The 133051-nt window shown below is 46.0% G+C and overlaps 12 protein-coding genes across 12 annotated transcripts; 6 read left to right on the top strand and 6 right to left on the bottom strand.

Annotated features, from left to right (window-relative positions):
• Positions 1-8485: 8485 nt before the first annotated feature.
• On the bottom strand, positions 8486-11929 carry PtA15_1A340 (uncharacterized protein; the record flags this gene model as incomplete). Its single annotated transcript, XM_053165358.1, has 3 exons — positions 8486-8494; positions 11317-11403; positions 11513-11929. 3 exons carry the CDS (start codon positions 11927-11929, stop codon positions 8486-8488), a joined length of 513 nt encoding a protein of 170 aa, XP_053016557.1.
• Positions 11930-22907: 10978 nt separating this feature from the next.
• PtA15_1A339 (uncharacterized protein) lies at positions 22908-24601 on the bottom strand (the record flags this gene model as incomplete). The annotated part of the gene is made up of 7 exons (XM_053165356.1): positions 22908-23201; positions 23278-23460; positions 23618-23662; positions 23769-23873; positions 23936-24056; positions 24172-24343; positions 24457-24601. The coding sequence occupies 7 exons, from the start codon at positions 24599-24601 to the stop codon at positions 22908-22910; spliced, it is 1065 nt and encodes a 354-aa protein (XP_053016556.1).
• Positions 24602-25015: 414 nt separating this feature from the next.
• On the top strand, positions 25016-26016 carry PtA15_1A338 (uncharacterized protein; the record flags this gene model as incomplete). Its single annotated transcript, XM_053165355.1, has 5 exons — positions 25016-25087; positions 25221-25297; positions 25408-25519; positions 25619-25717; positions 25792-26016. 5 exons carry the CDS (start codon positions 25016-25018, stop codon positions 26014-26016), a joined length of 585 nt encoding a protein of 194 aa, XP_053016555.1.
• Positions 26017-53692: 27676 nt separating this feature from the next.
• On the top strand, positions 53693-56662 carry PtA15_1A337 (uncharacterized protein; the record flags this gene model as incomplete). Its single annotated transcript, XM_053165354.1, has 3 exons — positions 53693-53716; positions 55690-55710; positions 55784-56662. The coding sequence occupies 3 exons, from the start codon at positions 53693-53695 to the stop codon at positions 56660-56662; spliced, it is 924 nt and encodes a 307-aa protein (XP_053016554.1).
• A 2569-nt stretch (positions 56663-59231) lies between these two features.
• Positions 59232-60017, top strand: PtA15_1A336 (uncharacterized protein; the record flags this gene model as incomplete). The annotated part of the gene is made up of 2 exons (XM_053165353.1): positions 59232-59819; positions 59916-60017. The coding sequence occupies 2 exons, from the start codon at positions 59232-59234 to the stop codon at positions 60015-60017; spliced, it is 690 nt and encodes a 229-aa protein (XP_053016553.1).
• A 19063-nt stretch (positions 60018-79080) lies between these two features.
• On the top strand, positions 79081-81373 carry PtA15_1A335 (uncharacterized protein; the record flags this gene model as incomplete). Its single annotated transcript, XM_053165352.1, has 4 exons — positions 79081-79394; positions 79466-80382; positions 80446-80553; positions 80634-81373. 4 exons carry the CDS (start codon positions 79081-79083, stop codon positions 81371-81373), a joined length of 2079 nt encoding a protein of 692 aa, XP_053016552.1.
• A 1283-nt stretch (positions 81374-82656) lies between these two features.
• Positions 82657-84324, bottom strand: PtA15_1A334 (uncharacterized protein; the record flags this gene model as incomplete). Its single annotated transcript, XM_053165351.1, has 9 exons — positions 82657-82683; positions 82761-83026; positions 83099-83260; positions 83345-83480; positions 83540-83683; positions 83772-83888; positions 83981-84010; positions 84115-84224; positions 84294-84324. The coding sequence occupies 9 exons, from the start codon at positions 84322-84324 to the stop codon at positions 82657-82659; spliced, it is 1023 nt and encodes a 340-aa protein (XP_053016551.1).
• A 1714-nt stretch (positions 84325-86038) lies between these two features.
• On the top strand, positions 86039-86746 carry PtA15_1A333 (uncharacterized protein; the record flags this gene model as incomplete). Its single annotated transcript, XM_053165350.1, has 2 exons — positions 86039-86329; positions 86588-86746. 2 exons carry the CDS (start codon positions 86039-86041, stop codon positions 86744-86746), a joined length of 450 nt encoding a protein of 149 aa, XP_053016550.1.
• Positions 86747-107451: 20705 nt separating this feature from the next.
• Positions 107452-109262, bottom strand: PtA15_1A332 (uncharacterized protein; the record flags this gene model as incomplete). Its single annotated transcript, XM_053165349.1, has 6 exons — positions 107452-107455; positions 107705-107959; positions 108043-108334; positions 108471-108599; positions 108673-108950; positions 109024-109262. 6 exons carry the CDS (start codon positions 109260-109262, stop codon positions 107452-107454), a joined length of 1197 nt encoding a protein of 398 aa, XP_053016549.1.
• Positions 109263-124500: 15238 nt separating this feature from the next.
• Positions 124501-125642, top strand: PtA15_1A331 (uncharacterized protein; the record flags this gene model as incomplete). Its single annotated transcript, XM_053165348.1, has 3 exons — positions 124501-124855; positions 124954-124987; positions 125081-125642. The coding sequence occupies 3 exons, from the start codon at positions 124501-124503 to the stop codon at positions 125640-125642; spliced, it is 951 nt and encodes a 316-aa protein (XP_053016548.1).
• Positions 125643-127378: 1736 nt separating this feature from the next.
• On the bottom strand, positions 127379-129747 carry PtA15_1A330 (uncharacterized protein; the record flags this gene model as incomplete). Its single annotated transcript, XM_053165347.1, has 2 exons — positions 127379-128933; positions 128990-129747. 2 exons carry the CDS (start codon positions 129745-129747, stop codon positions 127379-127381), a joined length of 2313 nt encoding a protein of 770 aa, XP_053016547.1.
• A 256-nt stretch (positions 129748-130003) lies between these two features.
• Positions 130004-130698, bottom strand: PtA15_1A329 (uncharacterized protein; the record flags this gene model as incomplete). The annotated part of the gene is made up of 2 exons (XM_053165345.1): positions 130004-130256; positions 130625-130698. The coding sequence occupies 2 exons, from the start codon at positions 130696-130698 to the stop codon at positions 130004-130006; spliced, it is 327 nt and encodes a 108-aa protein (XP_053016546.1).
• Between the last annotated feature and the right edge of the window lie 2353 nt (positions 130699-133051).

Raw genomic sequence — 133051 nt, 5'->3', positions numbered from 1 at the left:
ATCACGCATCCAGTATACTGGGATAGACTTGGTGAATGGCAAGAAAGCTCAAGAAAGGGTTCAGGAATCCATCCATCAACGGGGGGTATCGATAGACACAACTCGGAACAATATCATATATTTAACTCCATCTGACCCAGAGTCAGGTGGTCTGTTAAGGCCCGATACATCTATTTAGTGTAGATATGAAAGGGTTGGAGATAGCTTATGCTAACGCCGATACATATTCAGACGATCAGGTCGCGGATCGGTTCATCATTGTACGAGAGTATCCAATGAGTGGGTGAGATGGACTTTCAGCGACAATGGCATCAAACTAACCTGCTCTTGAGCTTTACTCTGGAATCCACCGTGACCAATAACCTCTCTCGCGTCACGCGTCAGAGATAATTATTCAGCCAGTTGCCCGACATGCTTTGTTGTAGAAATGTACCGAGCGGTCAGGCTAATTTCGTCCGGACGCCGAACTTGACAAAGCCCCTCGCTGATGCGGGCGTGTGATTTCGCGAAGCGAGCCTCCGACAGCCTCCGCAGGAGGGACTTGTCTGACTTGATCAAGTCCCGGCTTCCCTCCGGGAGGGACTTAGGCCTTACTAATACAGGTGATTTTGGCCTGAGAGATACATCAGCTTTTGAGGTCTTTGTACACATCAAAAATTAGCCAAGATGTAGGACTTTCTGATTGTGTCAAAATTAGGTGAAATATTTGGTGGTTCTGGAGCTATGGCAAAATTCCTTGGAAAAGGGTTTTTTGGCCGTTGCTCTCCGTCTTAAGGGGGTTTCAAACATGGTGCAGGTCCCAGTTCAGGAACCCCAATTCAGGAAAACAAACTTCCTGCAAAATGAATTTTCAAATTATTTCTGTATGTTTTTTGGGTAAAATTGGGTGGGTGTGTTGCAGGTGCCCTGATTTTGTGAATTGGGGGTTCTTGAAACAGGACCTGCACCATATTTGAAACCCCCTGCAAATATGGTGTGAGTCCCTCCGGTGGATGTGCAAAGCACCTCCACTTTTGGACTTAGTTAAGTTTGCTAACCTCCAGAGTCTAACATGTTTAGCAAATCTTCTGCCACTCCAGAAAAAAGCTTCAGATACACTTAGTCTTGAATCTTGGATTTTGACCAGAGCAGGTCTGTGCACATGAACTCAGTTCCTATGGTTCTCTCTACAAGTACACATGAGGCACGTCAATGGAGACAAAAAAAAACTGTTCTCTTATCCTGCATGTCCTTCTACCAACAAGCCAATAATTACACTGAAGGTTTCAAGAGATCTCAAGTAGAATTTATATAAAAATTAACCCCAAAACCCATTCTCTGTGCACAAGTTTGAGGAGGCAGGGTGTAAGTCCCTCCTGATAGTGGCTTTCTTTGTGAGTGCCCCAAAGTCTTGTGAGAGTTTTTTCAGTTTGTGTGGTTGTGTGTCCCTTACTCAAGTTCAACCCTTGTGGAAGTTTTGAGATTTAGTATTCAAAGGAGTTCAAGGTGCCTACTGAAATGAAAGAAGGTTTTAGTTCAATAAGGCTAGTGGTAGAAAGGATAGCATCCAGGGGTTGGAGATTTCCAGGATGTCTGTTATGATTGACTGTGGGAGAGAAGGACCAAGTCCTGACAATGGACCTAGAATGAAGTAGATTGCTAGATGGGGAGAGTATAAGGATCTCTCCCCGGCTCCCTCTTGTGTAAGGGAACTGTGACATGTATGTATAAGAGTGACATGTCCTCCAAGGTAGGCTATGGCGTGCGGTGCAGCTCATAACACTACCCCACCCTTAACGCCTAAGCCCCCGGCTCTGCGCTCTTGGCCCCAGGCAGCAACAAAAAACCCCTTGGGTAAAAAAGCTTAGCCTTCACTTGAATCTCCTAGACCTCCGGTGCCGTGCTGCCGCTGTTGGGAAGTTTGAGTTGAAATCCAATAATAATTCCTGTCAATTTGCCAGGTGGTTTTCCGGTTCCCACAAATTGTCCTCCGGGCCGCATCCTTTCCAACTGATAAGATACTCGTGTCTTTTCCCCTTCTTCCTGCAGTCCAAAATTTGCTCCATCTCCCATTCCTCTTGTCCTTTGACCACGACTGGTTCTGGTTGGTCCGCTGTTTGTTCCAGTATTGTGTCCAGCGCGTACTTCCTGAGCTTTGACACATAAAATACTGGATGTACTCTACTCATGGAAATAGGGAGAGTTAGCCTATAAACAGATGAGGATATTTTGGATGAGACAGGAAATGGTCCTAGCCATCTATGCACCAATTTGGTTTTTGGCCTTGTTGTTGAAATATGGCGGCTGTTGAGCCAAGCCGCGTCTCCAACTGTCCAATCTGGGGTCTTCCTGATGTTGCGGTCAAATTGCCGCTTCATTGACTTTTGCACCTCCCTGAGCCCTGCCATCAGCTCCTCCTGCCAACAAAGGGTAGTTACGCTATGTGTAACGCGTAGATAACGGTAACGTAACGAAATTTTTGTTGTTATCTACGCGTTACGCGTAACGGTGTGGTAGACGCTTTAGTTCTGGATGGAAAAATTCAAAAATTTCTAGTTTACATATGTAGTGTTACATTACACCATCTTTTGATACACACACTCCCTTCAGTTTACATACACAGTTTTACAAAACTGCATGTATATAGCTTACATACTACCCTTTTACATATATATGTGGCTGCGTAGCAACCAGCCAGCCTCATATGCAGCTGTGTAGCAACCACAAGCCACTTATTACAGTAACCCAGAAACCACAAGCCACATTAATAAAGCGGCATAGTAACCATGGGGCTGTGCAAGTCACTCAAGCAGACTACACAGCAATACAGAAAGCTGTGCAGGTCACTTGAGAAGACTCCATAGCAACCAGAGGGCTGTGTAAGCCACACTTGTAACTAGATCACCAGCTAAATTTGCTCATGTATACACTGCCACACTGTACATAGCTGTATTTGCACAGCATTTGTAAAGGCACACCAGCCAAAACCCCTCATGTACATAGACCACCAGCATAAATGCCTCACATTTTCCTATATAAGGAGAGGCTCTCTCCTTTGTCCCCCATGGAATCCAATGAAGGAGATCATTCCCCAACAAGATTCAAATAAATTGTCACCCTCACACTCTCCGCGACATAATAAAATGTTGAGAGGGACATGGGGAACAAACACTGAAGTTCACAGACTGAAAGTCATGTGACACTCAGGAGTGAGAAAAAGATGGTTCTGATTCACTAAGGAAGGAAACCCCAGAAACAATCTTGTAAAGACTATATACAAGATTGAGTTGTGTTATGGTTGAAGCATACTACTATGGATATAAGCATACTATCTCAACATAAAATACTAGCTTTATATTTTGAAATACACAGTCCATTGTGAGCCACTTGTGAGAAAAGTATTCAACTACACTAGACCACTGTCTTCTTGCTTCCAGCCTAGCTGGGGGTGTTGTCAGTCTTTGTCTTTCAGAGAAGCAGGGGTTTCCCCACACATACTTCTCCAAATTCAACGGCAGTGCAATTACGTTATCACAACACGTTGAGCCGTTTTTTCTTTATGCTTGTTGCGTTATCCGGGCGCGCGGAGCCCTTGAGAACAGGCAAAAAATGAGGTTAAAAAGCCTTAAATGGTCCGTTATCACGTTATCCGGGGGATAACGCAATAACAGGCCTCAAAAATGAGGCCTGTTACGTTACACGCGGGGCCTGAAATGACTCTGTTACTAGTAAAGTAACGGGGGGCCCCGGATAATGGGGGTAGTTACATTACCAAAATTGGGCAGATAACGCAACGTAACATAACTAACCTTTGTTGCTCCTGTGCCTTTGCCAAATTCCGCATGTGAGCTTCCACCACTGGCAGGCATTGGTCCGAAGACGGCACACCCCCAAACGTGGGGTCAAATCTGTAGTTGGCCCGGAATGGCAACATTCCTATAGACTGGTGTTTGCTGTTGTTGTACGCTGTGGTAAGCCAATCCTGAATATGGCACCAAAATCAAAGTCTTTTCCCCTCAATATAACCCTCTCTGGAATACTCAAGCACCCACCTCCCTTAAGGATCAAGGCCAGGACAACTCATACCCATCAACAGGCCCCCAATTCTCTCTTCACCCTTTTTTCCCCACCTTCTGGATACCCACCTACACCAACTCAATACTCATCAGGCTCCCAGCTAGGCACAAGTGGGAGAAAGTCACCCATCAGACAGAGCCAGACTATTAGGAAAGACCTTGACATTCATCATCTTTTCCTCCCTTCCCAATCCAACCCCATTTTGAAATTAGCCACACATGTAATAACCATAGAGATTTCATCTTGGTTACCCCTTGCACTATGAAAAAAACTTGAGAAACCCCTGTCAGTTGACATGCGGCATACTTGAGTTCAGTCTCCATTTAAACAAGCCTCATAAAAAATGAATCCCTCCTGGAAATTTTTGGAAGTTGCGTGGCAGTTTGAGCTAAGCAGTATGTTCAGACTCTGCTTAGCCACACCAGCTACCACACTAACTTTGTGCACAGTTAGTGTGGAGCTGCTCAGCTGGCACAGCAGTAGCACCTAAATACATACAGGCACCCTTTCAAGCGGGAGGCATCCCTCCCTGCCACATACACCCACCCGCGTGGACCAGGAGGAATCCCTCCCGGTCAACAACATAACACGAACCGGAGGAATCCCTCCTGCCCCTGGTCAACAATGCAACACAAAAGGCGACCGGGCGGAATCCCTCCCGGTCAACAGTTATGTACACTACAACTGTCTGGACTGGGAGGACTCCCTCCCGGTTGACAACATCACACAACTGTTGACCGGGTGGAATCCCTCCCAGTCAACAGTTATATACAACTGTCTCAACTGGGAGGACTCCCTCCCGGTCGATAACATCACACAACTGTTGACCAGGCGGAATCCCTCCCAGTCAACAGTTATATACAGCTGTCTCGACTGGGAGGACTCCCTCCCGGTCGACAAAATCACACAACTGTTTGTCAGTTTTAAACTCGCACAATGAGTTTAGTTCATGCATGCGTTTATGCATGCATGATGATGCACACGCGTACACTCTACACTCAGACGATTGGCTCACGCGGACTTCTTCAATTCAAAGGAACAACCTCTTTCCACCAATCACAATCTTCTCCCCTTACGCCAATCACAATCTTCTCCCCTTTCTTTTCCTTCTTATCCCTTCAACATCACTTCATCCTCAATCATCAAACATCAACCTACTTGAAGTTAAATTCTTCTTTGTTAATCCAATCAGTTCAAATCGACCTTTTGAGCTCAATCTTTGTCGATTGCTAACATCTAGGACGAGCTAGATTCAGCTTCTGGGCAGGCTGTTTTGTCGTAAAATTCCTGTTGTTATACATCGTCGTCATTGTCTTTGTGTCAGATTTTTTATCCTGATTTGATTCATTTCTTCGAGGTATTTATTTATTCTTTCATTACTTTATTATTATCATCACCAAAAAACTAGTCTAACAATTGTTTTGATATTTTTAAGTGCATTACTGTTATTGAGTTCTTTTTGTAATAACTGTTTCCATAAAGTAATTGACCTATCATTCTTACATGGTAGCGAGAGTCAATACTTTACAGTTAAAAGAACTCAAAACAAGAAGACACTCTTAGATATAATACAAACAAGATGGCAGAACATCCGGTAGTCCCTCAAGTCAATGATGATTCCTAGGTGACAAGTTACGAATCACAAAGCTCCATTGCAATAATTGGCCGGAGTGGAAGAAATCATTCACTCATCTTGTTACTGGCTGTGGGGATGAGGAAGTGTTCAATGCCACTTGGTGCGAGCTACACAAAACGGAAAAGAAGTTCCAAAAGAAAACATCCAATGCGTATACTCTTCTTGAGTTATGCGTCTCATCCAATCTGCAGTCAGTCGTACAAGCATCCAATACGTTTTCAAAAGCGATGGAGAACTTAGCTCTAGCATGCGGAGAACAATCCTTGATAAAGCTTGGCGACAAGATCTACTCACTCATTCATCTCAACTTTGTTCCCGGAACATCCATTGCCAATCACATCAGTAAATTTCAATCTATGTACACTTCATTAAAATCGGCACAACTATCTCATCCTGCAACACAGATTGATACGGCAATGGCTGGAATATTTTTTCTCAAAAGCTTTTGGTTCGATTCATCATTAACCGGCCTAGTTCAAACCCTCTTCGATGTTGATCCATTTACGTTTGAGAAAGTTGCCATTCATCACTGCAAAAAAACCTTGGTCAACTGCTTGCAGTTGACATGCAGGATACTCAAGCCAAGCTACCATTGTAACTCCACCTGAATGCACAAGTGCCTTTGTTGGCACAGTCACTGTGCAAGGTGCACAGTGACTGTGCATTGAAGCTTTGGTTGAGTCAAACCTTGGGTAAGGCTGGTGTAACACCACAAGCTTCCTCAGAGTTACCGCATGTCAACTGCTCACAGTTGACACAGTTTTTTTTGCAGTGCATTGTATTGTGTGTTGTGGGATTTGAACCCACAACCTTCTACATTCATGAGAGCTGCTCTTATACCACTGAGCTAAACACACAGTTGGTCTTACTGGTGATTTTTGGATATTAGATCATATAGCTTGGCCCCCTCAAATGGGGCTTGAAGCATATATTCCAACATTCATATGGGTGCCGAACACAATCGAGCTGAACAGTCTGGTTCAGCAGTATTAAATGTCGTATTGTCTAAATCATTTGTCAAGCCAAATAAAGATAAATTCAAAGCTGTTGATAAAAAATTCAGGAACGTTGTGCCAACAAAAAATCAAACAAGTTCTGTACCCAATTCAAAACTGAAAATGAGCAATCAAGAGCTTGACCAACTCATTGAATTGCTATCAAAACTCCGGACTCAGCGTTTAAACTCTATTGACGAATCAGACATTGAAGACAAAGCTGACGCTATTGATGAGCAATCTGTTGATGCGGAAGACACTGGATTTTTTGTGGAAGACGAGAACAACTTTCATATCGGACCGATTGACAACAAAAAAATTCGACTGGTTCTTGATACCGGTGCATCAAAGTCCACGGTTTCCGATTCACGTCTTCTGTCCAATTTACAACCGATCACTAAGAAAATGCGTACATATTCTGGTTCAATTGATATCACTCACATCGGGTCAATGCGTTTTGGGAAATATAATATTTTTCCTGTTTATTTGGCGCCAGACGGGAAGTGTAATCTAATTTCGGTCTCCCAGCTTAAAGATCACGGGTTTCATTGTGTGCACAAAAACAAATTGTTTTTGGTGTACATGGGTCGAACGGTTATCAAAAAATTTCCTCGGACTGGCAATCTTTATGTGTCATCTGGTTCAAGTGTTGTTACATCCCGGTCACTTTTTTCAATAAACAAGAGCAATGCGTTGAAGGATTGGCATATTATTCTTGGTCACCCCTCAGATGTTTATTTGAAAAAATTCTTTGACTTGATGAAGATTACCCCAAACAAGAAATCCGGCTCTTTGATACATTGTGAGGTGTGTAGAATGGCCAAGCTTAAGTGTTCTGCACATAGCAATCCCCTTCCGTCTGCTTCTTCGCCATTCAAGATGATTCACCTGGATGTTTTACAGGTCTCACCAAACTCTCAAGGATCCTTTTGATACATTCTTGTGTTGGTCAATGATTTTTCCCGGTTCAATCGTATCTACTTGATGCAGAAAAAATCGGAGGCGGAAACAAAAATAATGTCTTATCTAAATGAGGTAAAAAATCATTTAGACGTAACTCCATCAATTCTGCATACTGATTGTGGCGGGGAATTTGGTTTGATTGTTTTCAAGACCTTCCTGTCTCAATGCGGCATCTCTCTTGAACAAGGTCCGGCGAACTCACCCCAAACTAATGGTTTGGCCGAATGGTTCAACCAAACGTTGCTCATGAAAATGCGCTGCATGTTGGCTCAGTGTTTGGTTCCCCTTAACTATTGGGATGAGGCGGCTAAATTCGCATTGTTTCTAATCAATATGCTCCCGACAGCTGCACTTGACTGGCAGTCTCCAAATTTGGTGCTGGTTGAACAACATTCATCAATTGAAAAAGTGAGACAAGTTCATACTCTTTGGCTTAAAAGTCTACATCCATACCCAGTCGCCTTCCTCTAAGGTTCTTCCACCTTTGAAACCATCTCTTTTCCTTGGCTACGAGCCTCGATTGGATGCTATGCAATTTTTTGATCCCATATCTTGCCGGACGATTATCAGTCGAGACTATACCCCTTCTATTCTTTCCTTTCCATATAATTCCAAGTCTGCAATGATTAAGCTTCCTACAGCTTTGCCAACGGTGGGTCGCTACTTTACAGTTATCGGTAAAGTAGCGTTATCGTAGTTTTTTTTTGCTCGATACCGGTACTTTTCTTGCCGGGATCCACTTTTTAGCCTACTTTACAATAACCTAATTTCTCATTATTTTTTTCTCTATACCAATACGATATCAGGCAATGTAAATGTTTATTTTTTAATTCCGTTACAATATCTAAAGCCAAGGTTCAATAACTACAATAACTTGAGCAGCAGATTTGCGAAGGAGAGTGTACTATTGGCTGGGCTTAACCAAAGCTTTCAAAGCCTTTCCAGCCTCCGCAAAGTTTCCTGTCAGGGGGACTTCTTGACGGAGCCACATAAGGCTGCTCACACAATGCGACATTGTGGAGGGTAGCAAGCGACCTCGGTTGCTGCTACATACATCAGCTGCTGCTGAAAATAGCCTCTCAACTGCACACGAGCTAGCCGGGGTGCCCAGATAAGCCCGGGCCATTACTGCAAGGGTTGGGTAACGTGCTTGGTTTGCCTGTTTATTACATATGAAATCAGCTTGAGTCCAGCATGCTATCGAGATTGACGAAAAAAGGGGAAATGAAATGGGCAATACCTTCCACCACATCAAAGGTGTGTTCTTATCTTCAATCGCACCATCCTCAAATGACAGGTTAGCTGACAAGTACGCTTGAACCTCATCCTCCTGGACCTGGGCTGTCGTTGGTTGCGCGGTCATACGAGAAGCAAGACGAGACATGAGTGATTTCGCTACTGGTAAAGGTTTCACCGGTTTATCTATAGAAACCGCATTCGGATACGTGGTCTGCGCGTTCTTCATGCTGGCTAGGTGTTTTTGGTGAGCTTCGGTGTTGCAAAATTCTTGCTTGAATAAGTCGAGGATTTCAGTAACCTGAGCACTCTCAGCCCCAAAAACGATCTCAAATAAATGCATCCTGTAACAAGGATGCATCAATGTAGAAAGCACCAGGGTCTCGCATTGCATAGCTTCATCGAGATATTTGTCAACCCGTTTCAACATTGCGTAGTACATCGGGTGAAGCGCATCCGTTTGAGCTGAACGATCGAGCTTTTCTTCAAGGTTTTCCTTGAGCTCCAGGTACCTCGGTATGACATGTGTACCTGTAGCCGAATCACCCTCCATCTGAGAGGTCAGCTTGACAAACACCTAGCCAAGTACACAAAAACAAGACTAATTTGTTAGATACATATTTGATGATTTAGCAATGACAGTAAGGAGAGAGAATTGCGAATGAATTACCCCAAGCTCATCATTCAAACTTTCTATCGCCATCCAATCACGCGGGGAGAACAGTATGTTGTCGAAGAGGCTGTCAGTTTTTTGCTTTTGGTCTTCTTTCAGAATGTGGTCGATTACATCGCGGGCGTCAAGGGCTTTTTGGTAGCTTTGGTACTTGATGTTCCATCTGATACCGTAACCTGCAATCAAAGGGGCCACTTTGACCTGCAACTTCTCGGCTGTTCGCTCAAAATTGGCCCGCTGAGCCGCCGAGCGAGTGATTAGTTTGATAACAGTATCAAGCTAATTATGACATGGAAGTTACACAAAAAGAATTAGGCCCAAGCTAAACCAGACGCAGAGGATGATGTACATACCTTCACAGTTAGACGCCGGAGTTTTTCGGATTTGGTATTTATGTTGAGCTCGGTATCAGAATTCTCGTCGGCCAAAGTGGTGTTTTCTTGTTCAGGGTTGTCACTGTCACAATTGCTGGCTTTGTCATCTACTGAACACAGTTCATTGGCGCTACCAAAGTCACTCTTGGACCCTCCGTCATATTCTTCGGCATGCGGAGGCTTTGTCTTAACCGCTGAAGATTGTTCAGAAGTATCCTCCGGCTCCGCCTCTTCGGTTAGTTTACTTAGAACCGGGAAAAATCCCAAAACAGACTCCTTGGTTTTCGCTGGAGTTAGGGTATTCAGGGAGAGTGCTTTGAGTCCCGAATTCACGATGAGGGCAAGTTTGTGGCAAAAGCACCGCACGTGCATTGTTTTGGGGTGCCATTTTAAATCTGCGAACTCGGCTGACTTCACTCCAAGGTCGGCGGCAATTGTTGCAACATTATCATGTAGGAGATTGTACATGGTCCGTGCCATTGTATTATTGTTCGAGCCGGAGTCAGTTGTCTGAGCCAACATGTAATGACACAGAAAAAAAAGTGCCCCGTTAGAACAGGAAGCATCACAAAAAAAATAAGCAACTCATCTTTTGGTAAAGGTTGTTCTTTTTGAGGACAGCAGTAATTGGACGCGCTAATAGGTGACCAGCATGTCTCCATGGGAGCATCTTTAATGCCAAATGCCGGACCACATATTTCCAATCAGCATCGATGTATGCCACCGCGGCGCCAATGAACGCAAACCGGTTTCCCTTCGTTGTCCAGACATCATGGATGAGGGTAAACTTGGTTGCAAGATTCTACCAAAAATGTAACACAACTGTCAGCTGCATCTCTTTGCAATAGTTTATCTCAAGGACGGACAAACATTCAACTCGGTAAAAACATTTGACTTGAGCATTGAGTAAAGCGCCTTTGACTTGTCCGAGGACCATCTTTGGCCGTATAGAATTGCTTTCCTACTAACATATTGAAATGCAGCACGCAGATAGGGGTCCTCAATGCGCGACCATGGGAGTGCTTGACGTATTTGCCATATCATTATGAGCTGGTTTAAAACGCGGTTGAGAAAGGGTGGCTGGACTTCGAGGAATCCAGCTATGCCGGTCTGCTTTTGGTCGCCATTAAGGTTGGTCTCCATCATCCTTTGTTCGGCCACAGAAGGGGGAAGCTTGATCCCTGCCAGCTTGGCTTTATCTCTGTTCACACAGCCGCGAGCACTTTTCCCGAGCTGGGTATATCCATCACAATGGGAAACCAAGTTCCCGTTGGAAGTAATATTTGAACGATAGACACCGTTACACCATCGGCATTTATAGCTCAGATTGATCCCCTCGGGATCGCCTTGCTTATAGGTTGGTGGGTAGAAAAACTCCTCAACGTTTGCGATGTTGTCCTTCCTAGCTTTGCCTCCTTGCAAGCGTACGACTACTGAGCCTTCATCAGTATCCTGGTCAAAATCATGGTCCTGTTTGTCAAGTAAAATCAAGTAAAAATGTAAGCTTTATGATTCATTTTGATCCAATTCAATCAAAATTTTTACAAGATATGATAATGTATTCATTAAATTCACATACCGTGGTTTCAGTCTTCTTAGAATTCACTTTTTTTTTGGAGGCTGAAGACGTGTTTGTCTTCTTTTCAGGAATTGTCGACACTTTTTTCTTCTTCTTCTTTGGCTTGGTTGTTTTTTTAGCTGCGGCGACTGGTTCAGAGTCACTCACTGGTTCTGCCTCAGACTGAGCTTCAATCTCAATGGATTGACCTGAATCCGCTGAATCCTCTGCCGCTGCGGATTGTTTTTGGGTGCCGGGACGAGTCAATTTGAGCCGCGAGTCAGATGAAACAGCCACCATGTTTGGCGCAACAACTAGTGACGATGCACGTGAAGAGCGGCGGTGATTCTGAGTTTCTGACTGATCAGTCGCATACCCAGTACTAAGTTTGTTGCCGGAGGGGTCTTTGCGGGTGGATTGAGGATTTGGGGCTGTCATGCTGTTAAAACTGGATTCAAGCTGATTGGATGCTGGGAGTACTGGACTTTGGTGTGGAGATTGAACAATGTGGGAGCTTGTTGAGCTTTAAGCCTCTGTGTCACCAAATCATGAATTTTATCCCCGGTAGAGAATGTGAGAATCCCCGGGCTGAAACTCAGGGTTAAACCGTTTATTTCAAATTCGATACTCAGGGGTTATACCAAAACATTCACTCTACAATAACAGATTCTTCAGCAAAAAAAAAAAAGGGCTCGCTACGATATCAGGCCCCTCAGATAATTTCCGTTACTAGTATTGTTAGAGTATCGGGGATCATCACAGTGACGCTACTTTACTTTACATGCCCGGTTATCGTAAAGTAAAGTAGCGACCCACCGTTGGCTTTGCCCACATCATGTGCAGATTTGGTACCGCATGACGAACGTGTGGAAATTGACATATCTGCCAACAAATCCTTGCAATCAAAGTCTGGTGGACATACCTCAATCTCAGTTCCTTCGCCCTCTACTCCACCTCCTGTGCCGACTACTTCTGATTCAATTCCATCCACAACTTCGTCACTGCCACCCATCCTTCCTCCGATTCCTCCTTCGCCATCCCTAGATGTGTCGTCTCATCAAACTAACGCATCTTCTTCGTCTACTCGGCAGCCGACTAAATTCTTTACTTACGAATGGGGGTCTAAAAACAACCTAGTGCCGAAAAATATCAGTTCAAATGTCAACCCATCTAACATAATTGAGGGTTCTTGTCGATTGAATCGCAATCTGCCTGAAGCAAGTTTTGTATCTGCCATGGAGTTTCCGGAATTGAGCTTGACGGAATCGGTGCCTATCAACGAGGCAATGAACGACAAAGCGGCGTTGCCGAACTGGGAGAAAGCGTTATCCTCCGAATTCGATTCTCTTCAATCAAAAAATACTGGGACTCTGGTTCCTCCGCCGTCCAACGACAAAACTATTGGAGGGATGTGGTTATTGACTAGAAAACTCAATGAATTCAAGGAAATTATTTGCCACAAAGCCCGCTGGGTTGTGTTCTGTAATCATCAAGAACATATGCTCCATTACTTCAAGACTTATTTGTTGGTTGCGAGTAACGAATTGCTCAAGATGATGCTGTCTTTAGCTGTGAATAAGAAGATGTGTGTTTTCCAGTTCGACGTGGAAACAGCTTTTCTATACGGCAACATTGATGCGTCAATCTACATTGCTCAAGTCCTTGGCTTTGAAGATCCGGATCCAATGAAAAAAGGCTGGGTTTGGAAGTTGAATAAATCGTTATATGGTACTAAACAAGCTCCCAGAATGTGGAAAGCTCATCTGGTCTTGACTCTCAAGTTGATTGGATTCGAATCGGCTTTACTCAATGATGCGCTGTTTCACAATGCAGATAAATCGATTTTTCTTCATATGCACGTTGATGACGGTTTGATTATTGGTTGCAATCGGAACGCTGTTTTGAAATTTCTGGACGAATTAAAGAAATCATACGTGTTGAAGATCAAAGAGCGTCCGGATCAACACCTTGGGTACACCTTCAACTGGCATGCAGACGGATCTCTGGTCATTCACCAATCTGATTTTGCGTCAAAGATACTGGACGAATTCGGTATGGCTGGCGCTGCAACGGTCAAATCACCTTCACCTTTAAATTTTCATAGAGTTGTGGCGTCGGAGTCTCCACCATTTGACGTAAAAACAATGCAAAAAGCAATTGGTATGCTCAACTATCTGGCTCTTCACACAAGGCCAGATATTGCTTTTACCGTCAACGTGCTAGCACAGTTTGCCTCTTCCCCTTCCTTGTGTCACTGGTCTATGATCAAACACCTTCTCCAATACATTCAAGGCACGGTTGATGTGGGTATTCACTTCCGTCTTGATCAGCAAAACAATCATTTGTGTGGCTGGGCAGATGCAGATTACGGCACTTCTATTGTCACAAAACGGTCTATGTCCAGTTACGTGATAACTTTCTTTGGGAACCCAATCTCCTGGACGACAAAGAAGCAATCAGTGGTCGCTCAATTGACGACTGAGGCTGAGTTTATATCAATCAATAAATGCGCCAAACAGCTACACTGGATGTTGAATCTTGTCACTTCTCTGGATATTGCAATTGATCCCCCGGTAATTTTCAATGACAACTTGGGGGCAGTGATAATAAGCAAGGAAGCGCAACTCAATCCAAATACAAAACATATTGAAATCCGTTTTCAATATGTGCGTCAGCTGATTGGTATGAAAGTTCTTTGTGTTGAGCAAGTTTCAACAGTCAACATGATTGCCGACGCGTTGACTAAACCTCTTGGTAAAGTCAAACTGCTCTCCGTTTTCAAACAATTACATTTGGTCAATGTGCGTGTTTAGGAGGGGTGTCAGTTTTAAACTCGCACAATGAGTTTAGTTCATGCATGCATGATGATGCACACGCGTACACTCTACACTCAGACAATCGGCTCACACGGACTTCTTTGATTCAAAGGAACAACCTCTTTCCGCCAATCACAATCTTCTCCCCTTTCTTTTCCTTCTTATCCCTTCAACATCACTTCATCCTCAATCATCGAACATCAACCTACTCAAAGTTAAATTCTTCTTTGTTAATCCGATCAGTTCAAATCGACCTTTCGAGCTCAATCTTTGTCAATCGCTAACATCTAGGACAAGCTAGATTCAGCTTCTGGGCAGGCTGTTTCGTCGTAAAAGTCCTGTTGTTATACATTGTTGTCATTGTCTTTGTGTCAGATTTTTTATCCTGATTTGATTCATTTCTTCAAGGTATTTATTTATTCTTTCATCACTTTATTATTATCATCACCAAAAAACTAGTCTAAAAATTGTTTTGATATTTTTAAGTGCATTAATGTTATTGAGTTCTTTTTGTAATAACTGTTTCCATAAAGTAATTGACCTATCATTCTTACACTGTTGACCGGGCGGAATCCCTCCCGGCCTGCAGTTATATACAACTGTCTCGACTGGGAGGACTCCCTCCCAACTGTCAACCGGGAGGGATTCCGCCCGGTCAACAGTTGTGTGATGTTGTTGACCAGGAGGGAGTCCTCCCAGTCGAGACAGTTGTACATAACTGTCAACCGGGAGGGATTCCGCCCAGTCAACAGTTGTGCTAATTCCGCCTGGTCAACAGTTGTGCTAATTCCGCCAGGTCAACAGTTGTGCTATGTTGTCGACCGGGAGGGATTCCGCCCGGTCAACAGTTGTTTGATGTTGTCAACCGGGAGGGAGTCCTCCCAGTCGAGACAGTTGTACATAACTGTTGACCGGGAGGGATTCCGCCCGGTCAACAGTTGTGCTATGTTGTCAACTGGGAGGGATTCCGCCCGGTCAACGGTTGTGTGATGTTGTCAACCGGGAGGGAGTCCTCCCAGTCCAGACAGTTGTACATAACTGTCAACCGGGAGGGATTCCGCCTGGTCAACAGTTGTGCTATGTTGCCGACCAGGAGGGATTCCGCCCGGTTGACTGTTGTCTTGCCTTGTTGACCAGGGGCAGGAGGGATTCCTCCGGGTTGTGTTATGTTGTTGACCGGGAGGGATTCCTCCTGGTCCACGCGGGTGGGTGTATGCGGCCTTGTCTGTTGGAGGGAGGGATGCCTCCCGCTTGAAAGGGTGCCTGTATGTATTCAGGTGCTACTGCTGTGCCAGCTGAGCAGCTCCACACTAACTGTGCACAAAGTTAGTATGGTGGCTGGCGTGGCTAAGCAGAGTCTGAACATACTGCTTAGGCTGAGCTAATCCATAAAAATACATGGATTCAACCAGGAATCAAGCTGGAAAAACTCAGGTATGTGACATTTTATCAGCCTGGATCTGGCATGTCAACTGACACCAGTTTCTCAAGTTTTTTTCATAGTGTTGTCCCCTTTGGTTTCAGCCCTTCCCTTTTCAGCCACTCATATGACATGTAATCCCTTTCTTCTGATGTTTCATTGTCTCTCCACATTCCAGCCTCATTCCATAACCTTCCATCCCCATAGCATTTTCAGCCTCAGCCCCTTGATTGAGAATTTTCACTGTTTCATCTTTTCTTCAAACCACAACCCAGCCCCATAATATTTTGTATATAGTCTGACCTCTTTGGCCCTACCTTTTGTTCCCCATCAGATCCTGTCCCAGCAATCCAGATCACTGGTCACCATTCACTAGCCTAGCTTATGCCATTAAATCAGAGTGGACAAGCTTGATAAAGTCTATGCCAAATATATCAGGTTGGACAGAGTTTATATTATCCTTGACTCCTCATATTAGATTAGTATACCCATTAAAGTAAAACCCTACAGACATACCTCAAGAATTTCCATAGCCACACCTTTCCTTAAGAGTCCATACTCCTATATTCTTTTTATTGTTCCCCTGAGAGGCAGCCCTTCAAGCTCTATTCTTTCCTCAGAGTAGTTCCACAACGCGAATTTAGCATGTGACAAATGATAAAAGCAGAAAAAATGTGAGGGGGTTCATGAGTGTATGACTGTACTGATCAAGGAAAAAAAGATCAGAGAAGAAGAAGATGGGAGAGGAGGCAGAAGGAAGATGAAAATCCAACAGAAAAGACACAGAAGGATGAGAAAGGGGAGACTTCTGCGCCTGGAACACTGACCTAGACTACATACAAGATGAGGTGTCACAGAGTGTGACATGAGAGAAAACAGAAAGCACACTAATGAGAAAGAGGAAAACACAACACAACACCTCAAAACCACTATTTGGAGCCACTTGTCCATCAATTTAGCCTTGTTTTGCCACCCACAGCTGGCCTTAATGTGTATGTGCACATGATTATTAAATTTCATATGGTCTGAGCCAAGACAAAAATTTAGAAATTGCCTCCATCAGGCACCAGTATCTTAAAGCAATCATTGGAATTCCCGGGGAACAAGCTTACCACTGCTCTGTGCCTGGTTTGAAGATTCTGCTTGCGGTTTGTCAGCAATCAGAGCTCTCATTCTTGGATTGAAAGCTTGATTTGTGGGCTTTGGGCAGGCCCAATGCAGCACAACCAGTGCACCAAATTTGATTTACCCCTTGGTGACAAATTCAACAGTTAGTTTCAGTTGCTGCGGGTTGGAGATGACTGTGGTTGTACCCAGTGTATGTGGGATAGTTCTGGCTCCTCTCCATTGATTTTGCTTGTCATCAGTTGCCAGAGGAGTGGTAAAATGGGATTTATTGAGCAGGTTTTACTGTAGAGAATGTCAAAACATACCTGGGTACCATTTACACAGCCAGTACCCGCGCAGTTTTTGCCAAAAACAGGCACCCAGCACCGCATTTGGCACCGCCTGGTGGGTACCACGGGTCTATTAGGCGGGTACCAGCGGTACCCGGCAGCTTTTTTTTCATCAAAAAGGCCACCAAGAGGTATCCTTGATGACTGGAATGGACACGTCATCAAGAGGTCCTCCCCTCAATGACCGGAACAGGTTGGTCATTGAGGGGAGGACCTCTCAATGACCGACCTGTTCCGGTCATCAAACAGGTTGGTCATGGTCATTGAGGGCGCTCCCCCAACAACCAGCACGCACTTGTCATTGAGGGGAGTAACAACTCCCCTTGATGATTGCACCAGGGACTGTCCTCAATGGCCGGTCTATTGTCAGTCATTGGGGGCAGCTCAAAGTGGTCTGAGGGTTACCCAATTAAACCGGCGGGGGAAAGCGGGACTTGGGGGTGGTACCTGGTGTGGTGATTTATATAGGCAAGCGCGGTAGAATGTCCACAAGGGGATAGCGCAGGCGGGAATGCACAAAGCCGCTCAGGCAGAATGCATTCCGGTGACATAAGCACTGAGGATGATGTCAGGAAAGCACGCTAAGAAAGCTTACGGAAAGTCACACGCGGATTGGAATGCACGGATTGCGGACTGCGGATTTTGGATCAGGTATTCGGATCGGAGTGGAAAAGACAGGGCTGGACGGCGGCGGGGCTACACACGTGGACTGGTAGCAGCAGGTGAGTCACGACAGCCAAAGAGGGTTCCACCAGCGGGTGGAACCAGGGTGGAGGCGGTGGCGAGAGACCAACTGACGGGGGCTAGACAGAGGACGGTGGGAGGTCAAGCGTCGGAGAGGAGCGGAGTCTGGGAAAGTGACAAGCGGGATAGCAGGCAGAGCTGGAGGACTAGTATGGGAAAGTGTCAGACGTGCGGGATTGGGTGGGAACTGCAATGTGTGTGGAGGGAAGGACAGGGAAGGGGGGATCCTATAATCCAATTATCCTATCATTCTTACGGATTACTCATCATTGTACTTACAACTACAAACGTACTAGAGTTATTAGGAGATTATCTGGGATCTTATATTTACTTTGAGAGTTACTTGCGGATTTTGTGCTTACGGAGTGCGGAGCTTTATTCACTTGCGGATTATTACGCTATAGATCAGGCTCAGGAGAGGAGTGCTGAAGGCTAGCGGAAAGTAGCAGTGTGGAGCCGAGTTACCAACAACCACACAGCCCGTACATTAATATTCTTGAAGGAGGCGGTCAGAGGACATTTCCACCAACTAACCAGCTTTCATTCTCACACCGGTACCGCACCACTTTTTTCAAAAAAACGGGCACCTGGCACCGCCTGGCAGGTGCGTGCGGTACCCGCCCGCAGGTGCCAGTTGAAATTCTCTAGGTTTTAGGATTGACGGTGCCACCTTTGAGAAAATGCGCTCCTAGAAGACCCGCTCAAGGGGCACAAGCGCAGCGCGCCCAGGCAAGGCTTAGAAGGCAGGATTTTATTTGATATTTTGGAACTGGGGAGTATATTTTTCCTGGCTAGGGTATCCCTGCGGGGTCCCCCACAAAAACCTCTGCAGCTGGTGGTTCCAAACCTCACCTGCACCAGAGGTGTCCCCGCAGTTAGTTCAGCAATGGTGCTTGGGTCCCCGATATCATGCAGAAGTGGGATGCACGTGCTCAGTGAATTGAAAATAATTGTGTGTTGTGGGATTTGAAGTTTGAACCCACAACCTTCTACGTTCATGAGAGCTGCTCTAATACCACTGAGCTAAACACACATTGGTCTTACAGGTAACTGTTGAATCATACAATGATAAGGCTCAGCCACAAATATTGGGCATGAAGCACATATTCCATCAATTCTGTCAGGGTGCGTCTCTAGAGTGGCAACACCCTGAATAGACTGAACAGGTGATGAGTTCCTGAATAGGAAAAACACATTCAACTCAACTACAGAGCAGGAGGAGAAATCTGTGCCTCTTATGGAGGGGCTGGTAGAGCATGTTGTGCTGTCAGGGGTAGTCTCTTCTGTGACTAGCTCTGAATATCAAAATCAAGCAGGCGGTAGGCAGTAGTAAACTAGTAAAGACTAAGAAATGCTCAAACTACTTAGTAGAGATGGATTGCGCAGGAGTTTGGATGAAAAGGGATCAAAGAATAATGAGATGGGGAAGAGATGAGGAAGAGTAGAGTAAAGGAGAAAGATATAAAGGCCCCAATCATGACCTAGTGTTGTAATTGCTTGGAATTGGTAGGCAAGGGTATTATTGAATCCTGTAATCAAAAGGCTATCAAAATCTAGGGGATCTCTTTGTAGCAAGGTCCCCTGGTTTTTAACCGCTTGGTTTTGTGTGTGTTGCGCTTGGATAAATATTCCTGTAGGGAATAGCTATATTCATGAGGGATGCTAATTCCTTAATAGGGAATAGCATTTCTGCTTTGAGTTGAGAGTCTGCTACTTGTTGCGGACTTTCTTACACTAGCATGTACTTGGCTAGTCTTTATTTTACGTTCCTGAACACGCTCTGTTTTGCGCTCTTTATGGCGCAGTAAGGCGCTTACCTTCTGTGCAGGGGTTACTGAAGTAGCCTCTTGGCGCAGTGAAGTGTCTAATTCATGGCTCGAGGCTGACAGGTACCCAAACCTAAGTAGTGAGAGAATTTCATTCAGTGAAAGGGGTTTGATGAGGTGAGAGTTTCAATCTTGAGGGGTCTTGCAATTGGACCAAGGAGCAAAGGTAGATCTGGGTAGTTAGAGCTATGAATTGATGATTTGATTTCAAATCCAAGCAGAGGAACTATTTAGTCACAACTAGAGAGCCCCCTTGCAAGATCCAAAGGGGTCCTAAGTGACAAAGCAAACAAAAAAGACATTTCACATGAGATGGAAGGAGAGATAGACACAGGTTAAAGAAACAGTAACATGTGAAAGGAATTTTAACTTAACAATGGAAAGAGAAACTAAACATCACAATCTTGTGATGGAAAGCATCAATAAATAATTGATGGAAATAAAGAATACATCACACATTGTGATGTAAATGATATATTAAAAAAGGGGGGGTTTTGGGCATCACTAATCAGTAATGGAAAAGAGGAAGACTGTGAGCAAAGAAGATGAGCCAGAATTCTGACAAGTAGGTTCATAAAATGAAAACTCTAGTTTACCTCAAAAGGGTAGCAAGTGGTGAGAATGGAAAAGGGAGTTGAGTCAGAGTTGGATGCAAAGGCGGAGTGAGGAGAGTACTGAGAAAAATCAGGAAGTAGATATTTGAACAGATAAAAGACCCAGTTGTTTGTATCAAACAAGGTAGACAGGCGTAGTAATCTTTTATAATAATCTGCCAAACCCTCCCTTTACACAGAGGTTTGGGGTCTATTATAGCCCACAGGCCTGTTAGCTGTGTATTCCGTGTCCACCCAGTATTCCTGCTTGAGAGCAATCCACACATGGAATATTCACGTGGTTTATGCTCACTTGAGCACCACAACCAGGGAAAACACCCAGCCAAGAATGACAACTTGTACTTGCAAGGGGTCCACACATGACTGAATCCCAGTTGGGCACACACTTACGGGGATTCACACTTAGGCCCAGTTTGGCTGCCGCGTTATACAACATAAATGGTCAAATTTATGACGCCGCAACCCAAATTTTGCCCCCGTTTCCACCAAAGCTTTGAAACCCCCAGGGGTTGCGCATCATAAATTTGACCATTTATGTCGTATAACGCGGCAGCCAAACAGGGCCTTATTTGGATACTAGTTTACTGGCGCTTGCGGGCGCACTTGGGCAACAACAAAGATAAACACAACAAGACTCACACTTGTCTCATGCATATCAACAATGCCCACCATTGGACCCTATTATTGAAACTATGACGGAATTGCTGTTAAAAAAAAGAACAGGAACTGAAAAACAAGAAGTAAGAATCATGAGAAACAAGAATAAAAGAGAACAATGATAAAAGAATGAAACAAACCCTAGAAGTGTATCTGATTGTTAGAACAAGGACAACTGAATAGTGAAAACTAGAGGACTAGAGGAGCAAGACTAAGGGATGAGATACTGATGATTGGTTGTTGGCAAGAAGAAGGATATTGATAAGAAAGAAATAAGAAACCCTCACCAGGAAAATAAAATAGGCAGTTGATGACAAGTGACATCACACCAGCTCCAGCCAGCTACCCACCATCTATCCAATATCTATCCACTATCTACCCCAATCTCCCAACAATTTCCTCACCTTCCAAAATTTACCAAGGAGGTCCTTTTCAGTTTTTGATGTGCTCAAATTATCCTCAGTTCTATCCAGCTGATACTCAGCTTTGGTACCCAGCTCATACTCAGCTTTTTTGCCCACATCATACTCAGCTTTTTTGCCCAGCTCATACTCAGCTTTTTCACACAGCTTGCTCTCAGAATTGGAATAAAGACTTTTGACCATTCCTTGCCCAGGTGATGCTCAGCTTTGTACTAGTACTTGCGCAGCTGATGCTCAGCTTTGTACTAGTACTTGCGCAGCTGATGCTCAGCTTTTTACAAGTCCTTTCTCAGCCTTTTCCTAGTCCTGTCCCAGCTGATGATCAGCTTTGACCCATTCATGGGCCAGCTGGCCAGTTGATTCCCAGATTGCTGAGTATCAGCTGAGCCAGACCAGGGAAAAAGATGGGAATCAGCTTGGAAAGGACCAGAGCTGAAAATCAGCTAGGCTAGGGCCAAAGCTGAGCATCAGCTGAGCCACGGCCAAGGCTGAGCATCAGCTGTACCAGGGCCAAAGATGAGCATCAGGTGGCTGGTTCCAAAGCTGAGCATCAGCTGGGCCAGGGCAAAAACTGAGCATCAGCTGAGCCAGGGTAAAAGCTGAGCATCAGCTGGGCCAGGGCCACAGCTGAGCATAATCTGTTTTTTTCACATTGAGTGCTTTGATCCTGACACCTGTCATGTGAGCCCTAGATGTGCTGGTGGAGAGGAGCAGCATTGGAGTAGTGTTGGAGCTGAAAACAAAGCTGTGTCATGTCACTTGCCATCAAGTGACTAATTTTTTTCCTGGTGCCTAATATAATAGGTAATAAACAAGATATAGAAGAGTAAGGAGTAAAGAGCAATCTGCAACAAGAAGACTGAGTTCAAGAAAAAAGGAATGGGTTAGTGAATGGCCGGAGTGAGGATGAGATGAGCGGTGATAAGAAATGTGATGACTGCATTTCTCACCAAGTTGGAAGCTATGTCAAGATTGGAATGAAGCCAAAAAAAGATACACAGAAGATAACCTTTTCAATTTTTTGTTTTGTTTTGGTGTAAGGGTTTATTTTTGATTTCTAGATCAACTTCTGGCTGGAGTATCCCACAGCCCTCTTGTCCCTTGCAGGTTGTGTAACAGTCTGGTGCTCAGTTAGCCCCTCCATTTGGGCGGAGGGCAGCACTCTATCACCATGTGCCATGGTTGGGAGGGTCAATGAGCAGCTCTGGTTCCAAATATGACCTCAGTGTTCCCTGTAATCTACTCCAAGACCATCTGCTCAAGGATGATGGCTCTGTTTAAATTTAGCCTTGAGCCATATCTGACACCTGTCAAATGAAAACTCCGAGTATATATGAAAGATATGGGATTTGCAAAGGAGTTTTGAAAACTTTTTTTTTGTGATTCTGCCAAAGCTTCTTGGAAAAGACAATATTCAGGTGCGTAGGAATGCCGGAGAGTTTGGGGCCAGGTAGTTTAGGCTAGGCTTCAAGCGCCTTTTGAGCCATTTTCAAGGCACCCTCGAAGTTTTGATGGCCGCCGATAAAGCCGGAAGCGTGTACGAAAATGCAGCCAGGGATGTCGATGAGCTCACTGAGAGCTGAATCCCGCACCCCACGCCAGGCTTCGGGCAGTGCTTTACGTGATTCAAATCCCCCCGGGCTCACGGGGATGGCCTGGATCCTCCAGTTTTGACTCTCGTCTGCGTAAAGAACATACAGAGGTCGCTCACAGGACTCTGTCAGGGTGGTCTTCTCCAAGGTGTGAAGGTGATCCTAGAAAAGGTACAAAACTAGTCAAAATTGTGCTGCGCGAACACCATCATACTCTTGAGGCATATGAGAAACGTACTTTCCAAGGGCAAAAGCTATCGAAGATGAGCACTCTGCCCAGTTTGTCTTGGGCCTGATTAGTAAACCGGTTCTCCAAAGCTTTAACAACCAGCTCTCGACCAGGTAACCAAGCCTTGGAGAAATAATCTAAGCGAGAAAAGAATTCGGATCCTGCGAGACTAGAGGCTTTTTCGAATTGAGCCTGCAAGGAAAGAAAGAAAAGCGTGATCGAGTTAGGATCGCTAGTGTGGATAAACTTTTGCGTTTTCACTGCAGGACCTGGTCAAGCGTGATTGAAGGCCAATCGGAGTTCGCATATCTTGATCTGGTTGAATGATACAAAGAATAATTCAACTGACATCTAGAATTGCGTTGTTGACCGGCTCATTCCACGCGGGGTTCAGCTATTTCAGCCAGACAACCAGGGGAGGTAATGTATATCAAGTAAGCAAACACTGGAAGATGGAAATCGTTTGTCAAAGAAACGACTAGAACGGCAGGGTATATTACATGACTTATGCGACTGCTCAAGTCGGTAGAAGATTGGTATCTGGTTTTGACGGTTAGATCGGTAGGTTTGCCGTCCTGGTCAACAGTTTCGTACCGTTCTATGCCCTAACAAACATGCCATGAAATTAAGCAAGATGGAACTCTGCAAAATAGTCTTCAAACCTCACATTGTCAATCGCGTCGATCGCTTCAATGAAACCATCGTACAGTTTCGCGACGAGAATTGGAACTGTGGGGTCATTGATGGGAATGTTCAAATGACTGGCCACGATTTCTGACGCGAAATGTCTATGAGGAGAAAATAAGAAAGTTGCGTAAGTGATCATCCACCTTGAAATCTATTCATATTAGGAAGAGAAACAAAAACGAAGCCACCTTAAGCTTCAGGAAAAGGTCTGCTTACTTGTAAATCAGACCAGCGGAGGAAAGCTTTGTGCGATGGTCTCCTGAATAGGTCTCTGAGAACTCGCGTTGATGGTGATCGTAGCGATGACGCGCTGGGTCATATTGTCCACCTACATCAACAACGATATCGCAAGTTTCAAGCACGGCGGGATCTCTGGTTCTCACCAAACCTATGTATCAGAAGACGAAATTCAATCATGTCACTTTCATCCGTCAAGCGTTTATTTCAATCGCCGCAAAAATAATTATATATGATAGATCGACAGAAAGAAGAGAGACAGACGAGATGATTTGAATTTGTCCAAGCTTCTTAACAAGCTGACAGCCAATGCTTCATCAGCATGGAAGGTGCCACTATGAGTTCCGATCAGAGGTGACTCGAGCCGAGGCTTCTTGACCTCTCCAGAAGACACGTTTTCCGAGGCCATCTTGAATGTTCGTACGCGACAGAAGTAGCGCGGGTTGGCGAAGGCTTGCTTGGATGGATCGAAGGGACTGTTCGAAAAAGATTTTCTGTACCAGTGGGTACGTCGGAATGCGCTGATGCCTGCCGTTGTGTCCTGTGATGCCAATGGGAATTGATCGAGACTTCTTTCCCTGGATCAAGGCAAGGGTCAGTGGATAGGGCTTAAACGTGGCATGAACTAGATTTTATTCAATATGAACCTGAAATAGTATGTTTCTGACATCCGCCCGCCTTAGAATTGTGGCGACGATCGAAACTCAGAGCTGGGGGTGACTTGATGGCACCACCACCAGCTATCAAACCAAATCAGCAACCCAAGAAGACTCATCTCTCAAGGCACAAATAACTCAGATACCCTCACACCATCACTCCCGGGATGAGTCAACAGCCGAACATTGTCACCACCACTCAAGTTGGCCCAAGAGGTATCCCCGAGGCTCTCTTCATCGTCAGCATTCCTTCGACTTGTAACAGTTTTTTCTGTCTCTCTCTTTCATCTCTCAGAACTAGATCTCCAACCCCATTCATCCCCCGTATATAACTCATAGGTCAGTCATTGATGGGCTCGAAAAATCAAACAGGATAATGTCGAGGATTACTTGGGTGGACCGGATGCTGAGATCGAACCTGCTCTACAGGCTTGGCAACAGATGATTGGGTATGTGAGTCTATCATCCGTAATTTTCACGGTTCTCTCTCTCTCTCTCTCGCACGCGTAAAATTCACCAATTCCTGTCCGTGAATTTATGTCCGCCTTTCCGAGTTCAGAAAGTACCAATTTATGGAAAAGAGTACGTTACAGAAACAGCTGGGATTTGAAGAGAAGATTCCGGAATTGGAGCGGACATTAGAAGCCGTAGAGCTGTTACAACTGAAAAAGGTATGTATCCATCATTACAAGTTGATGGTTTCCGATAGTTGAGGGATCACTTAGGTTCTTGGAAATGCGCTTTTAACCTTATTTCGTGACCGCTTACAGGAAGCTAATGAATCGTTAGAAACTCACTTCGAATTGGCGGATACAGTGTATACTAGTGCAGTTGTCGAGCCCGTTGAAGAAGTGTACCTATGGCTTGGCGTCAGCAGGATTTCGTTGATTTATTCTTTTCGTCTATCTTTTGGCTGATCTTAGTCCCCCTATCTCGTTTCCAGGCAAACACCATGCTCGCATACCCACTATCAGAGGCACGTGAACTACTGAAGAACAAGATCGAGTCGGCCAAGTTAAAGCTAGAAGAAGTCTCAGAAGAACAGGCTTATCTGAGAAACCAGATCACCACCACCCAAGTCAACATCGCTCGGGTCTTCAATTGGGACGTCAAGCGACGCAAGGAACGTCGCGCCAAAGAAGCTGAGAATAATCATAAACCTGCTTGAATCATCTGCCAAACTTTTGGGTTCAAATGCCTGTCCCATGCCTCATCCTTAGTTCCATAGCCCATAATAAACCTAGTTTTGTCTTTCAATGTCTTCGGATCTTGAGGGAAGGGTTGATCATCAACGTTATTGTGAGCGAACCAGAACTATATAGAATATCCTGGATAATTTGCAGCCTGAGCTCAAGCAGACAACTATCCTGCAAAATCCTTCCCATCTTACACATAAGAGGGAAAGCAGCAAGAGCAATAATTTTGGCTTTGGGCAAGAGAAGTAGTTTTAATAAGCAATGTGTTTTTATACTCTGATTAACAGTTTACTGCAGTGGCCCTCACCACATATTGACTTACCCGCACCCTCAAAAAATGTGCAACTTTGGCCCTTGAGTACATCAACTTAAGAACCCCTAACAACGGCAAAACCGATACAATAGATGTATTGTATCTGTCTTGGCAATACACAGTTTTCCAAAACTGTGTATTGTATTGGAAGCTAAATATGTCAAAATGCAATACAATACAGATACAATACACAGGTATTTTCACCAATACACAGTGAAATAAAGTGTATAGGGCAGTCCCATACACTTTTCAAAAACAATGTGTATTGTATTGGAAAACAGATACACAAAAAACACATGCATTTCAATACAATAACACACAATACACAATACATGTAAAGTATCAGTTTCACCATTGCCCCTAAGCCCCCTTTGATTTCATTTATATACCCTAAGCCCCATTTGATTAAATTCATATATACTAGCAATGGTGGGCTGCTAAACTACTTTCATTCAGTAGTTTAGCCTAGTGCAGCAGAGTATAGCAGTGCCACACTCTTGTCAATGGGGTTTCCTGTTACACCAAACCCAAACTGAAGGTAATGTGCACACATTTCCTTTGTTTTGGGTGGGGTAAGTGAATGCCTACTACAACTAATTGGCTCCCCTCAAATCAAAGTAAAGGGGCCTCTGTTGGTGCTAGCAGTGCTATTCAACCAATGAAAAAGTGGATGATGCTGTTGGTGTAGTGTGGTGGACTGCAGTGGAGTTACTTCTAACAGCATCTTGCTGTGAACTACAAAATGCTAAACTGTAACAATGCAGACCTAGGTAACTGGTGTTATTCTGACAAAGTGAGGCAGCTGCCACAATCTCAATCAGCTGCAGAGTATTGAAGCTGCGGACGATGGCCAAAAGGCATAGTATTATTTGCTACCCCAGTTCCTCCTCTTTTCTCCCTGGACACTCCAGGTTTGAAGTTTGCACACTCCTCACACTCCACAACACAGAGCATGGTAAGGGTACAGAACTCAATATCCTCAAGACCCAACTCAAGGAAAATCCTGCTTAAGGTTTTTTACTGGAAAGAATAACAGATAGACACCATACGTGAGTACAATATCTGATTAAATAAGAAACAAGTCAATGCTAAAGCTTGACCTTCTCTTTGTAGACTTTTCTCTCTTGGATAAGAATCAAATCATGCAACCTACCTTCCTAAAAGGAAGGTAAATTGATGAGTGATGAATTCTTAGGCTGAATAAGATCAACAAGAGACAAGCAGCTGACTGGCAATTCTGCTACTACAGATAAAGTCAATGGTACAGTGATGTTTTTTCATATAAGCTTGTAGGTCAAAAAGGAGCAATACAACTCTGACTAAGTTGTTAATTCCCCATCACCTTGAGACAGAAAATAGAGGAATTATTTATTTTCTCTTTGTAGAAAACTTTCAATTAGACTGAGGAACCCAAGTTTAATGAAATATAACTTCTAGGTCTTCATTTCTTCTCATAAACTAGCGGTGTGGTGGTACACATAGTCATAGGTCGGTGAAATGCCCACTTGGCAGTAGCACGGCGGGAAATGCACGTGAGGCTGAACTTGCAGCACATTTGTGTGGTGATGTCAGAATGCTCAGACAAAAGCATGTGGAATGCTTTGCAACCGGGGACAACTTGTGGATCACACCTTGTAGATGTATGGTGAGCTTACATTTGAAGAATGAATGTTTGCAAGGGCGGCCCCTGCGCCAATGGTTGCTTTGATATGGATAGTGACAATGGGTGTGGCACTGAGGGTGTAGTTTTCTTCTGTGTTTGGTTTTCAATGAGTGTAGTAGTTGGGGGAGGTGGGTTATTTGTGTGGGGGCCTTGAGGGCTATAATTCAAGTGTGCTATCAAGTAGTGGGAGGCCAGGTAGCTATTTTTGCTGGAATTCCAGCCAAGAGTTGCCCCCTTTGCTGAAGCACTTGCACAGTTTGAGGGGTTCATATTGTGGGCCCTCCCTTTTTGCATCTTGCCTTTGTGGCATGCTTAGGGTATTTCTCTAACTGTTTTTCATCCTTCTTGACAGGAAGGAACAGCAGGTGATGGTATGTCAGCTTGCTGAAATTGGGTGACTGGTTGTGGGTTGTGTGTGGTTTGGACAACATTGGAAGTAATCAATGTGTTGTGACATGTACAGTTTTTTTTTTAAATCTTGGAAAGGGGAGCCCAAATTTCTTTTGATGTTTCAGAGGCTTTGATACACTTTTATTGGGTTGTATCTTACCACGGAAGAACTGGATGAATATTTGAATCTTTTGATTCAATGTGAGAGTGGCAATTTTCTTGGCACAACACCAGGAAGAATAAACTGTCACTGGACTACAGGTGAAATCAGCCTGAGTACAATGAGCTACCCACCATTTGCAAAGTTGGCTGCATTGACATCCCCCTTTCTCATAAATTGAGAAAGATTTTGGGATCTCAATCAGCTGTGGAATCTGGTAAGCAAAGCAAACCATTTTCCGCAGTCAGAATCAGTGCCCCGGGATTGTAAAACTGAAATCATGTTTTGATGTAAATGAAAAATTTCAGAGAACTAAGATTTCTTATTGTGAGATTCTGCTATGATTCTAAATACAATATTCTAATAGTAACTGAGTGAAATTTGAGTTTTAACTAAGAGCAGAACAAAGAACGCGCTCTACTGATGAGAGAGATGAGAATGTGAAAAGATGTGAGATTGGAATCAATGAGATTCAATGCTCAATTTGGTCTAATGTAATTCAATGGGATTGATGTTAGTTGTCTCCTCATTCTTCTCTGTTATCAGAACCTTTGTTCCTTACTCAAATGTGGTCTTAGCCCTTGTTCCTTCCAAAGCTTATCTTGCTTTTGCAAAACGGCTGAGAGGAGTTGCAACATTATCTGAAAAAGCTTAACTTTTCTCTCAGCCTTTTGTTTCACTTCCGCTGCTTCTAACACAAACACTTACCAGTTGGTTCACCAGCTCTTTGAGTGTATTAGGGTTGTTTGGTCTTTTTCTCCTTGGCTTTGCCTGGAAAAAATGTGTGTTAGCAACATATCTGAGCCTCTGCCTTTGATTTAGGTTAAGCCACTTACCTGTGGTAATGGTTGTAATCCTCTTGGATAGTGGTTGTGCTTTGGGATTTTCCTTCAGCTGAATCTTGCTGCTCACAGTACTTCAACTACCCAGCTAGCTCTGTTAGTTTATAAGGTATTTACAATTGTTGGTTTAGTATAGTTCATATCTAGGTAGAAAGTCATACAAATAATAAAAGCATGTATATATATATAAGAGCAAAATTAGATTTACTAGTTAGGCAGGCCTCCAATATTAGCTACAGATCACCTCATGCAACCTGCACGTTGGTAACTGCAGCAACTAGGCCTCCACTCAACAACTCAACAGATCCACACAGACCTTCTATCAATTTATGCGGTCAGAACACCTCTACTTGGCAGTGCAACCAACCTAGGAGTCCCTTGCATTCAAGAGTACAAAGAGCACATTATCATGCGGAAAATCAGTTCAAGTTATGCGCCCCTTGCAGAAGGCAGTGCAATCCACAGGGTGACCACCAGCAGAAATGCCTCAAGTGCAGCCCTCACCAGCAAAAATAACTCAGAAAAGAATATATAAGGGAGGCCCCTCTCCCACCATTTCACCATCATCACCCGGGAACCCCAGCTCAGTGGTCAAACAGTCATAATTTTACCATCATCACGGAGACACTCCAGTTCAGTGGTCATCAAACATCAACAGAGAAATCTCATATGACACTCCACCATCACTTCTATCTGCTAAAACCATAAAACCCAACAAAAAATATCCTAACTTGGTGATATTCTTTTCCCATCTCTCCATATAGAGGTTGTATGAGCATCTTGTACTTGATAAAAACTAATCTAGGTCTGATAGAGACTACTATATACAAGTTTTCTCCATGATAAAGTCACACCACAACAATAAATAAATTTTATGTCAGAATTCTGTGTAGTCTAATAGAGGGGCAGGTATTTCAAACCACCCCTAACAGTAGTATTACTGAGCTGGAATATCATATTTTTATTTCTCCCTCAAAGGAATGCCAACCCATCCCAAAGGAGTTCCCACAGCGGCTCTGCTGGAGGCCAAAAATTGCTTCCATGCCGCCAAATTTGGACTCAGTTTGTGCACCAGCCACTGTAAGACTCAAAAGTGTTCCTGAGAACGTTTTGCTGAATGGAGAAGGGGATGATGGAGGTTCAAACTCTGCCCTTCTATACTATCAGGTAACAAGACCCACCAAGGTAAGCTTGGCAAGTTTTAATGAAGTGATAGGGTTGGTTGGTTCAAGATGAGCTTGTTGATGACACTGAATAAATTGCTGTTATTGTTAATGTAAGGGTTGTTATGTATGTAGGTTGTTAAGTATATGTAAGGTGGTAAATGTAAATGTTGGGGTGACTGTAATTGGTGAGTGATGAACTGAGGAGCTGACAACTGGGGAGGAGGGAGCTCCTTATATAGACAAAAGTGGATTCCCAGAGGGCTTGTGGGTTAGGGTTTCAACTAATCTAGACAACAGGGTGAGGGATTTTAGCTGGTGAGAGTAGATACAAATGATGTCATAATGTGTCAGGGGTACATAAATGATGTCATAAGAATGCAGTAGGGCTGCATGAAGGCTGCGTAAAGTGACAGTAGACTGCATGGGTTGACAGGTGGATGCAGGGGGTGCATAAATGAAGTCTGAGGCTGCAGAGTCAGTGTGTGATGACATCATAATATGGAAATGGAAGAGTACTTGATAATATGTAATGACTGTAGTCTGATGGGGAGATGTATGTTTGTATCCTGTGATGTGTATAAGCATAATGCTGTGATCTTTGACTTGAGGCTTGTGACAGGCTGGTGACTGGGTATGTTGAACGTGTGATGGGTGTCCAGTGTCCAAAGAAGTGTAGGTTCCAATCCAGCGGGGTTCAGGTGATGCTTCCAGTGGTGACTGGGGGTAAAATTGGCCTTAGAATCTATTTCTGAGGTCTGTTTGATGGTATCTTGAGGCGTATTGTGAGTAAATATATGTATGAGAAAAAACTTTTGATTTTTCACTTTTCCGTCTACCACACCGCTCTGTTGGAGATGCTCTTAGCCCACCAAAGCATTTTCCCCTGGAGCTAAAATCCCTCACCCACTGGTACAAAAGGAGGCCTCTCTTCTGCCAAATATTTGTTCCCCATGCTGGCAATTCCCCCCACATCACACCATATCACACCACATCACTCCCAATTATATACTACCTACAATTTTGAATCATTACCCTTACAATTACAATAAAAGCCTAACACATTTTTCTCATCATCAATATAACGTGCCAGTACCATGTCCTGGTTTCAATCCTGGTTGAAGCATAGTGCTCCCACACTCTTCACACCTCACCTGAGCCAATGCGGGTTCCATCCCCATTCTTGTCATTCATAAAAATAACTCACCCAACCTCAGTTCAATTCCCCCTCTTCACATCTTCATCACCAACACTCATTAAAACTCTATACACATATTGATCAAACAACATCATCCTGAACTGAACAATCCTATCATGTTGTGGTGATTTATATAAGCATGTGTGGTAGAATGTCCACTCGGAGATAGCGCGGGTGGGAATGCACAGAGCGGCTCAGGCAAAGTGCATTCCGGTGACATAAGCACTGAGGATGATGTCAGAAAAGCACATTGTGAGAATGAAAGCTGGTTAGTTGGTGGAAAATGTCCGCTGAGCGCCTTCTTCAAGATTATTAGTGTCCGGGCTGTGTGATTTTCAGTTACTCAGCTCCGCACTGCTACTATCCGCTAGCCTTCAGCGCTCCTCTCTGAGCCTGATCTATAGCTTAATAATCCGCAAGTGAATAAAGCTCCGCACTCTGTAAGCACAGAATCCGCAAGTAGCTCTGAAAGTAAAGATAAGGTCACGAATATATCTCCTATAACTCTTGTACGTCCATAAGTTGTAAGCACAATAGTGAGTAATCCGTAAGATGATAGAATAATAGGATAAGGAATAGAAGAGAAAAAGTCCATGAGCCCCCTTTTCCTGTCCTTCCCTCCACGCACATTGCCGTTCCCACCCAATCACGCACATCTGACATTTTCCCGCACTAGTCCTCCAGCTCTGCCCGCACTTCCGCTTGTTGCTCTCCCAGACTGCGCTCATCTCCGACGCTTGACCTCCCACCGTCCTCTGTCTAGCCCCCGCAAGTTGGTCTCTCACCACTGCCTCCACCCCGGTTCCACCCGCTTCAGCTGTTGTGGCTCACCCGCTGGTGCGCCGCTGCTACCAGTCCATGTGTGTAGTCCGCCGCAGTCCAGCCCTGTCTTTTCCAATCCAATCCGAATACCCAATCTGCAATCCGTGCATTCCGGCCCACGTGTGACTTTCCGTAAGCTTTCCTAGCGTGCTTTTCTGACGTCATCCTCAGTGCTTATGTCACCCGAATGCACTCTGCCTGAGCCACTCTGTACATTCCCGCCCGCGCTATCCCCTGCGTGGACATTCTACCACGCTTACCTATTTAAATCACCACAGCGTTAAGAAAGCTTACGGAAAGTCGCGCGCGGATGGAATGCATGGATCTTGGATTGGGTATTCAGACTGGAGCGGAAAGACAGGGCTGGACTGCGGCGGACTACACACATCTGGACTGCAGCGAGCTACACACGTGGACTGGAAGCAGCGGCGCGGCAGCAGAAGCAGGTTCCACCAGTGGGTGGAACCGGGGTTGAGGCGATGGTGAGAGACTGACTGGTGGGGGCTAGATAGAGGATGGTGGGAGGGCAAGCGTTGGAGAGGAGCGGAGTCTGCGACAATGACGTGCGGAAAGCAGGCAGAGCTGAAGGACTAGTGCGGGAAAGTGTTGGATCTGCGGGATTGGGTGGGAAAGGTGACATGCGTGGAGGGAAGTATGGGGCAAGGCTCACTGTTTCTCTTCTCTTTCCTGTATCCTATTATCCTATCATGTTACGGGTTACTCATTATTGTACTTACACTTATGGACGTACTAGAGTATTAGGAGAGTTATACGTGACCTTATCTTTACTTACGGAGTTACTTGCTGATTCTGTGCTTGCAGAGTGCGGAGCTTTATTCACTTGCAGATTTTTACGCTATAGATCAGGCTCAGGGAAGAGCTCTGAAGGCTAGTGGCTAGCAGTAGTGCGGAGCCTAGTCACCAATAATCACACAGCCCAGACACATATATTCTTGAAGAGGGCGGTTAGCAGACATTTCTACCAACATACCAGCTCTTATTCTCACAACGTGATTAAAACTTGCCAATCTTACATTGGTGGGTCTTGTTATCTGGTAGTTAGAAGGGCAGAGCTTGCAACTCCACCATCCCCTTCTCCATTCAGCAAAAGGGTTTCACAACCACTTTTGAGTCTTACAATGGTGGTCAGACCTGCTTGCATCAGAAAGATGTTTTCAGTTTTAGAACCCCGCAGCGCTGATCTGGACTGCAGAAGTGGTTTGCTTTGCTTACCATTTTCTGCAGCTGTTTCATATCCTGGCATCTTTCTCATTTTATGAGATTGATGCCGTTCACCTAGGTTTAGATTTTCACAGCAAACAGTTCCAATTCATGTGAGAAGCAAAATCAGGCTCAAGGAAAATTCTGTCTCCCAATATCTATCCAAGAGATTTACTACAAGTGCCAAAGGTAAGCGGTTTAATTACAACTCTGCTCAAGGATAGATGACCAGATATTTGCCAATGAACTATCCAAATATCTTCTAGAAGCACACAAAGAAGAGCAGACCAAACACACCAAGTCCGCTCAAAGAGTTGAAAATAGCACCAGTAAGAGTGTTTGTGTTCAGAACAGACAAAGTAAAACAAAAGGCTGAAGCTCAAGCAAATTTAAACTGCTGTAAATAACATTGCAATAATTTTTTGCCGTTTTGCTGTTGCTAAACAAAACATAATGTAAAAAGTCAAAGTCTTTATCACTACAAACATGGATGAATTTGGGAAGGCAAATATTGATCAATATGGCATATATTAATCAAATTATATTGATCTTTTTTTTTTTTTTGAAATTTCTATTTCATTTGTTTCCTTCCTGCAACGTAATAAACATTCTATCATCTCTCTTTCTCTTGATTTCCTCCTTTCTTAGTTTTCAACCATAGTAAAAGCTTTATTTTGTTGTCAGATCAAATAGGTCATTTTTACATACTCATATGAATTATTCCTGAGAAAAAATAGTCTGTTAAGTCAGGCAGGGAGGAGAAGGGGGCAGGAGGAATGGGGAGGCATGGATTATTGTCACTTGAACCTTGCAGAAGTGTTGGAATCGACTTTCCAAAAAAAAAAAAAATAAAAAATAAAAAAAAAATCAGTCTCAATATGTCATGCTACATCAATTTTGTTCAAATTTAATGGCTTGTATATATGACTCATCATATCCAAAATCCTAGATTTCTACTAGGCCTGAGATTGATTTAACATTTGTACCAGATTTGAGTAAGGTGTCTTATATCATGGAAGAACTCCCACACTGCGCTGAGATATAGTGGGAGAAACACCAGGAAACTACCAAATCAGTGATATTTGGCAACTGATCACATTTTGGTTGTTACATTTGGAGGTTTTGAGGTCATTCAAGGTACACCATGATCCGTTGAGGCCATTTGATCATTTTTGTACCAATATCATAGAAGAACTCCCACGCTGCGCTGAGATATAGTGGCAGAAACACCAAGAAACTACCAAATTAGTGATATTTGGCAACTGATCACATTGTGGCTGCTACATTTGGGGGTTTTGTGGTCATTAAAGGTACAAAGTGAATCTTTAAGGGCATGTGAACATTTTGGTACCAATATCATGGAAGAACTCCCAGGCTGCACTGAGATATAGTGGGAGGAACACCAGGAAACTACCAAATTAGTCATATTTGGCAACTGATCACATTGTGGCTGCTACATTTGGAGGTTTTGAGGTCATTCAAGGTAAACCATGATCCCTTGAGGCCATTTGATCATTTTTTTACCAATATCATGGAATAACTCCCATGCTGCGCTGAGATATAGTGGCAGAAACACCAAGAAACTACCAAATTAGTGATATTTGGCAACTGATCACATTGTGGCTGCTACATTTGGGGGTTTTGTGGTCATTCAAGGTACACAATGAATCTTTGAGGGCATGTGAACATTTTGGTCCCAATATCATGGAAGAACTCCCATGCTGCGCTGAGATATAGTGGCAGAAACACCAAGAAACTACCAAATTAGTGATATTTGGCAACGGTTCACATTGTGGCTGCTACATTCGGGGGTTTTGTGGCCATTCAAGGTACAAAATGAATCCTTGTGGGCATGCGAACATTTTGGTACCAATATCATGGAAGAACTCCCATGCTGCGCTGAGATATAGTGGCGGAAACACCAAGAAACTACCTAATTAGTGATATTTGGCAACTGATCACAAGGTGGCTGCTACATTTGGGGTTTTTGTGGTCATTCAGGGTACCCAATGAATCTTTGAGGGCATGTGAACATTTTGGTACCAATATCATGGAAGAACTCCCATGCTGCACTGAGATATAGGGGCAGAAACACCAAGAAACTACCAAATTAGTGATATTTGGCAACTGATCACATTGTGGCTGCTACATTTGGACGTTTGAGGTCATTCAAGGTACACAATGATCCCTTGAGGCCATTTAATCATTTTTGTACCAATATCATGGAAGAACTCCCACACTGCGCTGAGATATAGTGGCAGAAACACCAAGAAACTACCAAATTAGTGATATTTGGCAACTGATCACATTGTGGCTGCTACATTTGGGGGTTTTGTGGTCATTGAAGGTAAACCATGAATACTTGAGGGCATGTGAACATTTTGGTGTCAATATCGTGGAAGAACTCCCACGCTGCGCTCAGATATAGTGGGAGAAACATCAAGAAACTACCAAATTAGTGATATCTGGCAACTGATCACATTGTGGCTGCTACATTTGGGGGTTTTGTGGTCATTCAAGGTACACAATGAATCTTTGAGGGCATGTGAACATTTTGGTACCAATATCATGGAAGAACTCCCATGATGCGCTGAGATATAGTGGTAGAAACACCAAGAAACTACCAAATTAGCCATATTTGGCAACTGATCACATTGTGGCTGCTACATTTGGACGTTTTAAGGTCATTCAAGGTACACCATGATCCCTTCAGGCCATTTGATCACTTTTATACCCATATCATGGAAGAACTCCCATGCTGCGCTGAGATATAGTGGCAGGAACAGCAAGAAACTACCAAATTAGTAATATTTGGCAACTGATCACATTGTGGCTGCTACATTTGGGGGTTTTGTGGTCATTCGAGGTACACAATGAATCTTTGACCCCATTTGATCATTTTGGTACCAATATCATGGAAGAACTACCATGCTGCGCTGAGATATAGTGGTAGAAACACCAAGAAACTACCAAATTAGCCATATTTGGCAACTGATCACATTGTGGGTGCTACATTTGGACGTTTTGAGGTCATTTAAGGTACACCATGATCTCTGAATGCCATTTGATCATTTTTGTACCAATATCATGGAAGAACTCTTTTGCTGCGCTGAGATATAGTGGCAGAAACACCAAGAAACTACCAAATTAGTGATACTTGGCAACTAATCACATTGTGGCTGCTACATTTGGGGGTTTTGTGGTCATTCAAGGTACCCAATGAATCTTTGAGGGCATGTGAACATTTTGGTACCAATATCATGGAAGAACTCCCATGCTGCGCTGAGATATAGTGGTGGAAACACCAAGAAACTACCAAATTAGTGGTATTTGGCAACTGATCATATTGTGGCTGATACATTTGGACGTTTTGAGGTCATTCAAGGTACACAATGATCTCTTGAGGCCATTTGATCATTTTTGTACCAATATCATGGAAGAACTCCCACACTGCGCTGAGATATAGTGGCAGAAACACCAAGAAACTACCAAATTAGTGATATTTGGCAACTGATCACATTGTGGCTGCTACATTTGGGGGTTTTGTGGTTATTCAAGGTACCCCATGAATCTTTGAGGGCATGTGAACATTTTTGTACCAGTATTGTGGAAGAACTGCCACGCTGCGCTCAGATATAGTGGGAGAAACATCAAGAAACTACCAAATTAGTGATATTTGGCAACTGATCACATTGTGGCTGCTACATTTGGGGGTTTTGTAGTCATTCAAGGTAAAAAATGAATCTTTGACCCCATTTGATCATATTGGTCCCAATATCATGGAAGAACTAACATGCTGCGCTGAGATATGGTGGCGGAAACACCAAGAAACTACCAAATTAGCCATATCTGGCAACTGATCACATTGTGGCTGTTACATTTGGAGGTTTTGAGGTCATTCAAGGTACACCATGATCCCTTCAGGCCATTTGATCATTTTTATACCAATATCATGGAAGAACTCCCATGCTTCCCCGAGATATAGGGGCAGGAACACCAAGAAACTACCAAATTAGTGATATTCGGCAACTGATCACATTGTGGCTGCTACATTTGGATGTTTTGAGGTCATTCAAGGTACAAAATGAATCTTTGTGGGCATGTGAACATTTTGGTACCAATATCATGGAAGAACTCCCATGCTGCGCTGAGATATAGTGGCAGAAACACCAAGAAACTACCAAGTTAGTGATATTTGGCAACTGATCACATTGTGGCTGCTACATTTGGGGGTTTTGTGGTCATTCACTGTACCAATTAATCTCTGAGGGCATGTGAACATTTTGGTTTCAATATCATGGAAGAACTCCCACGCTGCCCTGATTTATAGTGGCGGAAACGCCAAGAAACTGCCAAATTAGTCATATTTGGCAACTGATCATATTGTGGCTACTATATTTGGACATTTTGAGGTCATTCAAGGTACACCATGATCCCTTGAGGCCATTTGATCATTTTTGTACCAATATCATGGAAGAAATCCCATGCTGCGCTGAGATATAGTGGCAGAAACACCAAGAAACCTCCCAAATTAGTCATATTTGGCAACTGATCACATTGTGGCTGCTGCATTTAGGGGTTTTGTGGTCATTCAAGGTATACCAAGATCCCTTGAGGCCATTTGATCATTTTAGTACCAATATCATGGAAGAAATCCCACACTGGGCTGAGATATAGTGGCAGAAACACCAAGAAACTACCAAATTAGTGATATTTGGCAACTAATCACATTTTGGCTGCTACATTTGGGGGTTTTGTGGTTATTCTAGGTACACCATGAATCTTTGAGGGCATGTGAACATTTTAGTACCAATATCGTGGAAGAACTCCCACGCTGCGCTCAGATATAGTGGGAGAAACATCAAGAAACTACCAAATTAGTGATATTTGGCAACTGATCACATTGTGGCTGCTACATTTGGGGGTTTTGTAGTCATTCAAGGTACACAATGAATCTTTGAGGGCATGTGAACATTTTGGTACCAATATCATGGAAGAACTCCCATGCTGCGCTGAGATATAGTGGCAGAAACACCAAGAAACTACCGAATTAGTCATATCTGGCAACTGATCACATTGTGGCTGCTACATTTGGACGTTTTGCGGTTGTGATCCGTTGCCAAATATGACTAATTTGGTAGTTTCTCGGTGTTTCTGCCACGATATCTCAGCGCAGCATGGGAGTTCTTCCATGATATTGGTACCAAAATGTTCACATGCTTTCGAAGATTCATTGTGTACCTTGAATGACCACAAAACCCCCAAATGTAGCAGCCACAATGTGATCAGCTGCCAAATATCACTAATTTGGTAGCTTCTTGGTGTTTCTGCCACTATATCTCAGCGCAGAATGGGAGTTCTTCCATGATATTGGTACAAGAATGATCACATGCCCTCAAAGATTCATTGTGTACCTTGAATGACTACAAAACCCCCAAATGTAGCAGCCACAATGTGATCAGTTGCCAAATATCACTAATTTGGTAGTTTCTTGATGTTTCTCCCACTATATCTGAGCGCAGCGTGGGAGTTCTTCCACGATATTGGTACTAAAATGTTCACATGCCCTCAAAGATTCATGGTGTACCTAGAATAACCACAAAACCCCCAAATGTAGCAGCCAAAATGTGATCAGTTGCCAAATATCACTAATTTGGTAGTTTCTTGGTGATTCCGCCACTATACCTCAGGGAAGCATGGGAGTCCTTCCATGATATTGGTACCATAATGTTCACATGCCCTCAAAGATTCATTGTGTACCTTGAATGACCACAAAACCCCCAAATGTAGCAGCCACAATGTGATCAGTTGCCAAATATCACTAATTTGGTAGTTTCTTGGTGTTTCTGCCACTATATCTCAGCGCAGCATGGGAGTTCTTCCATGATATTGGTACAAAAATGATCAAATGTCCTCAAGGGATCATGGTGTACCTTCAATGACCTCAAAACGTCCAAATGTAGCAGCCACAATATGATCAGTTGCCAAATATGACTAATTTGGTAGTTTCTTGGTGTTTCCGCCACTATACCTCAGGGCAACGTGGGAGGTCTTCCATGATATTGAAACCAAAATGTTCACATGCCCTCAGAGATTCATTGGTACAGTGAATGACCACAAAAACCCCAAATGTAGCAGCCACAATGTGATCAGTTGCCAAATATCACTAACTTGGTAAATTCTTGGTGTTTCTGCCACTATATCTCAGCGCAGCATGGGAGTTCTTCCATGATATTGGTACAAAAATGATCAAATGGACTCAAGGGATCATGGCGTACCTTGAATGAACTCAAAACCCCCAAATGTAGCAGCCACAATGTGATCAGTTGCCAAATATCACTAATTTGGTAGTTTCTTGGTGTTTCCGCCACTATATCTCAGGTCAGCGTGGGAGTTCTTCCATGATATTGAAACCAAAATGTTCACATGCCCTCAGAGATTAATTGGTACATTGAATGACCACAAAACCCCCAAATGTAGCAGCCACAATGTGATCAGTTGCCGAATCTCACTAATTTGGTAGTTTCTTGGTGTTTCTGCCACTATATCTCAGCGCAGTGTGGGAGCTCTTCCATGATATTGGTACCAAGTGTTCACAAGCCCTCAAAGATTCATTGTGTACCTTGAATGACTCCATAACCCCCAAATGTAGCAGCCACAATATGATCAGTTGCCAAATATCACTAATTTGGTAGTTTCTTGGTGTTTCTGCCACTTTATCTCAGCGCAGCATGGGTGTTCTTCCATGATATTGGTACCAAAATGTTCACATGCCCTCACAGAGTTATGGTGCACCTTGAATGACGACAAAACCCCCAAATGTAGCAGCCACAATGTGATCAGTTGCCAAATATCACTAATTTGATAGTTTCTTGGTGTTTCTGCCACTATATCGCAGGGCAGCATGGGAGTTCTTCCATGATATTGGTATAAAAATGATCAAATGGCCTCAAGTGATCATGGTGTACCTTGAATGACCTCAAAACCTCCAAATGTAGCAGCCACAATATGATCAGTTGCCAAATACCACTAATTTGGTAGTTTCTTGGTGTTTCTGCCACTATATCTCAGGGCAGCGTGGGAGTTCTTCCATGATATTGGTACCATAATGTTCACATGCCCTCAAAGATCCATTGTGTACCTTGAATGACCACAAAACCTCCAAATGTAGCAGCCACAATGTGATCAGTTGCCAAATATCACTAATTTGGTAGTTTCTTGGTGTTTCTGCCACTATATCTCAGCGCAGTGTGGGAGTTCTTCCATGATATTGGTACAAAAATGATCAAATGTCCTCAAGAGATCATTGTGTACGTTGAATGACCTCAAAACGTCCAAATGTAGCAGCCACAATATGATCAGTTGCCAAATACCACTAATTTGGTAGTTTCTTGGTGTTTCTGCCACTATATCTCAGCGCAGCTTGGGAGTTCTTCCATGATATTGGTACCCAAATTTTCAAATGCCCTCAAAGATTCATTGGGTACCTTGAATGACCACAAAACCCCCAAATGTAGCAGCCACAATGTGATCAGTTGCCAAATATCACTAATTTGGTAGTTTCTTGTTGTTTCCGCCACTATATCTCAGCGCAGCATGGGAGTTCTTCCATGATATTGGTACAAAAATGATCAAATGGCCTCAAGGGATCATGGTGTACCTTGAATGACCTCAAAATGTCCAAATATAGTAGCCACAATATGATCAGTTGCCAAATATGACTAATTTGGCAGTTTCTTGGCGTTTCCGCCACTATAAATCAGGGCAGCGTGGGAGTTCTTCCATGATATTGAAACCAAAATGTTCACATGCCCTCAGAGATTAATTGGTACAGTGAATGACCACAAAACCCCCAAATGTAGCAGCCACAATGTGATCAGTTGCCAAATATCACTAACTTGGTAGTTTTCACATGCCCTCGGAGATTCATGGGTACAGTGAATGACCACAAAACCCGCAAATGTAGCAGCCACAATGTGATCAGTTGCCAAATATCACTAATTTCGTAGTTTCTTGGTGTTTCTGCCACTATATCTCAGCGCAGCATGGGAGTTCTTCCATGATATTGGTACCAAAATGTTCGCATGCCCACAAAGATTCATTTTGTACCTTGAATGGCCACAAAACCCCCGAATGTAGCAGCCACAATGTGATCAGTTGCCAAATATCACTAATTTGATAGTTTCTTGGTGTTTCTGCCACTATATCTCAGCGCAGCATGGGAGTTCTTCCATGATATTGGTATAAAAATGATCAAATGGCCTCAAGTGATCATGGTCTACCTTGAAAGACCTCAAAACCTCCAAATGTAGCAGCCACAATATGATCAGTTGCCAAATATGACTATAATTAGGTAGTTTCTTGGTGTTTCCGCCACTATATCTCAGCGCAGCATGGGAGTTCTTCCATGATATTGGTATAAAAATGATCAAATGGCCTCAAGTGATCATGGTCTACCTTGAAAGACCTCAAAACCTCCAAATGTAGCAGCCACAATATGATCAGTTGCCAAATATGACTATAATTAGGTAGTTTCTTGGTGTTTCCGCCACTATATCTCAGGGCAGCGTGGGAGTTCTTCCATGATATTGAAACCCAAATGCTCACATGCCCTCAGAGATTCATTGGTACAGTGAATGACCACAAAACCCCCAAATGTAGCAGCCACAATGTGATCAGTTGCCAAATATCACTAATTTTGTAGTTTCTTGGTGTTTCTGCCCCTATATCTCAGCGCAGCATGGCAGTTCTTCCATGATATTGGTACCAAAATCTTCATATTCCCTCAAAGGTTCATTGTGCACCTTGAATGACCACAAAACCCCCAAATGTAGCAGCCACAATGTGGTCAGTTGCCAAATATTACTAATGTGGTAGTTTCTTGGTGTTTCTGCCACTATATCTCAGCGCAGCATAGGAGTTCTTCCATGATCTTGGTACCAAAATGTTCAAATTCCCTCAAAGACTCATTGTGTACCTTGAATGACCTCAAAACCTCCAAATGTAGCAGCCACAATGTGATCAGGTGCCAAGTATTGGTACCAAAATGTTCACATGCCCTCACAGATTTATGGTGTACCTTGAATGACCACAAAACCCCCAAATGTAGCAGCCACAATGTGATCAGTTGCCAAATATCACTAATTTGATAGTTTCTTGGTGTTTCTGCCACTATATCGCAGGGCGGCATGGGAGTTCTTCCATGATATTGGTATAAAAATGATCAAATGGCCTCAAGTGATCATAGTCTACCTTGAAAGACCTCAAAACCTCCAAATGTAGCAGCCACAATATGATCAGTTGTCAAATACCACTAATTTGGTAGTTTCTTGGTGTTTCTGCCACTATATCTCAGGGCAGCGTGGGAGTTCTTCCATGATATTGGTACCAAAATGTTCGCATGCCCACAAAGATTCATTTTGTACCTTGAGTGGCCACAAAACCCCCGAATGTAGCAGCCACAATGTGATCAGTTGCCAAATATCACTAATTTGATAGTTTCTTGGTGTTTCTGCCACTATATCTCAGCGCAGCATGGGAGTTCTTCCATGATATTGGTATAAAAATGATCAAATGGCCTCAAGTGATCATGGTCTACCTTGAAAGACCTCAAAACCTCCAAATGTAGCAGCCACAATATGATCAGTTGCCAAATATGACTATAATTAGGTAGTTTCTTGGTGTTTCCGCCACTATATCTCAGGGCAGCGTGGGAGTTCTTCCATGATATTGAAACACAGATGCTCACATGCCCTCAGAGATTCATTGGTACAGTGAATGACCACAAAACCCGCAAATGTAGCAGCCACAATGTGATCAGTTGCCAAATATCACTAATTTTGTAGTTTCTTGGTGTTTCTGCCACTATATCTCAGCGCAGCATGGCAGTTCTTCCATGATATTGGTACCAAAATCTTCATATTCCCTCAAAGGTTCATTGTGCACCTTGAATGACCACAAAACCCCCAAATGTAGCAGCCACAATGTGGTCAGTTGCCAAATATCACTAATGTGGTAGTTTCTTGGTGTTTCTGCCACTATATCTCAGCGCAGCATAGGAGTTCTTCCATGATCTTGGTACCAAAATGTTCAAATTCCCTCAAAGACTCATTGTGTACCTTGAATGACCTCAAAACCTCCAAATGTAGCAGCCACAATGTGATCAGGTGCCAAATATCACTAATTTGGTAGTTTCTTGGTGTTTCTGCCACTACACCTCAGCGCAGTGTGGGATTTCTTCCATGATATTGGTACAAAAATGATCAAATGGCCTCAAGGGATCATTCTGTACCTTGAATGACCTCAAAACGTCCAAATGTAGCAGCCACAATGTGATCAGTTGCCAAATACCACTAATTTGGTAGTTTCTTGGTGTTTCTGCCACTATATCTCAGCGCAGCATGGGAGTTCTTCCATGATATTGGTACCAAAATGTTCACATGCCCTCAAAGATTTATTGTGTACCTTGAATGACCACAAAACCCCCAAATGTAGCAGCCACAATGTGATCAGTTGCCAAATATCACTAATTTGGTAGTTTCTTGGTGTTTCTGCCTCTATATCTCAGCGCAGCATGGGAGCTCTTCCATGATATTGGTACCCAAATTTTCACATGCCCTCAAAGATTCATTGGGTACCTTGAATGACCACAAAACCCCCAAATGTAGCAGCCACAATGTGATCAGTTGCCAAATATCACTAATTTGGTAGTTTCTTGGAGTTTCTGCCACTATATCTCAGCGCAGCATGGGAGTTCTTCCATGATATTGGTACAGAAATGATCAAATAGACTCAAGGGATCATGGTGTACCTTGAATGACCTCAAAACCCCCAAATGTAGCAGCCACAATGTGATCAGTTGCCAAATATCACTAATTTGGTAGTTTCTTGGTGTTTCTGCCACTATATCTAAGCGCAGCATGGGAGTTCTTCCATGGTATTGGTACCCAAATGTTCACATTCCCTCAAAGGCTCATTGTGTACCTTGAATGACCACAAAACCCCCAAATGTAGCAGCCACAATGTGATCAGTTGCCAAATATCACTAATTTGGTAGTTTCTTGGTGTTTCTGCCACTATATCTCAGCGCAGCATGGGAGTTCTTCCATGATATTGGTACAAAAATGATCAAATGGCCTCAAGGGATCATGGTTTACCTTGAATGACCTCAAAACCACCAAATGTAGCAGCCACAATGTAATCAGTTGCCAAATATGACTAATTTGGTAGTTTCCTGGTGTTCCTGCCACTATATCTCAGCGCAGCGTGGGAGTTCTTCCATGATATTGGTACAAAAATGATCAAATGGCCTCAACAGAACATCGTGTACCTCTAATGACCTCACAACCTCCAAATGTAGCAACCACAATGTAATCAGTTGCCAAATATCACTGATTTGGTAGTTTCCTGGTGTTTCTCCCACTATATCACAGCGCAGCGTGGGAGTTCTTCCATGATACAAGACACCTTACTCAAATCTGGTACAAATGTTAAATCAATCCCAGGCCTAGTAGAAATTTAGGATATTGGATATGATGAGTCATATATACAAGCCATTAAATTTGAACAAAATTGATGTAGCATGATATATTGAGACTGATTGTTTTTTTTGTTTTTTTTTGGAAAGTAGATTTCAACACTTCTGCAAGGTTCAAGTGACAATAATTCATGCCTCCCCATTCCTCTTCCCCCCTTCTCCTCCCTGCCTGACTTAACAGACTATTTTTTCTCAGGAATAATTCAAATGAGTATGTAAAAATGACCTATTTGATCTGGCAACAAAATGAAGCTTTTACCATGGTTGAAAACTAAGAAAGGAGGAAATCAAGAGAAAGAGAGATGATAGAAGGGTTATTATGTTGCAGGAAGGAAACAAATTAAAGAGAAATTTCAAAAAAAAAAAGAATGATCAATATAATTTGATCAATATATGCCATATTGATCAATATATGCCTTCCCAAATTCATCCATGTTTGTAGTGTATCCAAGTAAGAAAGACTAGAATGTATAGCAGAGAGATGAGAGCAAAGATTTACACTAAGGCCCTGTTTGGCTGCCATGTTATATGTCATAAATGGTCCAATTTATGATGCGCAAACCCAGGTGGTTTCAAAGTTTTGGTGGCAACAGCAACAGTGGGTCAGCTACGCTAACATAGCTGTTGGAGTAGCGTAGCGCAGCGCAAATGCGCTATTTTTTAGCGTAGCATTAGCACAATTGCGCGCATCTGCGCTGACGCTACGCGCAAAGGATGCAAAGCTATTTTAGCTTTTAGCGTAGTGTTAGCGCAGATGCGCGCAATTGCGCTAACGCTAAGCACGCAAAGCGCAAAAGAGCGCGCGCTATGCTGCGCTAAAGCGTTTTTTGCGGCAAAAAAGTGCCTTTTTTCCGCTAAAAGCGCCTTAGCGCAACGTAGCGTAGCGTAGCGGCTGTAGCGCAGCGCTAATGCTGAACAAAAATTGGTATGCTGTTAGCGCCGCTGAAAATTAGCGAAGCGTAGCAGCGCTAACAGCGCGTTAAAGCTATTCAAAAAAGGTTGGCCCTTTTTGCCGCTTCGCTAAACTTTAGGGCTAAAATAGTGTAGTTTAGCGTAGCGGCCCACTGTTGCCAACAGGGGGCAAACTTTGGGTTGCACATTGTAAATTCAACCATTTATGATGTATAACGCGGCAGCCAAATGGGTCCTAAGCTTCTCTCATTTAATCAGATTGTCCCAATCCAAAGAAACAATTGTGGTTTTTCTTTTCTTTCACATACTTAGATTCCAATCTTTATTTCATCAGTAGAGAGTGGCTGTGTTTCTGCTTGTAGGTAAAAGAGGTTTCATTATTACATATTTTGCATATATTTGTAACTACAAGTTTATAAAGTCTAACAAGAAGTAATACTATCTTAGTCCTTTGAAATCCTTCAATACAAAGGGGCCATTGTAGCCTGGATTTGGTAGCAACAGAGCCGGAAAAAAGTGACAGCCATTAGGGGGGTTCACAAAAGGATTTTAATAAAATTTTAAAGCTCATTTTAAGGCCTTTATGAACCTTGTTTTGGAAATTTTTTAAGCTGTTCACATTTGGGTGTTCCTTTACAATCAGAACAACTTCCATGTTTTCTAAAAATTGGTTCACAAAGTCCTTAAAATGGGCTCTTAAGTTTTATTACAATCCTATTGTGAACCCCCCTATTGTTGCTCAATGTCACCTTATGTCTGGTGACAATTTATTTTTCCTGGTGCAACATGATGATTTAGGTCCTGTTTGAACACCCCAATTTTGGTTATAAATCATGCCACTTATAACCGGGGGTGCTTGGGGTATAACACCTCATTTACACCACAGGGCGTCTTTTTGGAAAAGGCTGACATCCCGCAGATGCTTTGGTCTGAAAAGCATCCGCATGATGTCCGGGTAGCATCCAGCAGATGCCAGGTGCACTGAGCATCACTTGGATGCTTTTGGATGCATCCAAGTGATGTTCAGCCCTCAAAGACATCGTCTGGACATCCTGAGGGTCAAATCCATTGGACACTCTGGCTGGAGTGATTGCTGGACATCCTGAGAGTCAACATCCATTAGACACTCTGGCTGGAGTGTCCAATGGATGTCAACCCAGTGCGCATTCAATATCAACCGCGCGGAAAAAATAAGAGGAACCAGCTTGCTCAACAGGCGACGACAGGTGGCGCTGGTGGAGTGTTAAGGCTGCAGATCAAGGATCAAGTTGGTTGAGGTTGGCGGGATTGGAAGGTGGTCAAAGACGTTGGCTTATACCCATACCCCCTATGGGGTACACCATATCCATACCGGGACAGGAATGAAAAACACGGCCAGGACCGGCCGCTATGTACATTGCAGGCTGGAAACAAAACTTGTCAGCGAAATAAACCCAACCAGAATCCCAAAGACCTTTCAAACTTGGTGGTGCGGGTGGTATGTAGCACAGGGTTCAGGCTAGTTGTGTTGATGCGACTCGGGCAAGACCTCAAGGCCACCGGCGGTTGACCATTGGCGACAGTGACGTATCAGAAGGGATTGGAAGATCAGAGAAGTTGTGTATGGGCCTTGAACCCCAAACCCATACGCACTCGGACCCTCCAAAGAAGGTACGGCCATATCTATACACATACCCCCCGTACCGGGGTAGGGGCATACACACTACTTGGACCCCGGACAAGCTTCAGAGACATGAATAGGCGGGTGTGATCAGTAAAGCACACCCGGGCACACAAGCCTGTCTAGCTAATTGGTCAGGGACAGTCCACGGGTCCCAGATCACTACTCGATAACCGGGATTTGCGCGCACTCTAGAGCTCCTGCGCGAACTGACGATACGGCAATACAGCGTCAACTACTGCGCACCTGCGGACTGCGCGCAGCGCTTTGACTCCCAGAACCGTCAAAATTTCCTTGTCAGGAAAAATCATAAAATTGACAAAAATCAATTTTTTGATACCATTTCACCCCACTCAGCCTCTCCAACACAGTACCCAGAGGACATCCAACAACCAAGTTCCCAAAGATACCTCAACTCACCTGATAAAAACTCAAGCCATGAATTCTCAAAAGTCAAGACACGGCACTTTTTCACGGCAAAATTGTCTGGGGACAGACAATAAGTTGGGGGAGGATGTGGTAGACGGAAAAGTGAAAAATCAAAAGTTTTTTCTCATACATATATTTACTCGCAATACGCCTCAAGATACCATCAAAAAGACCTCAGAAATGGATTCTACGGCCAATTTTACCCCTAGTCACCACTGGAAGCATCACCTGAACCCCGCTGGATTGGAACCTACACTTCTTTGGACACTGGACACCCATCACACGTTCAACATACCCAGTCACTAACCTGTCACAAGCAAGGATCACAAAATTATGCTTATACACATCACAGGATACAAACATACATCTCCCCATCAGACTACAGTCATTACATACTATCAAGTACTCTTCTATTTTCATATTATGATGTCATCACACACTGACTCTGCAGCCTCAGACTTCATTTATGCACCCCCTGCATCCACTTTTCAACTCATGCAGTCTACTGTCACTTTACGCAGCCTTCATGCGGCCCTACTGCATTCTTCTGACATCATTTATGTACTTTTGACATATTATGACATCATTTGTATCTACTCCCACCAGCTAAAATCCCTCACACTATTGTCTAGATTAGTTGAAACCCTAACCCACAAGCCCTCTGGGGATCCACTTTTGTCTATATAAGGAGCTCTCTCCTCCCCAGTTGTCAGCTCCTCAGCTCAGTATTCCCGAGTTATTTACATAACACCCTTCACACTTACCATCACCACCACACATCACTACAACCCTTATATTTGCAAATAAGTACTGAACTCACTCTCAACTCTCACATACCTGTCATCAAACAACTTCATCTGGAAATAGACCAGACCTATCACTTGATTAAAACTTGCCAAGCTTAGCTTGGTGGGTCTTGTTATCTGATAGTATAGAAGGGCAGAGTTTGCACCTCCATCATCCCCTTCTCCATTCAGCAAAAGGGTTTCACAATCACTTTTTAGTCTTACATTTTGACCATCAAAATAGAGGCACTTCTTGTGCACTTGAGAGCAAAATCCCAGCTTGTACATCCATTGGGTTGCGCATTCTCAGCTGATGGTCCTATCAATCCCAAACTGTGGCAAAATCTCATTCACCACATGGGATTGGAAGGTGATCGGAGTAACCTTTACAATCATGCATCAATTCTTGTTCAGTTGTCAATCTAAATGGTGCATGAGTGAAAAATGAAAAATTTGAATGCTCACCGCCCCAGGGACTTGCAAAGCAGCCCATTTGAAGAGAGATTCTTGTAGTTTGGCATTGTCCAGCAGAGATTTGTGGTTTGTATGATTTCCATGCTTGGGCAGAAGAAGCTTGCAGTGACTGAAAATGTGGCGAGCTTGCCTTGCAATCGCCCTTGCAAGGTAAATCCCACTTCGTTTGTTCTGTGGCTGGTTCTGTTGAGAGGTTTGTTGTATGGAGCTCTGAGCAGTGGCAAGAGATGCAGCTTTGGAAGGTAGTTCAGCTCCAGACACGGTAAATTTGAATCAAAGAGAGTTGAACTCTTTGAGATTATCCAGCATTGAGTGAGGAAACTTAAATTTCTTATCTTTCTTAGCTTTGTGTTTGAGCAGCGCCGTGACAGTAGTGATTGCAGTGTTGAGATCCTCCCACCTCTCCCAAGCTTTCTTGGACTTTTCCTTGGTTATTGGAGCCTGTGGAGCTGAGAGATATGCTTTCTGAATTTCAGTAAGACGAAGATCGGCTGTATTGGCCTCTTTTGGGTCTGGAGCTGGGGGCTGAATCAAAGGAGTCTTGAGTGTTGCGCATTCAAGGTTTGGATGTGGGTCGCTTTTTTCAACAATTGGTGCATTTTGAATAAGATAGTTTTGCATCATGTTGTTATTTGGGCCAAGTGCTTTGATTCTCTTTTTCTTCCAGTCATGTTTAGTCTGTCTTGGAAGAGCGGGTGGTACTAGTCTTTGAGATAAAGGATTTGCACTGGGAACCGGTTGCTGATAATGTGACTTCCCGGATTTTAAGAAACGTTGTCGCTTTGTCATTGTTGGTTAAGCATTCAATCTTGTCGTCATCATCTCCAGTTAAGCATTGTATCTTGTTGTCTTCATCTTGGTTTAAGCATTGTATCTCTTCATCTTCATTGTAAGCTAAGCAATGGATCTCGTCATTGTTGTTCAAGTGTTGGCCAGCGGTCTTGCATTTCAGTTTACAGGTTTGTTTGGATTTTAATAGATTGGATTTTGTGTCTTGTTGAGATTCCTGGGCTTTAATTTCCCTGCGGCGTCGTCGTCGTTGTGCCTTGGCAGCCTTGCTTACTGCCCTAACTTAGCTAATTTCCCTCCTTGGGGGAGCGCAGCGACCTCCAAAGGAGGGACTTACGTGCTAAGTCGACTCTGTGGCCTGAGAGCATTTCAGCTTTTGGTGGGCATTTTTTCATAATCAACCTCACGCACTCGTCTCTGGACGCTTTTCCTTCTAGTTTTCATTTCTGGGACCACGCAAGCGGTCCCCATGTACCTACTATTTTTTTTGTCTCCATCCCATCAGCTGCCTTCACTATCCTGATGTGTAGATTTTTTATTTCCTCTTGTTACACTTGAATTCCAGGTACTTCCACACATTCAAACTGTATTCAGTGCTGAAAAATACTATGCTGTTTCAATGACTGTAGCCCATGAGTGCGTATCAACATTTAAGTAGCAATGGTTCTTTACGCTTTTTGATTAATCATTTCAACTGCTGTATTTCATGCGGAATCTTTTTTCCATGAGATGTGGCAGTTGATACAGGATTTGTTGTTTCAGTCTCTTTGGACGAACAAAATTGGAAAACACACAATTAACCAAACATTGAAGGCCCTCACAAGTTCAAGAAGGAGACACAGAGATTCTCCTGGATAAGCCCCTCATTTTGTTGGCTGACTTTGTAGTCACCCAATAAGAGATGGCAGCTGTACAGCAGATTGAAAAAAAGCTCAATTTTCCTGATGCTCTCAGGCAAGAGGGGCGACATAGCGCATATGTCCCTCCTCCGGAGGGTCCCTGCGGGACGGCGTCCCCCCTCCACATAGAGAGGGACTTAGTTGAGTTAGCTTACCGCCATGATTGAGGTGTAGTAGAAGAATTGGAGCCAGCTGTGTGGTGTTTCATTCAGAGGTGAAGGAAAATACAGGAATATAGAGTATCTACACTGGGGAAAATCAGGAAAAATCTGAAAAACCCTGGGCCCCGGATAAAATTTTGGAAAAAAACCAGGCCCTGGCAATCCGGACCTCCAAAAATCCCCTACAGGTCTATGCCATCCGCAACTGTAATGGGAAATTTATTCCCCCAGCCATTCCGGAAATAGAGGTCCTGACCAATAAATGGCTGGCCCATGGCTACATACATATGTACTGGCCAGTCATCTACACCACGGGCCGTCGCGGACGTTGATCGGACATGCCTTTGGACATGTCCGCAGATGTCCAGCTCTGGTGCAGCAGGAAACGTCCGCTGGATGCCACTTGCATTGCGCGATGGTGGACGTTTCTCTTGTATGCAATCGCTGGATGGTGAGCAAACATCAGCGGGATGTCAGCCACCATGCCCTTTTGGTCAAAATGTTAGGCCAGCCTTACTGGCGAGTGCATGGGGGGGTGGTTGCCTGCAGGTGGGCCAATGGGCTGGTTGCGGGACAACAACTAGCGAGCGGGGTGGGGGGGAGGCAGCAAAGCTGGAATCAAACACGGGAGGGGGTGGGGGTATGGCTGTATATAGGGCAGTCGCTACCGGCTACAACATGCCATTTATGCTGAAGGGGCCCACAAACCCACCAGAACACACTGGAGACTTGTTTCCAAACATCCATCAGACACTCCAGCCAGAGTGTACAATGGACAACAGTTTTGGCAAGAATTGAAATGTTCCACATTAAGTCTGCAATTAAGCGTCAGCAGCCCCAGCAACCCCCAAAAGAGACAAGCCATCATTAACTTTGTGTCCAACAAAAACCAAAAATAAAACTAGCATGATGAACATGGGTAACATTGATGAACTTGAGATTGACCCACCCACCCACCAATTTCAGAGCAGAAAGTTACAAAGTCCTCTTGTTATCAAGGACAGAAGATTCCCATATATGACCTCTTCAAATAGGACTTGATTTTTACAAATCCTCTTTCCTGTCCACTATATTTCTTAGCCTTGTTGCACACCACATATCTTTTCAAGTTTGGACAGGAGCCGGATCCTTTTATTCATCAGTTTGCTACTTTCTTGGCCATCCTCATATAAGTTTAACCCGAGCTCAGCTATATTTCTTCTCTTGGTGCACCTATTTCTCTTCATCAACATCACACCTGCTCTCGTTCTGCGACTATCACGTCCTCTCTCTCCAATGTTATCAATTGAGTCCCCAGAATACCCAATGGTATGCAACATTTTAGATGTGGTACCACCTCCTTTCACCCATGAAGTCCCGGTCCCTCGAGGTGTCAAATCAGCTCCCAATGCCCTGAGACTAGTGCGTCACATTGGTGGCAGCTATTCTCAATTTCCAGATCATCCACATCAATTCAGTATCCCCGGTTGCACTCTTTCTGAAGCACAAACATTTGTTTGGGCAATGGGGGCAACAATCCAATCAAACCAGAACCGGGGGACTGATAATAAATCCAAAATTGCCAGCTCCAATTCCAAAGGCCGTCCTCCGGATCCCTCTTTCAAATTTGAGTTCACATGTCCATGTCGTGGATTTGCAAAACGTGTGGTCAACTCTTGTAAGAAGAAAAACAAATCAGCCAGATGTGGATGCAAATCAAGGTTTTCAATTTATCATCATATCCGTTCTGATTTGTTGCGAGTTGATTGGTACTGGAAACACAACCACGACCCCAACTCACTTGCCGATATGCTTATCACACGGGTGCCGGAAGTTGTAGACCAGTGGCTCAAAGATTGCGTGGACTCAGGATTAAAATGGCCCGCCATCAAGAAGCTGTTGAGCTAGTCAATGTTGTATACATTTCCTTCTTTTCTCTGCTTCATACATGTTGTCTCCATGTCACTCACATTTCACACATTGTAGTTAGTCTACCTGATGCAGCGGGCGTGGAAGGACTTCTCCCTCATCCTTTCACACTCATTGTCACTCACCATTGCCTCGTGCCCGCTTCCATCAGGTAGAGTCCTTTCTTTGTTTCTTTCTTTTATTTTTCCTTTCTTTTCTTTTCTCTTGTCTTTTCTCTTCTTCTCTTCATGTGCTCAATGATTACTTATCCTTTCACACTCATTGTCACTCACCATTGCCTCATGCCCACTTCCATCAGTCTGAGTTTAGCTCATCAGAAGCTCATGCGGGTCTCGGACATCCATGATGTAAGTCTTTCACTGTTCATACTAGCGGGATGAATTCTCTTTGCTGACATTTTTTCATCAGCTCGTATCAGCCAGTGTCAAACCCAAGGCTGCTGGCATTATCTACAACCGGGTACGGTATCTGATCTCCACACGCATGACAGTTCTGGCGAAACAAGACCGTAATGTATTCAAGTCGCTATTAATACGGAACGAAGAGCTTTTAAACAAGGGATGGAACACACTTGTCCACATCCAGGATTCTGCCAACTTTGTCTTTGCTTTCCAGTTGTCCTGGAAGAAGAAGAACTTAATTGAGCATGGTACCAACATGATCATGGTTGATGCAACTCACAACACCGTCAGCAATTACTTCCTATCCAAAGGTAAGAAGATAAGTCTTTATACACTTTTAATCCAGGACCCCATTGTTGGGAAAGGACTTCCGGTTGCTTGGGCCTTCACTGCCTTGCTTGCAGAGTAAGTCATTCATTTCAATCTTCCCATAATCAACCGCGGCTGACATGTTTCCACTCATTTTTTTCAGACCACCACTCACACGGATACTACAGTGGCTACGCAGCAGTACAGGTTTTGTCCCTTGGTCAGTCATGAGTGATTGTGCATTGGAAATCACCAATGCTGTCACACATGTCTACGAGGATCTAGCAGAGCAAGCACCAAATCACTATTGGTGCTTGTTTCACGTTCTGAAAGCATTCAAGGCCCAGGCAAAGACATACCTATGAGACTGAGCAGACAAAGCAATGTCTGACTTCCGCTCAATCATTTACTCTAGCTTGGATCCAAACGCCTGCCTTGCCACTTTCCTATTCAAGTGGGGAGCCATCAGCCCCGGTTTTGCTACGTACGTCACCTGTGAATAGTCAAACTTAAGAGTTTATTTTGAGTAAGTTACATGATGCAAGAAATACATGAGAAAAAAGAAAGAAATAAGAAATGTACCTTAAGGCAAAGACAACAAGGAAAAAGGGACAAGGGATGCACGAGAAGACACAATAGGACAAAGTGAGGAAGAAGACTAAGAACAGGAAGTCAGCTCAGAAGGTTGAGATGAGAAGTCAAAGAGATCAGATGGTTGTCAAGTGAAGACCTACTGGAGTGAGATGTCCTGAAACTGGAGGACAAAAGTCGGCAAGTAGTCAAATAGAAGGGATAAGCAACAGCCTAATGGACAATGATGGTTGGAGGAATAAGAGATGAAGTCGCTAGAAGCAAGTATTGGTGGAGTGTCGAAAGGAAGGGGATAGCAAGAATGAATCGAGAAACACAAGATGATCTCAATAAGATGTCGACAAGTGATGAAGTTGAACGTGGAGGAACAAATAGCAAAAGTAATGATGATGTGGAGATTGCTAAGATAGGACGAATAGTATATTTTCAGTTCCCCAAGGGAAACTCTAAAGGATGATAAACAAGCAAGTTTATACATCCGAAGGAAGAGGGTCGAGCGGAGATTTTGGAGTGAAGGTTTTTTAGAGGGACGAGCGTAAGCAATGACAACATCAGCATCAATCGAGTTGATGATGTCATTGAGGAATAAACTGGAAAGTAACAGGACATGTTGCTAGAGGGATGTCACATAGATATCAACATCACCAACCAGTGGGGAGGAAAGATCCACCACTGGTCAATTGCCTTTTGAACTGTAAGTTATAATATAAGCTTATCTTTTGACTACATTCAACCAGTTGATCATCTTGTTTTAGACCGCACACCAGGGTATACACACTAACAACTATACCGAGGCATGGCATAGAGTGCTCAAGTCTCAGTATATCCCCTTCAAGGACCGCCAACGCATAGACAAGGTTGTACAAATATTTGTAGATGAAGTCAAGCTCAACTTTTGTTGGACTCAAATGGAGGTCAAGAACGGGTTTGCATCCCAAACAACCAACAAATTCCAACGTTGGGCGAAGGCCACCGCCAACAGTTACTCCGCTGATCTTCTTGCCCTCTTGGGGATACAGTGGTTCAAGACAATGGATCATGTGAGTACCATAGAAAGCATCCCTTTTTTTCAAAACAGAAATCTAACAACGTGCTATGGAGCTGCAATGGTAGTACTTCATCAGCTTGTTCAAAAATCCAACTCTAGAGGCATACACGATTGGTCTTGACGATACCGGTCCTAGTGGCATTGGTCACCTCACAAGCTGTACATGTGCTTACTACACTCAATATTGCAGTACATGCAAACACATGTATTTCCTGGCCCGCCAAAACCAGCTGCTAGTCGTTGAGATGGCAGTGGGCCAAGAACGACAAACCATTCAAACTCACACGGTCACACCAGCTCATCCGTTTGCTCAAAGTGAAGACTATACCTCTGACATCAAGGTTGTCCGTTCAAGAATTGACCTAATCGACCCAGACATCCAAATCATCGGTTCCAAGGTCACAACCATTGATTCTGATGTCAAAGTCTCCGGGAATCACAATGCTTGGCCACTGAAGCGTGGCAATACTGATGACAATGAGATCCAGTCACATCAACCCCCTTCAAAGAAGCAACGGAAGCGTTGGGCTGCTTTGTCATCTTCAATGCCGCTTGTGGTTGCCACTCTAAACAATGGCCTCTCAAACCTCGGCAATTCAGTTGAGGAGTGTTTGCGGTTGAACCAGAAGTCTGAGGAGTCCGGGAAATCAGCGTTGAAGCAGTTGATGAAGATATTGAAGAAGAAAGAAAACCAAACAGAGTTTGCAAATGAGACATCACCGATGCTGATGGAGAGGTTCATGCTTTGCATGCATTCGATTCTGACAATGGTCAAGGAGTACTTGGTCAATGTATCCGTCACCCCACCGCACAACATACCTGGAGTTTCTGAGAAGGGTCGCATGAACAGAAGTGAGGTAAATAAGCTAGTTGAGGAATTCAAGATGGTGGGGTGGCAACATTTAAAGCAAGTGTGTGCATTGCTGACCGAGGCAAATCATTGAAGGACTCTACATATACATAGTACTTCCAACTATCTTGAACTTTTCAGAGAGAGATGCTACAAAGTGTTGGATATAGTATGGGACAGCTGTCCAAGTATAAAGGAGAAGAAGCAGATCAGATGAACGGGCATAATGTGTAAATAGTCATAATATTCGATGTAATCTCAATAGATATGAGCAATGTAAATATGCGGAGGGCTGGCGGGAACAGCTGCTGCCTTGTACCTTATGAAAGAAAATGGTGCTTCAGGGTAGAGTGCAACTTTGACAACTTCAAGCAAAGGCTGAAGTACGTAGCCTTTTTGTTGCTGGTGGTGACACTGATTAATGTCAATCATTATGAATTTTTATTTGCTCTTGAGAACAATCCTCAAAACAGCTGTTACTCATGGGCATCCTCATTATGAGCACTTGGTAACTTATAATTACACATTGTCATGGCACCTTGAAGTATTACTGTGGAACGTTTCAGGTTCGCCAGTTTTGGTGTCCACCAGACACTCTCATGATTCCCCTTGAAGACCGGCGAGACCCTCTCAATGACCGGTAGAGACTGGTCATCAAGAGGAGACCTGAGTCCCCTCAATGACCAGCACAGACCGGTCATTGAGAGATGACCTGATTCAGTGTGTTTGGACTGTCAAGATGTCCATTGGACACTCTCAATTTGAGAGTATCCAATGGACGGCGGCAATTTTTGATGTCCACCCAATGGTTTGAAGGACAAAGCATCACTTGGACGCTTCTGAAAGCGTCCGAGTGATGCTCATTGCCCCTTGTGTCCGCTGGATGCTCCACGGACATCCTCTGGACATTTCTCAGTCAGAAACGTCCGCGGGATTCAGCGCATTTCAAGGAATGCGCCCCGTGGTGTAGGGAGTACTACACCACAGGAGCAGGTCAACGTTCTGTTGACACTCCATCTTTGCGTCCCCCAAATGTTGCTTTCCTCCGCAGGGGGCAACGTTCTGACGCGGTCAGAAATTACCACGAAAATATGGGTTGGCGTGGTTTCAGTTGTCACAGCAGCATCCCGGCAAAGAGGAGCGGGCGCACCGATGTTGCTGGACCAATGAGGGTTCTGCACCTTTGTTTGCCAATCACTCCGGCAACGTTAGGTTGACGCCTTTCCCTCTGTGCTCTAGAAGAGTGTCGAGGGATTGAGCCCACAACGTTGGCAAGGGGTCAATCTTGTAGGTGCCAATTGGCAAAAGGAACTCTCCAAGCTTGAACCCACAGCTGATTCTGCCCACAGGCTTCCTCCCAAGGAGCTTCTTCCCCCTTGTACTACACAACACTAGCTATACCTATCCAGTGGAATTGCACCCTGTATACCGAAGCGAACCAGATTGCTTCCACCTTTCCACAAAAAAAACATTGAAGGTAAAAAAAACGGACCTACTTTGCGCAGCAGCGGAAAACTCTTTGCGCACAGCGGGCTCGACGTCGGGGGACGGTCGATTCTGTGCGCGAAGAGTTTTCCGCTGCTGCGCGAAGTAGGTCCAAAAAAAAAAGAAAAAAAGTTAAAATCAAGCTGTCTTCTTGAACACTCACTTGGCAAAGCATCTTTGCAGGTGGGCGCAGGAAAGCAAAAAAAAAAAACTGCAACCTGAGCGTTGAGAACTGGTTGGTCGGACTATCCTGTTCTAGCAACGCCCAAGTTGGGTGACCTTGCTGTCAACGGGAATTTTTGGTTAATGAAAACATCTTTTTGACGTTTTGTCAAGACGTCCCAGGAACCCAAGCATCCTATTGACGATCATGTCCTCAAAGCGTTGTTTGGACGCTTGAGCAGGCTGTCCTTGCAACCCAAGTGTCCTATCAGTGAAAGCGTCAGGATAACCCAGGTATCCCGAGAACGGCTGGGTTGAGGCCATCGTCCTCTCAACACCAAGCCTTCCGTCAAGAGGACTTTGACGTCCTAGCAACCCCAGATGCTGCAACCACCGCGGTCGGCAAGGACGTCAATGAAAAAATGATGTCTAAAAAGTGTCCTACGGCCAACGAGACGACCTTAACGTTTCATGGCGGTCCTAGCGGTTGCTAGGACGCGTGATTCCTGCAACCGTTCTGGGAACGTCCCGAGTTCTCTCGATCGCTCCTGTGGTGTACACAACCTCCCGATGACCGGTCAATTACCGGTCATCGAAGAGCACGCATCAACTTCTGGATGGCCGGTTTGACAGGCCATCCAGAGGACACCCTCTCGATGACCATTCAACCGGTCGTCGAAGAGGACTTCACCTCTCGATGACCCGACCAGTCATCAAGAGGGACTCTACACCCTCTCGACGACCGGACAAGTCATCGAGAGGGATTCTACACCCTCTCCATGACTGGTTGAAACCAGTCATCGAGAGGGACTCTACACCCTCTCGATGTCCGGTCAACCACTCATCGAGAGGGTGAGTCCCTCTCAATGACCGGATGATTCTACACCCTCTTGATGAGTGGTTGACCGGTTATCGAGAGGGTGTAGAGTCCCTCTCAGTGACCGGTCAAGCAGTCATCGAGAGGGAACCGGCGGGCCGAGCAGGCCTTCGACCGCCTCGTCCGCCGCCTCCAGACCATGATCCGCTTCCTGGAAGCCTTCGGCAGCCCGCGAAGGTTCAAGGACCGCCGCCTGCTGCGGCTCATCTTCCTCAGCGTCCAGAAACGCGCCTCCCATGCCCACCATCCCTGCGAAGAGTATCCCTCCTCTCCACAGCCGCTGCCCGGCGGCTCCGCCGGCCTCGAATGGTCCTCCCGGCCGGACGTCTGGAGAGACCTGCAGTCCCGGCTCGCCCCCGCGCCTCCCACCAGCCCCTCAACTCGCCCCCAGCCCATACAACCTCAGCTCGAACAGCTCCACGCCCACCCACCGCAAGAAGAAGCGGAAGAGCTGCTCGATCTGCGGCACCTCCAGTTCCAGCTCGACCCCTCCTCCTCGCTCTCCGATTTCCTCCCCTCCCACCATCCCCCAGCCGCAGGGGGTCTTAGTGACAGAGGGCCGGACGACGACGACGGCGACGACGGGGCCGATCGGCCGCCTCCTGGCTCGGCTTCCGCCTCCGAGCCTCCCCGCGCCCAGCCGCACAACCAGCCTCGAAACCCCACTCGAAACAACCCCGAGCACCCGTCCGCGGACGGCAAGGCTCAAGACATCGCGGCCTCCCTGGTGCGTGTCTGCTCTCTCTTCCCTCGTTCGCTGCTTCCACGCAAAACCCAAGCGCCCGCTCCAGGAATCTGACGTCGTCGCTTCTTTGCTCTCTAGGATCGGGCCAATCAGAAACTGAAATCAGCGTCTCTTGATTACTTCGATCAGCACTCGTTACTGACTTGCTTAGTACACTTGGTCCGAAACAAGTTCCACTAATCCATCTCTTCCAAGCCGCGTTTTTTTTTACTCTTTTGTTTTTTTATGTGACCATGTCAAGAGGGTGGGATGTCCGAGGCAAGGCAATTCTACAGGGCCAATTGTTTCCAATTCGATGGCAAGAATCATCTCAATGTGACTGAATGGAGCCTGTGGGCACGCGTCTGAATTCCAAAATAAAAGAAGGGTCCATGGATCTAAACACGAGTGTGGCTGATCCCTCAGATCGTTGTATCATCGTGTGCTCCCTTCTCCTCAAAGCCCCAGAGTGGACTAGTGCTTACCAAACAACCAACGTGGGTTTCGATCTATGACATATTTTTGTCCCGAAAAGGTCAAATGAACAAAAAGGTCAAGTGAAAAAGATCAATTGAGCAAAAAGGTCCAGTGAGCAAAATGAGACCTCTGCTCAATTCGGATAATTGCGTTGTAGGGGAGTCGAACCCCTGACGAGGCCAAGTTCCTTGATGGCAAGGCCCCAGTTTACCGCTAGCCTAACAACGCTTAGCGGAGAAAATCTTCTTGCGCGATTATAGCCCCCGTGAGAAGTGACTGCGGCCCCTGAAGGTAGTTGGTACACAGCAACATAGAAATGTCCGCCGTGTCATCTGTTCCTTAAGCTTCCTAAGCGTAGGACAAGCAGCTGTGCACACTTCTGGGAATCTTTGACTCTCCTAGATACTTGTTGGTTTTTTGGAGAGTGCTAGCTTTTGAGTGAGATATTCTTCAGCTGATGGGGGGGATAAAAGTGAATCAGAGTGTTGGTTAAGTTCTGCTCTTGATTCTCATCCCAACTTCTCAAGCTTGGCAAACCAAGGTACATCTGCTTGAGAGACCAGCCAGCAGAGCCTTATGCGGAAGTGTGTTCTTGGCCAAACACGATTTGCTTCAGGGGATTGGAGAATGCGGCCAATGAGCACTTGCAAGAGATATCTAGTCTCGCCAGATGACCAACGTTTGTATGAAACAACTGAAATGCTCCCCAGAAACTTGATCTTCCATTTCTTTTTGTTTGGACGTGGAGGGAGAACAATGTGCTCGATTGATTGAGATAAAGTTTCATTACGGCCTCTTATAAGCAGCCGCACGAGTTGCTAGGGGTGCTATTGGCTGCCCAGAACAAAGATGATACAACAACAGACGTGGCGAGTAATGAGAAGTTAGATTGACCCAAAGTGAGATGTAATCAGAAAAGATCCAAGGGAGGCCGACGGGTACATTCTGCAACGGGGAAATTTTCGATTGGTAAGCGATAGAGCCGCGTCAGCTCGAGCAAGTCAGGAAGGTGACCAGCGGGGACTTAGGAGAAACAACTCGCCTCGAGTTTGAACTTTGCTGCGCCGTCATCATGTAGTGGGATAAAGCAAACACCAGCTTAAACGAAAAGTGCACGTTAGACCATCGTGACTAATCGGACGTAACAGAGTAACAGATGGGGAGAAAATGTCACATACAGGGCAAGCAAGCCGGATCTTTAATTCTCAACATCAAAACAAACAGAGGGAAGTGGTTCAGCAAAGACAAGCCAGTGCCAATGATTCCATGGATCCACACAATCAACACGCGGGTCTAAAAACCAGATGTAAAGAATATTTAGGGGGGGGCATCAGGTATCTCAGCATGGAGCTATCGACTGTGGCAATTCCTTTTGAAATTTTTCCGCCTGCTTACTGTACTTGCTAGGATGTAAAATGCCAGAATGGTTGGGAATGAGAAGATCGCCAGTGTAAACAAAATTGTCCCTAGTATTAACTGATCAAGTTGATAAGTTGCCGGTTCATTTTGTTTTCTCAATACGCTGTACTTCCGACCTGTTCAAAAGGAGGGGGGGGAAATAATACAGAATAATCATCAGATTTATCACATGTCTGTTTGGCACATCCAATCCAGAATACATTTGAGTCCATTTATAACAGGACTGTTTGGCAAACCAAGGCAGGCAGAGCTATATATGTACGTAGGCTGGAAGAGTACTTACTACACACCCTCTTGGTGACCAGTCAACCGGTCTCAAAGAGGAAGGACACAGCCTCTTGATGACCGGTCCACCAAGTCATTGAAGAGCACACATCAAATTCTGGATGGCCGGTTTGACAGGCCATCCAGAGGACACCCTCTCAATGACCGTTCAACCAGTCATCAAAGAGGACTTCACCTCTTGATGACCCAACCAGTCATTGAGAGGGACTCTACACCCTCTCGACGACTGGACAAGTCATCAAGAGGGATTCTACACCCTCTCCATGACTGGTTGAAACCAGTCATCGAGAGGGACTCTACACCCTCTCGATGTCCGGTCAACCACTCATTGAGAGGGTGAGTCCCTCTTGATGACCGGATCAAGAGGGACTCTACACCATCTTGATGACCGGATCAAGAGGGAATCTACACCCTCTCAATGACCAGATCAGGAGGGACTCTACACCCTCTTGATGTCCGGTCAACCACTCATTGAGACGGTTAGTCCCTCTCGGTGACCGGATAAAGAGGGATTCTACACCCTCTTGATGAGTGGTTGAAGGGATATTGAGAGGGTGTAGAGTCCCTCTCGGTGACCGGTCAAGCAGTCATCAAGAGGGACCGGTCAAGCAGTAATAGAGGGATTCTACACCCTCTCAATTACTGCTTGACCAATCATCAAGAGGATGTAGAATCCCACTCAATGACTGCGTGACTGCTTGACTGGTCACTGAGAGGGACTCTACACCCTCTTGATATCCCTTTAACCACTCATCAAGAGGGTGTAGAATCCCTCTTTATCCGGTCACCGAGAGGGACTAACCGTCTCGATGAGTGGTTGACCGGACATCAAGAGGGTGTAGAGTCCCTCCTGATCTGGTCATTGAGAGGGTGTAGATTCCCTCTTGATCCGGTCATCAAGAGGTACTCACCCTCTCAATGAGTGGTTGACCGGACATTGAGAGGGTGCAGAGTCCCTCTTGATGACTGGTTTCAACCAGTCATTGAGAGGGTGTAGAATCCCTCTCAATGACTTGTCCGGTCGTCAAGAGGGTGTAGAGTCCCTCTCAATGACTGTTTGGGTCATCAAGAGGTGAAGTCCTCTTCGATGACCGGTTGAACGGTCATCAAGAGGGTGTCCTCTGGATGGCCTGTCAAACCGGCCATCCAGAAGTTGATGTGTGCTCTTCAATGACTTGGTGGACCGGTCATCAAGAGGCCGTGTCCTTCCTCTTTGAGACCGGTTGACCGGTCACCAAGAGGGTGCGTAGCAAGTACTCTTCCAGCCTGCGTACATATATAGCTCTGCCTGCCTTGGTTTGCCAAACAGTCCTGTTATAAATGGACTCAAATGTATTCTGGAGTGGATGTTCCAAACAGACATGTGATAAATCTGATGATTTTTTGATTGGGTTTATTACAGTTGGATTTCACAATAGGATAAAAGTAAAATTTTAGAGTCAATTTTAAGGTCTTTATCAACAAATTTTTAAAAATCTGGCAAGGTGTACAGGACTGGGTATCCCCTGAGAATCAGAGCAACATCTTTATTTTTAAAAAGTTGTTCATAAAGGCCTTAATATCAGCTCTAAAGTTGTATCTTTATCCTATTTGGGGGGTTCACAATAGGATTTTAATAAAATTTCAAAGCTCATTTTGAGGCCTTTATGAACAATGTTTTGGAATTTTTTTAAGCTGTTCACATTTGGGTGTTCCTTGGCAATCAGAGCAACTTGTACTTTTCTGAAAATTGGTTCACAAAGTCCTTAAAATGGGCTCTAAAGTTTTATTAAAATCCTATTGTGAACCCCCCTATTAGGGGGGTTCACAATAGGATAAAAATAAAACTTTAGAGCTAATTTTAAGGCCTTTGTGAACAACTTTTTAAAAAATAAAGATGTTGCTCTGATTCTCAGGGGATACCCAGTCCTGTACACCTTGCCAGATTTTTAAAAATTTGTTGATAAAGACCTTAAAATTGACTCTAAAATTTTACTTTTATCCTATTGTGAACCCCCCTATTGTGAACCCCCCTAATAGGATAAAAATAAAATTTTAGAGTCAATTTTAAGGCCTTTATCAACAAATTTTTAAAAATCTGGCAAGATGTGCAGGACTGGGTGTCCCCTGAGAATCAGAGCAACTTCTTCACTTTTTAAAAAATTGTTCATAAAGGCCTTAAAATTAGCTTTAAAGTTTTATTTTTATCCTATTGTGAACCCCCCTAATGGGTGTTATGTATTTTATTATGCAATTTATCATATCACACTGGGCGTCCAAACGGGGCCTTAACAAGAAATGTAAAAATTTATAGAAAAAGATATAAGTCATGAGTGAAACCAATTGGTTTTTCCATTACTACCAAATTTTTGAGATGAGTTAGATATTTTCTGTTTTCCTTTTCTTTGTTAATTTCTAAGGTAAGGCCCTGTTTGGAGCCAATATAATCTGGGTGATATATTATTATTTTTTTGCCTGACATCCTATGTGACATCTGATCAGGTCTGCCAAAACTTGATCAGATCTCACAAATTTCCAGATCATATCACACAACTATATGGGCTCCAAATGGGGCCTAAATGATTGAGACAAGGAAAAAAGATACAGACTTACTTCGCGCACTGCAAAAAAACTCTTTGCGCACTGTGGGGGCCGTTGTCTCGACGTCCTGCCCCCAGTGCGCGCTTTTGCCACGGCTCTTTGCGCACTGTGAATTCCCCCGAAAAAACGGCTGACATTTCTTGAGATATTAGTTGAGGGATCGATAGAATGACCTTTTATAACCCCCCCAAAAAATAATCAAGTCAGTTGGGGGTCTCCTTGAGCCTAGAGAAAATTGAGAAGAAAAATTCAGATTTTAATGCGGCAGGGACCTGTAGAACCGCTTCCTGTGCCCCAGTAGCCACAAAAGCTTCACAGTATAATGGTGCATGTGCAAATTCATGGCCTGATAATTTTCATAATTCTCCCGAGCTTTTCTGTACATCAAATAGGTATTGGTGTAATTTAAGCATGTTGGGGCAGTGATCCACTCCCTGGTCTCCTGAGTAATGACCAAGAATTTTTTTAGCTTGATTAAAGCTGTGGAAGCTCTTCTTCACTGTCAGGAATCAAACCCACCCCCTTAAAGAGGTAGATCATTGAAAATTGAAGTGTCATTTGGGGAAAAATTGTTTTGATTCAAAGGAGTGTGTATTTCTAAGGAGTGTGTATTTCTTATGGAGGTTTTAAAAGCAACGCAGAAAAGAAACTAGTTTAAGGAGTGGTGAAGCATTGTTTATTTTCTTTATTCTAACTCAAAAACAACTGGAGAAACATTGGGATCATGAGGAAATCTTCTGTCCCATTCATCACAATTTAACTGTATAACATTTTCCCATTCCTTTGCGTCCTCGCTTCTCCATTTAAACCAGTGTGAACTTATTTTTGGAGCAGGATAAATGCTTCCCTCAAAGCGGAAAGCATTAAAATGATAATGACCTTCAAGATATACAATGAATATTGGTGGATTGGTTGTTGGGCCGTGCAACAAAGGAAGGAACGTCGAGATGATAAGGTTTGAAATGTGAATAACGGGTCATTGGAATGCATCGGCCAGAAGATCGCCATGTCAAGGGAAGTTCATCCAATATTGCTTTGATCGCGTAGGAGAGAAAAAGTAATTGAGGTTCAACCTTAATCGGTCAAAAGGGGTCAAATCCGAGATTGTTGAGATGTACTTTTCCTCCTTGTAAACAGAATTTTTGTCCATCGGCTTCAACATCTCCCTGCGAATGTCAGGCCATGATTCGTCCTCTAGACCCATGCTTACAGCTGCTGATCTGAAGCCACAATGACCGTCGCCGTCCACATCAATTAACATTGAGATAGTAGACCTCAATCTCACCGCAACCAAAGTATAAAAAGGGTGGGCCTACCAAAAGAATGTAGATTAAGCAAATGGTAGTTAGTCTGCATCAATCTACAAAGGTATTTGTATTAGAGCAGTCATAGCTTACCTGATTAAACTTTACCCATCTTGATACTGCCTCAGAATCATCATCCAGCTCTTGGTCTGTTTTTTCTTCATTGTTTTTTGCACCATCATCCTCCTGTTTCTTGGTTCTGGAAGTGTCCAGAATGTTTTCTTCTTGATCTGTGTTTTTGGCTGGTTTCCATTCTTTCTCATTGAGGGTTTCATTCCCATTGGGGATTTCATTGTCTTTCAAAGCTAAAGCCAACCTGGTTTTTTGATTGGATCGTTGAACAACCCTTCTCAATCTCTGTTGTATATACATTGGAAGTCCACCATTTGAATAAGTAAAGGATTCAATCAAGAATTAAGATGAGGCTTACAGTTACTAGCTCTAACGGATTGGCTGGAAGCTCCTTGTCCTCAGAATTGCTTGACAATGCAGAGCTCTCACTCTCAGAGATAGACTTTTTGAGTTGTTTTGATTTGTTCTGCTTGAAATCAAGAAGGCCACAAAAGTTAGCCTTAAAAAAAATAAGACATTGACAACAGTGTAACTGACCTTTGATCCAACAGGTCGCCCTCAGGGACGCTTTTGTCCAGTTTCAACATTTTTGGGATTGCCAGTGGGAGGTTTGGTCTTTAATGGTCGACCTGGTTTCTTTTTGGGCACTTGGTACTCCCATGCCGAGGGATTGCGTTTAGTCAATTTTTGTGATTCTTCTTTGGGCTTGTTCACCGCCCCTTTTAGACAACCTTTGTGTGGTTGTTTGATAGGGTTTTCAAGAGGTTTCAGGACATGTGATTGGTCAAGTAACTGAGTGAACTCCTTGATGCAGTCGGGCTTTTTGTGCGTGGGCAGATTCTGAAAGCGCTTGTAGATCTCCTGCAGGAATATCTTTTCATACTCTTTGTTGCTGGGTAATTGATCAGTCTGAGTTTGCTGCAAGATATCAATCTCCTGTAAAAAGAAACATGGGGAACAGTTGAAGCAGGAAATCAAGATATCAAGTCAACGGAGAGACAAACATACAGATTTTTCTGGAAGATGCCACTGCTTGTGAATAGATTCACTATCCACATAAAGACCATCCGCTTCAAGCTTTTGGATTTTGTGGGCACAGGGGATTACCATTTAAGTTTTGTGAGAACAGTTCTTGCATTCGCAAGACTTATTGGAAGCTAGCAAGCATTGCATTGTTATAATTGCATGATGAGAGATGTTTCCGCCTAGGCGACTAAGTACTTTGGGTAGGTTGTTGTTGTGGACTTGCTTCTGAGTGGTGCATTTGATCATGAGCTTGTGTAGCTGATGTTTGACTGCATCATGCATATTGGTGATAGTCGTGTGCATCAAGGAGTTTCTTCCCTTAAGGAATTGCTTGACGGAGGCATGCAGACTCTCAATTCGGGAAGTTGTGACATTGTTGAAATGAAGTACATCACTGATCTGATACTTGACAAATTGGTTGGTCAGATTGAACCAATTTTTTTTTGAGATACGCCATGATCTCAGGTGTACAGGTAGACTCCAACTTGACCAAGTTCTTCTCGTAAATGCTGGCTGATCTAGAAAACAAGAGACAGTTCCACACCAATCAGAATTTCACATAAGCTTCCTCGCCGAGGATTGGACAACAGTGCGTGAACAGGTTTTGGCCAATGTGCCACTGACACAGGAGGTTGCAGGTAGTTGGGAAGACGGTTTGAATCACGGTCATTAGAGCTGCCTCCTTGTTGGTAAGGATCACAGAAGGGACATGCGGTTGAAGTGCCAATTTCAGCTGCTGCAAAGCCCAAGTAAAATCAGGCTCCTGCTCCTTGGCAAGGAAGCAAAACCCAAGAGTAAATGATTGATTACATGAGTTAATACCTCCAATATGTAACAGAGGCATATCATAAAGATTTGTCTTAAAATTCGCGTCGATCTCAATACAGTATGGATGCTTCAAAGCTAGTTCTAGGGATTCTGGAAGCGTGAAAAACAATGCGGACAAGTGATCCAAGCCTGTCCTGACGTTGAAAGTTGATTTTGTTTGGTAAGTGAAAGATTTGGATCTGAGGCAATCAATCACAGCCACCATTGGGGATCTTCCTTTGAGTTCCTTTTTCTTTTCTCGGTAATTGAAGTTGTGGATTGATCTGAACGGCGCCAGAAGTGGAGTCGCACTAGATTTCATCAATGAGTTTTTTTTTTTGATTGTCATAACTCCCGCAGCTCGGAACTTTCTGGCTTCTTCAATCTGCTCAGCGGTGAGTCTTTGGTGGATGATGTGGGCTGTAGGATGGTCTGAGCGCGCGTGATTGTGGGCTGAGTTTTTGATCTCCAAGTCCCACTTGTTGGTATCTAGGTTTTGTGTTAGATTCAAGCGGAATGGGCACATGGCCTTGCGAGTTAGCCCAACATTTGTTTTGGGCTTCAGAGCGGTCAAGTTGTCTTTCTTTTCTTGTTTTTTGTCCCAGGGAGCATCTAGAGTTTTCTTTTTGTCTAGAGGAGCATCTGGGGTTTTCTTTTCGTCTAGAGGATCTGTTTTCTTTTTGTCAAGAGTATCCAGCTGAGAATCCAAGTTGTTGTCATCTAGAGTGTCCTTTGCCTGGTTTCGATGAGGCCAATAATAGCTAGACTTATTGCATTGGTAAACAACTCAAGTTGAACCTTTGAATGGGTATGATCTAGCCATGGCAATGGCATAGCCATTATTGAGGGCCCAAGTCTGGATACTGTTGTAGCACTCCTTCCTTGACGCGTAGCTCTGTTCCGGGGGCGCTGGAATCGTTTTATTGAGTTCAGAGTTGGCGTTTTTTGTGATTTCATCTTCGAGTAGAGGATCTTCGTCAGTTTTTGGCGCCGGAATCATATTACTGAGTTCAGAGTCAGCGTTTGATGCAGTTTTGTCTTCCAATGGAGGATCTTTGTCAGTTTTTGGAGGTTTTTCACCATTTTTTGTGTCTGGTAAGGCAGTAGCGGCGAGTCAAGGATCCAGTATTGTTTGTCGGCCAATTGGGAACTGACAAGTAGATGAGTTGTTGCCATGTTTTGTGTCTGTTGAGGCAGCAGTATCAGCGAGTCCAGGATCCATTATTGATTGTCGGCAGAGTGAGAGCATCCACCACCGTCTCTGTAAACCCGCTCGGTAAGGCATATTTACCGAGTATGTAAGCAATTTTCTACCCCCGTGCCCTCTTTAGGGCTCTTTAGCTAAATATTTGTTCGGTAAATCTTTAAGGCTCGCTAGATTTACCAACGGCTACAGAGCCTCTGTAAGACCATTCTAGCGAGCCTGCCAACTGCCCTCGCCAAACCACAAGTACCCCCAGCACATGTACACAGCAGATAAATACATATGTACATGTCAGTAGCTCTCCACCCCTCAACCGGTCATCATATTGATTGACCGGTCATCAATCAACCGGTCATCAATGGGATGACCGGTCATTGCTCAACCAGCCAGTCATCAGATAGGATGACCGGACATCAAATTCAATAGACCGGACATTGATATGATGTCCGATCATTGATCAGATGACCCGTCATCTATAGGATGACTGGTCATGGATAGACTGGTCATCAGATAGCACAACCAGTTATCGGGATGACTCGTCCTTGCAAGGATGACCAGTCATACGGTCCATCGATAGGATGAACTGTCCATTAACAGGATGACCGGTCCATCAACAGGATGACCAGTCCATCGATAAAATGCCTGGTCGTCAATAGCATGGGCTGTCATCAATAATACGGCCGGACCATCAACGGTATGGCCGGTGCATCAATACAATGACCGGTCATTCGATAAGATGACCAGACATTCAATTGTATGACCGGTCCATCAATGGGATGTCCGGTCATTGATGGTAGGACCGGACATTGATGGTATGAACGGACATTGATGGTGTGTATGACCGGGGTTTCACACATGTACCGTATGTTGAGCTGGTCATTCTCTTGTGCTGTGCTACTTAACCAAGGGTATTTAAATAAGTACTTACATAGACATGAGGGTGCTGTTGGTGTCTTTAGCTAAATTTGTGTTACCTATTGAGCCGATAACGGCTGGCAAGGGTGGGTTTTTTCTTTAGCTAAGCAACCGAGCCTCGCGGGACTCGCTGGCTAGCTAAAGATTTACCTAGACGGCGGTGGATGCTCTGAGAAGTGACAAGTATGGTGTACCAGTATCTTGGCATCTGAGTGTGAGACCCCCGGGGTTCAATCCCCTTCCCGGCTGCCTGCTCTTTAATCCCCCTAAGGGGACCCGAGTATATTTTCTTTTTCATTAATTTTTCATAATTTTCTTAGGTGGGAAAGAGAGCCCCCAGTACCTCAAGAAAATTTCAGAGAGGTGATAGGTAGTGCCTATGACAATATATGGAGCAATAACCACAGGAAAGCTAGCTCTTCTTGTGCAGTGCGCAAAGAGCCGTCGCAGCGGCGCGCACAGGGGCCTGGATGTCAAGACGACGACTCCCACAGTGCGCGAAGAGTTTCCGGCAGTGCGTGAAGTAAGTCCAAAAAGATAATGCAAAAAATGCTTGATTTTTGATCTGTGCTTTGTGTGGTTTGACATATGGTTGGATGTTGAATATTTGTTATGCTTAAACTTACTGGGATTCCATGATTTTTGTTTTGTATTAAAGTCTGGCTTCCTCTTGAAAATATGATTTGGATACATATGTGGTACATGGCAAGGATGTTTCTCAGAAAAATATCCTGCTGTCAATCCTACACATACTGAATTAACAGATTATTAATCACCATTTTCTGATTTCTGTAATGTTGAAAGGCTCATCATCATTACAGCCATGTTAGAAAAGCTTGCCGGCTCATGTGGCTGAAACAATTTCAGCATTTCAGCCACAGGCCTGTACAGGCAGACAAAGCCCGTGTCAAGTTTTGTCTTTGAGGAGGGGTGAGAGAGGGTAGTTGAAAGAGGAGCTTGGGACTGATTTTTCTCACTGAAGTTTGAAGGAGAAAAATTTATTGAAAGGCTCAGACTCAATTATTTTTATTTCATGTCTGAGGAGCGGACTTTAACCAAACAACTAGAGAACCCCCCAGCAAGATCCAAAAGGGGGGCCTAACAACAATAACAGGGGACAGGACAGGTGACAGGAACAGGGGACATGGTTAAGCTACAGAATACGGATACGTGATACAATACGTTTATACTACTACGGAATACGGTTATGGTATGATATACTACTACGTGTATGGTTAGTGAGTGTAAAAACAGAACTCTGACAACCCGTTCGGGCAGCCAGTTTTGCTTGACATGGGTGCCGGGCCGGGCAAGGGGAGAGGGAGGCAGGGGCGGCAAAGGGCCGAATTGAAGTAAAATTGCTCCAGGAATCCAATGGTGGGGCCGTCAAGGCCCCAAAGTGGAAAACAAAGAAACTAGGTTTTTTCTTCCAATGGCATTCCTGACATACAATAGCCATACAGGCTTTGAGGCTGAAATCAGCAGCCCAAAAGCAAGCTTTTCTAACATGGCTGTATACTGCGGTGGTCAAGCAATTAAAATCTAGCATTTTGAAAAGCTTTGAAGTTGATGGTGATGGGCACTGCAGATTCAGATCTGAAGAGGTAAGCATGGGCCTAGATGAAGGCTCTTGGAAAGATGTTTGTTGTGCAATGCTTAAGTAAATTGATACTCAGCCGGTGGCCCGGTCTACAAGGACAAACAATACATTTCCTGAATATCTGATTCAATTTCATTCAAACAACGGTGGGTAGTTACGGTACGGTTATTGGTAACGTACCAATATCGTAATGGTTTCTCTCTCGTTACCGTTACCGTTAACCGTAACAGAAGTGCGTTACAATATCACACACCCAGGATGTTTGAAATTTGACATCCGTTACAATATCTGCCCGCACGGAGGGGCAGATATCGGACTGAATATGATCCAGAGGGGGCCATTTGCCCCTCTTTATCTTGTTAACCGGTGGTTAACGCGTTACGCTACTAGTAACGCGAGTAACTCACCAAAAAAATCAGGCCCATTACAATACGGGCCCGGGGTTACAACTGGTCGTTACTATTAGCGCTAACGGTGGAGCGCAGTAACGGCAAGTGTTACGCTACGCAGATAACGGCGGTTATCGTAGCGTATGGTAACTACCCACCGCTGATTCAAACGGTTACATTTGAATCTCAACTACTTCTTCACACCAGCTGAATCAACACACTTTTGGATGAAATTCCCTTGACATGGTGATCCTCTTGCAGATGTGTATCAATGACCAGTGATTTGCATTTTGAACTTAATTGTTGCAAATTCCCTCCCTTTTTCACATGGACCGACCAACAATCCACCAATATTTATTGTCTATCTTGAAGGGAAGTATCACTACAATTCTTTTCAGTTTGGAAGAAGCATTTATCCTGCTCCAAAAATACATCCCCACTGTTTTAAATGGAGAAGGGAGGCCACCAAAGAATGGGAGGCAATAATCCAATTAAACCAGATGAATGGGACCACCAATTTCCTAACAATCCATCTGGCTTACCAGTTGTTATAGATTTGGAGGAGTCTACATCAACAAATGCTTGATTTTCTTTTCTACACTCTTCAAAGAAAACACACATGTTTTATTTCCGCTCCTGTTCCATCTAAGAAAACTGGTTCATTTTATCCTTGACTTCCCAATGAATTAAAATGAGCTCTGGCCAAGTAAAATACAAAATATTCTGAATAAGATGTGTTAAAAAGCTTTAGATTATAATACACAGCTACAATCAAGCCAATGTTCATCTTTGGGAAGGAAACAGAATCTCAAGAAGGAAACAGAACCATGAGAAGGAAACAGAACCTATTACTGTCTTTGAATTCTTGAAACTACAGTCAACACAATTTTCTTGCACAGGGCTGTGGGGAAAATCTGAAAACTGATGGAGGTTTTTTTAACATGTTAAATGATGCTGCTAAAATTATAGAGCTACTGTACACTGCAAGATGCATTTTGGACATCTCCAGGATTAAAATATTTTTTTTGGTAATTTCTTACAGCCTCAAGGCAAGCCAAAAACGCTCCTAAAATTTTTGTATAAGGTAATGAAGACCCTATCTACCAATTCTTCAAAGAAAAATTGGTGCTTTGTTTTTTGGTTTCAAGAGGAATTTGCAGTGCGCAATGTGTTTGACAGGGTGATGCAATGTTGTGGACCAGTTAACCACAGTGCACAAAGCAAGTCCATTTCTTTAAGAGTTGGAAAATGTTCCAAACCTGACTGAATCAGCAAAAAAGTGGGTGTTTGAATGAATATCCTGGAAATCTCTAATAATTATGCCATGTATACTCAAACAGAGCTGCATTAAATCATGGCTTTTTTCATACGGGTTTACTTCGCGCACGGAGGGAAACTCGTTGCGCACGGGAATTTCCGTTGACTCAACGTCACGTGACGTCGGGCCCCCCTCCGTGCGCGCCACCAGCTCCCCTCAAAAAACTATCCGCACACGGGGGTGCCGTGCGGTGACAGGTGGCCGGGGTGAAGCACTCCGGCCACCCGGAGGAAACAATCCCCTCGATGACCGGCACAGACCGGTCATCGAGAGACTACACTCTCGATGACCGGAATAGACCGGTCATCGGGAGGTACATCCCTCTCGATGACCGGAATAGCCCGGTCATCGGGAGGTACATCCCTCTCGATGCCCAGACCGGTCATCGAGAGGACATATCCCCCTCGATGACCGGTACAGACCGGTCATCGGGAGGCTAAATCCCTCTCGATGCCCAGACCGGTCATCGAGAGGACATATCCCCCTCGATGACCGGAATAGACCGGTCATCGGGAGGCCAAAATCCTCTCGATGACCGGAATAGACCGGTCATCGGGAGGCTACATTCCTCTCGATGACCGGCATAGACCGGTCATCGGGAGGCTACATCCCTCTCGATGACCGGCATAGACCGGTCATCGGGAGGCTACATCCCTCCCGATGACCGGAGTAGACCGGTCATCGGGAGGCTACATCCCTCCCGATGACCGGAGTAGACCGGTCACCGAGAGGATACATCTCTCTCGATGACCGGCATTCCGGCCATCGAGAGAACACACCTCTCTCAATGACCGGCATTCCGGTCATCGAGAGAACACATCCCTCTCGATGACAGGCATAGACCTGTCATCGAGAGGGATGTGTCCCCTCGATGACCGGTACAGACCGGTCATCGAGGGGGATGTGTCCTCTCGATGACCGGTACAGACCGGTCATCGAGGGGGATGTGTCCTCTCGATGACCGGTCTATTCCGGTCATCCATCGGGAGGGATGTAACCTCCCGATGACCGGTCTATTCCGGTCATCGAGAGGGATGTAGCCTCTCGATGACCGGAATGCCGGTCATTGAGAGAGGTGTGTTCTCTCGATGGCCGGAATGCCGGTCATCGAGAGAGATGTATCCTCTCGGTGACCGGTCTACTCCGGTCATCGGGAGGGATGTAACCTCCTGATGATCGGTCTATTCCGGTCATCGAGAGGGATGTAGCCTCTCGATGACCGGTCTATGCCGGTCATCGAGAGGGATGTAGCCTCCCGATGACCGGTCTATGCCGGTCATCGAGAGGAATGTAGCCTCCCGATGACCGGTCTATTCCGGTCATCGAGAGGATTTTGGCCTCCCGATGACCGGTCTATTCCGGTCATCGAGGGGGATATGTCCTCTCGATGACCGGTCTGGGCATCGAGAGGGATTTAGCCTCCCGATGACCGGTCTGTACCGGTCATCGAGGGGGATATGTCCTCTCGATGACCGGTCTGTACCGGTCATCGAGGGGGATATGTCCTCTCGATGACCGGTCTGGGCATCGAGAGGGATGTACCTCCCGATGACCGGGCTATTCCGGTCATCGAGAGGGATGTACCTCCCGATGACCGGTCTATTCCGGTCATCGAGAGTGTAGTCTCTCGATGACCGGTCTGTGCCGGTCATCGAGGGGATTGTTTCCTCCGGGTGGCCGGAGTGCTTCACCCCGGCCACCTGTCACCGCACGGCACCCCCGTGTGCGGATAGTTTTTTGAGGGGAGCTGGTGGCGCGCACGGAGGGGGGCCCGACGTCACGTGACGTTGAGTCAACGGAAATTCCCGTGCGCAACGAGTTTCCCTCCGTGCGCGAAGTAAACCCGTTTTCATATCTGAAACCTTTGAAATTTACCCAAGTTACTGCGGGACAAGCAGCCCCATGTACTTGTTGTTACATCTTTTATACCATGTCAAACATTTTCCACTGTTTTTGGAAAGTTTAATTCAGAGGATTGCAACACATCAATGGAGCTACAAGAATCAGACTATGCAAGCAGAAGACAGTTGCAGAGTTACTGTCTGATCTGGTCCCAATGCCATGTGTGATGCCCATGTCGGATACTGTGTTTTGCCAGTCAGCATCTCCATAAAACATTCTGAATTGAAAATAGACAGAGATTCAATCTGTATATTTGTGATAAGGGTTTTTGATCATAAGACTAGATTGTCTTAGTGGCTTAGGGGGTTTCAGGTGATTGTACACCAATAAATATTTGTCTGATTGACTGGTCCAGCAGACTAAGGAGCAAACTTTGTTTACTTTGATACACCACCATATGGGTTTTACACATATATGCAAGACATGGTGTGATTAAGTTCATGTAGTGTGTACAGTAAAATCAACAGTCAAAACAGTTTGCCCAATCTCATAAAGTGTTTAGTTTTGGTGGGCAGGCCTGTTTTGGATGCAAAATGCCACAATGAAACTTGATCAGAAGTGCCACCCCACCAGCCTTGCTCAAATTTGAAAATCATATGCCTTTGGAGAAAGGAGGTTCATGTTGCACCAAAATGCTTGCCAATTTGAACCAAGTTTGTTTACTTATGCACAATTTTAGCAATCAGTCAATGACTTCCCATTGCACTTAGCAAGCTCTAGATGCCCCTCTGAACCCTAAATTAAGGTACCTACCAAAGCTACAAACAGTGTGATTGAAAATTAAGAGCTTCGGTGTGTAAATTGAGATGTGGGAGGCTCCCAGACTCAAAAGAAAGTCATCCAGTGGAGGACTGGAGGACTTCCCGTCAATCTGGGAACTCAGATTTTTCCAGATTTTGCGGGGAAATCTGGGCTCAATCGTCCCAAATCCTAGATCTGCCTAGATTTCCCTGCAAAATCTAGGAAAATCTGGGTTTCCAGATTGGCGGGAAGTCCTCCACTTCCCGTCGCAATCTGGGAGCAATCTGAGAGCCTCCCAGAGTCTCAAAGCCTAAATTTCCCTGTGAAATTTGGCTCAGATCTGGGTCTGGAAGGGGTTCCCAGATTGAGGGGAAGTCCTCCAGTCTGCACATGGGAGCTTGCTTAGAGCTGCCCACTAAACCTAAACACATTCTGAGAACAAGCAAGTGTCAAGTTTACATAACAAGGTTTGACTAACATGAACCCTCCTATTTGCACAGTTGTTGAGTGTTACATAGATCCTTGCACAGTAAAAAGTATGCATTTATGCACCTGTCCTTACATTCAGCATGGGATAACACATTCGGATCTAGAACCGACATGTGTGACTTCACACTCCTCCGTCTCCGGCGCTTCAACAGGGCTTATTCATCTGCTGCGGGCTTTACGCAATTGAGAAACTCGGAAAGAGCTGGCTCAGCTCGTGGGAAGCTCAACATGACGTATTATGTTTGCAGTTTCCACTGGATTTCAAATGAATTCACCCTTCCCGGCCGCCGTGCCTGTCTCGAATCGGGCAGAGCAAAGGCTCAAAGCTACGCAACTGCGAGATCATCACTTTCAAACATCTGGCCTGTCGAGGAGAGGTTTGTCCAACCTCAAAGAGCTTGGAAACCAGACTGTCGCTGAAATCATGCTCGACTGCTGAGGCCGCGGTCCGTTTTTTTTTTTCTTTCGAAACGAAGCGAGACGTCCTTCTCGTTGAGTAACTGCAGCGCGAAAGCCCGGGTTGCTCAACCATGTCGGAATGAAGCTTCATCCCGGATTTGTTTCCTCGTTCACCTTTCTCTCAGACTTGCAATGCACGAGAGGCGGCCCATAGATTGAGGTCACTCGCAGAGTTTGTGAGGCGTAAACGTTACTGGTGTGATAGGATCGAAGTCCGGGGCATGGTTTACGTTTTGGGGTGTTCACAATTTCATTAGAAAGAATGTTCTTGTTTCACTTTTGCGAATGAAGACAAAAGATATTTCATAAATATTTGATAAAGCTAGGTAGACTACATAGGCTCAACTTCATAGCCCAGGTGGCCCAGCTCAGCTCTTCTCCGGCCAAGCTCCTTTCTACCTCGCTATGGTACATATTTACATAGTATGCTTCGGCGTGAGCCAACCGATCAATTTGAAATAAATAACCCTTGTTCAAATGCAAATATCTCCGCTTTTCAGAGTCTCCCCGTAGCTTTCCTGAGAGTTCATTCTTTCTAGACCAATTTGACCTGAAGATCGCTAGTTGTGGGAGACTTGCCTGTCTAGTCATGAAGCCATTACTCTGTTTCCAATGAGTGTCCCAGGATGCAGCGACGCACGCAGTCTCGTAAAAAAGTCCTGGAGGCGGCGTGTCAAAGAAATATATTCCTGTCTTCGTTTCGGACACCCTGGCACCATTCATGTATTATAAGCCGTCAACACTCATCCCACTACCTGCTCCGGTCAATTAATCCCCCAGCTCCGAGTGGTTCAAGTTCCTTCAACAATCAAACTTCATTTGCGCGCTTGTCACTATTCCTTCCAGTTCCACAGATCCGATTCGTCGACCACGTCGGGTAAGTCCCTCTCCTTCATGAAACTTTCACCCTCCGAAGAAAGCCCAACGATATGACAGAGTTGTCTGGTGGGCGATGCGCACCGTGTATCCTAAGAATCATAAATCTTTGATCATAAATCTGGATTGGTGGGCAAATCTATATCAGATTAGATTTCTCCTTCCTCCACGGACCACATGCGCTGGATATAACAGATGCCTATATTTGTGTGTCGCTCTGTCTGGATACAACAAAGTTGCTATCATCTATCCCTGCGCTGGTTGACACAAGTCAACTCCGCTCACCGTCATCAGCTCATGGCTATGGAATTAAGGCCCCACATCCGCTTGCCTCGGGCTGGACGTGTGTTCCGCTTCTGTGTCAGCTGTCCAACAGCAACCTACCAATCATATTTTTCCCTCCGTCTGCACATCTTGCCTTCCCCCTGACAGTCTCCTTCCTGCTCTGGACCAAGATTCATGTCATCAATCCACCACGTTTCCCTGAGCTTGCCTACGCGTCTGTCGAATCCTGTGACTATGCGGCATGTCCTGCAGCAAATGAAGTAAATATCAGATGATTACAGATCTGCTCCTCCGTTACCACACAGGCTTCCAATTCCTATGATCCATGCACGCCAATAGACGCAAGAAAAAGGCATCCACGTCAGTCGATCCATTCGAGGCTTGCCTGAGCTATGTATTCCTTTGCCGATGTCATTTCGCGCTACTCCCGGCGACTATCTTGTACAAAATTCCAGAGTCATTTCCATCCCGAAATCTGAATTCTGCGCTCGTTGTTCGATATCTATCAGAGCTCATCAATTCATCCGTCTTCTATCTTCTTCGTCACTCGTCATCGGAATACCCTTCCTGCTGCCTTCAAACCAACAATTCTTCGATTATCTTGCGCCACCTGCTGCTGCCTGACCTTCATCTGGCATGCTGATCAAGTCGTCACCCCACACCAATGTGCATTTCTATGTGCACTAACACACATCCCTTTCGATTCTGAGCGAAGCCGTCACCCCAACATTTACTTGCCAATGATGGACCCGGAGAATCAAGTTGTATATCTTGTCCGTGGAGATCCTGATCATCTTGCTTCTTCTCCGCCGCTTTGCTTGCGCAAGTATTTGTCCTGTACTAAATGCAGTACATTCATCATCTTTCTTCTTTGACTGTCAACAATTTAAACTGCTAGAGGCACATCGACAGCAGTCAAACCCATCATCCATCAATTCAAAGCTTACCGCCAATCATCGTCCGCTGTCTCCTGATTTTTCTAATTCTTTTGTGTTACTTCTTTCCTTAGTTACAATTAAGCCGACGCACGCGCGCCCCCTTATCAAATCTATCAACAGAAAGTAGGTTTCAACAAAACTTCAAGTGGTTACAATATTCTTTGACGTCCCAACAAACATGTTGGCCTCTCCACTCCCGTCAACAGACGTCAAATCGGATCAAAGCTTCTCAGAGGCCGCTCTGATTGAACCACAGCACCTGATCGCTGCGCCCCCTCGCCGGACGTCATACAACTTATATTACCACAATACCAACGAGCCCTACGTCTACCCCGAATTCAATTGGCAGAGTCATTCAACTATTCAGTTCCCGACCATGGGCGATCAACCCCGTTCTGAGAGCGACACTATTGAAAGCCAGTTGCGTAACAGCCCACTGGCATCAGCGCTGGAGCCTTACCATGGGCCTGCGCCAGCCTCTACCCCATCGTCGTTAGTTGGCCCCAATCATCATTCTTCCTTGACAAACCACGCTGATATCAAACTGTGACACATGCTTCCAGAAGGAGTGACACTTTCAATTCAGATGCCGGGCATGCCAATCTGGAGATGTGCATTGCCCCACAAGCTGCGCAAAATGATAGCAAAGCGGAAGAACCTTTGCAGGTTTCCAATAAGCGTCCCCGATCCCCTTCCCTTTCACAGTTGGACAATCGATGCTTCGAGAGGTATCATCATCCACATGGACCTTCTCCAAACTTGTCGCCACCCAGTGCCCCTCAGGCGCCGACCCCACTCAAGAAAGAAAGTGAGGATTTGAGTAGCCTGCCCCCCATTGTGACGCGGGAGGAAATAGAGCGGGGCACGGTTGGCAACACCAACAAACTAGCCCTGCATGTCCCCGCTGCCCATCTGGAGCATCACAATCACGATTCGGTCGCGGTTGACGCGTTGGAAAACTCGTCTGTTCGGAGATCGCCCGAGGCGAACTCAGATTCACCATCCCAGCAGGTTCATTTCTCCAGTCACTCCAATGGCTATCTCTCTGCTCTCCCCTCTCCGGTGCTCCCTCACTGCAACATTCTTACTGGAGACCGAGAGTCATATCCCGGTTCTCCCATCGTGGCACTCACGGCACCCAATTCAGCGACATTCCCACCCGAGCCAAACTCCTCCTTCAGTCCTCTCAACGCTCAGCTTCAATCAATTGCGAATAATCCTCAACATGCGGTTCCAAATTCAACAAACGACTATCGTGCTGCCGACCCGCCGTTTTCTCAGACAGCCCCACCTCGCTTACTTGGGCCGTCTTACCCCAGCAATGGGGGACCTCAGGAAGTTGACTCATCCGCTGCAACAGTAGCTGGCGTGCCCGGAACCCGCGCGACAGTCTCTCCCACTCCACAGCCGACGCAAGCATCATCTTGGAGCTCCGTGGAAACCCAAGCCCCTCGTCGCAGAGGCAAATTGCCATCAGCTGGTTGGTCCCTTCACACGTCCTAAGACACATCTCCAATTCTGAACGCTTTCTCTCCCACAACAGTGACAGCTATCTTGAAGGGTTGGCTGATGGCGCACACCACTCATCCCTACCCGACCGAGGAAGAGAAGAAGTCCCTTTGCCAGGAGACCAACTTGACAATGAACCAGGGTGAGAGCGACATCTATCTATGCCTGATCTCATAGTAATATCCTTCAATTCCTAACCAATTGTCTCCTTCGATCTCGAAGTAAGTAATTGGTTCATCAACGCGCGTCGAAGGATTTTAGTCCCGCCCTCAGCCGCGAACTCCGTTCACGAGGTCAGACAACCCATTCGACGACAGGCGCAGTCGCAGCTAGCGCGGGCCGCGGGTCATGCTGGGGCTATTCCACCTTGCCTCACCATTCGTCACCTTGGTCCCCCATCGCTTCGCACTAGTCCTTCACCTACTATGTCGATGTTTTCTCCTGTGTCTGCTACTTCTCCCAACCTCTCAAACGGTGGGATAGCCTTCGATTTCCATTATCCGATGACCCACCAGCCCGGTCAAGATAACCAATACCAGGGCGAAGGGCTTTCTTCATGTCGTTCGAACAGTACCTTGACTCCTTGCACCAGCCAATGGCCCAACTCAACCCACCTCCTGCGACAAGCTCCAAACTCGCCGTTGTATCCTTCTCATGGGACCCACAGCCATGTATCGTATTATCCATCCTCTCAACCTTTCCAGGGCTACCCTTCGAGTCACTCTTCCACTTCTACACCACTACCGTCACCACACTTTTCTTCATCTTTCCAGAATGGTTCAGTCCATCATCCTAACCCTCAAGCACCCCTCCATTCACCGCGACCAAATCCAGACTCCCACCCCTCCACACCGACTCTGTCTCACTCCAGTAATGAGCATCATTCTACACCAGCTTACATGTCTCTAGCCCCATGCAATCCGTCCATCAGCTATCCAACAAACCAAGATACTGACAAATGATCACTTCCCAATCTAATTGTCTGGCCGCAACGCATGACCCTCGACGATCCTGAAATGATTTCCAGTCCAGATTAGAATGTGTTCTTCCCTTTTGCACATGTATTTCAACTTCACTTTGTTCATCTTCTTGAGTATCATATGTTGTTTCTATCATCCGTTTCTTCATAGTAATCATCAGCATCGCAATCCTTTTATGTATAATGCGGTAGAAGACCTTATATTATCCTGAATTTTATTACATTGACTGAATTCCAACGCCAGATTTTTGAATTGTCGAACCAGCCTACAATTTATGCCGCAGCAAACCCTCGGTGTTACCCAGATGTAAATGGGCTCACAGTTGACCGATTCTACAAGTGAGAAGGGACCCTATAAGAGGAGAGTGGTTGAGGGTGGCTCAAGGGAAATTTGTTGCCTGACATGCATCGCATCTGCTCCTTCATCGGTTAAATCTGTTCCTCGGAGACTGAAGCTGCCTGGCCGGAGGTCCTTTAATTCAATGTTCCAGTGTCACCAACCTTGCGCATTTAAAAAGGCATAATCAAGTTGAGCGTTGCTTTTTTGAAGGTTTTGAGGGTTTGTTGAATTGGTGCCTGTCTTCGGGATCGATGGCAATTTTCCAAAATGTGCGCAGATTTTCCGATTTCACACAGGTAATCTTGCCCAAGGTGCAAAATTAGATTCATAGGGAGAGATCATAAACGGTGAAGTTTGAACCATCATGGGTGAACGGCACAGGCTCATTTGTTCGGGATGTGTTCCAAACACCCACTCACTTGAAAAGTCTCTGTTGGGCGCGAAATGGGGACTTCAAGTTTGCCTCCTGCCAACTTGGTCGTGACAATTCTGTGTACTCGATTTTAGGCAGAAGATACAGAGTTGTTTCAATACGGCCTGCTCAGACTAGCTCTCACTGGGATCAACCCATCAGACCTCAATCTTGCATTTAAAGAATGAAACAAAACCTCATCGGTGCCCAGTCATATTCATAATCTCGGTGTCTCAAGTCAACGCAGATCGACTCCTCAATCGACCAGAATCACAAGTCATGCACCACTTTTAAAGCTCAAAACCAGATTCGATGTCAGGTTATATGCGTGCAGTGTTATCCCACAAGTCGTGGAAGAATGTCAACCCGGATGATCAATTCCCCCCCTTTCCACCACAAAAGAAGGTTTTCCGGGTCATTCAAACTCTTTCCTTATTTATATCTTCAGAGAAGGCACAAAAAATACTACTGAAAAAACGTGAGAATATTCTACAAGCAAAAAGTTCACCTTGCTTTATGCAAGTCCCGATTGTTTCATTGCCTATGTAACCGGAAGTATCACCTTAGTAAGAGTAGACAAAGCAGGTTACGAATAATTTGTTGGTGAGAATGACGTACCTTAAGCATAAGATCACCCAATTTGGCGGGGGAATCGCTGACGACGGCGCCAGCTTCTTCTAAGGCTTTGACTTTGTCTTCAGCTTTGCCCTTTCCACCACTGATGATTGCTCCGGCATGGCCCATTCGGCGCCCAGGAGGTGCGGTCCGGCCGGCGATGAAACTGACGACAGGTTTGGGGACGGAGCGGGTTTTGTTGAATTGCTTCAAATACTCTGCTGCCTCCTCTTCCATCGATCCTCCAATCTCTCCGATAAGCACGATCCCTGTGACCATGCGCAAGACACCTTTGAGCTGGACAGACTTGGCAAACAGTCTACTTGAGTGGTTACCCTCACCTTTGGTTGCGTCATCTTCCATGAACGCCTTGAGAACGTCGATATGCTGAGTTCCAGGGAAAGGATCACCACCAATTCCCACACACAATGTTTGTCCCAGTCCGACCTTGGTTGTTTGGTCTACTGCTTCGTATGTTAGTGTTCCAGAGCGAGATACGACACCTGGAAAATCAAGGTCGAGCAGTAGATGAGTCTTAGAATTTAGTCCAGTTCGAGCTCAAAAGTTTAATTTTCAGGGGCGCTAACCAATGCATCCGGGGGAGAAGATATTCGAGGGCATGATTCCGATCTTGCATCCACCACCAACATCAGGTGAGATAATCCCAGGACAGTTGGGACCAACCAAGCGTGATTTGCTTTGGCTCTTGAGAACTTGAGCAATCTGATTACAAGTGAACTCAGCGAGGCTTTTTGTAAGAAATAAAAGTGGGAACATCATACTTTGACTTCGTCCTGTTGAGGGATCCCTTCGGTGATACAAACGATCAAGCCAATCTCATTTTCTACAGCCTCGATCACGGCATCTGCTGCAAATGGCGGAGGAACGTAGATTACTGTAGCGTCGGGTCTAGTTTCCTTTACGGCCTAGTTGACAATCATCGAAAAAGATATTTTTTTTTTAAAAAAAACGGAACTCGGTGGCTGTCTCCACGGACAGGCAGCATCTACTTACCTGCGTAACACTGCCAAAAACGGGAAGTCCGAGGTGTTGTTGGCCAGCTTTCTTGGGGGACACGCCACCGACAAATTTGGTCCCGTAAGCCAGACCTTCCTTACAATGAAACGTAGCCTGGAAAGATGATCAAGACCACATTTTTTGGTCAGCCAACTCATTCTCATCTACCGGATCGGGGAAGATGGGCACCGGATTAAATATCTGACAGTTTTTCCAGTAAACCCTTGGCATATAACCTGAATATTACATCATCACCCAAAAAATAAATAGCAACGATGGTCAATTTGAAAGAAACAGGCAATCAGATGGGGTATTTTGTTTGGAGTCAAAGATGACAGACCTTGGTATCCTTATGAATTCTCAAGTTGGGGATCGATAAATCGTACGGACTTTGCAATTGGGTCGATGTTAGAAATGTGCGTGATTGACCAACGTGTGTGAAGTTGATGGCTATGAAGGAAGTTTATCAGATAATTTGAACAAGCAAAACCTATTATTACACCGGAATGCACAACATACCCTTAGAGAGGACACGCGGATGACGGAGCATGGTGGCTGGTAGGCAACTAAAGCTGTTCGGATAGACTTTCTTGGGATCTGATGTCGCCGGGGTGAATGGTGGTGAGGAGTAGGCGAGCAAGTGAGTCTCACTGGCAGAGGCGCGGAGTCGGGCCGGGGACTCGGAAGAAGCAGGACCCGCGGATTCGGACTCCCACACTCAACTTCGCCTCCTCCACTCACACCACCACCCCACCAACCACCACGCACGGCCATCCAGCTACGAACACTGGAGCAACCACTCAATCAGCATCCTCGCTCAACGCTTCCCTCATCTCCCCACCAGCATCCTCCAGTCGGCCTGGAACGAGCATGCTGATCGAGTGGTATCGAGGGTCTTGAATCCAAACTATCCATTGTTGCACTCATCAGTCAACCCCCGCTCCATCTACTCACTCATCGATTGTCTGCTATGTAAATAGTCGAGACGGTCAAGGTTCGCCAGATGGCCGAATCGATCTCGGAAGGCACTTTGAAACAATGGCTTAAGAAAGCGGGTGACTTCTCAAAGTGGATGAGGAGGCTCTAACAGCCACGATCGAGACAGACAAGATCGATGTGAGTCTGAATGCGCAAGCTATTAAACTGATAGATGGTTTTTTATCTTTTTCTAACGAATCCATGATAATAAATTGGGTTCTGCTCCAGATTTGATCCAAAGGAATATATGCTGGATGCTTTGTTATCAAGCATCCAGCATATATTCCTTCGGATCAAATCGGGAGCAGAACCCAATTTATTATCATGGATTCATTAGAAAAAGAAAGAAAAAACCATATATTAGTTTAATAGCTTGTGCATTCAGACTCACATTGATCTTATCCGTCTCTCTTCTCTTGCTATTGACTTCGTGACTCACTGGATCCTGCTTAATGCATCCGATGTTCTTTCTGCAAATCTCATTCCTATTCCTTTTATTTGTGAAAAAAGGAGAGATTTATAGAGCCTCCAAAAAATTTCTCTCATCTTTTAGTTGATATCTAAATTCTACATATAACTTTTATTTACTTTCATAAATTAAGTTGGGCAAGATTGTGGAGACAATGGCAAACAAGGAGGACATGGTGACCGTCGGCCAGGATGTGTTCAAGCTCGAGCCAGTAGAAAGACTGTCTATAGAGCAGGAAGCCCCAAAAGTTAGCACTGCTCCCCCTGCCTCTGCCTCAGCGGTGGATTTTGCATGTTTCTTATCTTTGGCGCCAGCGGTCATTTTCAAATGACTGCTGCCGCCAAAGGTGAGATGAGAAACACGCAAAAGCCACCGCCGAGGCTACCCCAGACCAAATTTCCAAGCCCGCCAAATCAGAGGAGGATCATCATCAAGCCTCCCAGAAATCTTCACACAACCGTAATCGGACGTCGAGGTCAAAAATAAGGAGCGTCAGCCTTGCAGGGCCGAGCCCCAGGGCCAAGTCACCAAATCAAAACTGCCTCAAGGTAGAACCAATTTTGATTGGAAATCTTTCCGCAAAACTCAGGCCAACAGACCGGCCCTATTTGATTGCACCAAGCGCCAAGTAAGGTCCCCCCTCCTATCTTTCTTCTTTCTCTACCACACAATATTGAAAATGTTCTTGATGTTGGTGAAGATGAACCAAATGAGGAGTTGGATTTCAGAGACTACGTTCAACAAGATTGACATGTCGGAGATGCGCAAGTTGTAAAAGAATGGGATGTTGAAAGAGCACGGAGTGAAACTAGGGTCCATGTCCGTGTTTGCGAAGGCAGCCTGTCTAGCCTTGAAGGAGATCCTGGGTGCAAATGCTTCAATTGAGGGGCCCGGGACGGGCAACCAGGTGGTCTATTGGGACTACTTTGACCTCTCCGTGGCCGTCGCCACGCCCAAAGGACTTGTCACCCTTGTCGTCCGCAACACCAAGAATCTTGGGCTCGTCGACATCAAACAGGAGATCCCCCGGCTGGGTGCCAAAGCTAAGGACAACAAGCTCTTGCTTGAGGATACGGCTGGCGGCACATTCACAATCTCCAACGGCGGGGTCTTCAGATCCCTCTATGGCACCTTACATTCAAACCTGTCTAAGGGCATACCCTTTTAACTGCATAATCTGCCTAACAGCATAGAAAAAGACTTCCCCAGATTCTTGATTGCCCAGCAAAATCACCATCTCTAAGGGCATAACCTGCCTAAACTCATACCAAAAGTCTTCTCCTAAAGGGTATGCCCTTAGACAGGTTTGACTGTACATCCCCCGCTCTCCTCTCCCTCTCAATGACCACACTGACTCCTCTGCTAGTTTTCTTCAGCCTATCATCAACTTCCCCCTCAATCTGCCGTTCTTGGAATGCACCCAATCAAAGACACCCCGGTTTTCAGAAACGGACACATTGCCATCCGTCGTGCTCAGCTGCCCTCTCCGCCCTCCGCCTTGCCCTTGCCCTTGCCCCCCAGGTGAGCCCCTACACCCCCAACCCCCCAAATCCCTTCATATATACAGTCAAACCCTTGAAACCGCATACCCCTCCGTGGAAAGGATTTGGTATGCAGTTTGGGAGTTTATGTGGTACAAAATGTTTTCTCTATAGCCACATAAGTATGTGGTTAGAAATACCTCCAGAACTGCATAAATATTATGTGGTTTCAGGGGTATTTCCTAATATGTAACTCTTTAAAAACAGATGTACAACCACACTGCAAGGAATTGTCAACTGCTTGGCAGAAACAATAGTTTCTCATATTACTACTACATAGTTGTTGCATGTCCCAATTCATCGCGGCAGCAAACAAGATGAGTGTCCAAAGGGAATTAAGACGGCCAGTAGGAGCAAAAGTCTTGGAAAAATTGACACCATAGGTCTGAGAGAAACCTTGGGCGCACAGGCAAGCTTTGAATTCAATCAAGCAAGATCCGTCCTTCTTCTTTCTGAAGACCCAGGTGGTTCCAACAAGTTTTACACCGGGAGTGATTTTAACAACCGACCAGACTTTGAGATGTTCCATGGCGTCCAGTTCTTTCTTGATTGTGGCAACCCAATGTTGGGATTCTTGACAATTGATGGCTTGATGAAAATGCTTCGGAATGTCAATGTTGGCATCCATAATGAAGGCACGTGGTCGACAAGGATGATTGATGATATTTTCAGCAGTGATGTCACCTCAAATGATATTGGAGTTGGAAGGCGAAGAGGAATCATGCATAGCCGATGAGGGTGGAGAAATTTCAGGTTTATCATCATTGGATGATTTGTCAGAGGAGTCGCTGTTTGTGTCCAAATCGTGACTTTCAGGACAGTCATGGAATTCATTGTCTTCATCTTGAATTGTGTCAAAGTCAAGAGGAGAGGCAATTTGGTCAGGGGAGGTGCCGGAACTGGAAGCAGATTTATCATCAGATGAGGAGAGCGATGGAAAAATTGATTCTTTAAATATAGCGTGCCTGGTGTGAATGAGTTTTCCATTGCTAACTCTAACAACTCTGTAGACAGTTGCCTCATTCTCAAATCCAACAAGAATACCAATTTCACCGGTATTGGCCAATTTCCAGGATTGTTGATGTTTGGGAACAGAAATTGTGACTTGGCAACCAAAGGGTTTTACACGATGAATTGGAGCATCTGAGTTGGACCAAATTTTGTAAGGGGATTTATTTGAGTGTGACGGTGTGACTAGACGTTTTCAGAGGAAGACGGCTGAGTTGACACCCTCACCCCAATAGGTCTTTGGGAGATTGCTGGTGGAAAGGAGACATTGCGCTTTATCAAGAATTGTCCTATTAGCTCTTTCAGCGAATCCATTCAGCTTGGGGATGTATGGAGGAGCAAAGAGATGAGTGATTCCCTTGCCCGCAGTGAATTCCTTGAATGCCTGATTAACAAATTCCCCACCATTTTCCAACACAATCTCTTTGAATCTGCGTTCTTGAATATTTTTGACAGATGCAATAAGCATTTTCAAGGCTTTGAGTGCTTTGGATTTCATCTTGAGGAATCAAACAAATTTGAAAGATGAGAATTGGTCAACAACAGTGAGAAAATATTTGTAACCGGAAAGAGTGGAGGGAGTGATGGGTCCAACTAAGTCAATGTGTAGTCAATGGAGAGGGAATTTGGCAGGAGAAAAGTGATTGGAAAAAGGAAGATGTGTCATCTTGGAGCATAAACATACTTGACAAGAGTTGATTGAGTCGGACAATGACAGTCACATGAATTTAAGGACCTGATTGCTTGGGTGTCCTAATCAGAAGTGCCATATGTTTGAGGAGGTTGAGGATTGGGCCATCAAAGCAACTGGAATGGAGTAATCGGAGTGGAGAAGTCCGTTGATGATGTTGCCGGTGTGGTAGACGGAAAAGTGGAAAAATAAAAAGTTTTTTCTATGCCACATAATTACTCATATTAGACCTCAAGATACCATCAAATGGACCCCAGAAATGGATTCTACGGCTAATTTCACCCCTAGTCACCACTGGAAGTACCCCTGGACCCCCTCTAGTGTGGAAGTTACCCCTCATGGACACCTATCACACGGCCAGCCCCAGTAACCCAGCTGTCACCGGCCTCAACCCAAGGTTCACAGTAGTACACTTATACACATCACAGGATACAAACATACATCTCCCTGTCAGGCTACACTCATTACATATTAACTACATACACTCCTTTATATACATAGTATGACATCATTTACACTGTTTCTGCAGCCTCAGACTTTGTGTATACACTAATCCCCCCTGTATGACAGCTCATGCAGTCTACTGTCACCTCATGCATGCGTTAGAAGGTTCTTTTGTATATTCTGACACCATCCATGCACCCCTGAGGGGTTATGACATCATTTGTATCCACTCCCACCATCTAAAATCCCTCACCCTGTTGTCTAGATTAGCTGAAACCCTAACCCACAAGCCCCTTTGGGGCTCCACTTTTGTCTATAAAAGGAGCTCTCTCCACCCCCAGTGGTCTGCTCCCCAGTTTCTCACCCAGAACTCACAAGTCACCCAACACTCATCCACACTCAAATCCTAAAACCCTTATAACAATAAAAAAACCCTTATAACAATAAATCAGCCCTTTTAACAACAATTCAACCCTTATAACAAAGTAATTAAAACACTTACACGTTGCCGGTCAAACAGATTTCATCTGGAACAGACCAGACCTATCACTTAATAAAACTTGCCAAGCTGAGCTTGGTGGGTCTTGTTGACTGATAACAGAAGGGCAGAGCTTGCAACTCCATCATACCCTTCACCATTCAGCAAAAGGGTTTCATTACCACTTTTGAGTCTTACACCTGTGAACAGGACAAGATTTCCATTGGAAATGGAGAAAGTGTTGTTTTTTTCTCTGAATGACAAGTGTGCCAGGGAAGAGAAGTCCAAGAGATATCAACTGCTGGGAGATTGATGGAACATACAGACATTCAGACAACTCAAGTAGCTTTCCGTTTGTGAAGATTTTCGCCAAACCGTGTCCTTCAGAAAGCAAGGAATCATTCAGGTTGCCAGTAGTGATGGGGAATTTCTCTTGGGTCAGATTTGTAAACAGAGATATATTGCTAAGCATGTGGTGAGTTGCAGCGGTGTCCATAACAAGAGTGTTTGCAGAGAGTTTGCCGGACAATGCAACAAAGGCGGAGGCTTGGGCCAAGGAAGCGCTTGCATTCTTTGGTTTCTGATTCTGAGTTTTAAGATGTGGGTACTTGTGAAAAAATCTACTCTCAGGATGAGAGGTGGAAATAGGATTGTGTTCATCTCCAGCGCATAGGCAAACAATATTTTGCGGAAATTTGGTGGGAGCTGAAGTAACAAGGGCTGAGGCTGATTGTTTTCCGGAATCTTGATGTAAGGCTTTTGAAAGCAAGTGAGTTTGGAAAATTCAAAGGGAATCCAGACAGCTGTATGGGGTTGCAAAGGCTTCTTCGGAAAGGGCAATTTTGTTGACAATCATATCTACTTCTTTATTGCCCATGATTTTACCAAGTATTTCATAGGAAAGAACGTCACCAGGCATGCTCTTTTTGACCAATTCAATTTCGCGAAGTTGCTTGCGTATAGTATTGATAAAGAGCTGAAGTTCCCCAGTGTATTTGATAGCTGACCATTTCATGAAGACATGTCCTCTGTTGATCACTGATTGAGATGCGTAGATTTTGCCAATTTTTGACCAGAGAAGAGAAGCACTATCCCGAGTTTTGGAATTGACGACCTCGTTGAAGCATTTTTCTTTGAGTCTAGCAGTGATCAACAAGATGGCGAGATTGTTGTTTTCTTCAAAGACCACCTTAACCTCTTCTGACGCTTCTTTGTTGAGTCCCTTTTTGCAAACGCCAAAGAGTTTTCTTCCTCTTAGATATATCATCATCCGGTCGCTCCAATGCGCATAGTTATTGCCATTGAGCAGTGGGATGCTTAGTTGGTTGATGTTGTCCATTCCATCAGGGTTGGACATGTTGAGCGCTTGCCTTGGAATTCAGTGATTTGTGGAGGGTGGTTCCAAGCACGAGACTGTAAATCTGTTAAGAATCAAACTGAAGGTTTTTTATTAGAGGCAGGCTTTATGCACTCCAAATATTTACTACATGCACTCCAAAAAAGGAGTGAACTTGTGTCTACTCCAATAAATATTGGAGTGAACAAAGGTTCACTCCAAAAGTGGGCTAAATTGGAGTGTTCAGAAGTTCACTCCAATATATATTTGGAATGAACCTTTGTTCACTCCACAAGTGGTCTATGTAAATTGGAGTGCTCAGAAGTTCACTCCAACATTCATTGGAGTGGAAACTTGTGCACTCCAATCTTGAAACTTGGTCTGGTTCAAGATTGGAGTGTACTACTGTACACTCCAATAAATACTGGAGTGCACACCTATTTTAAATATGTGCATGAACTCCAAGCAACTCCTCCAGATCAACAAAGTCGTGCTTTGACCCTTGGAGACTCTGCCTCCCCCCTACCGACAAACTCCCACCACACTCAGGTTCCTCCCCTTCAGACTAGGCCCCAAAGATTCCAGTGAGTCTGTGTCAGCCGCCTACTAGTCCAGACAGCGCAGGCGACGACAACCCTTGGGCCGCCACAAGCGAGGGCGGCCCGCAACCAAGTAAGAGAGGGCCTGGAGCCCTCAAGTGAGCACATTGATGTTGAAGGACTCAGGACTTGGGTATCGACCTCGAGTGAGCGAGTGAACACCGCCTGGGACCTCCTTAGAGATTCCCAGGAGGATAGATGGTCCGGTAGACCGGACCACAAGTCAGCCCAGCACAGATGGGGTATAAGTACTGGGGAACCTTCCTACCAGGAAGGATCCCCCAGATCAGTTACCAAGCCCACCAATATTGTTGTATTCAACCACCAACACCGACTTACAACGATTGGGGCCCATTGATCCACCTTTTCTCTTTTTTCCGACTTATCCCTTGACTTTCCGCGCTTCGTCTCGGTAAGTCAACCTTTTCTTCCTTTTCTCTCTCTCCGTCCTAGAAAGGACTCTCTCTCGAATCTCTTAGATTCCGGTTGTATTCGCTCAACCAGCCCCTTCAGACGGAGGCGCGGCTTTTCTGATCCTTGTGCTGCGGCCAAGTCGAGCACCGACAGACAGTCGTGACAGCTGAGATCAGCCGTCAAACCTTGATTATATCAACGGTTTCATTCAGGCGTTGCCACTATAGAGGCACGCCCTGACATTTGGGGGCCTCATTGGGAAATTTCCTTTTCCTGAGCCTATATATACTCGATTATTATCCACTTACCAGTGTGATTTGATTTTTTCTCCCTCTCTAGGTTCGATCGTAAGACACGAGTCCCGAAATCGAACCCATTCTCTCGCGAAAACTTCTACCAGTAACAGTAGTAAGTTTTAGTTTTTCCCGCAAGTCAGGAAACCCCGACTCTAACAAGGATCTTGTTTTGCTAGTGTCTTCACGACAAACTTCCTTGCATAGTTTTTTTCAGTTGAACCGTCCAAGACCTGCGTCTGCCCCCGGGGAAGAACAAGTCCAACGAAACTCAGCTCCCCCAGTAGGATCCACCGAGGTCGCGGATCTTTTTGATCGATTGTTCAGACGAACCGGTAATACAGCCAATACTGTACCCCCGTCAACTACCTCCACTACTGCCCATCGGGACCCTGCGATAACCCAGGAATCTCCGGTGGCCACTGGCATTGATCCTGCTCTCTCTACCGCGAGTCGTCCCGCGCATCCAGCGATTGCCAGGTTAATCGACGACGTCAGATCCCGCGAGACATCCAATAGAGGCTCCACGGCGGAAGTCAAAAGAATCCTCACCCTTGGGGAACCGATCCGTCTCAACAGCACGGTACGGGGAGAATCTCCGGATAGCGTCGAATCTATTATTGTTGTAACTGAACCGGCAGGTTAGTTTTTCGAAATTAATACCATGACCCCTCCTAAGAAGACCAGCAGTAACACTGGGTCTCATGCCTCCTCTACTAGGTCCGCGAAACCCTCCCTCGTCCCGGCCGGCGAGTTTAAACATGGCAGCGGCCCGCCTCGGTTGGAACCCAACAACGGAGCTTCTTCTGCAAACTCACCTGCGCTTCAAACAGGCGTTCCTGGAGGCTCGCGCGGGCAACAACCAGGAGGCGATGATACTCCTGCGGGACCAAGCCATCACGACTCACAACAGCCTCGAACAATTGATCAGCCGGGAAATTCTGTTGTCTCTGACGGAGGGATGGAATCCCCACGTGACCCACCCAAACCACCCGGCGAACAGACAGCCAAACCACCCAGCAAACAACCCGGCAAGCATCCCCAGCCGACGCACTCGGGGCCAAAACCGCCCAGCAGCCTCTGTACGCCAACAGGCCCCTTCACCAGCGCCTCCGGCAAACGGGCCACAGGGAGCGGCTCAGCAAGCAGCTTGACCCCGACCGGGCCAGAACGGACCGGGACAGAACGGTCGCATGAGGGGCCGTCGCAACTACAGAACGTCAATATACGAAGAACTGTTTCGCATGAGCCAAACAATTCAGGGCGGATATCAGGCGATCGATCAGTCGCGGACCCAAAACCAAGGGCCTCGTTAGCGCCACTAACTCTGGTGGACGCCACAGGTATACTCAAGCAGATGTTTGCTGAGATCGAGAAAGTTGTCGACGGCAATACCCGTTGAGTTATGTCTCACACCGATTCCTCTATTTCCTCCCTAGTCAAATCAGTACACAAAGATGTTTCCACTCCTGTGTCTAATAATGTTCACCTTCTTAAAGATATTATACACGATAATTTTAAGTCTGTTAAGTTTTCTATTCATGGTCTGTCTCAAACTAGTAATACTATTGCTGCTTCTGTTACCGGAAATGTTGAGTTGGTCCAAACCCTGAATGCACGGGTGAATGAGCTGGAAGATACAGTGGAAAAGCTGAGGCTTGGAGAGCAAAGTGGTGACACTGATGGCATGGAATCTAGGATAAAAGCCTTCGTGCAGAATGCGCTTGATATCACGGTTTCTGATATTGTGAGCCGCGATAACAGCGACGACAAGCTTATACATGAGGTACAGAGCTTGCACACCCGCATCTTTGAATTAGAACAACATATATTGCGCCTACCGCGGCATGATTCTCCCCCTGCTAAGGTTGAACCACCGAGCCCGCAGTGGACAGGCTACTTTGACCAAAAGTTCCTTCAACTCAAGCATAAACTGTTTGACCGTCTCCAGCAGAGAAGCTCCTCGCCGCAAGAGTCCCGGGCCAATAGCGACGTTAAACAAAAGCTGGAGGAACAGAGTGAGAATCAGCGTGTTGATTTCCTTAAGCTAAATGATAAAATTGACAGGGTAATGAGTCAATACCGCTCGGAAGGAGCCCGCCTGCGGGAAGAGATCTCTAGCCTGTCGGACACAGTCCAAACGGCTGTTAAATCCATTCCTAGCCGCGATGCCCCTCCCCATCTCGCCCATGCTCACCCCTATGCCCCCTCGGCTCGGCCTCCCCAGCGGGATGAGGGAGGCATTGACCCTGAATTAAAGAAGCGTCTGAACATGGCAATTGCTAAGTCAGATTGGCCTACCTTCTCGGGGGAAGGTGAGTATTATCACCTACGTTTTGTGCAGTGGATAGACACCGCGCATAAGGACAGCCACGTGGATGACGAGGTCATTGTTCTGAAGCTCCTCACAATGCTCACGGGTACGGCACTGTTGTGGTACGAAACAATGCGGCTTTCTCACCATGACACTACCTGGGCGTTTTGGAGGACGGAGATTTGTAAGAAGTTTGGTCACTCCGCATGGAAACGGAAGAAGCAAAATGCCTTTTCATCCGACAGGTTCATTCCTGGCAAGACCGCACCGGCGCAGTGGGTCACGCGCCAGTACAATCGGCTCCGTTTCTTTGAGCCGACGATTGACAACGAGTCCATAAATTTTAAACTTTTGAACCTTATGGACAATGAGGTTGAGTACGCGGCCAAGAATGCTATGAAAAAGCCGGATGAAGATCTGAGCTCCTTCATTAACATCTTGGAGGACATCTGCGATAAAACCCGCCTTGGCCGTCGCCGTTTCCCTCCCAAGAGTACGCCGACCTCCCCAGCCGCCCCTGCTAAGCCGCCGAGTGCGGTGGGAGATAAGGGTAAGGTTCCCTTGTCGGATGTTAAGTGTTATTTGTGCAAAGGAACGGGTCATACCTCCCGCACATGTCCCAAGAATGTTAACAGTGTTGACGAGGAGCCCGAGGCTGACCCCGCAACAGAACAAGATAGCGACCATGAGGGTGACGGCCCAATTATTGGGGCTATCTCTAGTAGCACGGCTGCTGTCGACACGTCCCGTGGTAGGAACAATTTGGTTCAGATGACTTGTTGTGACAAGGACTGTCTGGTCCTGCTGGATAGTGGCGCGGTCCGCTCGGTGGTCAGTAAAGGTTACTTGGCACGCTTCTGTCCCGGGTGGGAGAAGTTCATATTGCCCATTCAGCCTGGAAAATTCCACAGCGCGTCGGGAGCGCTGGTTCCTTTGGGTGTTGTTAATATACGCTTGGTATTACAGAATGTGCGAATGGTTATGAAGTTCGTGGTAATGGACAACATGTCTGCACGGTATTTTATTGTGGGTAATGATTACTTGTCCCATTATAAAATCTCCCTGTTGAATTCCGATAAGCGGCGCTTCACCATTGGGATCCGCACCTTTGACTTTGATGAAACTATCAATTCGATAACTCCGGAGCACAAGGTGGCGCTCTCCTTTGAAGAAGAGGCTCTACGGGATTGCAAGATCAGTGGCGAGATCACCGAGCTGCAACGGTCTGAGCTCCTCCGAGCCTTGTCGGAAAACAAAGCGGCCTTTGCTACAACGGACCAACCTTTTGGGTCGATCAAAGGCCATGAGGTCGAAATCACTCTTACCGTGGATAAGCCTTATCCCCTGGCGCTGCGTAAGTCTCCCTACCTGGCCAGCCCGCGCACCAGAGCGGCTATCGAAGAGCATGTGGAATTGTTGGTCAGGATGGGCATTTTACGCAAAGTAGGATCCAATGAGGGGGTTTCTATCACAACCCCGGTAATTATTGTATGGAACAAGGAGAAGTCTCGACTGGTAGGCGATTTCCGCGCTCTGAACTCCTATACGACTCCTGACTGATACCCGATGCCAAAGATCACTGAATCTTTGACTAAGCTGCATGGGGCTAAGTACATTACCTGCATGGATGTTCTGAAGGGCTTCCACCAGAACACTGTTAGCAAGGATAGCAGGCAGTTCCTGCGCATTATTTCTCATATGGGAATCCATGAGTACCTGCGCATGCCCTTCGGCATCAAGAACGCGCCATCTCACTTCCAACGCATGATGGATACGGAGTTCCGTATGGAACTGAGTGAGCTCTGGCTGATTATCTACATTGATGACATCATTGTCTTCACTGATACTTGGGAGGAGCATTTAACTAAATTGCGCATTGTTCTCCAAAAGGTCATTTCGATGGGTATGAAAATTTCGCTGACTAAGTGCTCTTTTGGTTTTTCGGAACTGAAGGCGTTAGGGCATATTGTTAATGGCCTGTCACTAGGAATTGATCAGAACCGCGTGGCGGCTGTCCTCCTGAAGCCTATTCCTGCTTCTGTTAAAGAACTACAGTCTTTCCTGGGCTTTGCGGGGTATTACCGCCTCCATATCAAAGACTTCAACCTTATGGCTTCCTGTTTATACAAAATCTGCAGCCCTAATGTAGCTTTTGAGATGACGCTTGAGCGGATTGAAGCGTATAAGGCGTTGCGCGTTGCTCTTACCACGGCGCCACTTCTGTTCCACCCGGACTCGCGCCGGCCGTTTCTTCTGTACGTCGATGCTTGTATGGAAGGTATTGGCGCGGCGCTTCACCAGATTCAGATGGTAGGTGATAAGGAGCAGGAGGGCCCAATTTGCTTTATATCACGGCAGCTGAAGGAATCCGAAAAGAAGTACGGTGCCTCACAGCTGGAGTGCCTCTGCCTGGTCTGGGCACTGGAGAAGCTGTATTATTACTTGGACGGTTGCGTTTTTACGGTAATTACCGACTGTGTCGCCTTGAAGTCCCTACTTAACATGAAAACCCCCAGTCGGCACATGATGCGCTGGCAAATTTCTATACAAGAATGGCGCGGTTCGATGACCATTGTGCATAGGGATGGGTTGGTCCATAAAAACGCGGATGGGCTGTCCAGGTGGGCATTGCCGAATGACAACGATAACCCGGCGTTCGACAAAGAAGAGGTTACGCGAGAGGTGCCCATCATGGCTATTAGTGTCAGTGGGTTATCTGACGAGTTTTGGGACTCCGTCGAGCGTAGCTACGACGCGAACAAAAACACGGCGGCCCTGGTTGGGATTCTTCGGTCTAAGTACCCCCAGCCGGATTTGATTTCCCAGTTGGAAGAGCCCTGGAAAGCGAACTTCGATGCAGGCCGTTTTATTCTCTTGGATGGCCTTCTATACCATCGCACCGGCAATCATTGTGCGTTAGTTCTGGTTGAAGAAGAGCATATACGCCTTATGCTCCACGAGTGTCACGATAATGTTGCGGCAGGCCATTTCTCGAAAGAAAGGACGGTGGAGCGGTTGCGAGTGTTGGCCTGGTGGCCGGGATGGACCGTTCGTGTGGAAAAGTACTGCTCCAACTGTGACCGTTGCCAGAAAGCTAATAAAGCAACGGGCAGGCGATTTGGTTTGTTGCAAGCTATCGAGGAGCCTAAACAGCGCTGGGAAGTGATCAATATGGACTTTGTCACTGCGCTGCCGCCAGGGGGTAAGGACAGCTTTAACGCCGTTCTTGTTATTGTGGACCGTTTTTCTAAACGAGCACGGTTCTTGCCTTGCTATAAGGAGAACACTGCGCTGGATGTTGCGCTTCTGTTCTGGAATTCGGTTATCCATGATGTCGGTTGCCCTAAGGTCATCATCACTGATCGCGACCCCAAGTTCACCTCTGAGTTCTGGAAGAGTCTCTTCCAGCTTATGGGGACAAAGTTGTTGTTCTCTACGGCCTACCACCCGCAGACCGACGGGCTGGCTGAACGTATGATCCAGACGTTAGAGGACATGATCCGTCGGTACTGCGCGTTTGGGCTACAGTTCAAAGATAGTGAGGGTTATACCCACGATTGGGTCTCATTGCTACCAGCGTTGGAACACGCGTACAATTCCAGTGTCCACTCCAGCACGGGTAAGACGCCGTGTGAGCTTGAACGAGGTTGGATTCCGCATATGCCGCGGGACTTGGTCCTTAGTAAGGCAGTTACTCTGCACCCGTCTGCTGCACGGTTTCAGGAGATGATGCTGCGAGCCGAAGAGCAAGCCAGCTCCTGCCTGGCGGAGGCCGTTGCGTATAACAAGGAACGGTGGGACAAGTCACACCGCGACCATGACATATGTGTTGGCGACAGAGTACTTGTCTCAACCGTAAATTTTCAGAACTTGGGTGGCAACCGCAAGCTGAAGGACGCCTTTGTGGGGCCGTTTTTTGTTAAAGCTCTGCACGGGCGAAACACCGTCGAGGTTGTTCTGACGGAAGGATTTGATCTTAAGCATCCTACATTCCCGGTTAGTTTGCTCAAGAAGTATGTGGTTGATGGCGACCATGGCGAGCCTCCTGCTCCTGTGGTTCCGGATATGCTTCCTGAGCTGACAGACGACAATGTTGCTTTCCTGATCCTCGACGAAAAGCTTACGAGGATCCAGGGTCAAGACTGTCGTCTTTACCTGACGAGGTTTAAAGGGCTGTCGGCGGACCATGACAAATGGCTGCCGAAGAACGCTATCCTTAATGCAGACGTGTTGCTGCGAAAGTTTTGCGCCGCCAAGCGTCGCAATCCTGGCACTACTCTGATCAGAGCAGTGCTTTTTTGGGGGGGCGAGTGTCAGCCGCCTACTAGTCCAGACAGCGCAGGCGACGACAACCCTCGGGCCGCCACAAGCAAGGGCGGCCCGCAACCAAGTAAGAGAGGGCCTGGAGCCCTCAAGTGAGCACATTGATGTTGAAGGACTCAGGACTCGGGTATCGACCTCGAGTGAGCGAGTGAACACCGCCTGGGACCTCCTTAGAGATTCCCAGGAGGATAGATGGTCCGGTAGACCGGACCACAAGTCAGCCCAGCACAGATGGGGTATAAGTACTGGGGAACCTTCCTACCAGGAAGGATCCCCCAGATCAGTTACCAAGCCCACCAATATTGTTGTATTTGACCACCAACGCCCACTTACAACGATTGGGGCCCATTGATCCACCTTTTCTCTTTTTTCCGACTTATCCCTTGACTTTCCGCGCTTCGTCTCGGTAAGTCGACCTTTTCTTCCTTTTCTCTCTCTCCGTCCTAGAAAGGACTCTCTCTCGAATCTCTTAGATTCCGGTTGTATTCGCTCAACCAGCCCCTCCAGACGGAGGCGCGGCTTTTCTCCTTGTGCTGCGGCCAAGTCGAGCACCGACAGACAGTCGTGACAGCTGAGATCAGCTGTCAAACCTTGATTATATCAACGGTTTCATTCAGGCGTTGCCACTATAGAGGCACGCCCTGACATTTGAAACCGTTGATATAATCAAGGTTTGACGGCTGATCTCAGCTGTCACGACTGTCTGTCGGTGCTCGACTTGGCCGCAGCACAAGGAGAAAAGCCGCGCCTCCGTCTGGAGGGGCTGGTTGAGCGAATACAACCGGAATCTAAGAGATTCGAGAGAGAGTCCTTTCTAGGACGGAGAGAGAGAAAAGGAAGAAAAGGTCGACTTACCGAGACGAAGCGCGGAAAGTCAAGGGATAAGTCGGAAAAAAGAGAAAAGGTGGATCAATGGGCCCCAATTGTTGTAAGTGGGCGTTGGTGGTCAAATACAACAATATTGGTGGGCTTGGTAACTGATCTGGGGGATCCTTCCTGGTAGGAAGGTTCCCCAGTACTTATACCCCATCTGTGCTGGGCTGACTTGTGGTTCGGTCTACCGGACCATCTATCCTCCTGGGAATCTCTAAGGAGGTCCCAGGCGGTGTTCACTCGCTCACTCGAGGTCGATACCCGAGTCCTGAGTCCTTCAACATCAATGTGCTCACTTGAGGGCTCCAGGCCCTCTCTTAATTGGTTGCGGGCCGCCCTCGCTTGTGGCGGCCCAAGGGTTGTCGTTGCCTGCGCTGTCTGGACTAGTAGGCGGCTGACAGTCTGAGCCTATTTATCTGCTCTTTTTCCATGGGAATCACTGGCCACACTTTTTTGGAGTGCCCAGTGGTCCACACCAAAAAAATGTAGTGGGTTGAACTCCACTCTACAGTTTGAGTGCCTAATTTTATACTCCATTTTTTTGGAGTGCACAAGTTTTCACTCCAATAAATATTGGAGTGAACTTCTGAACAGTCCAATTTAGCACACTTTTGGAGTGAACAAAGGTTCATTCCAAATATATATTGGAGTGAACTTCTGAACACTCCAATTTAGCCCACTTTTGGAGTGAACCTTTGTTCACTCCAACATTCATTGGAGTAGACAAAACTTCACTCCTTTTTTGGAGTGCATGTAGTAAATATTTGGAGTGCATAAAGCCGGCCCCAAACTTGTTGCGCACAGGAATTTCCGTTGAATCAACATCAGGTGACGTTGGGCTCCCCTCCGTGCGCGCCACCAGCTGCCCTCAAAAAACTATCCGCACACAGGGGTGCCGTGCGGTTACTGCTGGCCGGGTTGAGACACTCCTGCCATCCGGAGGAAACAATACCCTCAATTACCGGCACAGACCGGTCATCAAGAGACTACATCCCTCTCAATGACCGGAATAGACTGGTCATTGAGAGGACACATCCCCCTTGATGACCGGTACAGACCAGTCATCGAGAGGCTACATCCCTCTCAATGACCAGCATTCCGGTCATCAAGAGGCTAAATCCCTCTCAATGACTGGCATAGACCGGTCAGCAATAGGCTACATCCCTCTTGATGACCGGAATTGACTGGTCCTCAGGAGGTTACATCCCTCCCAATGACCGGTATAATCCGGTCATTGGGAGGGATGTAACCTCCTGAGGACCAGTCAATTCCGGTCATCAAGAGGGATGTAGCCTATTGCTGACCGGTCTATGCCAGTCATTGAGAGGGATTTAGCCTCTTGATGACCGGAATGCCGGGCATTGAGAGGGATGTAGCCTATTGATAACCGGTCTGTGCTGGTCATTGAGAGGGATGTAGCCTCTCAATGACCGGTCTGTACCAGTCATCAAGGGGGATGTGTCCTCTCAATGACCAGTCTATTCCGGTCATTGAGAGGGATGTAGTCTCTTGATGACCGGTCTGTGCCTGTCATCGAGGGTATTGTTTCCTCCGGATGGCAGGAGTGTCTCAACCCGGCCAGCAGTAACCGCACGGCACCCCTGTGTGCGGATAGTTTTTTGAGGGCAGCTGGTGGCGCGCACGGAGGGGGGCCCGACATCACCTGACGTCGAGTCAACGGAAATTCCCGTGTGCAACGAGTTTCCCTCCGTGTGCAAAGTAAACACGTATCTGATTTTGCACCACGTGTAGCTAGAAGGATTTGTCCTTGGCATCACATAGGCTGACAGCATCAAATTTCAAGAAAAGGAAAAGAGATATTTTTGACGGTAGAGACAGTGATGGTTGAGGATTAGAAGTGAGTAGGAGATCAACCTCTATGGCCTCATGGACATCTGCTGAGGTCCTGCAATCTAGAGATTGCCAAGTGGACCCGGGTACCTGCCGCGTGTCCGGGTACCCGCGGTGTTTTTTGTGATATTCAGACACCTGTACCCATACATGGCACCCGCAGCAACACTGGGTCGCTACGCTAACCATAGCGGTTAGTGTAGCGTAGCGCAGCGCAAATGCGCTATTTTTTAGCGTAGCGTTAGCGCAATTGCACGCATATGCGCTAACGCTACGCGCACGCGGTGCGCAGCTATTTTAGCTGATAGCGTAGCGTTAGCGCAGATGGGCGCAATTGCGCTAACGCTACACATGCAGGGCGCAAAAGAGCGCGCGCTACGCTGCGCTACAGCGCCTTTAGCGGGAAAAAATGGCTTTTTTCCGCTAAAAGCGCTGTAGCGCAGCGCAGCGTAGCGTAGCGACTGTAGCGGCGCGCTAACGCTAACAAAGAATTGGCGCGCTGTTAGCGCCGCTGAAAATTAGCGCAGCGTAGCGGCGCTAACAGCGCGCTAACGCTATGCAAAATAGAGGGGCGCTATTTGCCGCTACGCTAACGCGTAGCGCTGAAATAGCGTAGCGACCCAGTGTTGCCCGCAGGCAGGTACCAGCGGTACTTTTGGTTACTTGTGCTTTTCTTTATCCAACACTCACTCGATGACAGCTACAGACTTTTCATCAGGAGTGATGGTTCCTCTCGATGACCGGGCTCTGTCCCAGTCATCGGGAGGGTTGTTTCCTCTTGATGACCGGGAGAGATCCTGGTAATCAGGAGGAAACAACCCTCTCAATGACCAGGATAGACCCCGCTCATCGAGAGGCTTGTTTCCTCTTGATGACCGGGGTCTGTTCCAGTCATCAAGAGGAAACAAACCTCTCCATGAGCGGGTTCTATCCCGGTCATCGAGAGGTTTGTTTCCTCACGATGACCGGGTTCTGTCACGGTCATCAAGAGGGTTGTTTCCTCTCAATGACCGGGTCCTGTCTTGGTCATAAAGAGTGTTGTTTTATCTCGATGACTGGGTTCTGTCCCGGTCATCGAGAGGGTTGTTTCCTCTCAATGACCAGGATCTGTCCTGGTCATTGAGAGGGCTGATTCCCCTTGATGACCAAGATCTGTCTGGGTCACCTAGAGGGTTCAATTCCTCTCAATGACCAGGGTCTTTCCCGGTCATCAAGAGGGTTTATTCCTCCCGATGACCAGGATCTGTCCCGGTCATCAAGAGAAAACAACCCTGACCCTCCCAATGACCAGGACAAATCCCGGTCATCGGGAGGGCTGATTCTTCTTGATGACCGGGACAGATCCCGGTAATCAAGAGGGCTGTATTCCTCTCGATGACCGGGGTCCGTCCCTGTCATCAAGAGGGCTGATTCCCCTTGATAACCAGAATCTGTCCCGGTCATCTCGAGGAATCAACCCCCTTGGTGACCGTAACAGCGGGTAACCGGGTACCTGGAAGACCCGCCTGCCGCGGGTATCTGTGTACCTGGTGCTTTTTTGCCCAAAATCCCACACCCGGACCCGTACACGGCACCCGCGCGCGGGTACCCGACGCCATGTGGCGGGTACCCCACGCGGTTCCCGGGTACCTGCGCGCGGGTCCACTTGGCAATCTCTACTGCAATCATTGTTGGATCCAAGTTTTGACCTCAATTTTCTCTTGAAGTTGGGTGTCTGCAGCATCCTTCAGAGATGCAACTTCTGCATTCAGGTTAGCTAGCGGGAGTTCAGAATTGACCAATCAGTGTTCAATGTTGGCCACTTGGCTGTCAATATTGGCCACTCTACACTTTATTTAAGCCACTCTGCTGTCAATATTGGCCACACAGCCATCAGGATCATCCAGTTGGGTGTTGATGAGGCAGTGGGTTTCTTCATGTTGAGCCTGCAGATTTTGTTGAAAGGCCTGGATGACAACCTGGATATCTGGAAGGTGGGAGGGGCACGGGATGATCTGATTGAAAAAAGAAATGTATGTCAATATCAGACCAAATGTAACAACAATCAATTCACATTTTAAGTTCACTCACCTTTGAGCCTAATATTCCAAATTACAGTTTTAGCCAAGGTTGGTACTGCAACTGCCAGCTGATGTCAATCCTTACTTGCTAGGGAAGAGGAAACATGATTATTTTCTTATGATGTTGGTACAAGAGCAAAAGCCAAGGACCCAAAATCCCAGGGGCAAATGTTGTGCATAGAGATGGCACTTGGCACCTGCCGGCGGGTACCCGCCACACTTCAGCACATGATTCTATGCGCTTGCAGGTACCCATTGCGCGTGTGCAGATCCCTGCATGTATTTTTACTAAAATGGAACCCCTTGAACCCGCCATGGGCGCCTGCAGGCGCATAGAATTATGTGCTGAAGTGTGGCGGGTACCCATTGGCGGGTGTCAAGTGCCATCTCTAGTTGTGCAGGTGTCTGACCTCATTGGGGGTTCATCAGCGGGATAAGGAAGTGCAGGCAAATTTATTGTCTTGGTAAAGAAATTTGAGCCTTGGTGTGAAACTGGAGTATGTGGAATTTTGTATTTATGTACCAAGGAGTGACCAAATGGGAAAAGGGATAAGCACACTCAGTAATAGAAGTGTGCCAAAGAAAACTCTGTACACACTCCTATTACAAAGTGTGCTTTGGAATATTCCTATTACCCGGTGTGCTTTGCCACATTTGTTTGACGGCATGTGATTTGATAAATTCCCATTACGGCATGTGCTTTAGCACATTCCTATTACAGAGTGTGATTTGGCAGATTCCTTTGACAGAGTGCGCTTTGCACATTCCTATTACAGAGTGTGCCTTGGCACACCCCTATTACGGAGTGTGCTTTGGCACATTCTGTAATAGGAGGGACTAGCAAGGAATAATTACTGTTGTGTTGAGCTTTAAGATAGCCGGTGGAGATTTTTTGAGGGACCTGGCAAGGAATAATGACTATGGGTTGGCGCTGAGCTTTAAGAAGTGCATGGCAAGGAATAATGATTGTTGGTTGGTGTTGAGCTTTAAGAGTAGTGCGTTGAGGGATGATGATTTTTGGTTGGTATTGAGCCTCAAGAGGAGTGGGGCAAGGAATGATACTAACGGAGTGTGCTTTGGCACACTCCTACTAATGGAGTGTGCTTTGGCACACTCCTACTAACGGAGTGTGCTTTGGCACACTCCTACTAACGGAGTGTGCTTTGGCACACTCCTACTAACGGAGTGTGCTTTGGCACACTCCTACTAACGGAGTGTGCTTTGGCACACTCCTACTAACGGAGTGTGCTTTGGCACACTCCTACTAACGGAGTGTGCTTTGGCACACTCCTACTAACGGAGTGTGCTTTGGCACACTCCTACTAACGGAGTGTGCTTTGGCACACTCCTACTAACGGAGTGTGCTTTGGCACACTCCTACTAACGGAGTGTGCTTTGGCACACTCCTACTAACGGAGTGTGCTTTGGCACACTCCTACTAACGGAGTGTGCTTTGGCACACTCCTATGATGGAGTGTGCTTTGGCACACTCCTATCACGGTGCCTTGGCACACTCCTATCACCAAGTGTGCTCTTGCACACTCCTATCACGGAGTGTGCTCTTGCACACTCCTACTAACAGGGTGTGCTTTGGCACACTCCTACTAACAGAGTGTGCTTTGGCACACTCCTACTAACAGAGTGTGCTCTTGCACACTCCTACTAACAGGGTGTGCTTTGGCAAACTCCTACTAACAGAGTGTGCTTTGGCACACTCCTACTAACAGAGTGTGCTCTGGCACACTCCTACTAACAGAGTGTGCTCTTGCATACTCCTACTAACAGAGTGTGCTCTTGCATACTCCTACTAACAGAGTGTGCTCTTGCACACTCCTACTAACATAGTGTGCTTTGGCACACTCCTACTAACAGAGTGTGCTCTGGCACACTCCTACTAACAGAGTGTGCTCTTGCACACTCCTACTAACATAGTGTGCTTTGGCACACTCCTACTAACAGAGTGTGCTTTGGCACACTCCTACTAACAGAGTGTGCTTTGGCACACTCCTACTAACAGAGTGTGCTTTGGCACACTCCTACCGGCGGGTGCCGGGTGCGGGTGCGGGTGTTAAGAATTTGCAAAATTTCAGGCGGGTACCCGCACCCGCGGTGGGTAACCGGGTGCAAGAGGCCATCTCTAATTAGCTGTAATTTGCAGCTAAACATGCACTTTTTTCTCATCCAATTTGTAGCTGTAATTGTAGCTGAGTTTCTCCTACACTGTAATATTAGCTTAGTGGCCGCAAAAACTGCTAAATTACAAAGCTACAAAGCTCACTGTAGGGTAATATGTGCGGCCTTGTTTGAGAGGCTGGAGGTCCAGACCTCTTCCTCATCCTGAAATCTACTATATAGGATCCAGAACCCCCAGATCTCATCTTCCTCTCCACAGATTCGGTCATAACAAGTACTAACATTCTTCCAACAACATAGTAACAGGGCTGTAGCAAGATTTGCTAGCCATCAACACATGGTCCTGTAGTACAGTTTAGAACAGCGGTCCGGTCCAAGTGCTTTTGAAAGCATAAATCCTCATCTGCCATTTGGACACCACATTATACATTGCAAGTGGGTCCTCTTTCTGGGTGTTAATGGCTTAGGCCAACCCAAGAACTGCCAGGTTGCAGGTTGGGTTCAGGCAGATATTGAGAGCAAATCACAAGACCCAAACCCATCCAACCCAACTTATAAACTTATCAGGTTGGATCTGGGAGGCATATTTGCAAATCTACCCCAACCCAAGATGACACAATTGGGTTGGGTTCAGGCACTGTTTTTGGGCCCAAACCAAACCAATTCACGTCATGATCTGGGGCTGAAAGAGCATGGTCTCCCACTTGACCACTCTGTTTGCAATATCACATATGTTCCCAAATCACAGGTCAGCACCAGGGCAAGCCAGCTGGCATTATTGCATGGTCATAGACAGTGGTTGCTGGATCCTGACACTGTGTTGGGTTGATGATAGGTGCAAAGTTGGCTCCATTTGACTCCATACAAGATGGTTTCATGATCCCAATGGATCTTGACATGTGGGTGTGACAGGGTGGAGTTTGGAGGGTTTTGATGCACAAGCTCCAGTGGCCAAGCCTGCCTGGCTCAGCCAGAGAATGGAAGGGCATGGTAAGTCACATCCATCAGTGCCCCGCTAATCTCTTAAGGGGCTATAGTTTTTCAAGGGCAGTGCTGTCAGAGTCCTACTGGAGTTTCCCCAGATGTTACTGAATGTCACTCAACACCTATTCCCCTCATTTTTTTCATGTTGCCAGGAGTCATGGACCATGGTCAACTGTCCAGGTTGGTACTTGAATGTTTTCTGACACAGTGTCTGCAACACTCCTTTGTCTTTTATTCGTGTATGTAGTATAGAGCTGGTTGGGTCCAACATCTGGCATTGCCAGTCAATCAGATATCAAACTGATTGTGGCAGCTATCAGCCGCGCAGGCTTTGCAGGAACCTGTCCCGCTGTGTAGAGGAGCAAAGAGCAACCAGAGCAAGCAAGTGTTTCTTTTTTAGGAAGAGCAAGCAAGGGTGAAAGCGCTGCGCTTCAAAAAGCGCAGCGCAGGGTGAAGCACAGCGGTTTTGGTGGCCGCTGCGCTGCGCTGAAAGTAGCGGCCCCGCTCGCTGCGCTACCGCTTTTTGGGTCTGGCAAGAAGCGGGGAACCGCTACTTTCAGCGGTAGCGCAGCGGAACCATTGCTGCGCTACCGCTTTTTGACCTGGCCGCGCAGCGCTCCCCCGCTGCCAGCCAAAAAAGCGCAGCGCAGAGCAAAGCGCAGCTGTTCTGGTGGCCGGTGCTGAAAGGAGCGGCCCCGTCCGCTGCGCTACCGCTTTTTGGGTCGGGGAAAAAGCGGGCCCCCGCTATTTTCAGCGGTAGCGCAGCGGGACTGGCGCTGCGCTACCGCTTTTTGGGCTGACCGCGCAGCGGTTCCCCGCTGCGCTGCGCTAAAAGACCGCTTTTTTGTAGCGCAGCGCAGCGTTTCAGCCTTGGAGCAAGGAGATTTTTTATCTAAGACGGGGATCATAGAACAAGTCAGTGAGAAAGTAGCGAATAAAGAAGCCCAAGAAGAAGTTAGAGAAGACTTGAAAGCCGAGGATCGTCGAAGAGAGTTGAAGTTCGTTGAGGTTGGGGAGCCAGATGAGGGTGAGGTTGAGGAGAGTGAGGTTAGAACAAGCGATGATACTTGTCTCTTTATTTCTGGCCAGCTTGATCAATCGCAGAGCTTCGAGAACTCCCAAGACCTTAGCCTTGACCGACTTGTCCGAAAGCGGAAACTCAAAGATCACCATGGATGGTCGTAAGGTGTTTGTGTGCGGATCTCGGGACGGCAAGCGGTGGCGAGAAATCGGCAGTATGCCGAAGAGTTGCGGAGTGGAGTAGAGGAAGTTTAGGATCTGAGGGATGAAGAACAAGAGTAATGTTTTCGAGAAATGGCCGAGGATTCCGACGACTGCAAAGGCCATTCCAGCGAAATAACAGAACGTATCTCCGACGAAAGCCCTAGCAGGATACCTTTTGTTGCCGAAGGAGAAGGCGTGTCGTCAGGGTGTGCGTATGTATGGGACTGAGGGGTTGAGGTTGGGGGATTGACTGACCAATTGTACTTGATGAGTGCGAGCATGACAGCCAAGAGAGGCATCATCAAGCACAGCGAGAACAGATGGCGATCTTCGAGCTGTTTGGATCCGTTGGCGAAGCCGAATGTGAGCCGATGGGGCAGCCCGAACTCGGCGAGGTCGAGATGGATGTAGAGCAGATCGTTGCAGATGATCGACAGACAGATGATGATCGATTGGCCCACTTCGACCCCGTTGATCCCCGCTAGAATGTTGATACTGTTCGTACAAAACGTCGACAACATCGACATATATATGTAATATAACGGCCCTTCAGCACCCACCCATCGTCCCACATTTATTTGTAAGACTCTCTTTCTCTTTCTGTAGAACCTAGTTGAAGAAAATGCGGGGGTTTTTTTTTTTGAAGAAGAAGAAGAAAAGAAGCAAGGAGGGGAGAAGGTTACCTATGCTTATTAATCCATTGATTTTCTCGACTCCAAGAAAAGCTCGGAGACCAAAGATATGCGGAACAATGATATCCGTACTACCAGCAGAGGCGGCATAAACGGTGAGAAGAGGAACCGAAGCGATGACTACAGCCGATCCCAAAAAAAATGAAAAGAAGTCAGTGATCATGGGAGAGGAAGAGAGAGAGGGGGCACGAACTAGGTATTGGCAGTTTAAATCTCCAGCGGATATCGAAAACATCATCGAGGAAGCCCAGGAAGACGGCGGAGAGGAGGGAGAGGATACTAGCCAGATTTGCGGTAAGACTGTTGAGCGGGAACGGGGGCCGAATCGGGCCCTGATCACTGGCGCTGGTGAACGCGGTCGAGCCGGGAAGGAAGCTCTCCGGCAAGAGATGGGTGTAGTACGGAATCGGCACAAATAGACATAGCGTTAATACGTAGACGCTTCCAGCGATCAGGCCTGTGGATTCTGGGCTGTCCGGTTCCAAGCACTGCATAGGTCAGCAGGCAGTCTTGCGGGAGAGAGAGAGGGGATAGCGCGACGCACATGAACTGCTGGCTGTCTAGTTTTGATTTTGGTTTTGGTTTTGGAGGAGGAGAGGTTGCTGGTGTTGATGTTGGGTTGGTGAGGAAGCCGCCGCCGCCGGTTGAGGTTCCCTTGAGGAGGTCTTTGCCCCTGAGGCCGGCGCTGATGAGCGTGGCTGAGAGGGTGGGGATGAGTGAGCTGGTGAGGAAGTAGCCGGCGAGCGAGAAGCCGAAGGAGGCCAGCAGGGTGATCGCAGACATCGTCGGTGTCAGGATTTGGGTTTAAACTCAAACCAGAGGAAGCGCAAGGAGCACAACCCTAAACCCGCAAGGGGGCAAGGTGAGCCCGCGCAACCTTCAGGTCCGTGCATATGCATGTGACTCCCAGGCAGAGGACTAAGCTTTAGCTGTCGCCTCTGCTCCTTCCCCTTCAGCCACGTCAGCAAACGACGAAGTGCCCAAGAGACCCAAGCAAACCAAATCACCTTCAAGGTAACCAGGAATGCTGGGATCTTCATAGCTAGGTCAAGTGATGCTGACAGGAAGATCTCCTCTGTTACAGCACGCTTGCTTCCGATGCCAGCCAAGACCAATTTGGTCCCAGCCTCAGTGATAGGATCACCTGCCCTTCCACAGCGGGTAAGACCATCGCTGCAGAGTCTTCTAGAGATGTTGGGTGCTGAATGTGTGTCTTATGACCCAACAGACAACAGCAGCCCCGAAAGTCTTGCAACTTGTATCGGCAAGCGTTAAGCATAAAGCTGAACAAGCCCGTGTAAGAGAAACTGGATTTCTCTAGCTTCCCAACTGGGTCGCCCAGACATTGACAATGATTGCAGTTCTCCCCTCCAGACGACTCTGTCCCAACCACAGCCGCGTGGTCTCAGCTGCACTGCAGTCCTTTCTGTTCCTTTCTCTACTATCTCATCTCTATACCAGAGCCGGACCGGGATCCGCTCTTAGGTATCTATTGTTTTCTTCACATTATCTACGTCTCTGAGACTGTTAGATTGACCCTTATCTGACCAAGTAATTCCTCTTAGTTGTGTGAAATCTTTCAGTCAGCTGCTCGCCGCTTCTCCCGCTGGCTGTCTGATAGTGCGCATCCAGCTGGATGTCACATTCCCTGTCACAGCACAATCAAATATCCAAAACTGATTCACAATTCAGATGAAGAGGAAGTATTTATGTTGGGAATTCTGCTGGCACTCTAACTGGTGCTCAAAACAAGGAACATTTTTCTAAAGTGCTATTGTGAGCCCCGTTATTACAACATGATGTAATTGCGTCTACTTGTTTTTATCTATGTGTGATTTTTTTCATTTCATGTGATTTAGGACAGATGTTATCTAATATTACTGAGACACATTGATAGAGAAGGCCGGATCACGATGCCTTTGCGTATATCTCGGTGATTGCTTCTTGCTTTGAAGTTTGTTGAAATCAAGTGTGTATCTTTGCCTTCATTTGACTATTTATCAATGCACCAACTCTTGTATAACTTGAGAAAATCTATAAACAAACACTAACTGCGAGGCAAGGACGGGTAAGACCTACAATCCTTATTAAAAGTAGAAGCTCCTTTCCAAATGAGAAAAATTGAAGAGTTGCCCCACTCCTCTTGAGGCTCAATACCAACCAAAAATCATCATCCCTCAACGCACTACTCTTAAAGCTCAATTTGGCACACTCCTCCTAACAGAGTGTGCTTTGGCACACTCCTCCTAACAGAGTGTGCTTTGGCACACTCCTATGAGGGAGTGTGCTTTGGCACACTCCTATGAGGGAGTGTGCTTTGGCACACTCCTATGAGGGAGTGTGCTTTGGCACACTCCTATGAGGGAGTGTGCTTTGGCACACTCCTATGAGGGAGTGTGCTTTGGCACACTCCTATGAGGGAGTGTGCTTTGGCACACTCCTATGAGGGAGTGTGCTTTGGCACACTCCTATGAGGGAGTGTGCTTTGGCACACTCCTATGAGGGAGTGTGCTTTGGCACACTCCTATGAGGGAGTGTGCTTTGGCACACTCCTATGAGGGAGTGTGCTTTGGCACACTCCTATGAGGGAGTGTGCTTTGGCACACTCCTATGAGGGAGTGTGCTTTGGCACACTCCTATGATGGAGTATGCTTTGGCACACTCCTATGATGGAGTATGCTTTGGCACACTCCTATGATGGAGTATGCTTTGGCACACTCCTATGATGGAGTATGCTTTGGCACACTCCTATGAAAGAGTGTGCTCTGGCACACTCCTATGACAGAGTGTGCTTTGGCACACTCCTATGACAGAGTGTGCTTTGGCACACTCCTATGACAGAGTGTGCTTTGGCACACTCCTATGACAGAGTGTGCTTTGGTACACTCCTATGACAGAGTGTGCTTTGGTACACTCCTATGACAGAGTGTGTGTTGAATTTCTGTCTTTCCACTCATCCCTAAAACCCCTTCACTTTCTCCTCACACCATCTCCACCTACTTTATCCTCCTCTACGGGCTTGTTTTCAGATCAAAGATATTCTACACTTATGAGTCCACATATTATGGTCTGCTTTTATTTAGTGGTCATGTTTGCTCACCGTACTAGCCTTGTTGACTTTGCTCCTTGCCTAGATTAGTTTGTCAAACTTTCCCAAATCCTTTGACTTATCCTCTTGTGTGCGCACTCTCTGCTGGGGATATTGATGTACCTTTTGACATGTTACAATGAGTTGAGAAGTTTCTTATTCATTATCATTTTTTATTCATTTTTCTCTCACCCACAAGTTGATGCCATGTACATAGTCTATATAACCATAGCCTAGTCCAGAGTAATGAACTCATTGGTTCTCTCCCTCCTTTTCCGCCCTTGAGCCGATCCAGTGAGAAAATCCTCCTCTTACTGTCCAGCATATTCTTGCCGCATCTCCGCCCCCTTTTTGGGTTCTCCGGTCGAAAACTCAACAGTGTGCTTTGGCACACTCCTATGACAGAGTGTCCTTTGGCACACTCCTATGACAGAGTGTGCCTTGGCACACTCCTATCACGGTGCCTTGGCACACTCCTATCACCAAGTGTGCTCTTGTCTTGCACACTCCTACTAACAGAGTGTGCTTTGGCACACTCCTACTAACAGAGTGTGCTTTGGCACACTCCTACTAACAGAGTGTGCTTTGGCACACTCCTACTAACAGAGTGTGCTTTGGCACACTCCTACTAACAGAGTGTGCTTTGGCACACTCCTACTAACAGAGTGTGCTTTGGCACACTCCTACTAACAGAGTGTGCTTTGGCACACTCCTACTAACAGAGTGTGCTTTGGCACACTCCTACTAACAGAGTGTGCTTTGGCACACTCCTACTAACAGAGTGTGCTTTGGCACACTCCTACTAACAGAGTGTGCTTTGGCACACTCCTACTAACAGAGTGTGCTTTGGCACACTCCTACTAACAGAGTGTGCTTTGGCACACTCCTACTAACAGAGTGTGCTTTGGCACACTCCTACTAACAGAGTTTTCTTTGGCACACTCCTATTTCACAGCGGCAACCAGGTACAAATGCAAGAACCAATATCTCCGAAGCTAAAGCATCAGCTGATCAACTAACACATTCCCATGACATCATAAACCACTTGTTGGCCAGTCAATTCACAATCCAACCAGCCACCATTTTCCGGCCTCAATGTTTACTTCCCCTGGACCCTCACTGGAGACAAGGAGGAAAGGGGCGAGTTGGGACGAGGCCGGAGCCTTTGGAGCTTTCTAGTTCCAACGTATACTGGATTTCAGGGGGCTAGCCAGTAGAGAGAAGGCTCCAAGTTCTCTGTAAGTACAACTAGAGGAAGGGGAAAGGCTTACCTAGCCAGTAGAGAGAAGGGTCCAAGTTCTCTGCTGGACTAGGAGTGAAGAGAGGCAAGACTAAGTACAAGATGCTTATCTAATCATGTGATAGTCCTTGTGAAACCACACTGAAGGTGGGGGTTTACACCCTCCCACCTGTCATGCCAGCCTTCCAACCAAAGCTGCAGGCTCAACATGAAGAAAACCAACATCTCATCAACACACCTCTGGATGATCTTGACGGCTGAGTGGCCAATATCTGAGAAATTCAGACTAATAAAAATTGATTTCAGTTAAAATGATAGAAAAGGAAAAATTCAATGAGAATTATTTTTGGGGCCGGCTTTATGCACTCCAAATATTTATTACATGCACTCCGGAAAAAGGAGTGAACTGGTGTCTACTCCAATAAATCTTGGAGTGAACAAAGATTCACTCCAAAAGTGGAGTGTACAACTGTACACTCCAATAGATACTGGAGTGTACTACTGTACACTCCAATAAATACTGGAGTGTACTACTGTACACTCCAATGAATACTGGAGTGTACTACTGTACACTCCAATAAATACTGGAGTGTACTAATGTACACTCCAATAAATACTGGAGTGTACTAATGTACACTCCAATAAATACTGGAGTGTACTAATGTACACTCCAATAAATACTGGAGTGTACTAATGTACACTCCAATAAATACTGGAGTGTACTAATGTACACTCCAATAAATACTGGAGTGTACTAATGTACACTCCAATAAATACTGGAGTGTACTAATGTACACTCCAATAAATACTGGAGTGTACTACTGTACACTCCAATAAATACTGGAGTGTACTACTGTACACTCCAATAAATACTGGATTTTACACCTATTTTCAATACATGCATGCACTCCAAGCAACAACAAAGTCATTCTTTGACCTTTGGAGATCCTGCCTCCCCCCTACAGACAACTTCCACCACACTCGCATTCCTCTCCTTAAGACTAGGCCCCAAATATTCCAGTGAGTCTGAGCCTATTTATCTGCTCTTTTTCAATGGGAATCACTGCCCCCACTTTTTTGGAGTGCCCAGTGGTCCACACTCCAAAAGAAAACATGGAGTGGGTTGAACTCCACTCCACAGTTTGAGTGCCTAATTTTATACTTCATTTTTGGAGTGCAAAAGTTTTCACTCCAATAAATATTGGAGTGAACTTCTGAACACTCCAATTTATTCCACTTTTGGAGTGAACAAAGGTTCACTCCAAATATATTTAGTAATATAGGCTTCCTGAAACAGGTATAGTTGCTTGTCCCCAATCCAAGCCACCTTGACGCCAAGGAGATGCTTCAATTCGCCGATGTCTTCCATCTTGAAGCGGGCCGAGATCAAGTCTTTGAATCACTGAACATCCGGGCTGACAATTACCATATCATCCATGTATACATGCACGAAGCACACCCACGACGGCGAGTTGCTTATGAATAAAGAAGGGTCAGCCGGCGAAGGTTTGAAATTGATGGATTTGAAAAATTCAGCTAGAGCCGAATACCACACCCTCGGAGCTTGCCTAAGACCATAGATTTCTTTCTTCAAACGGAGACAGTGACCAGGAGGAGCCCGCAGATAGACTTCTTCTTCCAAATGTCCGTTCAGAAACGCATTTTTGACGTCCATCTGGTGAACTTGATACCCACGGGATAAACCAACCGTTACTACCGTGCAAAGTGCAGCAAATCGTCCGGTCGGCGTGTAGGTGTGGAGTATGTCTTCTGCAGCTTGCAGCAAACCCTGCGCGCACAATCTGGCTTTGAATTTTGAAACTAAGCCGTCTTCGTTGAGCTTTTTCCTGAACACCCAGATTGTACCAAGAAGTTCGTGATCGCGAGGTATTCAAACTATTTCCCATACACCTAGATTGGCCATGGCAGACAACTCCAGATTGATTGCCAATCTCCATTCTTCAGCTTCTCCAGATGCCATTGCTTGGTTGTAAGTTTGAGGAACTCCGACCGAAACATAAGCTACCGCATGAATGTTGGGATCTGGAAGAAGATGATCTAGCATCAACCCATCCAGTTGGTCAAAGATGCACAAGTTAGCGCGGCGCCTACGGTGCTCAATGATATTTGATTCATCAATGGCCGACGATATGTCCTTTGGGGCTTTATCAGGAGCAAGAACTATATCCCAGCCGGGCTGAGGCCTGGACTGAGTGCTGGTGACTGGAGAAGCCGGGACTGGTGGTTCTTGATGGTTATTGCTGGATGATCCAATTAAGTCCTGCGGATTGAAATCATCTGAGTTTGACTCTGACGTAGCTTCTTCTTGAACTTCCGCAACTTCTTCAGTTTGAGGGATGAGAGTAGTATGTTTGAGTTCTTCAAATTCAGCTATGTCAACCGTTTTGGATTCATCGGATGTATCAGCTGAGGAGAGAAGGGAGACTCCTGGGAAGTCTGCTTTGTCAAAGGAGACGTCATGGCAGCGCTCAACCTTCCCTCCTGGGAGAAGAATGCGCCAGTTATGCATTCCCAGCTGATACCCAACCATAATACCACGTTTAGCAGTATTGCCAAACTTGCCAATCCTTAGTTTCTTTGGTATATTCACGTACGCCTTACATCCAAACAGGCGTAATCTTGAAGTATCAAACGGGTAGTCGAACCAGAGCTCATGTGGGGTCTTCCACTGCAATTTCCGAGTAGGAGTGATGTTTTCCAGAAATACTGCTGTGGAGACCGCTTCGCCCCAATACTTTGCCGGTAGATTAGCTTGTTTGAGGAGTGCACGGGCCTTTTTGCTTGTAGTTTGATTTCCCCGCTCAGCGATGGCATTCTGCTGAGGGGTGTAAGGGGCCGTCACATGAATTGATACGCCCTTTGACTTCAAGAATACCGTAAACTTGCTTGAGTTGAATTCACCTCCTCCATCAAAGATCACGTTCTTAATCGGCCGACCATGAAAGGTTGTAACATTATTGTAATATTCAATAAATTTCGAAAATGTATCAGACTTGGATGACAAAAGGAAGACATGACGATAGCGTGTAAACCAGTCCGTGATTTTAAAATAGTACTGGTTTCCGCCGAATGAGGAAGGGGTGATCTTTCCGCTCAGGTCCATGTAGACCGATTCAAGCGGATGAGTAGCTGGGGGAATGTGAGAAGGGAATACAAGCCGATGCGATTTGGACATAGCGCATGAGTCGCATTTGATGGACAGATTAGAGATTCCAAACATCCTCCTCAGTGCCTCGTTGCTGCAGTGACCGGCGCGTCTATGAAGAAGATCGACGTCAGTGAGCGTTGAGATTTGAGCCAAGGAACTTGAAGATGACTGACCTTTGCTAGTGGTCGTTAAATGAACCATACAGGTTCCTCCGGAGATCGATGTCTTGAGAATTACTTCTCCATCTCTGACGAGTATGAAGGAGTTGTTGCTGGTTCTCTTGATTTCACAGCCTCGCTCATACAAGCGACCCAGACTTATTAGCGTCGCGCTTAATCCAGGAACGTGAAGGGCCTTCAACGGGATGATTTTCTTGTTTTTGGCGATGATGTTGACGAATCCGCTTCCTTTCACTTGAAGCGTGTTTCCATCTGCCAGCTCGACTTGACTAGTTTTTGCTCGATAATCTTTGAACAAGGTCTTGTTGGTAAAAATATGATGAGAAGCTCCACTATCGAGGTAACACATGTTCGGTGTGTTGATGGCTGCGAAAGCTTTGATGGTACAGCGTAATCCGTTCCCGGTTGATCTAGAATCACCGCTGTCTGAGTCTTCATCTGCCTGAGCTTTCTTCGCGCTCTTTGAGGACTTGCCGAGTTGCCAGCAGTCTTTTTCAGCATGATCTGCTTTTGGATTGTGTTTACCTCCTGAGCAGTATTCTCGCTTGGCTTTGCCCTTCTTTTTCAAGGAGGCGGCCATGGCGGTGTCTTTGGTTTTGATGGTAACCGAGGTGAGCTTAGCATTTTGACAAGTATTGTCAAGTGCCTTGATGACTTGTTCAATGGTCAGTGGTCGTTGAGCATAGAGCAAATCTCTTGCAGTCGCATACTTGTCTGGAAGCTTGAGTACGATTGTTTCTGCAATGTACGTCTCTTTGATGTCAAGGTTGGGTCCGGTAAATTTCATCCCCGCCGAAGTCATCAACTTGATGTGCTGGTTGACGCTGTCAAGGTAAGTGGCCAGGTCGTTCTTGTAGGGTGACGCTAGGAACTCATTATAAACCTTGGATTGATTGCCCTTGGTTTTAGCCTTGTAATGGTCGGTGAGGAGTTTCCACAGCTCGACCGGGTTCTCTTCGTTGGTGTCAGTAACAAATCAATTGAAGTTACTGATTCCCATATGAGAGAGGAGAATACCGGCCGTTTTCAATTGGTTGAGATTGAACTGAACCAGACCGGCTGCATCGGTACCAGCAGGTGCTACTGAGGCCGTCAAGTACGATTTGAATCCCAGCTGCTGACAGTATCCCAGGATCTTCTGTTTCCAAGTTGGAAAGTCGACTTTCAAGAGATCGGGGATAGTGGTCTTGGATTCAGACATTGCAGGGTTGGGTATTCGTCGTGTGATTTGAAAAGCGCGTCCTTAGAGTAAGGACTCTGGGCTCATAACCTATAGAAAGGAGAGGCGCAGAAGGTCTTTACGAAGACCAGCGAGAGAAGTGAGCACACGACACAAGCTACTTGAGGAAAGACCAGCGAGCACACCTTTACAAAGACCAGCAAGAGAAGTGAGCACACGACACAAGCTACTTGAGGAAAGACCAGCGAGCACACCTATTGTGCGAGATGAGTTGGAAACAACAATGAGTGATTGAATGGATTTCATGAGAGTGAAATGAAAGAAACAGAAAAGAAAACAATGAACCTTTACGAAGACCAGCGAGAGAAGTGAGCACACGACACAAGCTACTTGAGGAAAGACCAGCAAGCACACCTATTGTGCAAGATGAGTTGGAAACAACGATGAGTGATTGAATGAAGAAAAGAAATAGAGAGCGGTACACAATGACTATTTAAAACAACATTCAACTAGGTTTCATCTAGGTTTACAACTCAATCTATCACTACATGACCGGTTGATGAGTATGCTACTACTGAGGAACTCAAATATATAGCCCACTTTTGGAGTGAAACTTTTCTCACTCCAAAATTTATTGGAGTAGACACAAGTTCACTCCTTTTTTGGAGTGCATGTAGTAAATATTTGGAGTGCATAAAGCCGGCCCCTTAATTTATGTCACTGGTTTTTACTCTCAGTGATCAGGCCGCAAATATTGCTGGCGCTCCAGTTTTCAGGATCCAGGGAGGTCTCAGCCATCAGATTGGCCCCATTCAACCTGAAATTTTTGCTCAGATTTTTGTTGTCAGGGAATGAGGTTTGGAGGAAGCGGAGCACCGTAGAGAATGTGCTTTAGGAGCCTGTGCTAATCAGACCACAAGGAATCATGTGGATGCTAAATCATCCTAAAGCTGCAATCTTTCATGTATGCTGTGAGAATGAAAGCTGGTTAGTTGGTGAAGAATTTCCGCTAACCGCCTCCTTCAAGAATATTGATGTCCTGGCTGTGTGATTGTTGGTAACTTGGCTCTGCACTGCTAATTTCCGCTAGCCTTCAGCGCTCCTCTACTGAGCCTGATCTATAGCGTAATAATCCGCAAGTGAATAAAGCTCCGCACTTTGTAAGCACAAAATCCGCAAGTATCTCTCGAATAAGAATAAGAACACAGATAATCTCCTAATAACTCTAGTACCTCTGTAGTTGTAAGTACAATGATGAGTAATCCGTAAGATGATAGGATAATAGGATAAAGAAAGGAAAAAGAGAAAACCCTCAGCCACCCCCCATCCTTCCCTCCACGCTTGTCACCGTTCCCACCCGATCCCGCACGCCTGACACTTTCCCGCACTAGTCCTCCAGCTCCGCCTGCTATCCCGCTTGTCACTCTCCCAGACTCCGCTCCTCTCCAACGCTTGTCCTCCCACCGTCCTCTGTCTAGCCCCCGTCAGTCGTTCTCTCGCCACCACCTTCACCCCGGTTCCACCCGCTGGTGGAACCCGCTCCGGCTGTCATGGCTCACCCGCTGACGCGCCGCTGCTACCAGTCCACGTGTGTAGTCCCGCCGCAGTCCAGCCCTGTCTTTTCCGCTCCAATCTGAACACCCAATCCGAAATCCGCAATCCGTGCATTCCAGTCCGCGCGTGACTTTCCGTAAGCTTTTCCTAGCGTGCTTTCCTGACCTCATCCTCAGTGCTTATGTCACCGGAATGCACTCTGCCTGAGCGGCTTTGTGCATTCCCCGCCCGCGCTATCCCCACGTGGACATTCTACCGCGCTCGCCTATATAAATCACCACAATGCTCACAACCCTTACGCAAAACTGTACAGGATGGCTGGCAATATTTTCAAAAGTGACTGAACTGGTTCAAACAAAATCAAGCAGTAATCAAAGCTCAAATGTATTCTGGCCTGGTAGAAGCTATAGGGAAGAAGGTACCTATTCATTCAAGGAAAATGTTTGCTTGGGGCTAGGGGGCTTATGCCAAGATAGCAATATAGGGCCAATAGCACTACCTGGAGTGAAGCTGGAGTTGTACGCGCTACTGGTTGATTGCACAATCAGGAGAATGTATTGGTGCTTTTGAGATATCAATTCAAAGACAAGACTAGATGTTGGAGCATACACAAATTATCCAGAAGAGTGATGTATCTTGACACCATTAAACAAGGACTCAAATTTCATCAATAGGCAAATGCTTAACACTCTCCATGGGGATGAAATGCTATCAACCTCTGTTGACAGGCCAAATGAAGATTTTATGGAAACTTTAAACCCAGAAGGCTTCGCCAGAATCAACTTCCACGGGTTTCCGGACCACCTCCTCAAACTCAAACCAGGATGTCAAATTTTTTTATTGCGGAATCTAAGCATTGACAAAGGCCTATGTAATAGCACAAGATTACTGCTTCTAAAGGTTCGGCCAAATGCTCTTGAAGCTAGGATTTTGACCGGACCTCTACAAGGAAAGTAAGTCACAATCTCACAAATAACCCTTTTTCACAAGGGGGATTCATATGTTAAAATTTCTTTCTACTGGTATCAATTTCCTGTTGCTCTAGCTTTTGCCATGACTATTAATAAATGTCAAGGGCAAAGCATGAGACAAGTGGCATTTGCCATTGGTCCTACATAATTAGGTGTTTGGCCATGGCCAATTGTATGTTGGCTTATCTTGTGAACGTGATGTGGGGAATCTGTTAGTAGTACAACTTTCAGAGGGTCAAAATGATAGGGCTGTAAGTGTTGTCAAGAAATCCGCATTTTTGCAATTTTCTTGTACTATTATGTGAACTGAAATGAGATACTTGTATAATAATTTAGAGTCAGTGGAAATTAATTGATAACATGAAAATTTAGGCGGCGCAGCTGCCTCTGAACTCTAGTATGGCAAATAGGGCATGTAGTTCTGCATCTTCAATGAAAAATGTTTACCAGATACACTCCATTTATTGTATTTGTTTCAGCGTTAATACTGGGAGTGAAGTCCCCGGAGAGCCCCTACCAAGCCGACATATGTCACACGTATCCAGACATTTTTTTGCAAAATGCTCCTGATGTAATTCAGCGGATAGGTATCCAAATTGATTTTTTGTCCCAAGATGATCCTGATGTGGTTGGTATCTTTTTGGCATTTCCTGGAAACAAAAACCAAATAAACATGGGCTCAACTCCGCTCAACTCGCTGGTTGAGGTGCTTTCAAAGTTAGGACCAGCACTATTTTCTCCAATCTGGGTTTGGTTTGCCTGATAGGATTTGAAAAACTCAGGGCCCAATATCTCCCTGGCCGCTTCCACCGCATCGTCTTCATATCTTTCCACAGTTACACCAGGAAAAAAAAGTAGTCACTTGATGGCAAGTGACATGACACAGCTTTGTTTCCAGCTCCAACACTGCTCCAATGCTGCTCCTCTGCACCAACACATCTAGGGCTCAAATGATAGGTGTCAGGATCAAAGCACTCAATGTGAAAAAACCAGATGATGCTCAGCTTTGACCCTGGCCCAGCTGATTCTCAGCTTTTACCCTGGCTCAGCTGATACTCAGTTTTTCCCCTGGCCCAGCTGATGCTCAGCTTTGGAACTGGCCACCTGATGATCATCTTTGGCCCTGGCACAGCTGATGCTCAGCCTTGGCCGTGGCTCAGCTGATGCTCATCTTTGGCCCTAGCCTAGCTTATTTTCAGCTCTGATCCTGTCCAAGCTGATTCCCATCTTTTTACCTGGCCTAGCTCAGCTGATACTCAGCAAGCTGAGCATCAGCTGGCCAGCTGGCCCAGGACTGGGTCAAAGCCCAGTGTCAGCTGGGACAGGACTAGGAAAAGGCTGAGCAAAGACTCTTACAAAGCTGAGCATCAGCTGCACCAGGAATAGTACAAAGCTGAGCATCACCTGGGAAATGACTGGTCAAAAGGCTTTATTCCAATTCTGAGAGTGACCTGCGCAAAAAAGCTGAGTAATTATGAGCGGCAAAAAAGCTGATTATGAGCTGGGTACCAAAGCTGAGTATCAGCTGGACAGAACTGAGTATCAGTTAGGCTCATCAAAAACTGAACAGGACCTCCTTGGCAAATTTTGGAAGTTGAGGAGATGGGTGGGAGATTGGGGTAGATAGTGGATAGATATTGGATAGATGGTGGGTAGCTGGCTGGAGCTGGTGTGATGTCACTTGTCATCAACTGACTATTTTATTTTCCTGGTGTTAGCATGTATGAAAACTTGAAACTCCCGCTTCCACCAGAGTTTTGGGTCTCATGATACAGCGATGTCAGTAATGCCCGTACGTTTTCCAATGATATGTTGGTATGTATCCAAATTTCAAGTGTTTGGGCCCGTCTTGCTGGCCAAACCACAGCTTGGGTTGCTTTCTATTTACACACTCCTCCTTGCCAGTGGTAGTGCTATTGAGGCATATAGAGACGAGCATACTCTCATGCGCCGTGCTGCGGACTTAGACCAATTAGGTTTGAACTCAGATGATGATACTCATCAACCCTAAGTGTTACTGTAGTGTTTCCGTCTACCTAGCTTGTAGTTGTTTTCACTCTTTTCACTTCATTGTATTCATCATCAAACTCATTCAAACATCATCCTCACTCGGTTCTAGGTATGATCTTGTCTCATCACCTTTGTTCTCATGTTCTCACCTCATCCTTGTTCTTGTCTTAGGTGTGCTCCCACCTCGCTTGTGTTGTCGCTTCAGTGTCATCCCACTCACAGCTTCTTGCTGCTTTAGGTCAGTATATCGGTTGTTGTTTTCAATCTTTTCACTTCATTGTATTCAGCATCAAACTCATTCAAACATCATCCTCACTTGGTTCTAGGTGTGCTCCCACCTCGCTCATGTTGTCGCTTCAGTGTCATCCCACTCACAGCTTCTTGCTGCTTTAGGTGTGCTCCCTAGCTTAACTAAGCCTCTCAAACGGAGGGTCCGGGGGACCCCGCCCGGAGGACTCTCCGTAGGAGACGCTTATAAATAATGTCTGCAGGCTGGCAGACAAAGGAAGGATTTTCAATCCTAAAAACACAAAAACACAATTTAAAATTCACCAAAATATGTACAAGAAAAACTGAATAGACAGTTTTCTTGGCAGTACTGATGGGCACCCTCCCCCAAGTTTATGAGGCATAAACTCCAAAACTGATTGAAGGAATCCGTTTTGGAGGTCAAAGGAATCCTGGAGGATATTCCATTGCACTGAAGATCCAATTTTGGATTTTCTGATAATATGCACAATTGAATATCCTATCTGCAACAATTGGGTGGCTACAGGTGTAGGATCTGCAGATATCTGCAGGCTTGTGAATCCAATATCCACAAGGCATGATGGTTGTAATTCCTTGGTTTACATTCCTTTGTGTTTTTTTTATTTTTAAAACATTAGTACAGCAAAAATGATAAGGATTGGGGAGATGAGACCAGCGCCATTTGAAAGCTGAGATTGAGAAGTGTAATTTGGCTCTGGGGCAGGTCCATAGGAGCTGAGGGGGAGGCTGGGTGATGCTAAGTATTTTTCCTCCAGCCATTGGTGATTTCTTTCTCAGCCAAAATTTTGACTTTGTGCACAAGTCCCTCCCTGCAGGAGGGGCCGCTTCGCCGAACTTAACACAAGCGTACCCTCCTCGGGGGAGCGTAGCGACCTCTGAAGGAGGGAATTGCCTCTAAAGTCGCATGTCTGGCCCTACAGGATCGAGACAAATGGCAGGGAGGACCCTACGCTCCCCCATTTTCCCCAATATCACCCTCTAGACTTCCGAATCTCTCCTTGCCTTTGGCACCATTACAATCACCAGCTTCTTAGCTTATTTTCCCCCACTTCAAACTCCCCCATATCCATCCCCCCTTGTAAGAAATGTCCTGTAAATGTTGTTACATGGTGGATTTCTGTACCCAATCCCCCCCTTCGAGCCTGCGCGGGCTCAGGGAATTTCAAATTTTGCGCTCAAAAACCGCTGGATCACCTCTCCAGAACCACTTCACAGTAGGTGGAGTGGGCTAGTAATTATGTGTGTCAGCTAGGTAAAAAACTCTGAAATTGAAGCTGAGATTGCAGGCTACAAGTCTGTCTCCTCAGATTTTTTTCAAACTAAAAACTACATTTTTAAAAACATTTTGAAAAGAAAATATGTGTTTTTATGCCAGAAATTCTCGAGTCTGTAGGGCCAGTGGTGTGACTTTAGAGGTAAGCCTCTCCTTCGCAGACGCTTCGCGCCTCCTTGGAGAGGCTTTGTTAAGCTCGCCGCTTCGCGGCCAGCCACAGCGAGCCTCCCACCAGGGGGGACTTGTGTCAAGTTAGGTGTGCTCCCACCTCGCTCGTGTCGTCGCTTCAGTGTCATCCCACTCACAGCTTCTTGCTGCTTTAGTTGCACTCCCCTTTGTCGCGCATTAAGTGCCCCCAAGCCTCCCTACTCTTCATTTTCAGTATTCGAAATTGGGATCCCCAGTTGTGAACTCGCCCACGGATCGCGTTAGATCGCGTTTCTTTTCGTGTTGGGCCGATAGCCGAGAGTCGGGAAGCCCAGCGGCTGCGCCTCTCTGCCGCGCAGTTATCTGGTGTAAGCAGATCCTTTTGTTTTTACAATAACCCCAGTACATACAGCATTCATCAGCTCTCCCCATTTAACTTCGTTTATAGCTTTGTTTGCTCAGATTTTGTACTCCGTGAGTCTGCTTGTAGAAGAACAGGCTATAAAGATTGGATGCAAATATTTAAGCGAAGTCGCTTGGGAGACAATCAAGTCTCAGGCAACTAATACATATATAGATACATAGCTGGTCTTGATCAATCGGAGAGTGGCTCAATTCAAGGTGTTTTATATATCGACTATAGGATGACGCAGAAATTTACAAGTAATTTGGGCAGGATTGGGCATCTGATGTGTACAAAGCGTGACACAGGCGCAATCAGTCAGGATTCGAAATAGCGAGAGTCAGAAATTGATGACTAATTAAACGCTTTACCTTTTTCTACCAAGTCAGGTGTGTGCATTCATAGCACCGCTGCTCGAGCGCTTTGAGAACGAATTGGCCTTGATTGTAAATTTTAATCGTGTCTGTCGGCTTGACATTACAAATTTGTGAACATCCGTTCGCCCGATAAACATGTCGGCCAGCTGCTGTTGGGTGAATGAGTGTTTGGTCAGAGAGTCGGATATGGTCCCCCGACACCCCTTGGGATCACGCAATCGGTCTCTCAAGTTTGCACCGCTGTGCACACACGCCCAGGTCTTGGAGGATCCAAGAGGGCTGCCCCAAGGGCTTTCATCGTGGATACCTGGGGGTGGCTCTGCTGTTCTTGCAGATATTTAAAGACCAGCTCTTCTGTGCCAGATACCGTTCTCCAGGCACATTCCACCCACAACTGCCTACAGCCTTCCAACAGTTGGCCAGCCTGCTCTTAAAGCTTTCTTCGCGTCCTTCTCGACCGAACCCGAAAAACAAAATGTTGAAACTAAAATACTTGATCTTGGCTTGTGTGCTGAGTGAGTTTCTTTGATCTTCACTGCTCTGTGACAGTTGACCATTCTGCAAGACTTCTGACAGCATTTGTTTTCCTGTTCTTCCAATTGGATCTCTGTAGTTCTCGAAACCTATGGGCTCCATGAGCGCGCAGTGTGAGTACCTCAGATTCCTTCGCAGAGCATGATTTATTTCGCGGTCTAGAACAGCCACCATTGAAAAGTCAACTTGATTTCTACTATTTTTAGGACGACATCGCCCCAAAACTCCAGACGAGCTATCCAACTGTCGCCCAGGGATTATCAGAAGGACGATGCCAAGGATTATTCCGCAAAAGACCCCAAGTATAGTGCGCCGAAGCCTCCCCCCCACAAGGAAAAGCCCGAGCCGCCCAAGTATGGCAATCCAAAGCCCCCACCACCTCATGACAAGCCCCCACCCCCACCCCCGCCCCACCATAAGCCCCCACCGCCCCCACCGCATAAACCTCCGCCCCCGCCACCGCATCATAAGCCCCCGCCCCCACCGCATAAACCCCCGCCCCCACCGCATAAGCCCCCACCACCCCCGCCACCCCACCACAAGCCCCCACCACACCAGAAACCCCCACCACCCCCACCGCACAAGCCCCCGCCACCCCCGCCACCCCACGACAAGCCTCCACCACCGCCACCTCACAAACCTAAGGATCCCAAGTACGGCGCTCCGAAGCCCCCACCCTCGCCTCCACCTCAGAAGCCGAAGGAGCCCGGATACGGTCACAAGAAACCACCTCACAAGGAAGAACCAGACGAAGATTCGCACAAGTAGTCGAACAGTCATTTTGCAGGCCACCGCAGAAAACCCGGCTCCAATGTTGAAGAACTTGTGGCTCTCTCCTCAACTTTCATTTATATCAAGTGTGAACCTGGGTGGCTCTTTTTTCTCTTTTTCTATTGATCTCTATCCTACCCACTCAGAATGACTCGGCCAGCATGTATTATATTGATCCTTGGACTATCTATTGCTGAATTTCAAAGATCCACTCAGACCGTAAAAATGTGTCTCGATTTTTCCTTGTTATGACCAAACTATCCACCTAACAAGTTGTCTTGAAAAACCCCCTGTCTGATTTCTTTTTTCTCTTGAGAGAAGGTTACCTTTCGGGGGAAAAAATGTTTACATAAATTTTTAATCAAAGGCCGTGCCTGTTGTTTACTCGAAAGACTCCTGAGCGAAGACGAAAGGGAGAGGGAGAGATCGAGAGAAAAAACGCAATTATTGACCAGGCTTGGTTCCTGGCCAATTGTCGGCGAAAGCCTCGGAAAAACCCCGCGGTATGCCTCTGCACCCCAACCTGGGTTAAATTAATAACCCAACGGCGATAACCCACGTGATTGTTGATTGTGGTGGTTTACGGTGGTGCCGATTTCACAAGAGCAAACGCTCACACATTAGACACATGCTCTAGTGTCTAGTGAGCTCGAGGGTAACCAAGCTATTGGGTGATAATTAGGTGGTTAGGAATGCTGAGAGAGAAATGAGCGTGGATATTTTGACAATAAGAATGCTTGCCATCAGTGTCAGTATAATTTGCATACGGAAGACAGCAATTGGGGTTCCGATGAGTTCCTTCTCCACTTCGATCTGATTTGTTCATATTTTTACGTCGTGCGACGTACGGCGGGTGTCGGGGGCTTTGATCTGGTCCCGGCACCATTCATGAAGCCTCGCACTCAGCTGGATATGAGGCCAGGAGTGACCGGCCACGGAAGATTGTTTGGTGCACAAGCCATACTTCTTGCTCCGATTTGACGGCTTGCTGGAGGGAACGAGCCCGGCCGAGCTTACCGAATCCTCGCCGGGGAGGCGCGATTGGGAGGTCGCTAGGCGGGAGTGACTTGTGTGAAGTTCGGAGCTCGGCGTGTTCTCAGATTCAGACCTTTTCTCATACTTTTCCCGACCAGACATCAAGCAAGTGTTACATAGAAATGTATTTCTCTCAAAACATTTCAGCAGGCGCTATTACCATTGTCCAAGTTACCGAGAAGTGCTTTTGTAGCTACACTCATCATGGCAACTACCATGGTATATCGAAGACATTGTTTCATTTCGTTGTGAGAAGGAGACTAGAAAACAATCAGGTACGTGAGAGATGGAAAAAAGGAGAGAAAACGAAAAACAGGGCCAGACAGTTAATGTATAAGGATGATGAATTATGGTTGGATATGGGTCAATTTGTAGAGTTTGTATATATATACGTATGTGTACGTGTGAATGGATGGAAATGGAGGTCTTTATGTGAATATATGATGGCGCGGAAGTGTGCCAGAGGAATGGGAGGATCTGAATTGAACATGTAGATGGGGCGGAAGGACAATCCACAAATCACAAAAAAATGATGGATGATGGATGGAGGAACGATATCTATCGGGTGGTTGGGGCCGGTCGAGAGGGCAAATGAGAGCTGATAAAAATAGGGCACATATGGACGGGCTCGATACAAATTTCTCTTTTCCACAACATGGGTGACGTCACGCAGCGTCAGCGAGGGGGAGAAGGTCCCCTTAGGCAACCAAGACTTGAATGGAGAGCAGTAAAAGATTGACCCATTCGACATCGTCAGCAGCGCGGGAATCGGGGGTCTGACCGGTAGAGTGGTCCGACGAGCCTTTGGACGAAGTGGGCGAAAGGCCGTCGGAGGTTGTCTCGAGGATTTTCTGGCGAAGGCGCTGGATCCGACGGACCTCTTGGGCCATCTCGTGAGCAACCTCGGGAAGCCAGCGCTCGGCGGCGACGAAGCCCTTCAACTCTTCTTGGTAATCCGCCCAGCTGATGCCCCATACTTCGTGAGGCAGTCTGAAGCCAGCTTCCTTGGAGATCCGCGAGCCGATAAGATGCAACAGGATGAACGGCGGAAGCTCTTTCAATGCTAGCGTTAAGGTCGGACAAGCGGGCTGAGTGTCACCCGCCTTGCGAGTAGCCAGGGACAAGCTCAGGGTCGTCGAAGCGTCTGTGCATGCAATCAAGCTGCTGCGTAAGCGGTCTGGAAGAAGAAGAGCCGAGGCGACGAGCTGGAGTGCCGAGAGAGCCTCCAAGGCTTCGTTCATGGCCTCTCGAACCAAGTCGCCGTCATCTCCCGGGTTGACCGAAAAGCCTTGAGCACACAGCTCACACTGGCCGGTGCAGCTCGAGGGACTGTTGCCGGAACGGGGATCGAGCCCGGCAATATCCTTCACAAAGTCGCTAATCGCCACTGCAAACACCTTGAGGTTCTGAACCAGTTCCTGATGCAGGGTAACATCGGACTTCAATGGTGGTGATGGCGAACGTTTGACGGGGTGCAATATGTGTCTAGCACCTCTGAGGCCCAGTGCTGAGGAATAGCTGTCGATGAGATGGGCGGACGGGGTAGCAGGTGATACACGAGAGTGTTGCGAGTTCGGAGTCGGGAGAGGAAATGCGCAAGTGGCGAAGACGAGCATGCCTTTCCATACCGCCTGGGTAGCGACACTGACCATCCAACGATGACTTTCAGCTCCACAAGCCAATTTGATCATCAAAACTTTCCGGACGCCTTCCAACAAATTGATCAGCTCGCGCAGAGGCTCGTGCGGATGGGCAGTCGTCATCCAAGTCCCGTAACCGCCGAGCGATGGAATTGTACGGCTGAGAGAGAGATGCCCTTTGGCCGCTGGGACGGTACTGGATTCCACTGATTGATACTTTAAGATGCAGCTGGTAACTTGCTTCTTGATCTCTAGGACGTACGGGCCCATGAATTGCTGAATGATGGCGTCCATCTTCGATAAAAACGGCGCCAAGCCATCGCGCAGCACTTTCTTGACCTCAGGGCCCCATTCATTTGTTTTCAAGATCCCACGGATCAACGAGTATGCTGCCCAGGCGCACCGTACAACTTCAATGTTATAGCGCAATGCGACCGGCAACGAATGATCCGCATCTTTGATCGACTTGGGAACATACAGGGCAGAGCTGTCACTGGCTGGCAATATGAGAAGAGAGCCGAGTCTTCCAGCGAAAACCGTAAGGGCAGGAATGGCGGCGGTCCGAAAGAGCGAGCGAAAAATGTACGAATCACAACTACAAACTTCCAACTCACTGTTGATTCGGTCAGCAAATGAGCAGCACAGTTAAGCTGGCTGTAAAACACTTACTGCCTCAAGGCCTCGACGACTTCAACAGCAGCACTTGGTTTCGGTGCCCCCCTGCCGTTCCAAACAGGACTATTTTCAATAGATGAAGGAAAGACTTGGTCGATCAAGTCCCGAAGACGAGTCCCAACTTTACTAACGTAGCTGGCTTCAAGTTGATGCAAGGCGATCGGATTGGCAGGTGCAGGAACTAAGCCGCTGGGGCAAACGGTTGGGGGACTTTGGGGCACAGAGCTGAGGGGAGTCGGATTGCGGGAGAGGGCTGCGCTCTGTTTGCCAGAGACGGTACGTAGGCTCGAGATCAAATGCTTGTGCGTAGTGGGCTGAGGGCCGACTGGAGTGGTGTGACCATTGGTAAGTGACGCCGTTGGGGTTGAGGACGCCAAAGCTTGAACCTTAGAAGGTATGGTAAGTTTGTTGGAGCTGAACGTAGATGCTTTCGTGACTGGTTGACCCGATGTCGGATTTTCATTGTTACCGTTCCACGACACTTTGAGGTTGATGGGATGGGCCGAGTTGAACTTTGCGTCAGCTGGAGGAAGGGGGGAGCCGTAAGGCTTTGAGCGACTTGAGTGCTTGGAAAGGACAAGCTGGTCATCCGATAAATAATAGTCTTCATTGCAGGTCGGTCGTCGGACCAAGTTGGGGACGGCAGCATGCTCGGTGGGAGATTGGAGGGTGTCATTAGTGGCTCGGGATGCTGCGGGTTGGGAGGAAGGGCGTGAAAGAGAGAGTTGTGCAAAGCTCTTGATGGCCACCATCTTTAAGGATTATAAAATCTGCGAAAGAACGTCTGATTAAGTCACAGTATTCACGATAGCGCAGGAGGTCGCGAGCTTACCAGGTCCGAAAGTGAAGCGGCAAGATAGCGTCCTGAATAACAATCAGGGAGATAAACGATAAGGTCCTTCGTCTTTGAGATGTGCCGAGATTTGAAGATGATTGGTGCTAGTCAGTGGCAAAAAGCGTTGCGAGGGTGTTTAGAGAGACGAAGATCGATCCCAAGACAATATCGATCTAGAGGCGTGGGGAGAATGTGACTGGGTGAAGGCCTGCGGAGAAGTAGGCTGGGAATACTCTTGGAAGGGAGATAAAGAAGCCGAGAGCAGATCCAAAGGAGCCTTTCATTGATGTTGGTGGTGGTTGAAGGGCGGCCAGACTGATCAGCTGTGATCCAAGAGGCGAGCTGAGGATAGGGTTAACGAGGGTGGCGGAAGGGCAGCGAGTTTGAAAGGTAGCTGGTTGGTAGGATGAGCTTGGTGCAAAGAGGCTGGTAGGGGGAGATAGAATCAATGTCAGCAAGGCGAGATCAAGACGGAATTGGTTGTTGAGCCAACATATGTAACAGACAAAGACAGATCGGTTGAGGATGTTGTGATTGGAATCAGAAGACAAGGCTACGAATGAGACAGTGGGATGGGTCTGATGGGTAGCAGGTCTCTCTGTTTTTGGGAGGCGAACGAACAGATAGGAGTGATGGTCAGATAACAGCTACGACCTGGAGAGTGACCACTAAGAGCTGGTTAATGAAATTAAGCTTATCGGATCAACCGGAACATTCAAGGACTTCAAGACGATACACAGAAGAGAGAAAAGGGTGATGGTTTTCCTCCCAAGAAAAAGAGCTGTGCGATTTACCTGCCTCCGATTGTCTCAGGGTTGACTGCCCAGACGGTGTCTTGGTTGGAGCTAAATAGATCTGTCCTGCTCATTCGGTTCGGGACGGCTCACAGGTTCGAGTCGGTTATGATGAGCTTGAGGGGGAGAACGAGAGGAGGAAAGAGGAGAGATACAAAGGTTGGCTGGATTGGTGCTTAGATCTACGGAGTATGTAGTCACTAGGGGAGGCTGACTAGGTAAGGACGGGTGAGAGAGATGATGGTAGGGAGGAGGGCGAGTCGTGCTAACAACTCAGTGGGTGTTGTTGTCGGGACTACGCTGGGTGAAACGCAGACAGGCTATTTAACAATTTCCTTTTCCTTTGCGACTCGGGTGGTGCTCGGCTTGTTTCGTGCTTTTCTCTTGCTTGAAGCGGTTGGCGGCAGGAAAAGGGACGAGCCAGAGGAGAATGGGTTGGGAAGATGCGGAGGAGCCGTGACAGCAGCGTGACAGGCACACTCTGATACACTCCACCTTCCGATCCCGCGGTTGGACAGAAAGCAAAACAAGGTTTGGGGATCTGGCTGTGCTTCATCAGTACATAAGGGACGAAGGTCTCATCTGTGCATGCGCATCCCCTCAGATCAGCTATCTCCTGTACATACATAAAAATAAATCGGCGCAAAGATTGGCCATGTGACATACATATACATCTGCTAGCCTGGATTTGATAACCCCTAAGCAGCAGCCAAGTGGAGCACTTCCTGTCTGCTTAAATTTTTCAGCCAGAAGGAACAGCTAAACATTATTGGCTGGTGAAATTTGATTGAGATCAATTTCTCACCAAAAAACAAGGTTTAGTGCCTCCCTCAAAATCAAGCCATATAGGCAATAGGAAGTCCTCCAGTAAAGGGTGTGAGATTGGATTTGATGATCTCAAAAGGTCTGAAAGGCATGATCAGCCATACTAAGACTTGAACTGTGATACAGATAAGAATGTAGCATAGCAAAAAAAACTTTAATCACCAGATTTTGGGTATTCATAGGTTTTTGCAGACAAATGTTGGCGGGGACCTGCTTACATAATTCCAACCAAAGGTATTATGATTTTGTGTTGACACATTTATACACATGCAGTCAGCTTTGAACACCAATTTATCCAATGACTTGAGGCTACCTGCTGTGGAGTGTACATACTCTAGTGTCCTCTGTCATAGGCAGATCCACTGACCAGTGTTTTCAAAGCCAAAGTCCCCTGCCAATTGTGTCTGACAGGCTTCACATTTTTGGGTTTTTTTATGTAAAAATCATCCAGCCCCAAGAGCAGAAGTGTACAAATCTGCCAGGCAGGTCTTGCCACCAGGCCAGAAAATTCTGTCAGAAATGGCTGCACAGTTTGACTGAAGTTATCTATTATCTACATCAAAATTTACATACCAAGCTGTCTCACCCCCCACCCCCCCCCCCCCCCCCCCCAAAAGAAAAAAAAAAAAAACCATAATCATCTAACAATGAAGGTGTTCAAATTTGGGATTTATGCATGCACAAATGTGTAAATGATAAATTCATAAAAATTTGTTTGCAGGAGCTCTCACCAATCTGCTTATGCACTACAAGAAAGACTTGCTCAACTGCTAGCAGTTGACAGGTGGATTATGAACTGCTGTGGAACTGCTATTCTAGCTCCACCCAAACACACATAAGTGCTTTCTGCACAGTGAATGTGCATTGAAGCTTGGTAAACAGTTATGGTGCTCAAAATTTATTTTCAAACTACTTTCTACATAAAATCATAAGAGCTACATGTCCAAATGTTTGATGGGGTGAAAGTTGAGGGTTCTCTTCATTTCAAACACCTCTGAAAACTTAGATAAATCTTATTATTTCATGTAAAATGATATTCAAAAATCAATTCTGAACACCCTAAGTAAGCCTTGAAAAAGGCTTGTGGAATACCACAAGCCTGCTTGGAGTTCATGTCAATTGCTTGCAGTTACAGTTGAGTCCCTATTAACGCATGCAACATTTTTCCTGATCTATCCACCAACATTGCAAAATGGCAGGTACACATGACTTGTTAACCCACTGAGTGGTATGGCTTAATAGAGACTCAACTGTACTTGACTTTTTCTTGCAGTGATGTAGTCTTTGGCTTTCCCAAACAACAAAGTTGGGGCCAAGATGGTCTAATGGGGGAAGACCATTGTAACCTGGAGTTCTTGCAGACTGCTCACCTGCAGATATCCCCGGTTCATATCCTGGCAACCCCATCCCTCCCCCTCCCCCCTCAGAAGTTACACTCCTCTGTCAACAGATCTCACACTTTGTAAAGTTATAAACCTTGCCTGTAACTGAAATGGTTCACACACACAATGTAGTATGGTGTTGCAAGCCCGTCTGGGCACTCACCAAAGTTTGGCCAAAAAAAGGCCAAGTGCGCGTGGCCAATGCTAAAGCACGCTTGGC

Source organism: Puccinia triticina, chromosome 1A (genome assembly GCF_026914185.1).
Source record: "Puccinia triticina chromosome 1A, complete sequence".
NCBI lineage: Eukaryota > Fungi > Basidiomycota > Pucciniomycetes > Pucciniales > Pucciniaceae > Puccinia > Puccinia triticina.
This window is presented reverse-complemented; position numbering and strand designations above follow the sequence as displayed.